The sequence below is a fragment of the Plectropomus leopardus genome, chromosome 1, assembly GCF_008729295.1.
Source record: "Plectropomus leopardus isolate mb chromosome 1, YSFRI_Pleo_2.0, whole genome shotgun sequence".
NCBI lineage: Eukaryota > Metazoa > Chordata > Actinopteri > Perciformes > Serranidae > Plectropomus > Plectropomus leopardus.
The window spans coordinates 28,691,346-28,835,524 of NC_056463.1; the positions used below are offsets into that span (position 1 = coordinate 28,691,346).

Consider the following 144,179-nt stretch of genomic DNA (forward strand, 5'->3'; position numbering starts at 1 on the left):
TGTAGTAGTTTGTTTCTGCCCAGACATGGCTGACCATCATAAGTCATTCTCATTGACACACACAGTTGTTTATTTGCCCTTTCTTCCTTTCCTAAATTTCCCATCATGCTCTTGATGTGCCCTCTGCTGAACAGTGTTTGATAAATGGTTGTTTTATTTGTACTTGTGGGCTTTCATTTTTCAAAGAAGGCAATATGCTTAGACAGCCAGTAACATAAAAAGAGGAAGTTGCACAGATAAGGTGATGGCTTTATTAACATCCACTGAGATGTTGCTGTGCTTGTCAGAGCATTGTTACATTTAGCTGACCCCCCTCCCTGCACCCCCAGCCTTATTACAGAGGGCTGCATTTGCTTTGTCTTGTCTCCCATCAGGGTATTTTAGGGGAGGACATATTGTGGTGCCCCCCTCTGCCACCTACCGATCTCCATCTACAGTAATTGCCCTGCTTAGTTTTATTACCGCATCTGTGAATGTGACAGCTCAATCAGTGGATTGCCCTTTCATGAGCACAGCACCCAAACAGCGCTTTGTGTCCGTCTGTCCCCATTACCGTTTTATATGCATGCACACCTGCGGGCAATTTCCACCTCCAACTGCCTCCAAGGGTGTTTTAAAAATAAAGCATTTCCACTGTGCTGAAGGAAACAGTGTTGTAGCTTCAACAAAACAATAGTGAATAAAACTGTCACAGCCTTTCTAGGAAATTAAAAAGGAGTCTGCTTTACCAAGATAAAATAGTAGAATTTCAAACCAAGGAGGAGTGATGGAGAACGGCTTTGCATTGATTTCCATTTAGTTGTTTTTCTGCTCTTCTGTAGCTAGTGAGCAGTGAAGCACACATACGTTGTTGTATTTGTGTCTGGTTACTGTTTTTATGCATAGACTGCCATCACAAGCCTCCTAACTGCAGCTTTCAGGATATTCATAACGATTTACTATGAAATGATGTGAAGTTGTCATGGAGACTACCCGGGGGTGTGCAAAGTACTGTCACACACATGGTACAGAAAGGCTGTTATTGCACACCATATTTAGGCCCCTTTTGTTGTCAACTGTGAGCAATATTGACTACATGTAATCTCTTAGGGCTTTGCCTGATATTAAACCCTCTAGATCCACTCGAATGTCAAACTGAGATTGCAATATATAAGCTGGAAAGAATTGTTTGCACCTGTCGAGTCGTTTATGACTTCTTCAGTGTAAGAGGTGACCATCCAAAGACCATCTAAAACTCTACAACAAATAAGACAATTAAAATATTACTTTATTTCAAGTACCGTTATCTAAAAAGGCCTCAATACAAAATGTAGTAAAACCACAAACTGATTCAAATGCAGTCCAACATAGGCTAAACTAAATAAAAGTAGGGGGAGTGAGCTGAGGCCACTTGTGGAGAGGCAGACTACAGTGAAAAGTGTCCAGGGATGCTGCCATCTACTCACCTCAGCTGCAACTCAGCAATCCTCACAGCAAACATGGTGCAATACACTTGTGTCCTGGTGCTCTTATTCTCATGCATTAAGTGAAGGGATCTCACCATGAGTACCTAGCCTCCAAACAAGATGGCACACTGCTTTACTGAAAGAAAAAATAATACCAAAATAATTAATCACTGGGGTCGGCAGAACAACAGGGTTTCCAAATGCATCATGCTCAGGAAACCAGTGGTGTAATATAACAAAGTAATGTTACTTTGTTACAGAACTTTTTGGGAGTATCTATATTTGAGTTTACATTTCTGTAAACTTTCACTTCACTACATTTCCCACTCCAATAAATTTCTCCTGAGCATCTTAAGTTACTTACAACAAAATAGGAAAGGAGGAGAGGAAGGAAAGTAGATAAGAAGCAACAGACAGATGAAGGGGAAGAAAAACTGTGTTTTGCTCTTTAAATCCTTTAAATGGTGAAAAAGAACTTTTTCTTTAAGTAGGACATATAATCCATTTTTAATGTGTTGTATGTTCAGAAATAAACTTCACAACTCACAGATTTGTAACTGCGTGCTTTATTACCAGCATTTATTTTTACTTTCAATGCTTAATTTAATACCATAAAATTACTTTTGATACACAAGTACAGTAAATATCAGATACCTTAAGGCTTTTTTAAGGTAATATTCTAGCAGGTGACTTTATCTTCTAGCAAAATCACTTTCTGGTAAGATCTCTGCACTTTCACTCAAGTATGGTTTTCACTTTACTTCATCCACCACTGCATTAAACTGACCAGATCATGGTGGTTTTAAACAAAAGCAGCATGAAGTATCGGAAAAGATAGTTTATTGTGCATGCTAAGTTTTACTTCATACCTGCCTCACCAAACCATCAGCCACAGCAGGGACGGATACAGGAGTCACAGGAACAAGCTCCGCAACAAGGGCTTTATATAATCAGGCCCTGATTAGGGGAGTGGTTGGGGGAGGAGTCTGGCTTGAGGCTGCGTTCAACAACACTACATGATTACACTGACAAACCCCATCGCATTTGGATTATCCAACATACTGTATGAGAGAAAGAGAGGGGAATCTTTTCTCTGTATTATAATGGTGCTGTATTGCAGCTGCTGATGGCACTCTCAATCACAAGTCAACCCCCAAGTTTTTAGATCTCACAGGGAGCAGAAATAATGAAAAACATGCTGCTATTTCTCTTTCTCTGTCTGTTCCGAACTCCCACTCGATTTATTTTTCAGATCAATACAGCTCTTCTTCATTGGGCTTTGCCACCGTTATCACAGGGTGCCTTCACTGCACTTCAACCCGTGGTCAAAGAGGTTTTGAATAGCTGTTCAAATTTGAGATATTTTCTGTTTTCAGGTGTTATTCCAGTGATACTTAAATTGGATGCATATCTGTGGAAAAAACAACTTCTGAGCAGGAACAGGAAATGGCTTAAACAACTGGAAAGATGCCTTCCTAATAAATCAAGCCTGGAGCTTTGAAGCTGGCACAAATCTGCCCAATTACTCCCACGGTGACCTGGGTTTCAGGTAATGAGCAAGGTTCTGCACCATGCCATTATAGGCGATATGTTAAGCCAATAGAAATCATCAATGCCAGACCTTTAGAAATGGTGTAAAAAAGCTCCTCTAATCAAGCCTTCACAGACAAGCAACCAGCACCGTTCTCTCCCAGTGAAATCCTCCAACATGCCAGAGGAAGAGGAAAGGATAGAGTTGGAATAATGCCCTCCATCCGCTTTTGTCTTTCTGAAAGGAGGCAACTCATGTGTTATTAACATAAGGTCTGTTACCTGAGATTGCTTTCTGCCTGCCGTGACTGAGCGGAATATGAAATGAGCTTCTGATGGACACAAGGCCATTTTATCCCCTTGTGGGCCATTCATTGCTTTCAAGCCATGCTTTTATTCTTCGCCTTTTTTTCAGCACTCTTTTTGTCCACAAAAGCGTCTTTCATGCATTTCATCCCAGGTGCTTTAACCCTCGATGGAGCATCTCTGGAGGAGCTGCAGCAGCGGGAGAGGCAAAGATCACGCACAAACCAGAGGGAGAAACTTAAAAATAATAGCTTCACTCTTTGTTTTGTCTGAAGATGTAGATTTGATTGAGTCGGGTGAGATGTGGCAAATCAACCACTGAAGTCCTTCAGTGCATAATCATCTGTTATTGAACAGTGTTGGACTGATTCTCTTTTACATTTTTTTTTAACAGAGAAGTGTCATAATTTATAAAATAGAATTATATATCTTCTTTACCAAAGTAAAATGGCCACAAACAAAGTGCAATAATATGCATAATTTCACTTATGGTCATATCATAAAAATGTTCACTATTGCACACAGACAAATGTAAACAGCCGCTAACAATTTCCCTGTCAGAGCCAAATCAAAGTCCGCACTGTCTGGCTCTCAGTTACTGTAGAGGCCAAACTTTGTGTGTTTGCAGATTCCGCCTTCTATCAAACGACTGGAGAGGCTGTGAATGTTCAGTGCTTCCTTTCATTAACCCCCCGCCGGTGCTCTTCCTGAATGTCTGCCAGATGTTTTGTGGCCAAAATGTGCTGTGTGGAAACTGCTTCTGCTGTCACAATGCAACACTTCTAAAAAGGGATTTTAGGGTAAGGGATTAGGGATTTCACTGTTAAATTGCTGTCAACAGAACGCTGGACTTTGAGCAGTTTCATTTACATGTAGCAGTAACACCCCCAGAGGGAGTGATAGCTTGTAAGTATTGTAGGGATGTGTCTGGTTGAAAAGCATCCACAATAACAGAGAAGAATGCAGTTGAAAAGTAAAGCTGATGCATATGTTCTGCTGGAGAAGCGTTTTTATACTGTACAAAATACTATAAAAGCATAAAAATACAAAAACTACAAGACAGTTCACTGTAAAATGTTTGACTACACATACACAGTAAATTACTGGCCATTAGCTCCATTTCTTTCACAGTACGTTAATGTTTTCGGGTTGTCTGTGTGTCCGTCCATCCCTTTTTAATGAACGTGATATCTTAAAAATGCACTGAGGGAGTTTCTTTGTAATTTGGTACAAACGTTCACATAGACTCATTGATAAACTGATCAGATTTTGGTGGTCAAAAGTCAAGGTCAATATTATCTCACTTTTGGGACTGCAATATCTTAATAACAGCCAGAGAGAATTTTTTCAAATTTGGTACAATTTGGCACTTGGACTCAACAATAAGCTGATGAGATTTCAGTGGTCAAAGGTCAAGATCACTGTGACTGTGCATCCATCTCACTCCTGTGAAAGCAATATCTCAAGAAGGTCATGAGGAAGTCTCCTCAATTTGGCACAAACATTCACTTAGACTTAAGAATTACTGGATTAGAATTTGGTGGTCAAAGGTCAAGGTCACTATGACCTCAGAAAACCTGTTTGGCCACAACTCAAGAATCCATGCACTAATTCTGACAAAATTGTACACAAATGTTAGAATGATGAAGTGATGACATTTTACATTTAAAAGGTCAAAGGTTAACTTCACTGTGACATCAAAATGTTCTGCAAAAACACTTTTTCTTGTTTTAGCATTTTCATCAGTTGCCAGCAGGTTATTTGAACATGTAAAAATGTAAAAATTCAAAAATATGGACAATTAATTTTTCAACAATAGATGACTATCAAATGAATAGTTAATTCAGTTTAAATTTGACCTTTTTAAGGAAGAATTCACACTTTTCCCCATAACTGGTATCTTAGCACATGTTTCTTTCAGCATACTTCTTAGCAAATTAGTGTGAAATGATTTTACACACCCATCATGAAGCATTGCCACTGGAAATCTACACTAGTTTGCTGTATCCTCTTCTGGTACTTAAGGCAAAGTCTTTCTCTAAATGCCAAGAATGATATATAATTTACACTTCATTAAATTTACAATGCAGACAAAAATAGCCTGCATTCATAAAATACTGCTATAAATTTCTTTATTGAAAAAATAGGCTAGGGGTGCAAATTCTTGAAGCAGCAAACCAGTTGTACTGTAGGAAATATGGACTAGCAAGCTTGGAACTGATACACATCAAGCAAATGCTTCTGGGATGAACAACGGAGTGAAAAAAATATTACAGGACTGTGCAACAAAGTGGATCAATAGAGGACTACAAGTGCTGGAGTACTGGCTTGATAATAGCTCCAGCTCTCTGTCCTTGACTCAAACAATGGTCGCTCTCCACTATTTGTCAAAGGGCTTCACCATGGTAACGGGTGATGGTAAAGACACAGGAAGGGGCTTTTCTGCTGCCAAATAATTATGCGTTTGGATAAAAAAAGATCACTGAAACATTATATCACACATTAACTCATAAACCCAATTTTATTTACTTTGAACCTTGATGCCTCTATGTCCCCATACAATACATTCAGTATATACATTTGGCCATGAGGGACTGTACAGAGATATGTTATAGTAGTGCATACACACGTGGCACGAAAATGTACACAAAGGAAACTCACACGTGCCACTTTACCACAGTAAAGTCATACACACAGGGCAAGTCAATGGCTGATGGTTGCTTACACCAGTACACACACACACACACACACACACACACACACACACACACACACACACACAAAAACACTGTTTCATGCATGCGCAATTGTTGTATGCATTGCACACTCTCACACGCACACACACACACACACACACACACGCACGCACGCACACTTTAAGACACTTCCGAGGGAGGAGAAGGGCTCTTTCAGGTTCTCAGAATAGAAATTAACGAATGTGAGTGTGTCTGCCGATTGCAACAAATCCCTCCCCCTGTCAGAACAGCCCTCAGTCTCCCCCTCATTTTCCTTTTCTCCAAAGCTAAGGCCTCTCTGTAGGCAGTTTGGCCATCATACGCAGGCTCTTTCCTATAGTAGAACACTCATCAGCAGCAGTAACTAAATAAAGAACCTTTACTGTCAACATTTCATCTCTGAAACAGGGAACATTCGGAACATAAAGGACACATCACAAATAGAGTTTATTTCATTTGCATTTCTTCTTAGAATATCTTCTCTCAAGGAAATACATAGGTCCACTTCGACAACATACTATTCCTCAATAAAGCTGCAGAGGTTGCCGTATCACATGAACAAACACCCTCGTATGACATACTTATCTAATGACAGCAACATCTGTCTGCTCACTTACTGCTCCAACAAAATAAATGTCTGTATACATCCCACTTTCTGCAAACTATTCCCTTTAGCTATCAATCGGGTCATTCTGCTGATTACATCTCCTCCTGGTGGACTTTTGTACCATCACATTTGTCATAAACATCTGGTGGAGGCACACACTCCAATCATTTTCCCTTCAATGACTGCAGTTTAGAGTTGCATAGCACACAACGGAGATATAGTCAAGCCAAAAACTGTATTTGACTTTGTATATACAGTGGTCATGCTCGCTTAGGTCAGTTTTAATTCTTAGCGTCAGTCATTTTCAGCCTGGACAAAAAACCCCCCAAAATTTCCATTTTTACTGGGATTTGCTCATTAAACCACAGAATATTGCAACTCTTAAGACAAACAGAGGTTTCCTCTGAAGAGGCAACAACAGGCGTTAGGCACTCTCATTAGACTCTGCTTCTTCTTGTTTTAATTGGTCAGCACTATTACATGCTGTGGGCTGAAATAATATTGGTTCTGTTACAATAAACTGCAGAGAGTGGGCTGCCAGACGGATGTCATTCCTAGGAGTTGCTAAAATAAAATGTGGTTAATGAGAAAATACAAGAAGTTAAAATTAATGAGTAAGTGGGGCTGAACTTTAGTCTCTGGAGTAAATGAAAAAGAGAAAAAAAAAGGTGCTGACAACCAAAGAGGTTCAAGCAAGGGCTGTCACCATCAAGAGTTTAAGAACACACTAGAACTCAGAGAGTCTGTGCACAAAATCTCATATGCATACGTTTACTGTCCACATGAACGCATTGGACACATGCACTCACATTCACACATGTATGCACATCTGGTAGTAAAGGGTAGATGATAGAGATTTTAATGCAAAGTGGAAGCATGGCAGAATGAAGGTAGGTGTTTTTTCCGGTGTTAACAGGCCGCGCTGTGATTGGTCCAGGTCGGAGTATATGCGATCGTCTCTCACGCGAGGCTTGACAATCCCGTTGGTCAGGAGACGTCATGTTCCAGAATCAGGCCACCGAGGCAAACGTGCATTTAGCAGAACTTGAAACAACAAAAAAACGCAAAAGCACCACAGTAAAAGAGGCTGGAGTAGTCCCAAAAAACACGATCACATCGGCACGGAACAATGAGGGCGGGGGCATCACAGAGGAGTAACACATCAGTAATAATTACCCCAGAATAAATTACAGTCACAGAACAATCGTTAAAAGCAGAACTTGAAATCAGCTGATCTAGCGGACTGATTTGACCCATGCATTATAAGGCATTAACCAAACATTTGTTACTGACATCACACAGTATCATATTAGTGACTATACATACAATTGCTGATCTGAAAAATCTTGTATTTTCATAAAAAAAAAAAAAAAACATTGGGTTAACCGTATTCAAAAAACATATTCCTAAAACCGATGATGTAATTTTATGGGACTTGGGAATGTCGAAGGGAGCGCAGATCGATGCTGCAACCCCATTGTACCTATTGATCTGCAGATGGGTGAATGAAATTGATTTTCTGAGGTAGACAATGCAGGCATATTTCATTCTCCCGATGCAAAGACATTCTAAGGAGGGGTAGCGGGGCTAATTTGGTCCATTTGGACAGGCTCTGGTCTCCAGCCTCAGCCAATTGTACTGTGTCAGATGGGTTGACCCATCCATCATGATCTCCTGCCTGTCTCACCACTGTGGTACTTACACTGTCATTGGTGTGATACACCCACTCAGTGATGGATAGCAGACAGCATGCACTATGACAAGATAGAGAGATCAGTCTGCACTGCTCACAGGCCTGTTATTTCCATGTAGCTGGGGACACACCATTCATACAAGCCCAGGTTATTCAATATCCTGACCACTGGATGGGGCCCATGTGGACAATATCCCTCAACGTGCCTCATAAATGTCACTTCCCTTGCATGGCCCGTACAATCTTTGAGTCCCCTTACAAACAATTACAGTATCAACAGAGCCTAACCAAATGCGCACAGTCAAACAAACTTGCTCATACACAATTTTCATGAAAAAGGTACATTTTATGATAAAAGGTACAACCCTGTGACAAATGTTACAATGCTGTACCTTTCTTTTTCATTGAGAGTTAAGTGCGAAGGGAAATCAGCTCAAGAATCAATGAAATGATGTTCATCAGCTAGTCAGTCTGCACTGTAATGAAGTGGGTGTCTGTCATAAATAAAATAAAATAAAATAAAATAACAAAAGATTTCTGCAACATTGACTCTGTGTGTGTGTGCGTGTGTGTGATAGTATGCAGTAGGCCTTCAAAACAGGCCTGGAATTCGTCGGCCAGTGAGGTGAGTCAGGATCAGCAGTTTTGTGTTCGTTTTCCCATGAGCCTACTGGGCTCTGTCCAGACGGACAGGACTCGTGGAGCCACAGGGTGACCCAGTGAGAACTGAGCAGGGGCCGACACCCGCAGGTGACCCAGAGCACTATAGTGTCCTGATGGCTACAGGGTAGAGCAGGGACATGTGTTCGGCACCCTTGATGGGCAGCTTGCGGCTGGAGTAGAAATGGATGATCTCAGGCACGCTGTCAAACGGGCAGCTGTTCTGACCCAGGATGTACTTGTTCTCCTTTGTCCGCGACAGCTTCATGTGCATAAAGCCCTGGCTGCTCCTGGAGACAGAAGAGGGAAAGAGAAACAGCATGTTGTTAGTTCCATAAAAACAAATCCAAGTGTCTGCATTATATATCATATTTTCTGAAATGACAATTTCCATTCTTTCTGGCACGAAAATGAATTGGTTGTTCAAAACAAGATGAAACAAGTCAAGACGCTACAGCCAAACAAGAGCTAAATGCTAATGTCAGAATCATGGCAACATTAGCCAGCTCTCACTGAATAAGACTATATAGGTTGACTGTGCAAACAGCTTAATACAACCAATAGTTATGTTACATTTTAAGCCCTATAGTGACTGTAGTAGTTATTACAGGAGGGGAGGAGTTAAAGTGATGACTTACCAGAAAAAGTGTCAAAGTTTGTGTAAAGTTGGTGATGGATGGGTCAAACTAGTACATGACTTTTATTGAGGAGACCAGTGTTTGTGCCCCAAAGTCAACATTGACATCTTTTAATAATAGTGTAGCATAGTAAGCAAGTATGTGTAGCAAACTATGCAAGTGATGTGTGTAACATGACATATGACAAAAAGTAGAGCCAAGGCTGATGGGAATGCTATTCATTTTGCAGGTTTTCATAAACCAGAGTAGTGGAAAATTTAAATTTGACCTGATGGTGGAGCGGATGTTTACGGATGTCTCAGAAAACGCAGGTGCTCATCCATCATGTAGATGTGGAGACATTTCACTATTTAAGTGAAAACTTTGAGATACTGTTAGTACAACTTGACAAGTGAGGGAATCACAAGGGTCATGGTTATCTGTGCCAAATTTCAAAGCAATTCATCTAATAGCTGCTGAGATATTTCAGCTAGACCAAAGTGGTGGACCAACCGACTGTCACTTTCGTCCCTGAAGCCATGTCGCTAGCGAGGCTAAAAACCAATTTAAAGAGAAAAGTATGTCAGAAGGCTGAATATATGGGGAACTCAACAGATCGCCCCTCCTTGACAGCTCCTTTCTCATTTACTGCCGCAGTAGTTGCTCCCTACAGTACGTGACAATGTTCTGAAAGCTGGATTACCTCTGATAACTTTGGAGCTGTCTGGGGAGGAGACTAAAAGGCAGGTTGCTTAAGGTGCTGGGTTTCACATGCAGAGCATAAGGATGAGGCTAATGAACCGCCAGGATAAATCACTTAAGCTGCTACAATAAATGCACTGCAAATTAAAAGCCCCCTGTGCGTTTCTAGAGGCCTTTGATCAATACATTTTACAGCTTGCCAGTAATCTTCTGCTTTAAAATAGAAAATTACTTTTTTGGGAGTTAAGTGATTCAACAGTAAGCTTTAGCAAGGAACTAGTAGAATTTTAATAGTCCCTATATCCTGCTGTAAATATACCGTTTTCATATTTTTTCTTTACAGAAATACATTAGCATAATAGCTTTTTTCAGTCAGCGGATAATGCTTTTAACATGCTATGACTGCAGTGGGCTCAAATGCTATTTATGCACTTGCTGCAAGTGGGCATTATGGCCTGCCATCAACACAATGCAAACCAGTTCTTTCCAGCTCACTAAACTCCCACATATTCTACTTCATATCTGTTATTTCTCTAATCTGAAATGTATCCCCTGTTGCTGAAATAAAAAAACCCAAAACAAGCCAAAAAGGGGGGTAATAACAGAAGTTTTCCATTAGACTGGAAGAAAAAGGAGAAAAAAACCCCTAAAGGATTACAAATTCTCACCAACCCTTGCTGTGACAAGCAGGAAAACACATCAGGTAAGCATGAGAGCTGCGCACTCAGTAAGGCATGGGGCCAGTTTGTGCTATCTGCACTGTGCATTCTGTTTGTGCCAAAGTTCGTGTGGAACAGGACTCTGGTGAGCACATGCAATATAAGTGTGTGTACCGTGTTAACTACAAGAGATATCATTTATTCTATCAACAAAACTAAGATGTGAGAATGTCATTCTGATTCCATTTGTTTAATGAGCTATAATGAGAACGTGATTAAGAGTGTTGATGAGGTTTACAACCTTTATGGAATGCCGTGCTCTTATATGGGTTCATTAACCAATTCAGAACGTTTGTTATGTTCCAAACACACGCACACAATAAAATATAGTGATGGTGGATTTCGACTCATAATGCACTCATAAATCACAAGATAACTTTTGTTTGTTTGGTTTTTGATCAGGATATTTAACTGAAAACATAATCACAAGTAACATGAACCGAACTCTGCACTTAAGAACACTGCACCAAATGCGCTTTGGACTCCTGACTGTGAAATACCCTTAAATCTGTGCGGCAAACTTACGTGCATTATTTATTTATTTTGGGTACATATCTTTTCATGTCTATGCATATGTACGTACTGAGCATATATGTTTTAACTGATGTGTGTTTTTTTTAAAATTGTTTTTGCTCTTTCTTGCTCTTCCTCCTTGCCTTGCAGTTGACAGCTTTAAGCTTTTATGTGTCTTTAAAAAGCGGTTGCTATGAAGTGGCTAAATGAACCCGACTTTACAGCTTCATTTTGGTGGTGATGCGATCGTAGTATAGTTCTTTTATAGCCTAACATTAGCTTTTTACTTCTGGCGACTGCATTCAGGCTTTAAAAATCCTTTAAGTGTCCTTTAAGTGGTGTTTATTTGTGAAGATTATCTTGTTTAAAAAAACATGGAAGTATTTAAAGATTTGTTTATCACAGAGCTTATGTTCTGCAGTGGTCCAAAATCCAATGTTAAAATCCCGTAGGGTTTTTCACAAGGGAACCAGGGCAACGTTAGCTTCCAGAAATCACACTCTATTGGTTGAAAAAGTGAGAGGCTCTACTGCTGTCCACCTCAGATGATGTGGAACGCTATGATTGGCTTGTAAACATCCTGTTAAACAGGTCTGTGCTTTTGGGTGGAGTCAGATGGCAGTAATCACAGATCTACACATTCTAGAAAATTTCATGTGCTTTGGAATGAATGGGGGATCTGAATGGCTTAACAGTCAAGAGAAGCAACTGAAATGAACAAAAGCCATATTTTTGAGGTCATTAATGCATTCACACTGTAAATTTACGCCCACGTTTGCGGATGAGCCCATTATCTGTGATGAACAGTAGAAAGAACTGGGCTTCAGGCACCTTAAAAGTGAGGCGAGTCCATTCTTTACTTATCTGGTAATTGCATGTGTAAAGCCTGCGGTTCGCTCCCTGATGCGCATAAGAGAGAAACCAGCACAGAGATAACAATGAAGTGGAAAAAAGAAGGCTGAGAATGTACAGGGTTCAATATGGGGACATCCATCAGGAGTAAGAATAAACGTAAACTGATAAATGGAGATTCCTTCCAGTGAAGTTATTGTTTATCTTAAAAAGATGAGCCCAATCCTTTTTTAATATTAGTGTGATTATTATTATCACAGAAAATCAGATAAAGCAATCTCAGATGTTTTGGAATCCATACACACCGTATATGGCAGATGATGGAGAATATTTCAAACAGAAACGCTAACATAATTTTTTATACGCAAGCTGAGGCACAAAGCTGTAGGCTCCCTGCGCTATAAAACTGAAGTAAACACAACTATCAGACTTCTCCATTACCTCCACCGCCTCAGGCCTCGAAATCTGAGCGTGTCATTAACAAGTTCATCATGATTTGAGGAGAGCAGGACAAATTTCCCCTCGCCACGGGTCTCTACAGTTCTCCCATTCTGCAAGTGCCAGGAGAGCTCATTTAAAAAAAAAAAAAAAACCCTCTCCTTGCAAAGTGCATTTGACTTCATGTGGAGCTCTGAGAGGCAGGTGTTAGGTTACACAGAGCCACACTTAAAAAGCCAAACACATCAATAGCGTCATTTTTAGATTCCCAACTGATTTTCCGGCTGTTGCTCAGGGCTGCTTATCACTTTACAGCCCTGCAGAGACAGAAACCAGGATAACGGGGCAATGCTGCGGGGCTGCTGCTAAAATGAATGTGGGGCTATTTTTGAGAAGACAGGCCTTTGTGGTGTTATCATATCTTTGTGTGTTTTTGGGCTTCTATTGTCTAATCAGGATTAATCTCGCTGGGGAGGTCCGCTGTGCTGTATATTGAGGTTTATGACTTTGATTTGAACCCTGTAGTCCTCAGAACAGGAACAGCCTGACAGTAATCACAGCTTATCTCAACCTTCAACATATTGGATTGCTGCATGAATGATGCTCTCAGTGTTATGAATCTGTGGCACCAGAAAAGGCAAAGTCATCTGCCAAAAGATAATGATCCTTGGCAGGAGCAATGGCCTTTTTGAAACATTACTGGGAATCAGATATCTCGTACACCGTTTTGTATGGGCTTAAACTGAATGAAATCAAACCATTCTGTAAAACACAATTACTGAAAAACAGATTTAGTTTAAGAAAGAAGTCTAAGTTTAGGAAACAAAATCTTTTGTCTTTGCAAAATTTGGTTAATGGAACATAGATGCTGAAGAATGTGGCTTTGTTTGGCTAAATCAACAGCAAAAAGTCAGATTCAATATTACTTCTGTGTTCTAGACATTCATTTGTCTCGTCCGCACCAAATATGATCTTTTCAAAATCAAAAAAGGCACCATGAAAGCATGACACATCTTTGGAAAAGGAGCTTGACTGCAGATGCAAAGACTTTTTGGTTGTTCTTTCAATTGGCTATTTAGTTCCCCTGTCTGTGCTGTGGCATCAAACAGATTCTGCTGGATAGAATTTCTTCTTTTCACTAGCAATTCCTCCTCTCAGCCAGTGGAAACACGCTGTGCAGCGCTCTTGCACGAGGTGAGAGACAGGATGAGACTGTGCTCTGAGAGACCTGTGAGGGGTTTAATATGTTTCAGACACCTAAAAGGGTTTCTCTCCACAGAGAGGGAAGAAAGAGCGAAACAGAGGGGTGGAGGGGAGAGGGGCAGGTGAACAGAAAAAAGGGGTTAGGAGGGTGAAACAGACAAAAAACACTTTCCGTCAGGCCAGAGGACTCTTGAGGCTGGAGGTCTCAGCGACGTCTGTCTTTATCAATAATGCAATACACATACGTGCCACCTCATGGCCTTATACATTTTTCAGCAACCTCAGACATGGAGGATCCTCACCTCGGGTTTCCACTCATTTTCAGCGGCAGCAGGGGAGACAGGCGTGTGTAAGCGGGCTGAACTCAGAGTAACCTCAGCCTGCAGTGCAGTGGCACCTGTCATTCCTGCACGTCGCCCTGCTGACTGTTTTCTAGGCTTGATCTGATTGATGCCAAAGGCACAAGATATTCTGACGTCCTGTGACAGCCAGGAGCCGACTTTCACAAATATACACGTGGACGACTACACACATAGCAGCACAAAGCTGCAAGAAACATTCTTCATGTTCATGCTTTTGCCAACTTCCTCCTTCAGCAGGTGCTTTCCCTGCCAGCAATTTAGCTCGTGAATGCAGTAAATTGTGCACAGTTTGCTATGGTATTACAACATAATGCATCTTACCACTCCAAGACAAAGAGAGAAAAAAATAAAACATTTTTCTCTTATGAGACAGACTAAGAACTGTCCAATGCGACTGTCAGCTCTGTGACGTTCTTTGTATCTCTTACTTACACTTGACCTGACAGCAGTCTAAGGCCCAGCATCACTCTTGTGATAAAATCATCTTGCTAAAGATTCAAGTGTACAGCACAAAGTGTTCAAAACCTAGTCATTAATATCTGTTAAATCAAAAGGTTCATGACCCAGAAATAAATTCTCTTTTCTCCATTTTGCCCCTGGCGTGAGAGATTTGGACACTCCTGCATTAGTGGCTCCTTTCTCTATCAGTATGACTTTTGCAACCCTTTCTACTGCGACGGTTGCCCAAAGCATTAAGTGTCTGCTAAGGGTCACCAGGGCACCGCTGAATCTAATTCTGATTAGGGCCCAAAAAAGCTTAAGTGTGTCCCTGAGGTCATCCACTTGTGAGTCCAGGCCACACTTTGCTTTCAGAGATTAAACCACTTTGCTGCACTGACAGTAACAAAATCTTGTCCGAATTAATTCTCTTCTTCTACAACTATTAGTGGTGCCATCCAACCACTTGCTTTTGGAAAACAGAACCCTTTAGGTCAGAGGGTGAGTCAATGGTTTGAATGAATGTTCATGAATAATATGGTTGATAAATTAACAAGTAAATCCTCAATCTACCTCACCAACTTACTAGCCCATTGTCGAAACACCTCACTAACTGCACTTTCCTATCATCTGCTCTAACAGAGCAGCTCATTACTGAGGGTCAGCTGTGGGATGTGAATTCATGTAACTACATGAATGCAAGCGAGTCCATTACTGAACCAGGAGGTCAAAACATTTTTTCTCTCCACAAACTAAATCAAACAAAACTTTTATTGAAGACAAAATACTTTGCTCTTATTATTGCCTGGCTGACTTTAATATATGAAAAAAAAAACAATCCAGCCATGTAAGTCATTAGCATTTTTCCAGTGCCTTCTGGTCTTCCCACCCAAAAATTTTCATTCACTGAATCTAGCAATCAGCAATTTCATTTGGGATGGTAAAGCCCCCAGCATTAAGTTATCTCCATTTCACCATAATAAAGCAATGGGCGGATTATTTCTCTCTAGCTTTTCAAAAATTTCATCATATGTTGATGCTAATTAAACCAGTGCTCTTTATAAGTGCATTCATCAAATCCACACCCTGTATCATCTCTCTCGATGTCAATACCCTGCTATAGCAAACACTTGTTGTTCTATCTACTTTGAATATCTAGGCTCAGTCCACTTAGTTCTTCTGAGGCTGCTTTATAGTTATCATCTAACTCCACTGAATACAGGGCTATTTGTGTGTGTGTGTGTGTGTGTGTGTGTGTGTGTGTGTGTGTGTGTGTGTGTGTGTGTGTTTGTGTGTGTCTGTGGCTGTGAACCATATACAGCTGTTGACCATGTATCCTCTATTGGCTGTCCCAAATGTCCCTTTTGCCATACCTTTTTTGAGTACTAAATAATGTATTCTGACTCAGTGCAATATGACATTTACACCCCTTTTATCTCAAAGGAAGATACATTTAGCCTGAAAGTCTTTTTAGATAATTAAAAGACAGCATCTTGAGCTACTTTAAAAAACAGATTACATATACAGTGTTTAGTACTCAAGCAGTCATACCGGCGTTAAGGCTTTGGTATGGAGTCAGTCAGATTGTCAGAGGTGGGGGAGCTCAGCAGCTAGTAACTTAGTAACTTAACTTTTTTTTCAATGAGTAAGGCAGAAAACATTCAAACAAACATAAGCAAATAATCAGTGACTGAGACGGGAAGTTAAACAGCAAGTCAGCTACAGTAGCATGAAGTGAATTGGAGCAGTGGAAAGCATTATGTTTCCCTGCCAAGTCATATAAGCCTCCAGCAAGATGAGCTCTGCCGTTATAACGAAGGCTAATCTACGTCTCTTAGCATATTATAGTTTCATCTCATCTGAAGGTCATCGTGGAGCTGCTGAGATTTGTCTAAATGTCGTACGGAGGGGCCTGCCTTGAAATGTAAAATGGACTCAATACAAAGGAAATTGGAAAAGACCATTTGTCAGCACAGATACTAAGATTTTAAAGCTGATGGCTCAAGCAAATTTATCAAAGATGACTTTGGCAAGTTTTCAGAGGGCTACAAATTTCTGGTTATGACTCTGACACCTGGAACTCGCACCTGGTGGTGGAAATCATTAAAGCGAATCCACCAAAAGCGCACGCTTCCGTCAAAAGAAGAATGAGATGTGACTTTGCTGCAGCCCTTCAAGCTAAAGTAACCTCTACCAAATGTCAGACTAGACTAAACCAATCAGAGTGGCTCCTTTGAACCCTGTCTTGGATGCGGCAGGGATCAGGGGTCGATGATGAAGGGCACCATTAACTGTGTTATGGGCACATCAGCAAATCAAGGAAGCGATGGTGTCAGAGGGGTTACCGGAGGGAGGTGGAGGACAAGGGACGGGCAGGATGTAGGTGGGAGATAGAGGTCTGAAAGGTGAAAATTATTACCATATTGAAAGGCTGAGTCAGCAGACTATTGTAGCACAGGTATACAAGGACCTTTGTGAGCAAGGTTCATCCACAATGTATACGCCACTGTTGAGCATGTGTAGCTGCACTTCTTTAGCTCTCTGCTGTGTGTGTATGTACACAGACAGTGTTGCAAATTATCCTTGACACTTGTCCTGTGTCCAAATCGCAATAAAATATACTGACTTTATATACTGACTATACTGATACTTGACTTTCACAAACACTTGATTTTCTTAACTCTCTAACACTTCAGCAGGCTAAATCGCACCAAGCATTTGCGATTACTTTTTCCACGCAGCTGTCATGTGCTCTTGTGTAACTGATAATCCTGTTTGTGGCTCGTTATTTAGGAAAAAGAGAGTGTCGTCCTTACTTAAGGGAGAGAGAGTAGTCGTTCTTGCTGGTCTCGCTGTTTCTCACCAGGTAGCTGGCCTCCTTACAGAGCCTGAGCAGAGACTCTGCATCTGTTCGGCTGATCGCTCCATGGTACCAGCTACATGGAACAATAGGAGATGGGGACGAGAAAGAAGAGGAACAAAAGAATGGTAAGAATGAGCAGAAAATGGAACAAAGGGAATAAAAAAACAAGGGTCAAAGCTGCTCATGAAGGGCAAAAGTGGTGCATATAAAATAAAATGCAGTCATGACAAAGTGACACCATGACCAAACTCACAACTGGCTTTCCAAGGGCATGCTGGGGTCAATACGCTCCCCGAGAGAGGAGCTGCAGTGGTCCAGTGAAGTCATTTTAGTGTTGACCAGACAGCCACTGGAGTGTCGCTGCAGCGGGCGGGTTTTCCCCTCCTTGGTAGGCGACATTCGAGATTTTTCCACGCCATCAAACTGGACTGTAATACAGGAAAATGCAACTATTAAATACAATTTATGTTTGGAAGAACACACTGTGTATTTTTAAAAAAGTGAAACCCTTTACAGCTCTATTAACAATGCAACACACTAGTTCTGTGTGTATGCTTCAGTTAGACTTCAGTTTGCGGTCACTTGGAAAAGCTTGTGTGCTTAACAGGAAGTGGACATTTGAAAAAATTACAGTGTAAATTGCTGCTTTACTTAACTGGAACAGAGCAATGAGGTGCATGTGGGAACAGAAACACATGTTCCCATACAGAGACACTTTGTGCAACACATCCAACTGAAGGACATGTACACACAGTGGAGGGGGCATAAATCAATCCTTCCACACTGTGTACACACCCCCGTGAGACAAAATACACACACACACACACACACACACACACACACACACACACACACACACACACACACACACACACACACACACACACACACACACAATACACACACACACACACACACACACACACACACACACACACACACACACACTCACGAGTGCAAACTTCCTCCAAACAACCCAAACAAATGCATGCATCTGTAAATACACCCACCTATACACTACAGCATGTGTGAGCATGTACACACTTTAACTACACATAAACAAATGTGCACAGTCATGCAAACAAGCTAACTTGGAAAATTCATATGCACAAATTCGCACACAAATCCCACTGCAAGTCAAACATTAACCTGGCTTTTCAAAACTCTCACGGTCAACTGTGGACATGATAAGCTACCTTGGCAACTTCACAGGAAAGTGTTTGATGGTATGTGTGGGGACTGTAGGTGACCTGCGCTCATGACATGAGTGGTGGAGGTCACTGAGCAGCTTCACAGCCAATCAGGACGCGGAACAACATTTACTGCAACTTACCAAAGCTAACATGAGGACAAAAGAGAGGATAATTTCCACAAGGAGAAATTAAAGTGAACTCTCTCCTCTGTCAGATATTGGACGGCGAAGGCCATTTTCCCCCAGTCATCCACAGCTAGAATTGATGTCACAGCACCCTTGGCTCTGAGAAGAGCCCACTGAGTCACTAACACGCTTCTCAAGCAACAACAGCAACAGCTATATGACAAGCTTCAGCTAGAGATTGTTGGCTGCTTAAAGGTTTAGATCAGCACAGTGAAGCTGAGCCTTTGACGGAGAGAGTTAATGTAGCATGCTGACAGCCATTGCCTCTGTCTCTGCGCCTCTCGCTAACAGCATCTAGTGTTTAATTACCTGGGCTGAACATGGCAGGTAGTGTACAGACAGACAGGCACTGTGATCTCCACAACATGTCGATGGAGATGGGCCTACATCTGTCTAGACTGTGTATTCCAGTCAGAGGATCCATTACACTTTACAGATTGTGAGCTCGCCAAGGGTTCCTGTACCAGACTGAGTGGGAGGGCTGACAGTTTCAATCAATCAATTAAGGCTACATCAGACAACACCATGTCAACAAATTTCACTGAGCTCGTGAAAGTGGGGCTGAACAGGAACACGTAGGACCCTCTGTATATACTGTAAAATTAATAATACATACAGTACATGTTCTATTATCGCTGAGGTGTTGTCTCCACTCTCTAGTGCTAATAGCCATTGAGAGACATTAAAAGAATTAAAAGCCCAGACTTCCACTTGTAAACTTGCACTTGTGCTGCATCAAGAGATCTTGTTAGCAGTGGTGTAAATTTATTCACGTTTAACTCCATTCAATTTCCGTGATAAATATCAAACTTTGTACTCCTTAAAACTATCAGCTATGGTTACCAGTTCTCCACATAAAAACATATAATGCACTCACGAAAAAAGCACATCACATGTAAAATGATGCATTATTTCACAAGAAAATAAAAAAAAAAGAATTCAAATTTGTGTAGCCAAACTTTCATCCCACATGGAAAAATGCACGTTCTAAATTTTGAGAAGAACATGTTCCCTGCGTGTCTCCTGCCTGAGGAGATGAGGCTTGCAGAATCAGTAACTTCTTTTAAATCACCCCTTAAAACCCATTTTTATACACTTGCTTTTATGTGATTTCTTCTTTTTATTTCTTTTTATGCATTTTACCTTTTTAATTTAAGTTTAATCCATTTTTTCAGTTTTTTCCATATATTAGTAATGTCATATACGATATATTAGCCGCAGGGTCTTTTATTTATTTTGCGAATCAAGTATTTTTACTTATGATACTTGAAGTGCATTTAGCTGATTTTGTAGCTTAACTAAAGCAAAGGATCTTCCTCCACCATTGCCTGTGATGGAACATGATCCAGTGGCAGGTAAGGCTGCTGTAGAGTGCTGCTGTTTCAGCTCCGACCACCAGGGGCTCCCCTTCATCTCCACTCAACTCAACTCAACTTTAGCTCACTGATGCATTTCCCTAAACATAAACTCATGGAAATGATTATTCCAAATGACTCTGCCTCCCCTTGTTATCTTGCCCTCTGCACTCCTGTTTGTTATGGGGCTTCGACCGAGTCTTAAAACGACAGCCAAATTGTACTGTTGCATGACAGCTGGGTAAACTGTGGCTCTAACCTCAGACCCGTGGAAGACTATGAGCTGTAGCTGCAGTCAGTCAAATGATGCTCCTGTGTTGCATGCAAGTCCACATGGACGACATCATTAGTTCTCTACTTTTTCATACAGTCCATTTGAACCACATGCCGACTGCTGGGAATACACTGCGAGCAGCATGAACATTCTGTATATGTGTAAGGGTGAGAAATAGTGTTACCATGGAAACTGACCAAGGGGACAAGGGAGATGCATGTTTGCTCCGCTCATCCCTGTCAGCGCTGACAGATCACAACATGAAGACGCGGCCAATACCTCTCTCTCCCTCCCTCGCTTTCAATTTCTCTCTTCCTGTTTGCATATGTCCAGCCCCTCCTCTTTTTCTCCCCCTCACCTTTTTTTTTGATCTTTCTATTTCACACACTCCAGTCCTTTCCTTGTGTGTCTCAGTCTGCTTGTGTTGTTGTTTGTCAAGGACAGAAAAAGATAGTGGGAAATGGACTGTGGAGGAATGTCTGCTCGTCTTATAGAAAAAAGAGGAGAGACAGAGCAGTAACAGCTTTGATCTGTTATCTCCTGTTTCTGATGGTCCTAATGCAGGCCTATCAGTCGCTGATTATGTCCGCAACAAAACTGTTTCACTTTACTTTATATGTCCATATTCAAATTGGATAAAGTACGTACTTTGGATTTTTTTTTTTTATGTCCACCTGTGATTTTAATGTACGGGGTTAGAAAAAGTTTCTGGTAGCGTGGCATAAGGATGAATGTTGCTATCTTAGTTTTCCCACACAGTCCATCTCTCAGTGTATCTACAGCCCACTGAGCCATCCGCCTGACCTCAGCTCTTCACATTTTCTCCATTCTCCCAGCACCCCCACTAATTCCTCGTCTTCCCCAGATTCAACACAATCAGTGCTTCATTTGACCTTGATTAAACCCCTTTTCCCTCCACCTCTTAGAAAGGGTTGAGTGGCTATTCTCAGAGGAGCTCACCCCATCAACCTTCCCTGTCAGAGCAGAGTCTTTTCCACGGGCAGAGTGCATCTTTCTACCAGGAGAGTATTACCTTGAAGGGAGAGCCTCCAAACAAAAGCAATTGTTTTCATTTGCTCAACAGTGAACAAACCCATGTCTGCTTTGATTGCCGGCCATCTCGCTAACGCTATAGTTTCAGAATTATGTTTTAAGGTTAAATATCAGTGGGAGAGAGCCAAACTCATTGCCCCTTTTCATTCTCGGAGTAGTCTGAAACATGGTGGACAGGAGATTGACGAGAGGAATGGCCCAGAGGAGAACAAAACCCCTGAGAGGCAGCTTAAGAGAGACGAGAGGGTGAAAACACACACACACACACACACACACACACACACACACACACACGTGCCTTCACATACACGGACGGGTACGTAAATGCGCATGGGCATCTGTGTGTGTTATCAGTATTGTTGCTTGTAAAGCACGGCAAATGGAATCTGTGTATCAGATTGAACTGTCAGTCAGATGGTGACTGATGGTGGAAAGACCTGCCCCCTTCAAACATAGCTTCCTTTAGAGAGCTCTATAAAACACAGGGGGGGCTGAGGAGGGAGAGTGTGTGAGAGAGGGAGCTGACTGGCTAGGACGCAGATAAACAGAGGTCAAAATGACATTTCCATGATTACACTGTGACCAATCCACAACATAAAGTGCTGTAATGTAATTCAGCGCAGCGCAATACAAAATAATGCCGTAAAAACATGGAGAGAGAGAGAGATTTATAGTGGCTATACAACACCAGAAAAAGTATCTTAAATAACAAAACACTAAAAAAATGGAATGGTAAACTTTAAAAGGGTGTTAAGTCCACAATATTAAAAACATAAATTAAGAAAAACACCAAAAAATGCAGTTGAAATAAAGAGCACAAGGTGAACAGTCTGACTACTCTCTTCCCTCTGCACACATTCCTGAGCAAATTCCTCTAATTAAGATGGCTAATTAATTCTCATTTACTGATGGTATTCCTATCAAAAAGCATGACTAGTCTGAGGGGTGAAGTGCGCTATCGACTGCCGTATTGAGAGGTGAAAATTAAGTTTCCAGCCTGGATGTGTGAAATGATTAACAGTTCTGCATCTCATTAGAATGCACTGCACTCTAAAAAATAGTGCTCAGTATGATACAATACCCAAGGAACTGGCAGTTTTAAAAAAATCCCTAATTTTTATGTTGATATTAATTATGTGCATCAGGAACTCAAATAATGATGTGTTGGACAGCTTTTAATAATATACTGTATTTTTAGAGCCTCACTCCTGCTGCTGAGCTCAGAAGTTAATCCCTGATGATTCCATCATCTAGGAATTCTTCTTTTACATAAATCCCAAAATAAAACTCTAATTAGGTTTTCCAAGACAATGGAATGACCCTCCAAAGTGTCAGCTAGTGGATTTGTTTAAAATTAAATCTGGATAATGTTTAATTACATTGTTTTTTTTTCCAGTCTTCTCAGATTAGAGGAAGGAGAGGGTAAGAGGAATGCTTCAAAGTGTGGATAATTAATTCATGTCAAAAAAGAAGAGCGAAAAGCTCTTCATTATACTCAGAGAAAAGCTCCCTCCATTTATATGTAGATGTAATATCTGCCCTGTCAAACCGCATTTAAATTTTGATAATGAGGCTGGCAGATTTCTCTGAACTGTAATGGATATTGTTTTTCTTGCTCTATATTTTGGACACAATAGCCTTTACATACACATATAGACTCTTAGCTTTTATCCTGGCTGAGCCAATCTGGAGTACGTAAGCAGGCTGTATATAATAGATGGCTAATGTCTTGGTTTGTGACTAGGGGTCTGCTTGTAGGTCAACAGAGTGCATTGTAACTGTATTCACAGGGGTTGCAGAGGTCATTGCCCCCCCGCCTCTGTCTGCTACTGTGGCCTTTGACCCCAAAGATGTAGAGTGGGGCCACACTGGCTCAGACAGAGAGAGGATCACTTTACAGCTGGACGCCAATCTTAAACCCGCTGACATCACAGAGGGAACCAGAACCTTTCCCATGGATTTATGGATATAAATCAACTCCTTGCCCTGTCCTCGCCTATAGCACACAGCGGTGTCCCCTTACATGGTCTCACTCTTAGTCTTCCCACTCTGCCAGGGGGAAATCCCATTCCTGGCATTAGTTCTGCTACAGGTCCTTCTTTTCCCCTGGTAGTTACAGCAGTCAAGAGTGTGAGTCTGTGGAAGGGCTCTGAAAATCAACTAATGGCTCTATCGGTCGAAAATACATGATTACTTGTCCATTGTGTTTGATGAGATGGTAAATATGGCAAAACTTGAGGTGAAGAGGCCCCGATTCAAGAAGGGAAATTGCCTCAAATGAGTTTGATTTTTCAATTCATGTCGAGCTGTAGAGAACAGCAGGCCAGAGGGACATCTGGGACGGTTATGAGTATGTTGACAAGAGGAAATGGGGGTCACAGCGAATGGCAATTACGCATGCAGAAGGCAGTTTAGCACAATTAAAACTAATGAGCCTTCAGCCCTAAAACCTGCACAAGAATTAGTGATTTTCTGCCACATGTGATCCAGATGGAAACGTGCAGTCATTTCTGAGCTGTACTGCTACCCAAAGTCATATTGTGTGTTTCCAAAAAGATGTGAGCTCTCTTAGTAAGTCATAACTGACCGGTAGAGTGAAGCACACACTTTCACATAATCAAAGATTGCCCTGAGATCTTTGCAAGACAAATAAAATGTGTTTTCACACTGGTTATGTGCAGTTGTGTGTTTAGTTATTTCCTAAAATTACTAATTAAAATCTCAGGACAAAAATGGGAATGTAAACCTACAGATATACAACATACATACATGAATGTATACACACGCTGCCCCACTTGAACTGTTCCTTCATAAAATCAGACAGACAGACCACACTGAAGGGGGTGGATGGATGAATGGAGTGATGGATGGAAAGGGGTGGGGCAGTAAATGAAGGGAAAGACGCCAGACAATGTGAACACCAACACCCACCATGGTGGTGCTGGTCACAGCTCGTCTGTCCTGGTGAGGGTTGAGCTGTCTGGGTGGGAGACTCCAGCTCCTCCACCAGCGGAGGGCTGGTGTTGAGCTGCCCGACTGGAGGGGGCCACGGTAGGTCCTTGATCACTTTAATCTCTACTGCAAGTGTTGCCCGAGTCACCAGAGAGGAGATGGAGTGAAAGAGAGGACAGCAACAAGAGGCATAAATAAACCAGGGAAGTGAGGAAAGGGAAGTAATGACAGGATACAGAGAGGGAAAGAGAAAAGAAAGGAGGGGTAAGCGAAAAATAGATAAATGCAGAAGATGCCAGCATTGTGGTGGAGAGCTGGTTTCTATTGTGATCCCAGGATCAGCAGTAGGTGTGGGCTAGGAAAGGAAAGGAAAGGAAAGGAAAACAACAGGACTAAAAAGAAGTGAAGTTAGTTCATAAGTAAGTAGGGTTGGGTTCTGATAGCAGGTGCAGTGTTGGATTTGGTTCCTGATTGATTAAAATACCTGGATTTCTAAAGAACTACAGGCTAATGGTCAAAGATTATGTATAAATGTCTAAAGCTCAACTCTGATAAGTGATTTGGAAAGACTCAATAACAGAATTACATAGCAGATATAGATTCTATAAAAAGAAATGCTATTAAACCCCAACCCTACCAGAAAAGTTGAGCTTTTTGGTCTCTCCTCCCCTGTCCATTAACCCTTTGAAACCTGGATTGACATAAGTTTTCTCGTGCTGCATTCAGATGCCTATCACAAGCTATTTAACCCTGTTAAACTTCAGCAAATTGGTTTGATTTCTTTGAAAAACACTGGGGAAAAGGCAATGACTAACTTGGCAAGAAATATCAATCAAATTGCCAGAAAATTTGTTAAAAAAGAAGTAAAAATTAGTTGTAATAAAACCAACTATTTATTTATTATATAATTATTAAAGTTATATATATTTAAATTTAAGTCACAGAAATCAATTATACATATATATATATATATATATATAGTAATTTAGCATATTTTTTTGTCATTTTCTTGTTTGTCTGTTTGTTGTTTTTTTTTTTTTTTTTTAACTTTTCTTCTACTTTTCGTCTTTTTTTGTGGTTATTTTCTGGTAATTTTTGTGTAATTTTTAACTAATTTCCTTCTAATTTTTGGGCCATGACTTGCTGAGTTGCTCATCGCCTTCTCCCCATGTTTTTGAAAGAAATCAAATTTGCTTTTAAAGGTTTCAAAGGGTTAGCTCAATCAAAAATTCTCACAATCCAGACTTGAACCCAGACTGACTAATTTAAGTTCACAATCTTTACTGTTACAAGACAGAATGCATGATGTGGTATTACAGACTACTAAAAAAGAAGGGCCATAAAATACAATATTGCAACTTTAAAGAGGAGACTATAAAACTGCCTTCAGCTCAGCTAAAGGCACTGAAACAAACCATCAGCATACACTCTGCTCTTTCTCTTAGCGCTGAGTTTGAAGAAAGAAAAAGACCTTAAGATAAACAACAACATGCAGACAACACTGGAATGTACCTCAGACAAATCCATCCCGACAGTGGCCATTCTGCGCTTTGCCCCTTAAATAATGTATGCGTCATGACCAGCGGAGTATTATCAGTGTACTTTAAGCGCCCTTGCAAAAGCATATCTGTCACTGAGCAAGGGCCACTTTTTAAATAGCTGAGGTTACTTAAGAAATGGGATGGAGAGGGGAGATTTTTTTTGTAATCCAAGGTGGAGTAAGACACCAAGGCTAATAATTTATTAGCCTTGGTCAGAGAAAAGAAGTCCAGGAGCAGTAGCTTTGGAAAGCCACTGTGTGTTGTTAAGAGTGTTATGAATGATTCTATTACTCTTTCTTACATGAATTTTCAAACACAGATCTTTCATTGATGCAACTTGCAGTGCTATTAAGAACATTTTGATGTCACTGTCCATGGTCCTGGCGATATTACTGCAGTAAATGGATGTAAGTATAAGGTACTACAATTAGTGTGATGTCAGCAATCTGACTGCTGCTTATGGTAGAAAATAACCTTAGACATAAATTAAGAAGCTTCAGAATATTGACAGTTCTTATAAGCTTCCTAAAGGGGCAGAGAAAACAAATAATTCTTTACTCAGTGACATTTCCTGTTGAGGAATACGATGGAAATGGAATAACGCTGGCAGAAAAGCCTTCAATACACTTTTATTTATCACAGCACTCTGAAATGGTCAGTGTGACAGCTATACTGCTGATCATCAGTCACATCAGTCATGTACGGGCCATGATGGCCTTGTTTGACTTAGGAAGACGTGGGCGAATAGGAAGGGAATAGCAACAGATAGAGTGCACAGAAAATCAGCCAGTAGATACTTAATACAGAAACACTTTAACAATAAGTTGATGTTTTTGTATCGACAACCTGGGACTTTTTGTTTCGTTTTGTAGTTTTGGTTATCATTGCATTGGTTATAATAACATTTACTGCACAGCAGAAAATGTTCACTTTTAATTAAAGTCTCAAGACTGCTAATAATCTGTATTGACCATTGTACCTTAATCACTTGAATGACAGCAATTAGTTAATGCATATTTTCAGAGTAACACCCCTCATCTAAAGAGAGCTGACTTAGTGCTACGTCAGCTAAGAGGAAAAGAATGCAGTTGTATTCAGAGCCATTAATGTTCACTGTGTTGCATTGGCTGGTGTGCAGGCTGGTTTTCAGCAGGAAGAAGAGAGTAATGTTATGGACCTGTCTGTCTTCCAACCTGCAAGGAATTGCAGTGGCGGTGGTACAGGACATGCTAATGAGAAGCAATATCTGCGGGCTAGATGAAGGGGGAAACTGGAGAATATTCAGTCCGACAAGCAATTAAATAGCCGAGCCCGCGGTGTCAGGGGGCTAATCTAGAGAAAGGTGGCTGGAAAGAGGAGTCGCTCACTGTCTAACCTGATGGGAGGGAAGTTGGGGTGGTGGACCAGTGGGGCTGGAGGGTGGGGAATGAAGACAGAAGGTCAGAAACTCTGGGAGATAATATAACTTCCACTACTTTGGGGTGAAGTAGGGGACTCTCTTCCTATGAGATTAAAAGCCTAATACTCATTTCACATTGCAGATTAGCGTGTAATTGTTTGGGGAGCAGAAGGCTGCCTCTACTCTGTAGCCTCACTGCGAGGACAAGGAGACGATTTGTGCAAGTGTGGCTGGGATTCGCTTGGTTGCACGGCTGAATAATGGCATTTAGCACTGTGAAAATTAAGGCAGGCTGATTCAATAGCCAGGTGTTTTCTTTTGTTTTTTTGTAAACTCTGAGTGACTGGAATCTCCCGTAGCTTGCAACGCATTTAAAACAACTGCCAACCCCGAGGACTTGAATAATCACTGACTCTAGGTGCCAGGTTGCTGCATGGATGAGTGCGTCTTTACACCTTGTAGCATTCTTCAGTTGACAAATTCAAATTCAGGACTGATTTACACATCAACCCTGAAGGCTCACAACAGAAACCTGTTTACAGCTGTACTGGCTGATGCAGATTTCCATTGATTACCAGCTCTGTGGATTGTACATGTGTGAACAACAGGTTTAGTGTTTTAGAGACTGGATGAGGAGAATATCCCGTAGGAAGTCATGTGACTTCCTTTTTGTTTATTGGTTATTATTTAAAAGAAATCTTCATCAACAAAACCACATTTTGTTTATTTTGTCAATTACTCACCAAAAGTTACGCTGAATTAATAAAACAAGCATTGTCTTTCTGCCATGCCTCCACATTGAATGGAGAATCCAAAAAGCAAACATCCTTCATGAATCAAAGTCATTGGGGACCATGTTCAACAAACGCAAAACTATACCAAAACAGGTTCACAAACTCACGCAACTCATGCAGCATAATTCCAGTCTCATATCCAGTCATACTTCTAGAGCACGCAAAATTTCACCACAATGTTACATTATAAAACTTGCCTACGAGTGCATATGAGCTACATATGAGCAGAGTTCAAATGCACGCATGCCTAGGCATACTACTTGGCTGTGCATAAGACTCTTTGTATTGACATGTTTGAAATTATAATTTGTTTGCAAAATGCATGTATTTAGGAGATACTGAGTAAACAACTGCATAAATGAGACTTCAGTTATACTGCAAAAATTCTGTGAAAGTTTGTCAAAAGCTGTTTGACATAAGCCTCATTCCCACTGCACAAAAAAACCCACTAATACCCACTAACATCTGGCTTTTAAATGCAATGAGAATGCGTACGATTGGCATTCACACCCGGGTCAAATGACTCTACGCATCCAGTTCCATTTGGCATTCATGGAAATACAACACCTCTGTGAACACGCTCATTTCAGCTCCTTAACCAGCAAGATGTAATGATGTGCCGTGATTAATTAACCTCCGTCTCTTCCTAAACAATGCTAAAACATTTTTTCAAGTCAGTCTACACCCAGTCAGAAAGAAAGACTGAATAAGTAAGAGATATATAAAGAGAAGTAACCATGGCAAAGTTTTCAAAGACCTCTGTCCCTGCTGCTGTCGACTGTTTACCTGTACACACACACATACACACACAAAAGCTGACAGAAAGGCATACTCTGCTGCAGCGCTGTGTTCACTTGCAGTGGGAATGTAGTCTATCGCCTATATTTAGTGGGTTTACCCGTGTTTGAAAAACCTGTGTGTCCAAGCTTAGTTTGGTGGGAAAGGGGTAATAATTTTCATTTTGTTAAATGCAGTCCCCATTAAGCTTACTTTAATTTATGAAGAATATCTGCCTTTTTTGGACTCTATAACTGTGGAGGCATTCAGGAAAATAAAGTTGTCTTCATTAATTCAAGATAACATTTGGTGAGTTACTGATATATAAATGTTCATTTTGCTGGTAAAGAATTAATTTAAATTGGTATGTCTGCTCTTCATAAAGCACAAAGCCTGTGTGGCACAAAACAGAAGGTCACTGTTCAAATGGTGATTACCAAATACAATTATGTTAGGATTATTGTAATTATTTGGTAGCAGTTTTTGCATTTCATTTTCTAGAGTGACAAGCCAGACATCACATAGAGCTAAATGAATGAGGACTGTTTCTGAGGGAATAGGTAATGACATCCAAAAACAGATTACTACATCTCTGTCATCTAATCTGACTGCATTTAGATCAATATGCCACCTCACATCTGCATAATCCACAATCAATATTGGTACACAAGGCCTGCTGTTGACATAGGAATACAAGCTAATAGCAATTCTAAATCGACAAAAGGACGTGTCATTCAAGTTAACTCAACAAAAGTGGCTGTGCTAGGGCTTTAACATTTCAAAAAGCTTGTGCTGTCAATCACATGTCCTGCTTGCTTTGGAAGCATGTGGTTTTGGCAGTATGTCTTATGGATTGGACATTGCCAGGTTGAGCACTGGTCCAGAGTTTGGCATTCAGTAAGCTTCAATGCTGCAAACACTGCAGCTGATTACCTATTTGTTTCACAGCCTGGATGTTGACTACAGTTTATCAAAAGAACCAGTGAATACTTAAACAATGGACAAGGCTCCCTTTTTATATATGTGTTTACCTTCCCTTTGTTCTTCCAGGAGCAGATCTATTTTTAAAGCCAGGTATTTGTTTACCCAGTCTTTTCATTAGCCCATGGCACTTCATCACTGTAAATGGTGCAGCACCATAAATCACCAGTTATGCTTGTTTCCACCAACGCCATTTAATTTAGTTCTGCTTAATTTGGTTGGCTAATTGCATGCATATTCAAAACAAGCTGGAAGATTGCAATGTTTATGCTGCACATTATGAGCAGAAGAGCTTGGAAAACAAAAATCAGCCTCTTCTGAAGACGTGTTTGTTCTATTGGCACCCAAATCATTACAGATAACAACTGTGTAAAGCCTCGCAGGAACTGAAATGCCACCTCATAATTCCTCGCATACTGTATCCGTCACATTATACGGTCGGGCTGTCTTTCAAAGCTGTTTTGAAAGACGGTGTGTTTGCATTAAAAATGAAAGCGGCCAGGCCTTTTCCCGTGCTCTTCAGGAGACAGAGGGAAAAGATGCGTTAGCGATGGCTGGCCAGCAGCTTCCAGGGAGGCTTTCTGGAAGGAGCGCTGCTTCCATACTTTTGAGGGAGGTTTACAGTTCTGTTGTGTGTGGCCAATGTGTGTGAGTGAAGATAAGACCTGTGGCAGCACTCAGTGAAAAGAGGGCAGGACACATTTGAGGCTCATGAAAGAGGGCTGTCAGGAAGGTTATCAGCAGGGTGTTACTGCAGAGGCCAGGAGGACAGACGGAGCTGAGGACTGACAGACAGAGCCGGGGAAACCAGATCAGCCGAGCAGAGAGAAACAGAACCATGGCACCCACAAAACAGCTGGCTTTTACTCAGGTGCAAATAACCAGCACAGGACTGTAACTGAATCAATTATTTATTTTAGGACATTAGACTTGAGCCTTGGGTTTCTGGGTCGTTAAGCCCATGAAGATTCATTAAAAAACCATAAAGATCCCTAAGACCTGGGGGAACAAGCGACAGCGCCTTCTCTTATCTCCTGTGTTTAATGCATGGTACCCCGCTGGCCGGGAGCCAAGTGAAAGGAGTTAGTAGCAGGTAACAGAGAGCAAGGAGATTAAGTGACAATAGCTCGGGATCCCAATCCTGCTGTGACGAGGCTCAGATTTCCGATGGCGGCGTGTCCATGTCTGGGTGTGTGAGCGAGGGTGCCATATGCAGAGTCAAAGCTTAACACTGACGGACATGCGAGCACGCGTTCTCTTGCTCTCGCATGCAGGCTTCGTCATATGGTCAAATTCTAATGTGTCTCCCTCACTCTTCACCTCCACGCTCATCCATCAACGACTCAGGCTGTGGCGAGTGTGGGTTCAGACTAGAGAGCGCGTGGGGGGGAACAGTGAGGATGAGTGATTAACCAAACCGCAAGTACACAGCCCCCCAACATCCTAACAAGGCAGGGAATTTACATTCCATTGCATACCTGTCAGGAGATAGCCCAACAGTGAATAATAACGGTGGACCAAGTGTTGTGAAGAGGCAAGTGAGCATGCAGGCAACAATAGGGACAGCTGAGGAAAAAGGGGCTGCAGCAGGGAGCATTAGCCTGCACTCTTTCCCCTATTATTAATGAAGACAAATAGTCTTTTATGCAGATAGCATTATGGTGGGAGGGTATAGGCAGCACTTATTTAATCCCCGTTCCTCTTTCATTTTTACACCCACTCCACATTTTAGTAAGGCTGTGCATCTTTTTTCATTACCTGCTAATACTTTGTTTGCAGACACTTTCATTTCCCACATAATTGTTAGAATATAAACTGTGAAGGTTTTGATGAGCGCAGAAAAGTGCCTTGGAAATCCAAATGGTGAGCAGTATCATTAGTCATTGATATTACATGGCCATAAAATGCTCCAGCAACTATAGAAACATAACTGTGGAAAATTGCTCTCTAGAGCAGCACATGGAGCTATAGTTAAGCTGGCTTTAAAAGAAGCGCTTGAGTCAGGGCTGAAGTAGTAACTTGGAAACATACATACTAAACCTCACTGCATCTAGGGACATGGCACTAAAGCACATAACAGCAGTCAGATAATCACACAGGTTGTTAATAAATCTCAAATAAAGAGTATATAAAATGTTGTAAAACAAAAATAATAATGTGTTATCATCCACCATAACTGGGAGTTGTGTTTAATATGTTTACCTCCTTTGAACATCTCTGTATAAAAATTTGGCCGCGGTCAAAGATATATTGGAAGTTTCACCTAAATACAATTAGCTGTTAATATATTCATTTGTACATTGTTTTGATTTGTTTTTAATTTTGTACCCTTGGTGTATGGCCTCAAAACTACTCAAACATCAAGCTTTACTCCACACACTTTAAAGGGACTACTTTTCCCACAGAAGGCTAAAATAAAGTTCAGGAAATGTACCTCTGATAGCACTGTTACCTCCAAACTCGACTAAAGAAAGTAAAACTCTAAATCAACCTAGAAATTTAATCCCAACCTGGATTCCAAACTACTTGAGCAAACATGTTCAAACGTCTCAGGCTCCTATAGCAAGCCCATGACCTCATGACTCCAGTCTACAGTTTCTTGAACACCAAGTAACCCTGCTCTGAGTGTGGATCCAAGACCATTTAATATTACCACTACGAGAAATGTGATACTCAAGTTTTTATGACATTAGAAATCTGACAGGGTCAAAATGAATCAACAGGGTTGTAAAACAGCTGTTCAGCTCAACAGTTTGTAACCAGCAGTTCATAGATCAGGGGTGTCAAACTCATTTTAGTTCACAAACCACATAAAGCTACAGTATGATCTCCAGTGGGACCAGTAAAACCATAACACAATAAAAACACCTCCAAAATGTTCATCCACTTATAAAACAGTTGATGAACAGCTTGAGATGTCTTAAGAAAAAATAAAAGCAATTCCACTAATATGTCCTATTTTTTTCCACATTCAGTCAGTCTACTACTCACTTTTATTACATGTGCATTATTCCATACATTTCCACTCCTGCGTAGTAATGCTTTCATATCCACATCAAACTAAAGTGGAAGCTATTGATGAAACAGGTTAAGGTATTCCCCTGCCTTACAAACCATTTACAAATCTAAAGTTCTGGCATTGCCTGGGTTCCACCTATTTCGTTTTAAGATAGAAGTCTACAGATTATTTTGTACTAAAGCTGCTAACTGACAACATTTTACAAAATGTTCAGTATCTTTAAAGGCATATTATACAGAATTTTCCTAAAAAACAAAGTACTGACTCATATAAAAGAACTCCTTTTCAGTCATTACTTATGACCCACTGGCAGTGTGTTGTGTTGTCTGTATCTGCAGAGAACCTGCCCTCTGCTGAATTTTCTTCTCATTTTGGTTTGTTCAGGAGGTTTCTGGGTGTTAGCTTTTAAGTAGTGATGTGTAGCCCCTAGCCAATAGCAGCATGAGGTCGGAGCTTTGTGAAAACATAGCGACCAGCTTACACCACTGTCTCTCTCCTCTGCTCTGTAGACAGGATGACGCATGCACTTCAGCTGAATTCACACAAAATCCGGCAATGCTGCACCTTCCTGCAGGGTTTTTGCTGAAATATGGATGTATCTTTTGTGCCTTAGAACTTAACTGCCATGAAACAATTGAAAAAATATTGTTTTATTTCTCCGATTCACTGTTTTGTTCTCATTAAGGCTGCTCCCTCTCTTCATACACCCTCTAGCTTGCTTGAGCACCACTGCTCTCTCTTAGTCTTGTTCAAGCAAGGAGAAGGAGCCAAGTTTGAATGTTGTGCTTACAAACAGAAAGCAACAAATCCTGCATAGTAGGCCTTCAAATTTGACACCAATAAGTACCCACAGTTTTTCTGAGGACTGTATTGTGGTTGCGGTAAAAAGCCACTGAAGTAGTTTGCTCACTGCTGAACCTGCTCCTGAAGCCTGGCACTTGTTAGTAAGAATGCCCCTTGAAAGTCAGAAATTCCAGTCATCAAAAGGAGAACCCTCAGTCGACTGAGAATGCTTCAAGTCAAGCAGTCTGCTTTTTGCAAGTCAGTATGCTGTGCAGTGTACTTCTAGAGACGTTTTGGTCAGCAGATTTTGCTGTGCAGTGAATGCTCTTGACTTTTAAGCTACTCTTTGTTACAAGCAGTTGCAGAGGTGCTGGCAGTAGCACGGAGAAAGAGAGAGGCTGCACTGTAAAGTGAAGAAGTGGTGAATTTACAGCTCATAACAAGTTATTATGACACAGTCTTGGACTTTTTTATCATACTGAATGTCCTGCTAAGCCGCGTTCAAACTTTAAAACTTTGGACTGCCAAATCTGATTCAACTGGCATAATTCTTAGTCGGGTACGGCCCTACTTTTTGGCCTTCACAAGTGTAATATTATTACATGTGCAAAGTCATCCAGTGAGCTGGACTGGACCTTTTGGGCTGATTCTGGTCTGTGGGTCGTATGTTTGACACCCTGGATATAAATGTTTTAGTTGGGAAACTGGGTATCCTGGCAAAATTTCACTGCAGCCTCTAAGCTGACTGTAAATTAGTGCCAGGAGGGATGAGACAGGGATGACTGTTAAAGTGGGATTGTCGGCAGTCCCAAAGAACTGGCTCACAAGTGGACTTAAACACTAAAGCGGTGTATAATTTCTTGACATTGGAGGTAAGCTGGTTGCAAAGATCAGAGCCTTTAGTGCAGGCACATATGCTCAAGCCTTGAAAGGTGGGAAACTTTCTCTAAGCCCCTTGATGTCTGGATCCAAGGCCGGTCTACACTGACACCTGCAAAAAAAAACAAGCCTGTGTTGACAAGGCTTGTCCCAGAGACGTTTTTCTCATCATTCTTCCTCTTTCTGTCTTCCAAATAGTAGGAAATTATTTCTGCCTGAATAAAACATAACACAGAATGTAGATGTGCAATAAATCAAAGGACTTTCTGGACTGCAGCTTTGGTCTTTGAAAGACAACTTAAAGCCTTATCTTTCCAATTCCCAGCCAACACTTTGACATCCAATGGAAATTAAATTAATCATCATCAAAAGAGGGACGCTGTCTGTAAAAGGGGGAGCTGAAAGAGGGATGTGTTAGTAAATAGCGCCCTACACAAACTCTTCTGAGTGCTGCTTGACAGAAAAATAATGAGCGAGAGGAGGAAAGTGATTAGGAATGCAGCACTCCTTATTTAACTAATCACTGGCAGAGGCAGAACAGTGTGACTTCTATGAAGACCTCAGTGCCTAGTATACACAGAAGTAAACAGAAAGCGGAAATTAAGTGCCAGAAAAATTTGGAAAACAAAGAAAGACACATATGATCGCTAAGTGTACACGTTCTGAACATGTAATTTATCATATTACTAAAATTTAAAGCCAAAATATGTTGCAAGTAGTGAAAGTATCTTCAGGCAAGCGGGTACCGTAGATTGGTACAGACTGGTACGCTCATCACTTGCAGGTATGCACTAAATACTCCCTCAAGCCTCTTGTTCTTACAAAAATAAGATTGATGACCTTGCTGTCATGTATTACCACATTAGAGAATTTACACATAAACATGTTTCATCCTACAGTGAAGTACAGTTCAGCATCTTTTCTCTCTCTACTCTATTACTGTTGCTGCCATTATGGCTTACCTGTGAGCTACACAGAAAAATGACGCACATAACCCGAACCCCTAACCCCAACCCTGTACTGAAGAAAAGTCCTTATATACAAATAAACTTACTGTGGGTGCTGTTCAAGAGTCCTTGGATTTGTTTTATTATTCATTAAAAGTGGCTTGAGAATCTTGTTAAAGAGGTGTTTGGATGTAGGACGCTAAAGTATTTCACTGCTGGAATGATGGTCTTCTCAGAAAACTGGACTGTCTATGTAGTATATAATACTTATGTAATTGGTGCTACTTGACCAGAGAAAACAGAAAAAATAGACTGTGGCATTTGCTTTTGCTGAAGAGGTCAAAAACCTCCAAAAACCCAGAATGCGCTGCACCGCAGCGGACCAATTAACGCTCCTGCTGGTTGGTGCTGATAGCGAAACTTGGCTGCTTTGACATGGGAAACAACATGGCAGTGTGCTTATGACAAAAATGCTTGTATTACAGTTAAACGGTAAGCTAAAATAAGTTTCTGAATACACTTGAGGTGGGAAATTGGCAACGCAGCCTTCATTTTCACAGTACAATAAATATTATGACACAAACTTCCTTTTCCACAATTTTCGCATTACAGCCACAGTGCACTAAATTATGTTTCATAAGACATTTTTGTGTCTATGGTGGCAGACATCAGAAAATTCAAAAGGACAATCCATAGTTCAAGAAAGAGCCCTAGAGACAGTGAAAATTTGAGCTGGAAGATGAGCGTGGGGATGTGGGCACTGGTAAGATGGAGGGAAGTTTACCACAGTTCTTTTACACACACTACCTGCACTGTTATGATACAAAGATGGTTAAAAAGCTGCTAAGTATCCCTTTAAAAGCTCATTTGTAATGAGCAACAGATATGAAATTAAAAAAGCAGCTTTAAAATAATTTAATTTTGCCAAACTAACTTGATATAGCTGTCCCTTATGTAAACGTTTGACTAAAACTATATATAAATTGCTATTTTAAGTTTCCTTTATTGTGCTAAATCTTGTGCTCTGTCTCTAGATCACCTACTGAGACCCGAGTGAATGCATCTTTAACTACCAATCAACAGAAAAGCACCATCTAGGATTAATCTTGCTCTCAACCGCTCTACTCGTAATCAGTTTTGCATTATTGAAATCCCCTAAATTCAATGCAATGTTTTCAAAGCAAACAGAGAGGAAATTAAAATATAAATACAATAAGGAACATGTGGAAACAAAAATAAAGTAGGAAATAGAAAACAGAATATGATCATATTATCATGAAGAAAATTTCCATTATTTTCATATTGTGTCTTTCTCTGTGAGATTACATGTACACTTCAGTAAAGCTCAATTACTCTTCCAAGTGTAAAAAAACTAATCACAAACTTGGCAACTTGCTTTCCCAACGGTATCCCACAATGAGCCTTCGGGCCATCCATATTTTTAATGAAATCTTTCATTCAGCTGTAATTAAAAACGAAAGGATGAAATCATTGATGATTTACTCACCATGTAGAATACCTATAGCTGACCAATGCACGAGTCAGATCTCTGTGCAAACCATCTTCAGTGATGTAAAAGTGTTTTTTCTAACTGCAGTGTTAAGTACTCTCTTTACACAGAACCCTAAGGCTATGCTCATAGTGTAAGCCTTAGTTTTCAATTCAGATTAACTACTCAGGTAAGCTTTTTTTTGGTTGTTTCACCCTATTTTTTAAAATGTGACCAATATCAGATTCAAGTGTGAACTGGTCATTGTTCTGAACTGACCCATGAAACGTCACACGCAGCACGTTGTTGTATGGGCCAACCACTGGCAACTGGTGGAGCGTTTACTTATAATGTTACTAAATGCATGATATGATGACGTGAATGGATCAACATATATGATAATGATATGATAATTGTGACCATTCCATCTGCTGTTATTGTCTCTTTTGGGTGAAACACACTTTTAGTCATGAGTGGATCTTTAAGTGCTCAAATATGTATTTTAATTGCAATCGGATCATGTAAACAGCATATTGTGATCCTTTTTTGGAAAAAAAAAACATAGGTCGAAGAATATTTCTACAGTGGCTATGCCTTTTTTTAGTCCATATCATTCAGTAGGAAATCACACTGGTAACATCCTGATAATGTCATTCTAATCAAGAACATTTTCAAAGTAAGCTGATTTGCATTTGAAGTGGGTGACCTTTTGTCAGCATGCAGTACTGGTAGATTTGATTTTGAGAGTTAAAGGCACACATGATCATTTTTGGAGTGTTAACCAAATCTTACACTTACTAATAACCTGCAAAACATGCTTATAACATCAGTTCTAAAGGATATTTTTAACCTGTGTGTAGAGGATTTAAGTAAGAAATAAATCCCAAACCTGCAAGATTCAGTGCAACCCAAGAGGTTTAGACATCAAAGTCTAAGATGAGCATACAGACAGACAAGAGACACTCCCCAGCCCCGTCTTCAATGGTACCTGTGAGGGATTTAGAGGTGCAGTCCTTTCCTCCGTGGGGACCTGATCCAGTGCCACTTACAGAACCCTCGTAGCTAATGCAGTCATAACAAAGCAGAGCTGTTCAAGGATAAAAAAGAAAAAATATAAAGAGAAAGGGGCGATGAAAAATAGAGTCATGGGATGCTGATTTTCTTTTATCATATCAGTTAAAAGGCTTTGCATTTTTGTTTAAAATTTGGGGTGCATTATTTATATTCCAAAGCCATATTGTTTCCAGGAACAGCCCTGTTTGATGTTATGGCTGTGTTAGCCGTGCTGAAGCTCTCTAACCACAGCGACTACCTGCACCTACATGCACCTGCAAAACCAATCATGCCCCACTGAACAGCATAGGTATCATCTTAGCTTTAACAGACAGCAGTTGGATCAAAACAGCAAACAGTAGACTGGACACCTGCAAGTGAACTTAGCCGGTGGTTTTACAGAGGAGGGAAAAAAAGAAGCATTAACAGAGAGTTTAAAGCAGCAGCAGAACTTCCCAACTTGACAGAAGCCAAAATCAGATTTGTTAGAGCTGGAAACATAGACAGTTGGGTTAGTAAAGCAGAAGATAAACAGTTTCAGATTGTGTTAAAAGCTTGAAATTTAAATAAGGCAGCCCTTACAAAAATGCAGTCATCTGTAAACTGGAACAGTTTACATGGTCTGATTCACTGTCTGAGCTTTTCAGATCAGGATTAGCAGGATGTAACAAGAAGAGTTGAAATACTTGCAAGTTAACAATGTCTCTGCATTAGGACAAGGAGAGCTGGTTTTCTATCTGTTACAAGAACGTGCGTGCTTTTTTCAACAAGGTCATTTTATTCCATGTAGTACTGATATACTTTAGCCACTTCTCCTTGTGTCATATATCACATTGGGACTAATTCTCATACCTGCAAAGGCTTTGGAAATCCTCTCTTTTTTCCACTCCCATGGCTGGTCATACTCCTCAGGGGGTCGCTCATCATCTTGCGGCAGCCGACTTTCTCTGGGGCAGCGCAAGCACTCAGGGTCCGAGTCTCCGCCGTTCTCGGCTGGCTCATACGGTGTGTCGTACAGGGGCAGCTGCCTCGCTGGTCCTTCCTTAGGCCCTCTCCCAACAGATCGTATTTCTACAAATGAGGAGAAAGACTGGTCGTTAATGCAGGGTTTCTGTAATAAAACTTTATAGGTGAAAACGGCTCCGTGGAGCAGAACACTGTCAGCATATGAGAAATGAGGATTTATGACAGTACATGCACTTACAAAACACTAAAGCCACACATTTTGTAAAGCCTGACTTGCACATTTTCTTGTATAGCAATATGATGAATGTTTGGTGATATTTCAACTGATTTGACCGGGAGACAAAACAGCCTCATATTTATAGCACTTGCATCCTTGTTGTTATATTTCCGAATTCACAGCCAATGACAGTTTGCAGGCTAAAGGGCACTAATAGCATTGCCTATCAGGCTAAAAAGTTTATTTACTTTGCTGGATCTTAAAATGAGAAAGCAGCTGTAAGCTCAACGACCCTGTAAATTGTTATTTCTGGTAATGAAGAATTTAAGGGCACTGTGGAATAAATGGATGATGGGGAAAAAGGTGACAAGAGGTTAAAAAACATACTAAATTGCTAAAGTTCTTGTGCTGACATCCAAAAAAGTTGTCCAAAAGTTGCCCAGTATTGCTCTGCCTCACCAAAAAAAAAGTTAACGTGACCTGGAAACTCAAGTTTCTGTCTTGTAAAAGAGCTGGATGTGCTGCAATCAGAGTGCAGCCTAAATGCATACTAACAACAGTTATCGCCAGACGTAATAATGACACAAGTCTGACAAGACTGCTACAGACGCTACAGGTACTGAATTCACAGGTCAACGGGCCTCTCAGTAAAATAAATGTTTGTCGGGCATCTCTCACCCTCATTTTATATCTCGTGTAAATCCCCCTCAAGCGATGGTCAGGAAGAGAAAAATCTGCATGTTGATTGGACGTGTGAGTGGCATAGTATGGGCCTTATACGTGTAGTGACAGTTTGCTGTTGCTGAACTGATGACAGGAGTGGGAAGCAGAGGAGAGTGTTGAAATAGAGAAGAGGGGAGAAGAGGGGGCCTGGGGGCTGAGCACCTGCAAAAGCACACCGTGTAAACTCCCTGAGTACAGCAAAATCACACAACAGTTCTGAGCAGCCTTGCCCCGGGCTGCACATGCCTGCTCTGTCAGAACAGAGGTGAGGAGAAAGCATCAATTTCCCTTCTCACCTTGCTCCCTGTATGCCCCCCTCCCACTGAAAAAATATGAACACTGTACTCCACATTTAACATCACTTTAAATAACCTGTGACTGTACATTTACACCTGCCATGTTAGTAGTATTGAAATAATCTTAAAATCATGATTTATTCAAGATATGTTTTGTTATAAAAGTGTCAAATAATCCCTACAGATTCTCCTTAACTCAGTGTTTATATTCTGGCTTGTGATCTATGAAACATCAAAAGTGAACAGTGATGGGCAAAATTACATTTGCATGGTTTTAACCACCACTAAATCTGAACGAATATGACTAAAGAAACCAAGTAATTCTCAAAGCACCCGCAAAAAGTGAAATAGCATCTCAGTGCTCCTGTGCTATGTGCATGTATTTAAATTAGGTAATATGCATACATTTGGTGCAAAATTGGCCCCTTTCTATGTAAATGAGCCTTACTGCCAAAAAAGTTCAATTCATAAAGATCTGCTTTAATAGCCACATACAGTTACAGTGAAATTATTACTGTCTGCAGAGAGTTGGTAGATACTGAAGTGCTTTCATAAGTAGTGTCATGCCCAGCCGTAACCGAAAAAAGGTTTCTCTCTCATCTTAACTCTATGAAACCCGAGCAGACTTATTTCATAAACATGGGAAGAAATTACCCAAAATTAGCAAGACATTTGTAAAAAAACAAAACAAAACAAAAAACACCAACAAGTAAAAACACCAACAACAAAATGACCTGTAAAAAAGTGCTTCAAAAACTCTAACAATTTCCTAAAATAAATATGAATATATAACTATGATAATAATTGATGTAACTTCTTAAAAATTGCAGGACATTTTTTGCCAAATTGTTCATTGCCTCTTTCCCCATTTCTTTTGAGAGAAATCAAACCAATTAGCTCAGGTTTCAAAGGTTTAAATACTTGTGACAGGCATCTGAATTTAGCACAAGAAAAATGATGTCAATCCAGGTTTCAAAGGGCTTGATTTCTTGCCTGAAGTTTTGAGGAAATCCTCTACACCTCCTTGGTTAGGACCTGCAGCTACGGTCTAAACATTTCTTTTTTTTTTCTCCCTGCCATTGTTCTGCCTACTGTGTTCTTGGCACAAAGGCTACATTTATACTTCGCCACACGGATAATTGAAAAAAGAGCAACTTGCAATCAGCTGTAAGACTTTATGGGCTTGTTGTGCTGTAATATGAGTAGCACAATATCTTTTGTAAATTGGACCTTGAGATGGGGGAAGATAGAAACTGGCTGCAATCCATTCTTTATGAATTCACCCCTGAGTATCACTTCATTTAATGATATTTATTAGAATAAATGTTTTTTTTCTCCCAAGCAATGCTTGCAAAGTAACTAAACTCAATGTTTAAAAGCCCAGTAGTCCCTAAAGGCTACAATGTTCATTACAAGCAATCATAATGTTACAGTGTTATGAAAAACAAACATTATACTGGTTATTTTGCTATTCTTAGCGTCTTAGCAGTGGTTGGGCTACAAAAGTTTGCCCTGAGGATGCTGCTAGAAACAAGGCCTTCCTCCTGGCAGTCTGTGCTATTGTTGTTGACATGTCATGCTCTGGACTAAAGTGTTGTTTGGACTGACAGATCAACAACCTAGCTGACTGACCGCCAACCAGCATACTTAAGTCCTGTCAAATCCCTCAAGGTGGGCAATTTTCACAGAACGTTAAAAATGTGAAGTGGAGGCAGGAGAGTTCCTCTATTGTTAAAAAAATAAATAAAAAATTCCACTCAACAGCTTGAAGTACAACTTCTCAGCTACTTTGCACTCAAGCAAAGGTGAATTGTGAGAGAGGGTGCCAGTTGCTAAGCACTTAAAGTCAGTATAAACAAATAACATATTTTAAAATTAATATTTTGATTTACTTATTTAATTATTTCTGTATGGGCTGACGGTTGTTGTGCTCTTTTTTGTGTTGACCTACAGTTAGACTTACTGCAATTACTGGCACATTACATGTTGTCTCTGTAGATGACAGTATAGAGAAAGTTGTGAGAGATGAACTATGTTTGGGTCTAATATGGTTTGAGGGGTGCATTGGTAAGGAGTTGGTTTCACTTATATGACGATAAATCGCAAGAAATGTGCGGAATTTGTTTTTCTGTCTTTTGTATTTTTGTCTTTCTGTGTGAGTCAATAAAACAAATGTAACAGTGGACTCCAGGAAAGAAGTCAAAAACAAATGAAGACATAATGGAAATTCACCATTCACACAAGGCAAAAAGGGAGCCATATGTTTTGAACATTGGTATTGCCCCTTAGAATATGCACCAGTAAATATTTCCTGGAACATTTCCACATCTTGTCTGTTTTGGGGTTTTTGAAGTGTCCATACTTTCTACTGGATACACATAAACGTATGAATAAGGCAGACACTGCCTTGAAGGATGCCTGGTCGCAGTATGAGATATTTAATCTCATATAGCGGCCAGGCTTATCTCAAACATTTCAAAGTGGCTGTGAAAATCACATTTTTGAGAAATATAAAGTAAAGCAGCAAAGCTTTTTAAAAACCATTTTAACACTTCAAACTGTTGCCTGATATGACTCCCTCCATACAAATTTTGAACATATGCTCATGAATCATGAATCTGGTGCATATATTCATGCTTTTGTTTTTGCCTGACTGACCTAAACTAGGATGCATGCATGCAAACCCTTTTATTCTCTATGTAAGAAGGTGAGACAGACCTGACTCTTAATGAAGCACTGCGCCCTTGAGAACTCTCCTCTTCTCCCTTTTCCTCCTCTTCCTCCTCCTCCTCCACCCCCGCCTCCCTCTCCAATCTCCCTCTGCTCATATGAAGTTGTTAGCAGCCTGCACCCTTCCTCCTGGGCCACATGAAGCTGTTAGTGGCCAACACCACCATAGAGTAATGCGATGTGAAGAGAATGAAATATTATGCCATACTACTGCATAATTGCCTCTTAGCCCAGGGGAGCTCTTGCGGAAAAATGAGCAATGCGTTGAGCCTAATGGAGCTACCCGCCGGTGGTGGTGGAAGCGGAGGGGTGGAGTGAGGTGAGGCTGCCAGGTCCCGTATCTCAGCGTAATCCCGCATTAGGCAAACTTGCACTCTTTGATCTAGCAGTTAAAAGAGTTGGTATTACGAGATCCTGGCATGATTAGGTCCTACCTCCCCTGCAGAAGTACAAATAGCTCTGGAAGAGGGTGAAAAAGGCAAGAAGAGGTTTCCAGAGGAGGTAAAAATGAGCGGGATGGGAGGAAGGTATTACTGGTGGAGTGGTGAATAAATCTGATGGGAAGAGCCCTTTAATTGGAGGCATGCTGCCTTCGATAAACTGCCGCGGTGGATTGAGACTCCCATCTTGCTCCCAGGAATTAGGCCTTGTGTGTGCAGATAGGAACCCCGTTGACCTTCTTCCCCGGTGTCTTTTTAAATATCTTCCAACTTCTCTTCCTTCCTTGTTTCCTTTCATCCTTCACTCTTTTCTTTCTCTCCGTCAGTTCCTGTTAAGGCATGCTTGGTAAGCTGGGTGGGGATACATTTGTCTAGGAAAATTACAGTGATTGGAATGGCAGTGGGGTTGCATGTTGCAACACGGCTGCAGTCTATCTTCTGTCCTTGACCTCTATCCTCTGTTTAGGGTCAGAGGTCAGCCACCACACCCTCCCTTCATGTACCTCCCCCTCCCCGGATGGTGGAGTTCCTGTCCAAATGCTGCACTTCCTGTCTTTTGCTTTTTGGCCCTTGCCTACTTGCCCTTTAGAATCCCTACATTCATGCCAAAGTGTGAAGCATTTGATACATTTTCTCAGTATAAGTTGAAGAAAAAGAGAAATTTCAAGAGCATTCATACACCTGGAGAGTATGGATTGCTGCTCACAAAGTTCTGAGTGCTACGAGTATTTTAAGAAACAATTAAACATCTCGAAAGTGTGCCGCACTCAACAGGGTTTCAACAGTCATGTAGCGGCAGCAGCAGCACTGACCACAACCATCTGTTTAGTGCCACTAAAAACGCAGAGCGGAGCACACTGCTGAGAACCAAACAGCTGCATCCAAGCTACAAACCATTTTTCCCTAATGAGAAAAGACACGAGCACTGACTTAACTGTAAAGCACCACTCAGCTGAATGTAGGTTTGCAAAGGTGAGCTAAAAATCAGAAGCAGCAAAGTGAAGCACTAGACTTTGAAACAAGTGACAGATCCAGTCTTTGTTACCGTCTCCCTCTCTGGTTCATGAGCTAGAGATTAATCCCATAGGAGAGACAGGAACATGTTCCTTGCAATGAATCCAGGGAGGCTCCTGTTCCACATACTCCAAGAGGAGCCCTCTGGGCATATTATCATGGCAGTGCATGGGCAGACAAAGAGCTCTGGATTAAATCAAAAAACATTAACCGCAACCAACCTGGCAGCCGCATCCTGCTGCAGATAAAGGGCTGACCGAGACGTCTAGCTCTCATCGTCCAGACCACTCTCGTCTTACTCGTCCTCCTCCATTATCGCCAACCAGTTAAAGTGATTGCATTTGCAAGAAAGTAGCAAGCAACTGCATAACTGCGCTTTTATTGTGAGGCTAAAGCTTCAAATATGTAAAGCAAAAACACATTTGTCTGCCTCTCTGGTTGACTGCCACCCACCCACTCCTACTGAGCCAGAGAGAATTTGCTGCTGAGAAGCGCTTGCGGAGGCACAGTGAATATCTGGATTTGATTGAGGGGATCTCTTGTGCACTAGTGAAGGATTAAATGTGATTGACTCTACACCCCGGGAAAACAATGGCCAGAAAATACCCGGGCTTCAAGGATTTGCTATGCCTGCTCCTCGAGCTAAGTCTCTCCAAAAGAAATCTTTAACCTGTGTAGCTATTGTCATTTCCACACAGATCTGTTATCAACAAGGTGGATCTCTGCAGAGTGCCTCCACCTGAAGAGCATGGCAAAATATGAATTAGAAAAATTATGAAAAATATTCTGGACAGTGGTGTTGTAATCCAGAGCACCTAAAACGAGACCAAGTCATGATTGAAACGAAGAATGAAAGAAGACTTTCAGAGGTTGAGGCCAAGTCAAGACCAGAGCAGTGGGAGCAGTGGTGGAATGTAACCAAGCATTATTCATGTACTGTATTTAGGTGCATATTTGAGGTACTTGTACTTTACTTGAGTCGGTTCTTTTCATGCCACTTTATAATTCTACTCCACTACATTCAAGAGGGAAATATTTTTACTTTACTACATTTATCTGAAAGCTTTATTTACTAGTTACTTTACAATTAAGATTTCTTTTTGGTAAAAATCATAGTAACGTTTGTAAAATATGTTTGTTCCAAACTACCAGTTCATATAGAAACAACTGACAAAAAATAGTTGATTAATCATCAATTAACGTTTAAGTTGTTTTCAAATTTAGTTTGGATTTTTTTTTTTCTTTGACTTTTCTGGATTTGGTACTTATACTTTAAATACTTTAAGTACATTTTCCTGATTATACTTCGTTACTTTTACTTAAGTAACATTTTTATAACAGGAGTTTCACTTGCAACAGAGTATTTTTTACAGTTTTTTTTTAAGTACTTGAGTAAAACATCTAAATACTTCCTCTGCCTTTGAGAGAGTGAGGGGTGAAGAAATTTCTTAAAAGATTTGCTACAGAGGCAGATTGCTAATGTTAGCTAACTTTGCTCTTATACTAGCATACCTTTATTTATGCTTCCTTTCTCAGTCCCAATAAGTTAAATTTAGTTTGACGTGGTCCCAGTCTCAGTCAGCACTGCCGTGCAGAATTGACATGCTGCTGTGAGTTTTCTTTTGGATGCCCCTCCGCAGATGAACTCTTTGTGGTTTAGGTAGCCACATTTAATTACAGCAGATTTGGCTGACATTTCCCAGCCAGCCACAGCTTCTCCTCCTATTTCCTGCATTCACTGTCTTGGAGTGCATGTGAAGGGGTACAGGGAGGACGGTAACAAAAATTTCAAATTGGAAATGATTTTAGTTCTTGGATGCTTTTGAAGCTGGATGTTTTACATTAAATCACAGAAATGATGAATAAATAAGTCAGACAATGCACAGGCAATTTAGTGATCTTCCTTAAAAATAAAATTCCAAGACCTTTTGTCTCAAGCTGAGAAAATATAATGAAATATAACTCAATTTGAGATGAGACCACCAAAAAATGGTCTTGCGACAACACTGCTGCAAAGTGCAATGTTTTAAAACAGATAAACGAGGAAGCAAGATGCTTTCTGAGTCACACATAATAATTACAAAACTCACGACTTGGTGCTGAGCTGCTCATGAATGCTAATGCTGAAACGTATTTTAGTCAACATAGCCGTTTGTGACACTGGCCCAGCTGAGCTTGTTCCATGACAAAGACACGCTTAAGATGGTCACAGGGCTGATTAACAAAGCCGCTGCAGCCGGGCTCATATGTAGTGGTGAGACTTTTCTGTGGCTTTGATTTCATTCCATTTGATTGTCCAGGTCTGCAACAGCGAGCAGCAGTCACGGCAGCAGTCAGAGATTTAAGCTATATCGGGGGCCACCCACAGGTATTGTGTGTCAGTCAGAGAGCTAGCTGACAAGTGAAGGTGTTTGCTCCTTGACCCGTGGCGGCCTGCTGTTGAGTGTCATTCCACTCAGTGAGTGGAGCTGAGAGGAGGCTCCCGCCGCTGCCTGTTCCCCACAGATCTCTGGGAGAATAGTTACGATAAGCAAAGACAAAACAACCCTGTCAGCTTTGTGCTCCCGCCTCGCCCCAATTTTGATTTAATTTTCATGTCTCACAGTGTTTAGAAGGAACAAAAGCAGCAAAGACAAAAGGAATAAATTAGCATATGTGCTCCTGTCCTACATCTTTTTTTTTCACAGCCTGCATGATTTCACCATTCCTTGCCTGATATGATATTTAGAGATAATTTGTAGTGTCTGCAATCAATAAGCTTTGATTTGTTACAGTCATGCTCCTGTCTGTCTGTGAATATGACAGGTTTGTCCATCTGCAAGGGCGTGTGTGCATCTGTGCCTGTGTGTCTGCTGGCTGCTGCGTCTCCATCAGCCTCCTGCAGACAGAACAAAAGCAGCAAAGCCGTTTGTTCTCTCCGTTTCCTTCTTCCTCCTGGCTCACACTGTGCCAAGCTTGTGGTGGGTACACTCCGAGGCCTCTGCCTGCCTGTCACACATATACTTTTGGGAAGCCTGGAAGCCAAAGCTCAGACAGTCTATTCATGCTTGGCCCAGAGAGGAGAGTATTTTGGGTTTTGCCGCACTATTTTTGGTTTGTCCCTCTTATGAATGCCTTTCTGTTTCAGCTGGAAGCCATAGTTTTTGACAGGAAAATGACACATAGTGAAAGGCACTTGTCGGCAAACCCACAGAGCTTGATCGCCTTTGTGAACTTATGTTAGGGAATCTATCTAAACAGTATTTCAAACAAGGCACAAAAGTGTATATATTTGTTCATGGACAAGAGATAAAAACAAAAAATCCAAAATATTAAGAAAGAGTGAGTGCAGCCAGTTACATGTAATATCCCAGTGAAGACATGCATGTGTCGGTGTGTGCACTCATGTGTGAGTAAATTTGCTGTTCCCTCAAGGCCTGAGGGAATAGAAGCTGAAGAGTGTCTTCCACAACACGCTGACATGTATATGGATTCATTCCCTTACTGGAGCAAGAGAGTAAGCCTAAAGAGACGACATAAACAAAGCAGAAAACAGGAGGGAGGCGGGTGATGACGGAAGTAAGCCAGACAAAGCAACAGAGAGAGGGAGAGGGAGAGAGAGAGAGGAAGACAAGGGCACGTCAGAGGGAGACTGTGGGGATGTATGAAAAAAGAAAGAGACAAAGAGAGACAGTGGGTGAATAGAAAAAGGGAGGGGAAAAATTGAAAATTAGAGACAGGCAGGTGATGCAAGTTTGTCACAGAGGGAGAAATAAACATAGAGACTGCGACAGGAAGCTGAGGAGAGTGATGGGAACAGAGAGTAGGAGACACAGACACAAGGAGAGAGTGGCAAGAATAATAAATATGCACAGCAGTGGAGGGCTCTCCATATCCAGCAGATAATGAACACACATCACTTGAAAGCTCACTACTGATGAAAATAACTGCTAGGTGACTTATGAGGTTCAGTACTAACAGGCCAGTGCTTCTATGCGCAGCAAACTTTATTACATCAGAAGGAGCTTTCCAAATCATTTTCATGTGACAACACTTTTACGTATAGTTTTCATGGTTCTCTGTGTAATCACAGTTGTTCATGTTTCTGGCTGTCACTTGGAGGAAAAGCCATACTTAACTTATATACACATCAATCCACCTTAAGGATAGCGGTGCTTTGAGCTAAATCATGTTAGTATGCTGACATTTAATACATTACAAATGAGAACGCCATTATTTGTGCAGACATACGGGTAGAAACTAATGACTTTATAAAGATGGACAGTATGACATCGTAATAGATGTATGATATTAATTAGATATCGGACCTCAAAATGGTGCCTATTCAGTCTAATGGAGTTGCTCACCTGGCGCATACGCCAAAAAACGTTTCTAGCTACGGGGTTTACTTACACTTGTCCCGCCCATGAGTCCTTGCTCGGCTCATAGAATTTACATTGTGATAATTTCACGACTTTAAACCCGTTTTTCTCGGCTTGTGTAAAGTATTACAGATATAAAACATCCATGGATCAAAAAAACATCATAATTGAAAGAGCAATAACTGACCTTGCTTGCTGTTCAAGGCATCCTGTCAACAGTTTTACAGATGACTCCTTAATAATGGTGGTCTATGCGGCGGCAAGGGATATTTTTTACTGCAATACCGTAAGTTGTTACTGGGTAAAACTGTAAGTAAGGCTAATCTGTGTGACCGGGGCCCTCAACAGCTCAGAAATGAAGCCAAAACATGGCTGCAGGATAGATCATAAACCCTGCCACCTCCATGTTAGTGGATGGGACATGGGCTGAACAAAAATTAAGTGTTAATTTTCCTGAAAAGTTTGGTGTTAATTAGTTATTTAATGCTATAAGAAGGGGGAGTGACACCATGATTGATAGCTGTGTGTGCCAGTCGGTATGCTCTTGGTCAATGCGCTGCTATGATAGATGGGACAGGCGCATTGGGGGGACTCTGATACTGCAGCTCTACTTCCTGATCACGACTGCGCATACTCTGGCTCATAATGACATCACCAACGTAAAGTGGCAGTGTCTGCATCTGGGATATTTTGACTTCATTTTTGTACAGTGGTCATTAGTGGAGGCACATTACAGCCTGTGGTATTAACCTAAGTATTGGATACACAGAAAATGGCACAAGATGAAAGGACAGAAGACAGAAGTTTTTTTTTTTTTAATTCAGGCTCTTGGGACTCCTGAATGTCACATAATTGTCAAGACATTTCACACATATCAACCCGGAGACAGACCAAAACTGCCATCCCTAGAGCCATGCTAACAACAAACAGAACTCAACTTTTCAGAAACAGCGTGAGGTCAAGTCCTAAAGACACGAGCTTGAGGTCGAATGAGTTTCCTGTTATCATTGAGAGGATGCTAATTAACAAAGTCAGGCATCCAGTAATGAGTAATTAACTGGATTTGCTGTTTAACATGGGATGTAACACTGTTGAGGGACTCCCTGTGACTTGATGCTGCCTCACTGTGTATCACTGGCGATGGCTCACCTATGTAAATGCCTTTCTACTGCAGAGCCACTGCATGGACGGCAGCATTGATCCTATGCGGGACACAATCGCAATTACAGCTCGTTAGGACTGAGGTGAAAGCTCATTAATAGGAGATGAATGGGGACAGCGTCTTGGAAAGGTGCCCGTCTACCTACATGAATCACAGAATAGCCCTCAAAGCTAACTGACGCAGCTTCGCAGTGAGAAAACAAGAAGACGAGCAGTAGATCAGCATAATGACAAGGCGACACAAGTACAGAGGCGATTAGTCATTCGCTGCTGCCGTCGATTGCACTGCAGTAACAGAAATTCCATTTGGACGATGGTCAAACACACAGAAGCTGGAATCTTTTCTTGACACGCCGCGAGGACGACTTAATGCGAGGCAGTGACAGGCTGCTTGGCTGATGCTGTTGGATGCAGAGGGTCCCAGAGCCTTGTGGGAGTGGAGCTATTTTTCTGCAGGCTGCTGTTCTAGCTGTGCTTGCTCTGTGGCTATTGTTCCTGAGCTGAGATAAGACTGGTGGTGGATTAGAGGAGAGTGCACCCAGAGTTCAGGTTGTGTATGGCTGCTGGAGGAGGAAGACAGCATGGGAATGGGATTGGTTCTGGGAAGGGAACTGGGAAGAGGAGAGGAGATAAACAGAGGAGAGGAGAAAAGGAAAGGATAGAGCCGTGCCAGTGAGCACCTCTTGTCATGATGCCTAATCTGCCTGTGTGGTCTCAGAGGAGGGGGACAGGGGAGTCTGATGACACGTGGACGTGGCTGTGATGAATAGTCACTTCATGCCCCCACCCCGATGGGGGCAATAGCCCATTAACAGTGATAGGCCTCTGGCAAAGACCCACTCGCATCCCCACCACTTTGCTGCTTCAACCTTCAACTGGCTCACATTCCCCCAGGGGGATGTCAAGACAGCTCATCTACTTTTCTCTGTGGGAAACAGAATAGAATTGAGAAAGAGATGACACTGTGCCTATTTGTGGCACAAGGGTAGCACTGTAGCAAAAAGCTTTGGTATTGTACAGACATGGGTCAGACAGAGGTCATGCATGTATGAAGTCACAACAACCACAAACTTTTGCTTGTTAGCTGTGAGAATGTCTGAAGAAGCAGTGTCTTGGTTAATAAGTCAAATTTGACATTGGCAGCAGCTCCTGATGGGAACAAAATTTGGGATCTTTCAGTACAAGCACAATATCATCCTGGTGCTTGGATCTGCAACGATTTTCCTCAGCAGTCATCTGAGAAGCTCAGGCTCACACAAAGCCACCACACAGCTGTACACTTAAATAGGCGCCTCGCTGCAAGCTGGAAGAATCTCATACTTTTAAGTCTTTCCCCTTTTTTTTCTGTCGTTCTTCCTTATTGTGTGATAATCCGATAATCTCTCCCTGCAGCACAACAATGCAGACAGAAGCCGCAGTCGCGAAATCTGTGGGAAATTAAATTCCATCACCTCCACGCTGAGCGGAGCTGACAGTCACTGCACTCTCCTTGGGCTGTCTCTCATTAGCGGAGATGGATGCATGCTGAAACGCTGACATATTTTACTCACAAACTGGGTTACAAACAGAGGACAGCAGCAATTCTTTTTTTTTGTGGCAACATTACACAACCTGAACTGCACATGACCTCAGTTTTACTATTTGTAGTACGCCAGCAAGTCTAAACTCTAGAGGCCCTTACAAATACACCCCATGAGCACTTAAAAAATGAAGCATGATGCCACTCGTACTGTTCCTGAACTTCAAAGTCAAGGCTCATTATCGAGCATAAAATGAGGATGAAACTGCAGCAAATTAGAAAAAAGTGTAGTATAACTAGTTCAACATGGAGGCATAAATATTCATTATGTCAAAAAAAAAGAAAAGAAAAGAAAAAGAAGTTGCATCTTCGGGCTAAAAGGGAAGCAGATAGGGAGATGCTGGAACGCTTGGTATTGATTTGTTCCCTTTATCTGAGAAGGCTACTTCTGCTGGAGCAGCATTGTGACCTGTTTACCAATCCTTCCAGTCCACGGGACGTGCATGTCCTCGGGGAAACGTGCATTAGCAGGATTCTGGCAATGCAAATAGTTACACAGCAGTGACCTCGCTCGGGTTTGACGTGTGTGATGTTTTGACCTTCAGAAGAGTGCAGCCTCTTGGTAGACGCTCCCAGCATGATGATATGTGGAGAGGGTAAATACAGTAAGGGTGGATTACCACAGTAAACTGCTAAGAGTGTTTACACCACTGTGAGCGACCTGATCCTCGTCACCCTGAGTCTGAGCGAATGAAACACAACATGACTGCAAACAGACTGAACAATGGTAAAAACACTGACGGCCATTTGTATCAGGGGAGAGAACTGGATGTTCCACAGAAGTGTGTTCAGTCGGTGAACGCTGACTGCTTTCTATAAGTGGCCTACATCAGAGTTATGCAAAATCAGACGTTTGATAAAAGTAATGTCTACTTTTGCAAAATATGTTAAGATGGTAGACATCAATGTGTGTCCTTGGTTACAAAAGGATTTAACTTCTATAGACTGGACCTTCTTTAAGGAAATATAAATGTAATTAATAAATGAAGGGCACCAGCCTTTTGAAAATCTGGCATTTCATTGCCTCTGAATGATACTGTTTTTTGTCAGTCACAATGACACAGCAAGGACCATAATTCAGCATTAAACTATATCATCACTATTATCACTATATTTTTGCTGCATTCAGATGCCTTTCACAAACGAATCTAGAGAACTACATATTTAAAATTATTATAATTATCATAATTAGAAATATTTTTTATGGACTCTTATAGAATCATTATCATTTTATAGCTGTTTTTATAGTTCAGGTCATTTCGTTGTTTGTTTTTTACTTTTTTGTTTGTTCATATTTTGTTCTTACTTTTAGGGTCTTTCAGGGTTAAATCAGCTTAGAAATATATATATATCCATATTGTGAGACAGGATAATGTTCATTTGTTTTTCATGTTTTCCTATGATGCACACATGCATGCAAGACAGTCCCACAGGCCAGTGATCAGATACGAAGACTGCAATTAGCCACAGTGTAATTAAAACCCACTGTACAAGTGTCTGGCTACAGCTCGAGGCTGCATTGTTTTTTTTCTCCTGCTTCGTGTGCATTTGGCAAAAACAAAACACAAAGCCTTGTTTATGCATAATGATGAATATGATACACTTCACCCCCCCTCTGCTCTTTTGAAACAATGTCTGCCCACTCTGGTCCCTGTCTCTCTGTATCTGTACTTTACACAGTGAGCTGCACAGAACTAAAAGTCTGAAGTGCTGCTGTGTGTTAGTGTGCCTGCTGTCTGTCCTCTTCAGCCTCCATTAGATCAGACATCCGACAGCCCGGAGAGAAGCTTCAGGAGTCCAGTCAGACCTCTCAGCTCTGTCCAACCTGATTCACTCTGACAAGGCAGATAAAGCGATGCGGGGAAAGCACATGAAATATGATCTAGCTGTAACTTTACAAAATTAAGGTAAGCAGTCAAAAAATGAGGGCCATTGCATACTCTGATCAGGGCAAGCAAAAATTCAAATATGCATCATATTTGCAACTACATTGAGATGGAGGACAGAGATGTTATTTTACGGTGAGTGAAGCAGAGAGAATAAAAAAGTCCTCATACATCCTCCCTTCGTTTTCATGTTTCACCCACATGCCAACCAGTTGGCACAAATATGCTAACCAAGCTCCATGCAGGTGCAGCTGAGTGCATAGCTGTCTGTATACACTACAGACTGGAGGAACGAACACGAAGAAGCAGATGGTCATTTGCATTATTTTCTTCTGCACTATCGTGGCTCTGAAGACATGGGAGATATGCAGAGCATTAAGGTTTGACTCAACTTAACTGACTTACAAGGTGCATGGCGAGGGGAAATAGTCTCATCCTGATGACCCAAAAGGGCACAAGACAAAACATATTGGTCTCACAAAAAAGCCTTTACACTAAAAGTGTTTTAAGACATGGCAGCACTGGAAACCATTATGGATGAGCATGATTTAAACATTAGCAGCTTGTTTTATATTGTTTCCTGAGAAAAAAAAGTCAATGTGTAACAAAGAATATTACAAATAGGTAGCAATAAAATAAGTTTTAGCATATTGTTTTGCTAGGAAATCCTTCTCATGTTAATTATTATCTCGCATTTATTCACTAGCTATAAACCTGTCATAAATATTGCAGCAGGCATGAGACAAGCATGTATTGGATTTAGTTTTTATTAAACCCATCCTGTTGCCATTCATATAATTTTATTACATTGTCTTACCCCTGGCATTTCATGGCTCTCATAAGCTATTTGATTAATTTGTCATACGGTATCAAAATCTAAATTCTAGATCCCTTGCTGGCATTTAAGTCAATATTTGACAACACTGCATGGGATGATGCTTTTTTTTGTTTCTGAAATTTCATTAGCATTTCACATGACTCACTGTTAATCAAAGGGCTTTAAAATTCATGGGGAGAGCTATGCATCAATACTGTATCCCTGAGGAGTAAACGAGACACAACAGCAAGCAAAAAGAAAGGATGTCAATTTGATAGAAACGTCAGGAATACGTTTATACACTGTTGCGAATTTATGTTGTTTGGCCAACTGAGGGTGATTTACTAGTAAACTACACGCAATAGTGATGTGCACTTACAGCGACATAAAACAAAAGCCAACAAAAATGAAACACAAATCCTGCTAACAATGTGCATGTGGCAGCATGTAACAAAACTCAAATATCAGTTCAGTCTCACTCTACACTGAACTTCCTAATTCAAATCTTCTTCAAATTTGCTTTATTCACACTGCACAAAGAGCTGTCCCATAAAGGCAAGCTCATTTTCCTTAATGAGTCAACCACACAACAAAAACTCCAGAAGACTGAACAATGAATGCAAATCGACCCCAAGGGTGCACTGTGGAAAATGAGCTCTTGTAAACAAAACTGATTACCCAGGAAAAAACAAGCTGCAATGTAAACCTTGACTAAGCTAGTTCTATTACTGGCTAATGAGCAAATCCTTTAACACCTCCTGCTGTACTGCCATTCTTACAAGCGATATTACATACAGTGGTTTATACACTGCAGGAGTGGGACTGCTTTAGAGGCTGCTGATTGATGGTGTGGGGGAATTAGTGTTAAAGATTTTTGGCTTATTCCACAGCGACCTCAGGTTAAAGCACCGCTATGCCAATATGGGCTTGTATAATGGAAAAGTCATTGGCATTTGCATATTTAATTTTGAATGCCGGATCTCAGTGATTGCCTCTGGAAATATGATATATCTGAGGCAGATGTCGGATATCTGTCTCTTTCCTTCGAAACTGTTCATTTACACTATTGTTCCCTTTAGATAACATTACATTGTAATGTATTATAGATTTACTGTCACCCGTGTTTGTCACATATGTGAAAATATTAACGCCTGCAATACTCATCAATGTCTCACATAAATAACTTAATGTTCAAATTATGCATTGGGAAGAGGCCTTGCACTAATGATAAAAATAAAAATAATAATGGAAATAATAATAATAATAATAATATCCTGAAAGAAAGGTTAAAAAAAAAAGTTGTGAAAATGAAAAGTGAAAAAAAGGAAAGACTAACACAGCCTTCATTCGTGTTCATGCTGAACAAGGCAAGGATTACACAGTAATAATACTATGTCAGTGTCTGCCGTGCGAGGCCGCATACCTGACTTTTATGACGCCTCTCTGTTGGCTGGGCCCCAGCCATGTGGCTGCAGCGTGCCACGTGGGCTTTCTCCGCTAACCTCGCCAGAAGCAACAGCAGCACCACTAGTCGCTTGAAAACCTCTGCCAAGCATCCGTCAGCATGCCACTGACTTTTATAGCCCAAGTCCCAAAAAAACCCCACCACTAATGAAACTACGGTCTTTTGAGAGGGATCTCTGCCAGCAGCACAGTGTTTTAGGAAAGGCAGTGTCACTGTTGCAGAATAGTCATTAACATCTGACTGGAATTGGGCTTGGGAGTTGCATGGCAGTGTCCCATAGAGTATCTTTGTACCCTGCATTTAGGAGTCAATGGCAATCCCGTAAAAACACTCAGGCCAATAAAAATGAATGATGCTGAGTGAGTAATCTTTGCCTCATACCCTTCCGGGACCCAGTAACGTGCTACTGCCATTGTGGAAAAAAAAAATCACAGCAGAAGGTTGATAAGAGTGCCAAGCTATGGACCACACCACTGACGTAGCAGCAGAGGCTCATGTGACAATACGAGTCAAGAGAACTGCTGCCTTAACTCCATGCAGATTCAAAGTAGAGAAAATGTAACACAGGCAGTTTTAGCAGACACACAATTAACAATTTTTATTATGGTTGAAAGTCGGCGAGGGAGCTCACTGAGGCGGTGAACATGCAGTACTGATGTACCCAACTAGGTTTCATTCTCCCACTGCATCCGTAGTTTCCCTCAGGAGTACAATCATCCTCCATGCGGTCTGGCTGCCTCCTTCAACCCCAGCAGGAATGCCTTCCTCATTGCCAAAATCTCTTTCACAAAATGTGGATGCAAGCAAAACACAAAGAGCCTGACCGTTGAGCAGGATGAGGCTCATTCTGTCACTAGGGCAGGGAGCGTGTTATCACAGGGTTATGAGCAGCTGCCGAGCATGTTTCGTAAAAGGAATGCCAGTGTTGATTCAAGCCTTCTCCCTCCATACGTCATGCCATTCGGAAGAAATACCACACCGCCCGTTTTCTACCATAATTATTCACACACTCATGCGCACACAAAAAGACACACACGTACTAAAAAACTCCACCTTAGAGCAAAACCATCCATTACTTAGGTCTAAAATACCACACAGGGCCTCACAAGGCTGCATATCTGCTGTTAGCTTGGTATTCAGCCGGTGAGAGAACCAGCAAATGGAAGGTTTCTGGATTCCTCCTCCAGCTGTGTGGGTGACTACACTCATACAAACGTATGTTAAAGAAAGGTCAGCTGGCTCACACACAAATAGGAGGCCTGTAGTTACATGTACACATTATGAGGGCACACATGACTGGCACAAATTCCCACACAATGCAAAAGGTGCATACCAGGGACAGACAACCGTGCACACACACCCATAGATGCACGTCACACCACCGAAATAATACACCCCCCCCTCTCTAAAGTGTGCCAAGAGTGGGCTGACAAGACCCATCCCGCTCAGAGCTGCTAACACATTCTTGCACCTGCTGCCTCCCTCCCGACTGCTGCTCATCCGCTCTCTTCAGGGAGCACACACACTGGATTCCACACTGGTGAGGTGGCTGAATGTCGAACAGTCATAATCTCTCTGCTACGCGCAGTTGTGCTGTTAACCTCTGACAAGTGTAATTCTAACTCAGGATCTCGGTTTTCTCCAATGAATAAAACATATTTTTGCTGAGACGGAGTCTCTAAGGGACTGACAGGAAATTAGGCAGATGAAGAAATGTTAGCAGGGAGGGGGCAACACCCGCAGAGTGTTAGAGACTTTAGATTTATGCTGAGTGGGAGTCTGTACTGTGTGTCTGTTTGGCTATATGTGTCTGTTTGTTTTAACTGTGAGACAGACAGAGAGACAAACATAAATACCGAATATTCCAGCAGTGTACGTGTCGGCCTACTAAACATATAGAGGAGACAGAGTCCTGTGGGCGTGGGGATGAAAGACTGAAAGACTTGCACTTCCTGCTGAGACATAGGAAGCTACCAGAATCCTGTCAGGAACAGGAGGGGCAAATTTCTTCTGGCTCAGATTTTCCCCACAACTTGTGAGTCTTTTCTTCACTCACTAGAGCCAAAGGAAAAAAAAAAATGTTTTGTGCGCCTGTTTGTGTGTGTCTACAGTGTGATCATTCCAGAAGAAAACAGCATGATTCATCACTTCCTACGCTTGTTTGCTGCTAATTCCTCCAAATCACAGCAAGAATAATGTCCTGAGCATCTTATCACCATGCTCTCTATGTACTGACATTTTCTACTGCCGTTGTGTAAATTCTTGTGGACATGCTGTGGAGGATGTGGCACCGGCAAACTCATTCTCCGCTGGCTAAATGATAGCTGACCTTTCCGCTGGCAATGTGCGAAACAGGGAGCTCGGCTCACGAGCGAGTCCTGATAGGACACAAGGAGTGGAGTGGCAGATGCGGCTGAAGAATATTGACGACTCCAAGAACTCATGAATAAAAACATGGATGGATGAAATAGATGATGCGGTTGTTGTGGATGAGGGGGATTATTCTATCATAGCGGTTTTGTTCCCTTGAAATGGTTACATTTGAATGGCTGTCTGCTTGCATTAGCAGGCTTCATTAATAACATTCATTAGCCATTCAGGGTCTATTTGAACAGAGCACAGAGAATCTTCAGCCTCCCCTGGCTCCAGTCCTGATACACTTACATGGACCGTGTAATGCCTGCAGGACAATTCAATTAGGAAAGAGGCATTTGATCACTATTAAGACTTAAGACTCACGTCCTAAAAGCATAATTTATCACCATCAAGGTCTATTGTATGACAATGGTAGATTTGGTGTCCGGAACATTTTCTGGCAGGTGACACATGGCTTCCCAGAACGGTTAGGGGTAAACGAGATTAGCCTTGTATGTGTCTCTCCTAAAAATGGAACCCCAGCAGAATTAATGGCGCAGGCTTGCTTGTTTTTATTGTTTTTCCTACAATAGATTCTGGTTGAACACAGGCCATTTGTTGGACCCTCTCATCATAATTGCGCTGCTTCCTGTAGCGAGCAACAGAGGGAGATGAAATCACTCAAAATAAACCCATCTGCAGACTTCACTTTAAATCATCCTCAAATCAACTCCGTGAACAATCTCCACCTAAATAAAAAAAAAGAAAAAAGAATGTGTTGAAATAAAGCCACTCCAAGATCTGTTTGTGATACTTTTCCAAGTGGGAGAGTAATGAGTCAGAGTTGACAGTGAGAAATGGGAAAGAAAGGAAGCGCAGGGAAGATGAAGATGCCAGGAAGTGAGACGGGGCAGTGTGCAAGCGGCCCCCGGCGCCAGCTGACCCACTGTTGGCAGGTTTGGCTGCTGGGCCCACTGCTGCTCTCAACAGTGCCCAAGCACAGAGGGGAATCCTAGGTAATTTGTCCGCTTGTTTGGATAATCCACCATCTGCCACACTGCGAAAGGCCTCGGGCCCATCCACAAGCCTTCATGTTGGACCCAAATGCTTAACATATGGGGGCAGGCAAAAATGGAGTCCAAGTTCTTCTGGGGGCACAAAAATTGCAAAACAAGACACGATCAGGAATCTAAGGTTGGAAGGGATATGGACCTCCAAAAATAACTTTGCTGTTCAAACAGAGGACGCCTCAGGGTGTGCATTTTTGGTTACTCCCGTAACATTTTAGGTGTGATAGATGGTGAGATTAGGATTAGAATAATCGTGCACAATATAACAGCCATTTTAGCAGCAGGATATGTTTTGTAATGATTGAAAGCAGCAGATTTCCTTCTTTTTATATTTACAAAAAACTGTTTTCACTTGAGGCTACAGCGTGAGAGTCAGCATTTCACAGGGCTGCTTTCAAGGATCTGCCTGCTGTCCAAGAGTGGTGTTTGGAAATATTATGCCTAGACAAATGTTTATTGGCATGCAATAAGCCAAGCTCTAAGCAGAGTTTATTAGACATCTCCATCTGCAGCAAATATCACAGTTAAAGTGTAGCAGGCAAACTTCACTAGTGGAAAACAGGCAGATAAATGTGAAAAAATCAAGCTTTCTGAAAAACATAGCAATACTGTGCATCCTATTATAAAAAAAAAACTTTTTCAACAAAAGTGACAGTTTCCCCACCAGTGGACACATCTTCACTGCACTCTATTGGATCAAACACCACGCTGATCCTCTGATGTTGTAAAACAGCCTCATGGTTTACTTTCTTTGATGAGAAATAAAGTGCACTTGAGAATGAATGAATGAAATTCAAATACAGATTGTAAAACAAGTCTGCACCCCCTGTGCGTGCACAACAGAAATGATATTTGCAGAAGTGGAAGAAGCAGAGAAGGATGGCGAAGGATTCTCAAATGTCATGGAAAACCCATCTCAGACAGGTTTGCCTACCTGTCGAGAATTATTACTTTCAATTTCCTGCTTGTTTATAGAGACAGGAAACAGAGACACATGTGAAGCTTTTTCTTTTACATGACTGGGCTCTCGAATGACCTTAAAGAAAAAGGGAAATTACTTTGCACATCCTTTCAGGGTGAGAGCAGGATCGGGGCAAATAATGCACGGTTGGGATGGTGATAATCCAAGCAATTGCTGGATGCCAGAACTGACAATAAATATATGAAAGGGGTTAAAAAAAACCCTCAAAAACATGCTAGTCTCTCTGTTGTGGTTGAGTCTACACTGTATGTGCTATCAAAACTGTGGTAGAACCTCAGTGTGAAAAAGAAAAGACATTGGACATCACCTGCTGAAAATTTGTGGGGATTTCATGCTTTTCCCATCTTCATCCTAACACAGCTCAGTTATTGTACCTCTGAAAAGCAAAGGAAAATGAACAGGTGGAATGATAGGAGATGGATGGAGCAATGAGTGAGACTTGGCAGAGAGAAATTCAGAGAATGACTCACTTTGTTGTGCACTGAAGATTGCACCTCAAACTATTCTTCTATTGTATTCCCTTTGACAGCAGCGTATTGCTGCACCGGCACACAATGCTTTGAAGTGAAATGACACACGCAGGACTTTCATAAGAGGATGTATTGAGTCACTGGCCAGTGGTGTGACAGGGCTTGGAGATGATTACTGAGACTGTGAGGTGAAAGGGGTTCTGCTTCCTGGTCCTTGGCCTGGCAGCGTGGCAGAGCGCTACAAAGGTGTGCGGCTATTTTAATCTAACAGACTGTGATTAATGGTCACTTGAAACAAATGACGATCATTGTAATCAAAGCTGGTGTTTTCCTTTGAGCCATTAACACCTGCTGCTTTACACTGACATTCCCTGGAGGACAGACCACTGAATATCTGTTTAATCACTTGGTAATTTACGATGGCTCTCTACCACCTGTTAGACGATTAAACAAATACTGCATAGTGCACTCTGGTGTGCTGTGTGCCCTGAAGATTTCCTGCTCGACAATATTTGGGAAAAGGTCAATTAAACCACCATGGTAAAAAAGAGGAGATTCAGTGATTAAGTGGCAAATCAACAAGACACAAAATGTACACAAGGTACACACTGCATCGCAACAAGAGAGAGGCATTTTCTTTATCTCTATTATTTCTAAATGCTCTAAATGTACTATTTAGAGTACTTGAGCATATTTATTTAAGTCCATGTCCCTGCCTAATTCTTGCAGTTTTTGGAATGCAATTATTGTAAGTTGCTATGGATAAAAATGGCAGCTAAATCAATATAGTGTAATAAAAAAGAGTCCAATGTCTTAACCAAATAACTAAAGTTTAGTTGGGGCCTGTGGTGATTTTACAGCACATTAATGATAAAGCTCAAATTTATTTGATGAACACACACCACAATTCACACGGTGCAGAAAGGGCCTTGGTAAACCTGATTTGAACATTTAGCATTTTTATCTGCAATATTCCTTAAATGTTAGAGCAAAGATTAGGGGTTGGCATGTTGTTGTGATAGGTAAGAGAATAGAGAATCTCGTCTGAAAGCAGACCTTTAGAAAACTATGCACTTCAAAGGAAGGATGGTACCGTGAGCACTGCGACGTGAAAATATCAGATTAAAAATGCTGGAAACAGTTTTAGTTCTGAGGACACATTGCGCAAATGACTGCCACACTGCAACAAACAACCGATAAGTAACAGGACCGGGAGAAAACTCATCTGCAGCTATTTTTCATCTCGTTGTACCTCTCTTGTGACACCCCAAGCACCCTCAGGGCTTTTGTCTCAGTGGGGCCATAAGCATCTAACAGAGAGGACACATGTTTATCTGAGAATGTGTCACAGAGGATGATCCGCACCGGCTGCCTAAATATGTGATTTAACAAACTCATTAGGCAAAGTTTTCAGTGTCATTTGAATGACTTGTTTTCTGAAGGGTGGGACTGGTTCATTTTCTCGACGCTTACCGGTGCAACTTGAGCATCTGCACGCTCTCCCAGAATGCTGAATGAGTGCAAATTGCAGTAATGAAGCTATTTCATTATGGGGATGAGCAGTGCTGAATAAACAGGAACAACAAGGCAGAGTGCTTCATTGAGCCATCTGTGGAAGTACTTTGGCAAGGAGTGCTGCTGTGTTTACAACACTGATGGCTGGCAGGAGGACAGAGATGACTTCTAGCTAAGTGGAACAACAGTCATATCCAACTTCCAGTGATCTACAAACAAAACTAATGAACAGCAGGGGAGGCTGATGAAAGTTGAGGAGAGGGACTCCATACCGTAGGTCATTAAGTTTCAGCTAAGTGCCATCTTTACTGCAAGTTCATGACTGATTTTGGAAAGCGTCAACATTAATATGCACTTACTCTATCAAGTAATATGAGGAAATTAACTTAAAGTAACTAAATTAGCCTCTCTCCATTCTCCATCACATTTCCTTATGACTAAAATTATTCAATCACAAAGTATTACAAACATAAAGAGAGAAACCACAGACATTTCATAGATATGGATAAGACTGACAAAGAACGGAGGAAGAAGCTACTTTCCAGCTGATGTCCTTTGATAATACAGAAAATAAATGAAGAAAAAAATGTTTTCTTCACTGTCCTCATGCTGAAAAGTTTGAGATGACAATATACGAGGTAAAGCTAAAGAACACAGTGGAAAAAAAGCCCACTTGTGCTGATTTCAGGGAGTATACAGGAAGCCGAAAATAGGCCTGGGGCAATTTCAGCATGTTTTACAGACAGCCAGAAGAAAAGGACTGAATAAGAGAATGAAAGAAAGTTCTAATCCATCGGCTGTGAATGCAATTATGCTCACTGATGTCACAAGTCTGCATTGCAGGGCATTTGTATTAACTCTGTCAAAGACTCTTCTTTAGATTCAAAAGGCTTAATGTGCTCTTGGACAAGAAAAATGCTTAGCTATTTTCATTCTCAGACTGAGTGCTTGAAGGACACCAAAGAAACTATAGATAAATACAAAAACATGTCTTATGAATGCCAGCTCTCCCCTTTTTATATAAGACTTCAGACTGGAAATTCACAGTGTAGGTATCATGAACTACTCTCCTATGAAATAAAGAAGGATCTCCAAAAGAAGAATCAATAGTCTTTTTAAAACGAAAACTGCGGCAGCTGCAGTTTGACAACACAGAATCCACCTCATGATGAGGACACATAATGCTACACATTTAACACTAAAGGTCATTTAAATGTTCTAATATGATGCAAATAACAATGTAAAAGCATCTTGTAAATATAAGAAGAACCTTTACTGTTCTATTATCATATTCAATCATACAGCAAAAAGAGTCCACGTCTGCAGCGGTCACCTGTGACTTTCTGCTTTAAAGGTGACATCTCTAATAACCGCCCTAATCTGTCGTTACAAAGACTGTATAAATCAGCTCATTTCCATTCACAAGTCATGCTCCACAGATGGGTACATGCTTAAGACGAATATATCCCCATCACATAAATCGCTATTCCCACTAATGCGTCAGTCTCTGGATCGGCTCATTTTCATGCCAGAGTCACATTCTCCAGACATGTCATAATTACTTGTCTCCTGACATTCATTAAGCAACATGCTGATTTCCCTCCTTCCTTCAATTGGAATTAATCGACCGCTTTTAAAAGCCAAGCCAGTTCTCCCATTACAAAAAAGGGCCAGACAGCTAAATGTGTCAGAGAATAAAAAATAAAAAAAGTGTGTATGTATGTGTGTGTGTGTGTGAGAGAGAGAGAGAGAGAGAGAGAGAGAGAGAGAGAGAGAGCACACACGTTCCCAGCACTGTTGGTTGCTGTAATGGGCTGGTGGGCAGCTGGTCTCAGTTTTGCTGTCAACCTTGTCACCGTTGATGGGGGCTTGATATTCAGCCAAACAGCAGCGTGCTGCTTGCCACTCAGCCCTCTGCGTCTTATCCTCCTGTTGCAGCTCTAATGAACATTATCGCTAAATGAGCCGCACGTCATGGGGTGGGTTCACCGATAATCCAGAATTACCCAGTAGGAAATAAAATTAAAATATTTAAAATCTACGGTAAAGCTGCACACTTACTCCAGCAATTAGCATACGTGCATCTCATTTCAAACCCCATGATATGTGAATGGCTCTGACATAAGCATAGTCACTTCATTAGCGTTATGCTTTTCAAACAAATGTACAGAATGCATCGGAGCTAATGGTTGCAAATATCCAGTGGGCTCAGAGGAATGCAGACAACCTGCACCGTATGCTGTTTCTACGAGAGTTTGTTTCTTTGCACCTGCGACGTGCTGTTTCTCATGCTATGACGAGCCAAATAATGCAAACTCTAAATATGCCTCCTTATAGCCCTCTTAATGGAGGGATCTAGATGGGTTTAATCCACAACACATCCTTCTCAGGTCCGAACAGTTATCAGATTAACACAATCAGCAGTAACCGAGCTTGCCCGATCTCTCATTTTCCTGCCGTTTAAACACAGCTTACCATCAGATTGCTGACTGTGTGCCATGTCTCAATTACACCTGCTCTCACCCAGATGATGTTAATACCCTTAATTCCTCATAATACCATTAGATGTCACAGGCAATCATCTCATCACACATGAATTCAAGTTCAAGAAAGCAGAACAATCTCATTACGGCTTCCTCCATTTGTTTAGCTTTCTATTAGTCGTCGTATTGCCACCACATTAAAATATCTTTATACAGTTGTAAAATTGAGCATATTTAAATTGAATGTCTCTTGACTGAATAGGTGTGTGCTGTTCGAATCTAAGTTACAGCAGGGGCTTCAGGGTCTGTCAGTTGGTATAATTGCTGTATAACTGTACCAGAGATGGTGCTGGCAGGAGGTGGACAAATAAGGAGGTGGAGAGAATGACCAGTAATTGAAAGGTGGCTAGTTGGATTCTTAGCAGCAACAGGAGGGTGTGTTCCTGCTGCGAAATGGTAAGTGGAGGGTGCCACTAAACCTTAAACTGCATTTGGGATGCTGCAACGTAGGAAACTCTGAGGAAATGCATGTAAGAACAGTAATGTGTGCAATAAATAGAGAAATTGTATGTGGCATCTTCAGGCTTTTAGTTTCTCCACATGTTGAAACAGTGTGCATGAGCTAGCTTACCACCAACTGTAGTGATGCTATAGTTATGTTATTTACAAGGTCAAGGAGCGAATCATTGGTTCCAGTCATATGCTCAATACTTCCCAAACAGTCAGCCATTTATAACAGAGAACTGAAAACTAAAGGGAAACTAATCTATTGTCTCTTCAAAGCAACTGACAAAAAAAATGAATTACCTCACTGAACAAAATGGGTCTAAATGGGTATTTTGATATACTTTTGCTTTCGTTAAACATGGATGTTTATGGATTCTTCATTCACTGTGGCAGCATGCCGGAAAAATGAAGTTTTCTTCACAAATTCAGCTTAACGCAGGATAAGTAACTGATATACAAATGGTCATTTGCAGGGTTAAAGTATTCCTGAAAATAGTCACTTTGTGGTATTCACCTACTGCTTGAGACTGCATACACAATGTTTGCTGCTATGTACTGCTCCTTATTGTATTTGGGGAAGCTGATACAAAAGGACATGAAACTAAGCGAAAAGTAAATTAAAATGCTTTTTTGTGGATTGGCATAAAAGTTATCCACACGTGCACAAATACTGATCTATACAGATTTGAATGTGTCAGCTCTGACTGAAAGTGTGTCATGTTTAATCCGGGGTAAACGTATTAAAAAAGTCAGTTAGTCTACAGGCTGATCTCCACTACACTCGACTACAGGGCTGTTTCCTTATCATATTACCAAGCCAGGCAGAACCGATAATGTCCTGTGGTCTATCTGTTTATTTTACAAGCACTTAAGCAATGCAGAGAAACTCTGCAAGATAGGGCGAAACCAGTTCCCTGAAATACCATGTTAGGAAGGGAGGCGCTCTCCTTCCTGTATTTCCACGGAAGACTGATGAAGATTTCTCTTGTAGTGTCAGTTCAGACAGAGTCTCAACCTCTAAATCTCTGACAGAGTGCAGTCAGATGTCAAATCCAAAATGCTTTCACATAGCTATTAAGCGTGAAGTCTGATTTATGGGTTACCAAGGTCTTTTACTCAGGAAATGTCAGATTTCATTTCATTATTGGTGATTTGAGAGCGGCTATGCACCAGCAGGGTTCTAACCCTAACGTGGGAGGTAAGTCTTCATCCTTACAACTGATGTGTTTTCATTAAAATATCTAGTCTGTGTCCTTCAGCAAAATACTGAACTGTAGCTGATAACAGTGTTAAGAGCAGAAGTATAAAAGCTGCAAACGTTTTTTTTTTTTTTTTTTTAATTATCCTGACCAGTTTACTTTCAACTGGGAGAAAACTCAAATGAGGCTGGGGGTCAATGCTTGCAGGTTGCTTTGTTCCTATGAAATTATTTTACTTGAGTAATAGAAAGAAATTAATTCTGTCAGTGTTATGCTGCATATAAACACAGTGCAGTGCAGAGTTAGGGGGAATAATTAGCATAAGAAAACACACACCACCGCTGTGCCTTATTTAGAACATCTGCAGTACTTATTCTTTATTAATATGATTGCTCAATGTCCATGTAGGAGCACGGTCCTAACTGTGTTTATAAAGCACAGAGATCAGCAGGCTGCTTCCTCACAACAGGGACACAGCCGATGCGTCAAACATGAAAATGTAAGGTCAGGTCAGGGCCGTGCAGGACAAACTCTATGAATATAAACTAGCTAAGAAGGAGAGCTGCCAATCCAGAAGCAGAGATTTGGCTGCTACACACTAAGCCAGATGGGTGAGGGATACACCAACTCTATGTGTCAGAAGCGTCTAATAATAGCACGACAGCACTTCTCCCTGAACTATACTGACCTCTGGTTTAAGGTCCTTACACAAGAACAGAAATTGACAAAGAAGGATCATATTTAACCTTATTAAAATGCTTCCCCATTTTCTACATAAGATGAGGCCGCATTTTACTAGAATATCTGAGGGACTGGATCCTCAATGTATTGTATTCTGACCAATAATATCAATATCATTTACCCATCCATGATGTTGACAATATTGCTCATTAAAGTTGCCCTTCATCCATCAAATGTTACCAAAATAGATAACAAGAGCAAAACACAAGGGTGACAATTACTTTTTTTTCCTTTTTTTTTTTTTTTAGCAATGTAAGGCAATAAATTACATGATTTTAGTGTTTTTGGTGGGTGAGTGCTACATCCACCATCATAACTCACCAATACATCCATTACCTCAGGTGCATATGAAGCCTACACGGCAAGCTTTTTCTCTGTGTCTGCTCATAAAAATACATCTTCACATGTCCGTGATGTTTGCCATGATGTGACATAATGACTATGATGCTTCAAGAGGATACTGAGTCATCTGTTATAAAAAGCAGACACGTACAAATGGTGCAAACAGAGACAATGTTAAATTAGCATCTTTACATCGTAAAACATGCATGTGTTTGTGAATTAACTTCCAACTATGCATATTTTATAGACCTTGGGGAATTTACATATTTATTTCTCCATGTTGCCTGATGTGTTGCAGCAAATCAACTCATATACACAGAAAATTCACTTTGTCTGGATATAAATACAATAGTAATATAGTATTTTTCCCCTATTTATTCAGGTTATTTTGGCTAAAATATAGAGTTTTTAAATGACCTCAATCTGAATACACAGGGAAAGAAAAGCAATGTTAAAATGGCAACGCAGCAGAAGATGTTCTACAGGGTGATTGATTTCTTGCTATAACTCACTCTTTGTGTGTTGTGCCAAACTGAAAAACAGATTGAGTGGCCTTAACACAACTGCTGCTGCAACAACGTCATTGTGGCGGCGTCTGTGAAAAAACAAACAATCCAACTGTTGACTATCTACGATATTATAATATAAAGCTTGTGTACCTGCATCACAGCAAATATTGGCTTTATTTAGAAAACCTTGAGCTGTTGTCTTTGCCTTCTCATGTCAGGTGTGTTGTTTTGACAGTAAATGATTTTTAATTACCATTCAGTTAGAGATACAGTTTGCAAATCTGGCAAAATAGGAACAGTAACAATAGCTCTCTTTCAACAACAGTCGATTCATTGACAATATTACACAGCTTTTTATATGTACACATCTGACAGGTCTATGTATGATGCTGACTAAGGCGCAGGCGAATCCACTCAAGTTAATGAGCTTCTACACAGCAACAATCACCACTAAGTAACTGTTTTCCACAGCAAAAAAATCCACACCACCCGCAAGAAAACCACGTAAAAATGCTCAATGTGCAGCCTAGACAGAGATCGGATTTATAACAAATTATCCTTGAATAACCTTAGTCTCTACTACTATAACAGTCTTTAGTTTACACACGTTGGGCAAAAATGTATTTATACAATTCAAGCAGTGCCATCCTGGCTTGAAATACAGACCTGTCTGCCTATAATATGCCATTACTTTCTTCATTCTATCCATAGAAATCTATGTTTTTAATCTACAATGTGAGATTTAGAAACTTTCTATTTTCTCACAGAGAGCTTTTTTTTCACACCATTACCTCTCTGAATGCTCGATTGTAATCCATATCTCTATGAGCACATTTTCAGTGGCCTATTGCAGCAAAGGTGGGAGGCATATTTGCACAGTTGTTTAGAGAGTGACTTTGCCAAATGGACTCTCTGCCCCATATCCTCAGGGCCAGTCTGAAGCCCAGTACATGCCTGAAGCCTGTTTCGAGAGAGGGATAAATCAATCTGAAGGCTCATTATAGATTCACACATTGAATGCACACAGTAACACCAGTAGCAGTAGAGTCAGAGTTATGTTATATGTAAGTGTGTGTCTTTTAGACAGCAGGACATCTGTCCAATAGGGAGCACTGTTCTTTAAGACAGAGATCACGTTAAAAATAACGAATAAAAGCCTTCGGATACCTGCCAGTTTCTCATCTCAACTCTCCTAGTGCACCGGCAGCATTTCAGCAAGGCAAGCATTCAGACGCTGCTCTTTGCAACCCCATCTCTCTGATTCAACACTTTCCAAGGCCCGCCTTAGCTCACTTAGGCTATTTTAATTATGCATCAAGTACTGATCAAAGGCAATTAATAGGCAGAGAAGCCTTTTGACTCTGTGGCTCTTAACCTTGTAAGGCCTTCAGTTCTGTTGAATAAATTATCAGCCGAAGAGATCTTGTGTTTGCATAGTGTCGTTTGCAGATTGAAAGGTCTGCCATGTGGATAGCAGCACACACTTATTGTTTTAGACTTACTCAGGTCTCTTGGGTAAATCTGCAAGATTTAGTACATCTGCAGCCTTGGCAATGCCTCAGTGCTGATAACCATCAGCTGATCCAGTCCCACCTCCATCACTGGACAACCAATCCCATTAGTAAACATCATCAGTATGCTGACGCAGGTGTTGGGGCTCAACAATGGCGAGCGTGATTTGGACACGAGAAGCAGGTTAGTATTCTCAGAGGAGAGACAGCTGGAAAAACACATGCTCTGTTTATTTGTGCAAGAAAGCACACATGCCCTTTGTCAGTGTGACCTTGCTCCACATTCACATACACACCTGACCTGCCTGCTACAGCCAGTATTTAACTGCAGGATAAAGAGCAGCTCCACTGAGGCAAGTGGAAGTTCAACGTGTCAGACTGCAGGCCACTCAACAACAGTTGCTAACAAGAAGACAACCTTTAGTGTAGTTTTAAACATCATACAACAGCTACATCATCTGTAACTCTACTTTGTCTTTGTACCTATCACTTTAAGATTTGCTTAAAGTGTACATAAACTTGATGCAAAAACACATAATTCAGAGCCTACATCCCATAAGGTTTCACGCAATATCATTTTATTACAAAAAAATAATGGTTTCGGTACTGCTGTTATATTATTCTGTACACAAGAGACTAACTGTGTTGTTACTCTTTATTGCAGAAACCGCCTACATTTTCTCTGGACAGAAAAGTATGCTGCACGTGACCAGTTTGTTAGACTCAACTAGGAGGGAAAAAAGAAACCAGGATCATTATAGGTAGTGCAGAGACAGGCAGGATGTCAAACTCCCTCTCTTTCATTTTGTTTTAAGAACATGACCTATTTCTTTCACCGACGCCCCTGTACATTTCGTCTTCTTTCCCCTGGTACATTTCCGCGCTTTCACAGAACAGAGGCCTGAAAAGAAATGGGAGTTTTCATTCCGGATCTCCTTTTCAATTAAAATGCCTCACTTGCCAGGAGGAAAAGCAGTCCAGCTCTTATGCAATCTTCCTCCAAACACTGAGGCTAAGTGGCAGAGGGAAGCGAGAGACAGAGAGTGAAAGGAGGGAAGAGAGACAGGGAGGAATGAAAGGAGCGCAGGAGGGGCGATCCTCACAAGTGTCTGGCACCGTCTGACCCAGTGAGTGGCTTTCCTTTGTCAGGATATGGAGAGTGTGGGTGGGAGGGAAGCAGGGTGCTTCCGTCTCCATTCACACACTTACTTCACAGACATGGCCACTCTGTCGCCACACGCCTCCACACGGCTCATGTAAACGTGCCAGGCAGCAGGTAAACACACAGTCAGCCCACCTGACGTCACCGGCCCCTGCCTCTCACCAAGGCCCGAACATATCCATTACACAAGTTGCCGTTTCCACTGAGAGGGGTGTGGAGCTGGTGGAGATGGGAAAAAAGGGGGCCTGGCTGGAACAGCAGAGAAACTTTGATAAATATAGGGCGTGATAACAAAACTCCTCAGGGAGCAAGAGAGAGGTTAGAATGAGAAATGGGAAACAAAGGCAAGCCACAAGGTTTCTGAAAAGTAAAAGTGCTGTGGTGGCTGTGCATGAACCCCCTCCTCTTCTTCCAAACCCCCCAACAGCCCCTGCCTGTAGCTTCACAGTGCACAGCCTCTGCTGGAAATACTAGGTCAGACTTGTCTGAGAAAGGCTGTGGACTGCTCCTGCTGGGATTTTCTGCAGGGCGATTCACAGCTCCAAGAAAGCTTGTCCAATTACTCAAGATGAAACTGCAATTATGCTTTAGTATGCTGATCAGCATTATAGGAGCGCTGTCCACACTGAAGTGACATCACAGATTAGATTTATGTGTAAAAAGTTCAAGCATGTCTGTGATACTTTATCTCAGAACAAGCATACATTATGGGACATAAGGAGACATGACTAAACTTTTATGAAGCAATCTTTTACAGACATAAACACGCCAATGTCACAAGCTATTCTGGCAGTCTATTCGCTGTGTTCACACACCTAAAGAAGTGCACACAAAGATTTGCAATACTGTTTGCCTGCAGCAGCCTGCATAATCACTACCTGCATGCATAAATGTAACATTCACAGCAAACAATCCCCATGGACCTCCAGTTAAAGATGAGGAAAGGCTCAGAGGAGAAGAGGCCTCTGAAAATTCAATGCATCTTTCAAGTAATGAGGAAAAAGCATGCTATATTTTGCCTGGGGATGTATGCGAATGGGGCGGAGCAGCTCTGCTACAAGGAAATGAGGGACCAAAGGCATAACATATGCCTTCCACTTTCTAGCATACGTAACTGTAGCATTAGAAACTTTGGAGAACTGGAGTAACTTAAATAAAAAAAGACATTAACTTCAAAATGTTATGTATAGAGCAATCTAAGCAGAGGAACCCCAGATGCTCCTCACTCTGGCTATTTACTCCAGCTCCAACCTGGGAGAACGTAAGGTATTAAATGGCCCAAAATGGAATATATAATCCCTCCACTGTATTCTGGGTCTGCCCTAGGGCCTCCTCCCAGATGTACACTCCTTGAAACGGAGGCATCCTTCCTATTCAAATACTCAAACCACCTCTACTGTATACTTTTTTCCTGGTTCTCTTCAGAGGTCAGAGTTCTTTATTTTATCCCCAGTGAACACGTTTTCAGAGATGCCGGCTGCAAATGCTAGGCTGAAAATTGCTCTACAGCATGCCAGAGGCCAAAGGTCAATGGAGCCATTTTTTAAAACACTAAAATGAGAAAATCATATCTTTGTGTTTTAAAAAAAGTTACATTTCTGGCTTCTCCACTTGACCTCCACATTATCTTCTCACCATTTTCTTAAAAGCAGTCAGAATCTCTGAAATCTAATCTTTCTCAGTGTTAACTCCCCTCAATAACGCTGACCGGCACCGTCATGTTTATTTGATGCCCTTCAAGATGGCTTTGGTATTGTAATCACTTGCAGTTTGCTCTGGGTGAAAGACTAATACAGGATGAGAAGAGCCCATTGTTATTCTGAAGACTCCACACTCTGCCTTTCTCTGGTCAGGAAATGACCCACCTGGTGCAATCCCAGCACAGAGGCTTTACTGCTCAAGTGTTATGTTGTGCTGAATACTGCCTTTTAACACAGGGGGGAGCATTAGCTACTAAGCAGAGGCTGAAGAGGGTAAGGGTCTCTTCAGGTAGCCCCTGAGGAGTCTTGGTACATTTCCTTTCTTAGAAATTCATCACAGCATTATACATCAGTGCACCGGCACAGCTGTGGGAGCATATGAGGGTACTGTGAAAAGCCATCTAAGGGTGAAAAAAAAAAGAAAATGAAAGCAGAAAATAGTAGTGAATACACCACATGCGTTCTATGCATGCATATCCTAACGATTGCATGAGCACACCAGCAACCTGAGGGAAAGCAGTATTGGCTAGAATTCAGACTGCTTTGGCCAAATGCTTTAATTGTGTTTCCAAGAACCACATGAGAAGGAGTTTGCTGTCAGTCTCTCTTCTTGTTTGATCAGTGTAATCACATTAGCCTGTTTCATTCCTTCACACATTGTGAAGAGAATCTGAGCTAACACACTGCCTGACTAATTAACAACAACACATACAAGAAGCATTGTCCGCAACTTCACCCTCTAATTCAGCGATTTCAGAAGCTCTGATGAAAGCAGAGACCATGCCCATAGGCAAAAATCACACACATAAAATGTTGCATTTGCGCTTGAATGACAATTACTATGGACCATATAGTTTTTAGTTGATGAGTGTGGAGAATCGCTTTGACTGATGTTATTCACTCCAGTGTGCTTTATCCATCCCATTTATTCTGTTTACCAAATCCAAACCGAGAAGGCAGCCAGGGGACACGAAGGCAACAAAAAAGATGGGAGAGAGAAGAGGAAGACACCGAGCCAAGTCTCCTCTGTGTGTTTGTGGGTGCTGATGAGCTAGGCTGAGAGGATATAGAGAGGGTTTCCTGCGGGGTAGCAGTCTGCTCTGAATGGGCCAGCTGCTCTCTGCTCATTCTGGTGTCCCAGTGCCTGCTGAGCAGCCGGGCTCTGCCAAAAAGAAGGACAGACTCACTACACTGCACACAGTGACAATGCCGGCTTTTACGAGGGGTTCCATTCAGAGGTGACCAACAGGCTCCAGGATAACTGGGGAGAGCATATGCTCTAATCAGGGCAGAGCTTCTGCCACTTCGTCAGTCTTTTTCCTCAGGACATAATCCACCTCCATTCAACCCCACAACTGGCCCTGCCTGACCCGGCACGGCTATGCCTGTGGCTGACCTCGGGGCCCCCAGGGAGGTGTTGATGGGCTTGGTGTCCCAGCCTGGTTGCCCTGCGAGTGGCCTGCTGACAGTGACATGTGGGCCTGCTGACGGAGCACTGAAGGGGAGCACGGTGTGTGAAGCAATGTAGCCAGACATCTGTGGACTTGAGCGGGGCAGCAGAGGGTCAACCCCAAGGCGGTGGGGTGGAGAGTAATGGATGCCTCTACTTTGTTTGTCAGCGAGTGAAAAAACAGGTGCATACAGACAGAGCATAAAGATATAATGGAGCAATTGAGTGCAGTCAGTTAATCATTCACTTCAAGAGACTGTCTCAGTTCCTGAGAGTGGCAGACCTTGAATGTTTTCAATCTGCTGGGAATACATCAACTGGCTGAAAACAAAAAGTCAGGTGGTTCAAGAGCAGCATCACCTTTTCGAAGCTCTGAAGGAAAGTGTGACGGTTTTCAAATTAACCTTGGTTGCTTATCTCACTGAAATGATGAGTGTGATAAAAATCATATATGCTTTGATCACGAAGATACTCTGGTATCATCATGAATAATAATGCGGTCCCAATCACCCAACACAATCAGTGCAAGAAGCAAAATAGGCACGAGAATTGTCCTGAGTAAACAAAGTGATTGATTATATTCGCAAGGCAATAATCATTGGACGTCACAATGTAATTACTCTTTAATCTAACTTCCAATGAACTCCATGGCACAATCCATTTTTCATTAGAAAGAAATTACATACTCCTCATGCAGTTTTATAAGATGTACTTGAGAGGCTTAAATAACATTTTTATATGCACAGAAATATACTAACATTTTCCAGACTACATATAAGACAGTGTACTACATACATTAACATTGTCTTGTCATTTTGGCATTGATACCAGATTTGCTAAAGTACTTTTAGAGCTAATTTATGCTCAACATAATATATGTTAAAAGACAAAGATGGAGCCTTTTGACCTTGCTCTGTGTTTACTTTGTCTCTATTTGTGCATGTTTTTCTGAAAGCTTATAGAATCGGATAAGACGGAGCATTGCCACCGGAGATCATAAGGGCAGTGTAGCAGTAGTTCAAGCAAGGTACGACCCTTGGAGACAACAAAGACATTTGAAATGGCGTAAAAGCGAATCAATAATATAGCAAAAAGAAATTCTCTGTCAACATGTTGTGATGTATTTAATGGCCTCAGAGACCGCCACAACACTGCTTCCATTAAAAGGTACATGAATATGACCTCTTCCGCTGTCAAATTGTTGTCAGAAACTTTTGATTCTGCCCTCTAATTCCATCCATTGTCTGTATTTATGCCAACACAAAGGATGGTATAGAAGTATGAGGGCAGTGACATTTAAAATGTTTGAAAGGGACGCATCTATTTTTGTACGTCAACGGCATTTAAATGAGCACTTATGCTGGCCTTTTTTCGGGATTTGATTTTCTCCACATTTGTCCTTAAAAGAACAGAGTATAGAAAAACGCATACAATATCTGCACTAGACCAATAAATATTTTGTTCTTTGTCTGTTAACGCAGCTCCTGCTCTGACACAGCTTCCCTTGTTGAATCTGTGCCAGAAGTCCCATCTTGCAAATCTAAAATGGGAGATTTAAATTTCTGAGTTCAATATTTAAAACAGGTGTGTTAAATGTCTCAAGTGTTGAATTTTCACGAGGTGTGTTCGGACATAAATGACACAGCATTATACAAAGCTGTTAAAATGGACATTCAAACCTGAGTTTGAGGCCTGTTTTCCACTTTTCATATCATAGTTGTAACCTTAGAGAGTACGCTACCATCATCATCCACAATTATGCACAAAATTTGCTACATACAAACCAGTGCTATCATAACCACCACTCAAACGTAAAGCCCTCGCCTCTGTAATTCACCTGCTGCCTTGTGTAAGCAACACATCCCTTTGTCTGCCACATCTGCTCGGGCTTAATGAGTTCTGAGGCCTGATAATGATATTACTGCCTGCAGAGAAGAGCTTTCCTTCCTCTGTGCGCATAGGGGACAAACCAAAAACAGACGTTCATACGCTGTCAGTAGTCATTACCAAGACCGCAGCGCTGATGTGCTCGCATACGTAGGAAAAAAAGACGATATGTATATGGACATGCAGACATGTTGTCAGCCATCTTGTCTGCAGTCATTATCCAAAATACACTGACGTGTGTAAAATGCAAATTGTTGCACACGCACTGGATGTCATTTTCACCGCACCCATTGCTGCACTTGATGTGTGTGTTTGGTTCTAGCTGACCGGTGGGGTGACTGGCCTCCCGTAAAGCCGCTCTTAACAGGATGGAAGATCTCCTGTGGCTGTCAGTGAGAAGCCTGAGAAGCGGAAATGTTACCAGTTGAGATTTTATGATATTTATTGCCAATCTCCTCACTTGTACTCCTCCACCCCTGCAGCTCCAGACACTTGTCAAGGTAACCGGCATCTGAGTCTTACAGGCTGACAGTGCTCAATACAAATGTGCTTAGGCGTTAATGCAGGACACGATGTATTCTTTGTTTGATATTTTGTGTAGGCCTGTGGTAAATGTTGCAGAGAGGCCTGATACATCGAACTTTTTTTTCTCCTTTTGGCAAACTAGACTTCTTCATTCTGAATTTAAACATTTTAGACAAAGAGTATTCAGTGGCGCATAACTAGGGCAACATTAGCATGTGTCTGTATGCTTGCTACATCAATCTAGTATCGAATTTCCCCTCTTTGTCCATATAAGCCCATTTTAGGTAACAGCAGATTGGAAGACATTCAAATGCTAACTTTAGTTTTAGAAACTTTTGAGCTATTTCCTGGGCTTACTGGTGTTGGGTTGACATTGCAAAGCAGGAAGCCAACAATAACATGGTCGACAGCGGGTTAATGTTCAAAGAGCTGTCATGGTCTTGCACATCATTATGATGTTCTCAGAAAGTAAGATGCTATAAGGCTTAAACACTGAACACTATCAGATAGACCTAAGAGATCCCAAATTTTGAGTCAATGAGTCAAATTTCCCTCACTTACAGCAAACACTCTCATCTCCTGGAAGCAGTCCAGTGTGACAGATTAGGGAAGGTATTAGTGTTTCAGAAAATGTAAACAAATGGAATTATTTCTGTGACTCAGATCTTCTGTGAGCTGTGTGTGTGTGTGTGTGTGTGTGTGTGTGTGTGTGTGTGTGTAATTACTCAGCAGCCAGTGTCAGTAATTCACAGCAAGTGAGGCCAAGAAGGTTAAAAGAAATGTTGGGTGTTGAGTGTGTGTGAGTGTGTTCAGCCTCGCTTGCTCAGCGGCTAGCCTACAGTAAAGTGACAGGGTGTTCATTCAGAGGATGAGTCACACCACAGATGATATGTCTTGCTGGTTAAACAAGGACACATGCTTGTCAGATGTCAGACTGATGTCATTTACATCCAAACTGCAGAATTGTGCACACTTATGGAGAAAGGCAATTTGGCTGTTAAATCTTATGTTTGTTTAGGACACAATTGTAATCTGGGTAGGAAAAATAAATGAGTGATGACTCCAACTTAAGAGCTTCAGCTGAAGTATTCAGGGTTTTCTAATTGTTAACTCCCCAGACCAGGTTGGTATACTTGTGGACTGGTGTAACTGTATAAATGTTAAGGTTTCTTGTCTGTACAAGCTCCACCAGTAGTAAGCATAACATGCCGCTCAGACTGACATAATAATTAATTAATAAATTAAATTGTTTCTCTGCCATTTGGAGACACAACAGCTGCCAAGTGTAATCTCAGTTCTTGTTCGAAGGCCTATTTTCTTTTGGGAAAGTTTGTGGAACTACTATTTATAAGGTCAGGTTAGCTAAAAATGTTTGATGATGCTTAACTTGTAAGCCAACACTGGTGAGAAGTCCAAAAAAGTGCTATGGATGAAATGATAACAGCCGCTGAGCTCCCAGGTCAACAAATCTCCATCTGAGTCCATTTGCTGTTAAAGCTGGCGGGCTCTTGAAAAACAAAAACTATTCAGTGGACCTTGACATGGAATTGTTTTGTCAAACTGGTTCAAGGTCAAGAATGACCTTTTGATGCTTCACTACTATAAACAAACTATAAACTTTTTTTTCAGCCAAAGTTACCATACTTACAAAAAAGTAAAGTGGTACAGTGTTATTATCATAATTGGTTAACTTAAAAACTGTGAATATATGTGAATATAAACAGTCACACATAGACAGCATTACTCAACGGTGGGAAATAGGGGCTGCAAAACAAATCTCTTTGGTTCTTTTCAACAAAATGATCAAGATGACTATCCAACCCCTATTGTGACATATCATGACAAAAAGGAAGCCCACCACACACCAACAAATCTGTCCTTCTCGGTTGTCTATCCCTGTAAAAATCAATATAGGTTCTGTATTCAGACGGCATGAACTGCATGAAGTGCTATCAAAAAGCCTAACTGTCCTCCACAGAGGCTCCGGGCTCTGGTCAGGCAGCCTGAGCTTCATCCCCTGTGGTGATCCCTTCAAGTCCCATATGAACAGAGGTCACCTTACAGCTGGATTTCTCCTAGGTACATTCACACTCCAATAAAAATAACAAGTCTCTTCTTTTCTTCAATTGTACTCACTGACTCTCATCTCCTATTCTAGTTTTCTGTCTCTTCTCTTTTCAGTCTTCTGTCGCCACCCCTGATACACTGTGTTTGACAATAGGAATATGGATGTAGAAAGAAAGAGGAAGAGACAGATATAAATACCAAAAAGAGAGGCCATATATCTACTCAAAATATGCAACAATTTACACAAACAAGTGCTATCTGAATAAAACATCAAGAAGGTATGACCAGATTGGATTAACACTGTTTCACACCTAAGCATATATTTATGTTCCCACAACATCATTGTTGTTTCAGAAAAAAAGCTGTTTCCATTGGCCTTTATAACATCTTCTCTTTATTATTAAACCAACACGTGGAAGTGAGCCAAGTATGAAACTTCCACATCCAAATGGTGCATCAAACATGATGGCAGAACACGTACTTAGACAGAAAGTTAAATAGAAAGTAACAGTTTGCAATTCATTGCTTGCTGTACATCCACTGGGAGACGAATGTGTTCGAATAAAATCATCCCTCCACAGCTGAATGGACACACACAATACAAGGGAATAAAAGTATGAAATGGCCAATGAAGAGGGGGTAAGAGGGAAATCAATCAAGCGGCGAAAAAAGTTTGTGAGCAGCAAAAGATCAAGCTACCCAAACTCAAGAGATGTGTCTTTTTTTCCCCTAAATCAGCCAATTATTTTTGAAGGCTGGATTCCCTGTAAAAGACAGAGTGAGAGACAGAAAGCAAAAGACACGAAAGAAAACAACAGAAAAGCATAAAAAAAAACAGTCCAGGTGGCTGTTCAGTAGCTCTCAGTATTGCACTGTTTCACATCAATACAGCAATCAGTATTTCCAGATCACTAAGCTGAGGGGTTAACCGCTGCTCTCTGCTCTGGACAAAGGTCACCCAGGATAGGCTTGCTGTGAGGTCCAGTGACCCACCCCATGGAGCCAGACTCTGGGCTCCAGTCTGGCCTGGGTTCCCTTAATCACCATGACCAGAAAGTCAATAGTGTGCACGAGTCAATTACCCAGAGAGGAGAACTTATGGCGCCGTGTGATCCAGGAGTTTCCCTTATCCAGGCTACCAATCTTTCTGACAGCCAAATCATAGGCAACTTATTGGATTCGCTGGAGAAGGAGATCTTTACATTAATAATTCACTCTGTCCATGGCTGCATCTCATCTCCCTCTGAGAGCGAGACCACACCGATTCACACAGCAGGCAAGAAAATGCAAAGCTGGGATGGAAATGAACCTCTCCCGCTGAACTATCTCATTCTCTGCTTCTTTGCACCCTCAGTCCCCTTATTTGTTTCTCTTTTTTTTTCCCTCTCTCCACCTCTGTCTTCTTACCCATTCTGGTCGACCGCTGATAGCATTCCTGTGCTGTTTCTTTCGCTGTCTCAAATTCTTAATCTCCCACATTCACACTTTCTGTCCACGGCAGTCGAAAACAAACAGCGGATAAATGATGGCCTTGACTATTCTTTGTGACATTAATATCAGAAAAGATTTATACCAGTCTGAAATGGTAGGTAAACTATTTTAAACTAGATATACTGTCGCATGGTTGTATGCCTCTGCAAACTGCACGCGAACTGCAAGTTATGACCAGAAACATATTTTATAAGTTTACCGTGACCTTGACCATTGACCTTCAACCACCAGATTCTAATGAGTTCATTCTTGAGTCCAAGTGGACATTTGTGCCAAATTTGAGGAAATTCTATCAAGGCCATTTCCAGATATTGCATTAAGGAAAGCGAGACGGATGCAAGGTCACAGTGACTTTGATCTTTGAGCACTAAAATTTAATCCAATGTAATGTAGTTCATCCTTGAGTCCAGTTGGACGTTTGTGCCAAATTTGAAGAAGTCCCCTCAAGGTGTTCTTGAGATATCGCATTCACAAGAATCAGACTGTCAAGGTCACAGTAACCTTGAGCTTTGACCTTTGACCACAGAAATCTAATCAGTTCATCCTTGAGTCCAAGTCCACAAGAATGTTTGTGTCAAATTGTAAGAAAGTCCCCTGAGGCGTTCTTGAGATCCTGCATTCACAAGAATGTGCAGCACAAATGGACAGACGGATACACGGACAGATGGGCGGATGGACAACCCGAGAACACTATGCCTCCGGCTTCAGATATCGCCGGTACAGATGCATAAGAAAAACTTAAAAGGTGTCTCTGTGAAATAAAGGTTATATGCCTAACGTTGGTCTACTGTAGATAGTTTCCTAATGCCCACTTCCCGCCTGTCCTCATTCCCTTCTCCACTGACCCATGCCCCTCTGATGCTGACAGAGCTTTAGCCATTTCTCCTTTACTTTCATCCTCTCTCCAAATTATGTGTCTCCCTCCTCCATCTCCTCCCTCTCCCCTTGCCCCCATCCCATTTCGCTCTTGCCAGTGGTATCCTGGTGGTGATGGAAAGCCTATATCCCTCTGTGAGCTGCTGTCCCTAATGAGGCTCCTCAGCCACACACCGTATCAAATTAACAGGCTGCACCAACCCATTACAACCCAAACCCACCAGCCGGGCCCCCGGCAGGCCCATCGCCTCACCTCATCGCACCGGCGATCGCACTTTGTGATTGATAAGATGTGGTGCAAACAAAGACAGAAGGGGCTGGAGACAGAGGGAGAGATGGAGCGATAGAGACAGAGGTAGCCAAATTAAAGATATACACATCTGTATTTTTTCTGCAAAGAAAAATATCAGCCTTTCCAATGAGTAATTATCCTCTTGATGGAATAAGTAATGAGGGGAAAAGGTCACAGATTGCCTGAGTGAAGAATATCCGTTTTATATTCGACGAAGTAACAGTGATTACTGCCAAAGACTCTCAAGGCCTCTCTAAAGTGCTAAAGTGTTTGACTAATAATACGCACAGGTCATTTGCAAACTTGTTTGCATTCTCTTTAAATGCCTGCTGCAAAGTTATTCATTATAATGTTTTTTTGCATCCTGACAGCAAAAACATTCAAAAATGTCTTGATTGGTTCACCATCAGGCTTAAAATACGCTACTTGGAAGGGAAAGTATGCACAGGAGAGTGTGTTATGCTGTAACCATCCATCTGGCTAATTGGATCTTGAATCTTGGAACACACACTTGACATGCTCTGATAAGGTTATAATCTCCCTCGTGCCTTTATGGTGCTAGTTCACTATTTTAATTAATTAGTCACCTAAAGTTTAAGCATGGGATCCCTTTAAAGCTGTGAAGAGGGAGGGACCTCAGACAGCGTGTGCACGCGGATGCACTGGAGTGAAAATTACAGTTAGGTGATATAGCATTAATTGATATAGTACATGTGTGATTATTGTAGCACAGAGATGTATACAGCTGTTTAAAAAAAGGGAAGAGTAAATGTTTAAATCAGGCTACAATAATGGTTGGATTACCCTGCGAGCGGAGATAACGCTCTGTGTTTCTGGAAGACAAACCCAGAGAAGGTCATTCCTGAATAAATGTCACCAATAAATTGGCTCCCAGAGAGAAAAAAAGACCCCAGGGTTATTTTACAAGACAACAAGGCTCCTATAAAAGAGCTTGGACCATAGTCTATCACAGTGAAAACAGGAATGTCCCAGACTATTGCCTCCTGGCTAGGCTGATAGAGAGGACCAGAAACCCAGTGAGAGAAAGACAGATGCAGACCGAGAGAGAAAAGGAGATTCAGTATATGAAATAGATAAAGACAAGAGAAAGTAGGCAGATAAGAGGGAGACAAAAAAAAAGCAAAATGGAGATATTATAAAGACAAAGAAAAGAAATGGAGAGAGAGAACAAAACATACAGCAATAGACAAGAGAAAATGTTAGCAGGCTCCATACAAGAGCAGAGAGGAGAATACAGACAAGCTCTGTGGAGAGATGCAGTGCTGGTTCGAGATGACGGCTTCATCACTGTGTGCTGGCTCTTCAAACCCTCCTCATCCAACCCTGTTGTCAACAGGCTTCCCCACGTACATTACTCATAGTGCAACAGTAGTTACAGGCTGCTCTCCTCAGACTGCTCACAGACACAGACATTACCTGTTTCCATTCCTCCTCCAGCTGAAGCTACAGCTACACATTGATTGTGAATCATGACAAACTTTGACTTGCATTCAGTGCATTATTACTTAACATCTTCTACAAATCAGTCTGTAATATTGAGGATCATTTGTTGAAACTTGCTGCATCATTTCACAATTTCTATTCTGAGGTGTTTTACAAACATGCATGCCAACAGGTGTCATATACACCACAATGTAGACCATCTTTGGAGTGCTTGCATGCACACACTCATATAAATCACTATTCTTCCTCTGTCTGCCCCTCTGTCCGTATCACAGTCAGTGTTTTTTTATGCACTTAAGTAATCAGATTACAGCTGACATTCTCCAGTAAAGCAATTTCTTGAATATCATGTAAAAAAGAAACCTGGGGGCACCTGGTGGCTCAGTGGGTAGAGCGGCGCCCCATGTGCAGAGGCTGTGTCCTTGTCACGGCAGCCGCGGGTTCCAACCTGAGCCCTTTGCTGCATGTCTCCCCCTGTCTCTCTCCCCCTTTTCACGCTCACACTGTCCTGTCAATTAAAGGCTATGAAAGCCCCACCCAAAAAAAAAATGTTTTTTAAAAAAAGAAACCTAGTTTCAGTCATCAGGGTAGGGGATTTAAGAAACCAGATTTCCTCAGCTACTTTTTTCCTGGATAACTCATTTCTTGGTCACGTATGCGGGTAACTAGGTAGCAGAGCGGCAGGATTAAAGACGAGATCATAACATGGCAATACGTTCTTGTACTCTAAATAATTCCGCCTTATATCCGACTGAAACTGAAACGAACTAAATAGCCTCTACAAGTCAAAATATGATCAAGTCCACCACTGACCAAGACAGGAAGTAGCATCTTTTATCACTGCTAGTTAAAATGAGTAGGCCATGCCTCCAAAATAAGCTCCAGGGTGGGGGTGAATCAGGACTACTGACCAACTACTGCATGTTAGCGCGTTCTCCATTTGCCCGGTTTCACTGAGAGAGCTGGATTCTTGTGTGTATTGTAAACAAACTGCTTGTCTTCCCCTGTCTTTCTTTCCTTCAATCTCTCTTTCATGCTACAAACAATGAGTCCAATAACGATTGAAAAGCCTCGTCAAACAGCGCAAGGACAAGGTGAATCCAGTGGTATTGATCCTCATGCACATAGACTACAGATGAGCATGTCCCAAAATGTGAAGTTGCAGAGGAGGTCTACTCCAACACGGGCTCTGAGCCTGGACTTCAACCCAATTTGACTGTTTGTGCAGCATTTACTCAGGAAGGTACAATGGATATATTTATTTATTTTTCCTTTTATTTAATTTATAATTTTGAGAAAAATACAGTTTACTGGTGTGCAGCCTCAAAAATGGAACTGCAAAGAACACTGCCTTGGCAATTTAGATACATTTAATAAAGCCTTTTTGTGACACACTCTAACACAGCCCAGCACAAGCTGATGTGCTTTGTACTGGTTTTAGTGGATTGTATGGTGTCCCTGTGAGTGTTTATCTAGTGTTCCTGTGTCTGTCTTCTTTTTTTTTGTGCCCATCTGTTCCTGTCGTGTCCTTCAACAGCTGCAGAGTGCTAGCCGCCCACTCACACACACTCACACCTAAAAGCTCTCTGTCGCACCAGAGTATCAACAGGCCAGATTTCCTCTCCAGCTTGACTGTAACCAGCACAAAAAACAAAACAAAAAAAAAACACAGGCCTGCAATCATATTGGTGCCAGCCATGTCCCTGTCTATTACTAATTCACCAAGTCTGTCATCTTTTTTGCTCAGCCGCTCTCTCTCTCTCTCTCTCTCCCTCTCTCTCTCTCTCTCACCAGCCAGTAAAATCGGACCAATAACCTCCATCAAGTAACTGCCGGCAACAAAGATACAAGCTACAGCCTTAAGTTCTATCACCACTTTAGGCCAAATGGATAGTTGACATATCGAATGACCCCAAAGTGTGTCTGTGTGTACAACAGCTATGTATGTCTCTGCGTATTACAGATCTCACGCGTGTGCCGCAGGGCCGGGGCAGCCAGCAGTGGGTATGAATTCTGCCCTGTCCTCTTCTGCAGTGGCCAAGACATGGATTAATGGTGTCATTAATCTTACCTTTAAAATGAATGACTTCAGCACCTTCAACCTGCGCCAGAGTGGCTGCCCAGTCCCTCCGCCCTGCGCTCCAACTCCTCCCTACTCATTCAGCTGTAACGGATGGATAGTGGGTCTGCCATCCTATCCATCCTTGGCTTGGCACAGGCTGGCACAGCGGGATATCAGAGGCCGGCAGGAACGCTCTTGCCAGTAGACACCACTTCCTCAGCCAGTCTAGCTTCTCGTTCGGTGTCTTGTGTGTGTCTGTGTGCACTCAGCTAGTTTGATGGGAAAATGCGAAAGCATCTGCAAAATAGTGGGTTTACTGAAAAGTTTCATGGAAAGGTTGGCTAACTGCTGACAAATGTGTTATAACCGAATGCAACTATGCTCACTGCAGCTCCTGGTCTCTCTGTTTAATGATTTTCACCACAAATGTGGGATTTAGCTAGAAGGAAAGCACAAGAAATAAGTAATTCAGTGCAGATCAAATGCAGGTAAAATAGGGAAGAAAACAACTTGTATAAGTTGTAACCTGCACAAACCAAATGCAGTGAATTTGGGTCAACTGCCAGCCTTAGAGAAAGCATATAGTAGTTCCAAAAACGCTCGCCACTCTGAAGCACACTGTGAAAACTTTTGGACTATGATCAAAAGACAAATAACAATTTGTTTGACTAACTTTAAGCCAATAGATGCCAAATGTGTGAACTCTGCCGCAATGCTGCCATTGTCATGATGTCATCTCCATCATCTTCATCATTCATCAATCATCTTTTGCAAACCTAACTGGAGATAGCCTTAAACAAAAATCACTGAACAAATCACAAGTAATGTAGCAGGTATATAGTGTTGCAATGGGATTTTTTACAGTACTATGAATGTCTCAGAATATATTGTGGTTTCACCTTATCACAGTATTACAGAATTATTTTTACTATCAATCAGTATGACCCTTAAAGAAATAAAAACAGAGGGGTTAGTTTCAGTTGAACAAATGTCTTATCACAATATTTAAGACTTTATGCCATCTTTTAATGGAAGTATGTGTAAAAACGTGAAAATAACTAAAATAAAGGTGAGATTCTCCGTCCAGTAGCATCTTTTTTTTCTTTTAATATTATAGATAAGCAAATGTACACGGTATGATAATCTTCAACTTTCATATCACAGTATACCTTAAAACTGGTATATCACGGCAACCCTACAGGTATACAAAAACTTTGCATGATTGTGTTGTATACCTTTAAAAGTCCTAGAATCCTTGAACATTTTACTAAACATAAACAGCTCATTTACGGCTGTGCCCAAACCAGAACTGTATGTGTCAATATGTAATGGAAATGTCTGATATATCGACAGCTGTCCAGCACTGAAGCTACACACAAGGCCGTGTGTGAGTGGTCTGAGCTACAGTGCTGGCTGGCATTCATCACTAAGTGAGGGGGAGGGAGGTTATCAGGCTAGAGCTGGAGATTTCTCATTTCATCAATAAGTCGTCAGTCTCCTGCACTTCCCCTCTCCTCCCACCTCCTATACCTTCTGCTCTGCTGCCTCGCCAAATAACCCTCCATGCCACAGAGAGTGCTGGCCATTATCCAGTCACACAAACACACATAGCCATAACCCTTTGGATTGTATGTCAGTGATAAACTATTTTTAAACTGTCAGTTTAGCCAGGAAATGTGTTTCAGCGTGACACAGTTACACAGCTCAATACGTCCTCATTCTTCTTGTTCTGGCCACTGAGCGTCACATAAAAATTACAGCTCTTTACTTTGAAGTGGATGTTGGTGCTACATAGTACAACAATTACACACAGTCTCCACATGGTTCTTTACTGGTTTCCAGTTCCTCCCACAAAAACAGTTAACGAGGTGAGATGTACTGCTGAGCCACTGGTTTCAACCAAGACAACAGGAAAACCAGGCTCATTTACAAAGTGAGTGTTATTAAGCTGAGACACTGCTTCGCTGTTTTCATGTTATATGTCTTCTGTGTAGGGTTTGCTGGAGCTTTCGTGTCATTTTTCCTCATGTTTGTTCCAGGTTCAGCAAATCACACTGGGTTGGTGAAGAGACCAACTCAGTTTTCTGCCAAACAAGCTTAATGAAACTGCAGTATCACTCTATAAGCTGTGGTCCACTCCAGGGCAATCTCATCACATTTTGTTGACAAGACCATCTTTAAACATTAGAATAATATTACACTCCAACAATAGGTTCGAGCCAAAAAAAGATCACCTGACACCAGCTCTGGCACAGTGGAGCACTGGTTTTGCATTACGGAGTACCACCCTGTCAGATCACTGTGTAATAACTGTCAGTCTTTCCTCATGGGATCACGTAGATGTGACAAGTGGGTAGCTTGCGTCTGACAAAATCTGGCAACCACTGAATGGGGCGTAGACGTAATGACTAGTCAGGGAGCTGGGTTGGAACAGTGTACTGTTTTCTGTTAAATAAGTGAATAAAAAATCTTTTAAAAATGGTTATTGTTGCTATGCTGGGAAACTGAGGCCATATTTTTGCACTTAAAAGGAGGGCAAAGTATATATCAGACAACAAACTTTCTTACCATTTCAGTTTTCAGATTCAAGTTTCAAGTTTTGGATGCCTGGTTGAGTTTGTTAGTTTGGAGGATGCTATGAACCATTCAGATGCTCCATGTGTCAGTGTTCTTGATGACCTTAAAACACACTTAACGCTAAACACAGTCATGTCTGCCACATCATGTCTAATGGCACAAGAAAACTTAACGTGTTCTATTTATTTATTGCATTCTATTGATTTTGTTTTGTTCATCACTATTCTGGGGTTTGAAAAGGGAAACCTTATTGACATTTTTTTCATTACAATGTCATATTTATTATGTGATTTCCTAAATAATGAGCGTTGAGAGTGCCACTGCATGTCTTTAACATTTACATCATGAGAGAAACTACATAAATGTCATGAAGTCTCCAACCTTGTCTGTACATGGTTAATGACAAAAAAACAATATAATCATTTGAGCTGGAAAGCAGCAGTGAGTTGATTGCAGGCCCAGATACCCTTAAACAGTAGTTGTGAGGTGTGGAGAGGAAGGAGGAGGGTGTTAATTATTCACTTCCCCGTCCATTTTTCAGCTACTGGCCATGTAGTCCAGGCTTATTTATAGCTGCCTATAATCAACTGGGGTAATGCAAAAATGTGTTGCTGAGGTAATTCTTAAGCAATCCTTTAAATGCAGAGAGGCAGATGTGATGGAAAAGAAAACAAATCCAGAGATGAGAGGACAACTGCAGAATAACTGTAAACTGTACTCAAAACACCAAAATTCAACCAATTCAACCAAAAATCCACATGCTAATGGCACAGACTTCCACAGGACAGAAAGAAATCCAGCTTTAAGAAATGCCATTGTGGGTGCATGCTCCGGATATGCCTCAAGTCACAGCTCTGGGCAATAAAAGCAGGGTTACAGGCCAAGAAATGTGCCGCCACATGTACCTGACATGGCCTGGGGTGAGTTTTCACTCGTGTGAGTGAGGAGAAGATGGAAACCATTCAGCACACCATGCCTCCATTCTTTTCTCTGAAATTGTCCCCATAAACTAACCCACGGGTGCTGTAACATGAATTTGTTCCCACTGTCTCTACCTCGAGGTCTCTGCCTCCGCCAGTCTTCCTCATGGTTCTATTTTCCACTCTCTTTTAGTTTAATGGAACTACTTTCCCTTTCTCTTTCCCGTTTCAGTGTCCCCGCCTCTAAACGTGTTCTCTCACCCACTCAGGCCGTTGCCAAACTGGTAATGTTTCTGGCATTTTTACTTTGGAGCCAACAGGGGGCTTAGCACCACACTATCATGAGTAATTGAAATAATCAACTCCACTGCTAATGACTCATCTCCTTGGCACTGAAATGCTAGTCTCCACATCATTGGGAGTGCGGTGCAGGAGGTGCCAGTGCCTGGAGACATTTCCCAGCACATTTCTCAGAAAGAGAGAGGGAGAAAGAAATAGCGAACACCCATCTACCGTGAGTCAACCATTATGGAAAACATCAAGGTTTTTCCCCCCTGGGCTTTCTGGCCCCGTTACACAACCCTCCTGCCGCTAAATGACTAAGCATGACCTGAAAGATAGGCTGAGGACAAATTGAGGTTACAACTTTGACACTGTGTGTAATAAATTCACCACTGGTGTAAAGTATTTCACACTGGTGGGCTTTTTTCTGTCCGATACCCAACGCACATTCACACACCTCACATTGGGTGCAGCGGCATGGCTACGGCTTGAAGACAACCAAGTGGACTGGACTGGAGGGTGCTTGTTCGGGGGAGCTCAGCCATGTGACCTTTTTGCACAACAGGCCTCCTCTGTGCTGTGGGAAAACTCTCACATGGTCGTCTGCCTTCTTGCCTGAGGAGTATGACGACAAGAGCGTGTTCATTGAGAAATACCTTGACGCAGACTGCCCTGCAGTGCAAGCTCAGCGCCTTATTCTCGTCAGTGTAACAAGTCTCAACAGCTACAACAATGTATGAAGGAACAGAGTCAAGTGGAGCAGATAAAGTAACATCGCAAAAGTTGATTCTAGCTTTTCTTCTGACAGCTCCTCTTGTGATTAGGTGCTTCTGCTTGTGTTGAGGTATGCATGGAATGGCCATGGTGACAGCTGAAGAGGTGTAGGTGTGTGTGTGTGTGTGTGTGTGTGTGTGTGTGTGTGTAGGGGTCGCTAAACATATCTGTGTGTATTTTACATTTGTGGAAGAGATGACGAGGTAAAGAAAGAAGATCATGTTCGAGTGTGAAATCATCTGTGACCTTGCACACACTCGAAATATGTACACCTGCACACATGATATACACCTTCAATACAATAGCCCAACATGCAAGAACACCAGCTGATAATGAGGGGTGAAAAATGTCCTCCCTCATGCTCACACTCACACACGTTTAACAGACTTACACGGGTACAAAGATAGCACAAGCAGTAGCTGACGCGTGTAGACATGACAAACATTCTAGGCACTCATGAAACACACACGCAGGGAACGTTGTAAAGATAGAGTGGCTGTGCACATGTCTTCACATAACTGCAGGTGGAGCTCCTGCCGGCAGCCAGTGTGGAGCAGTTTACACGGGGTGGGGCTGGCTTTTCAGGTTAAGGAAGTCGTGACATGCCCCTCCAGCGGGCCCATAAATCAGTCGGCTCAGCCTCACTAAGGATGACTCTTGGGAGAGAGAAAGACATGGAGTGCGCGCACACACACACACACACACACACACACACACACACACACACAACACAGGCTCATGCACCAGCCAGTTCAGTTCACACACATAAAGTCACATATACACACACACAATGGTATGAGTGCCAACAAACACACACAGAGACAGCAGGAGCGCAAACTCTGTTATGTAAACGGCTGTGGCACTTTTCGCCTCAGGCCCTACATGCCACACCTCCCACTATGTGGTCGAGTGTGTGTGTGTTTGTGTGTTTAAGGTGTGAATGTTGTGTAATTAAGGAATTATAATTGTGTATTCAAAATAGCTACATCCGGTTTCCACAGAATTTAACTCTGCATGTCTTTAAAAACGTGATGTTTTGTAATGTGATAATAAAGCAATGCAGTTAATGCAATCACTTTGTTCCAATCCTTTTAAGGTGAAGCTTCAGGCTTGTTGCATCATTGCAGCCATCTCATCATTTCGTCTGTAGACTTTCATATTGAAGTTCTGGCAATGAAAAAAATAAGGAGGACACGCGACTTAGAGCACAAAGCAGGTTTACATCAACAATGTTGTGTGCCTTGAAATTAATTTACTTTTGTAGACAATGAAGTCGTAGATGATGAGTATCCTTGGAAGACTGTAAGGAGCTTCTTACATATTTCACAGGTCATTCAATGGAATCACACCAGCAGGAAAAATAGGACAAGCAGACATCTGATTGGCTGTTTTTGGCCAGTGTTTTCTTACATCTCTTAGAAAATGAATGTTCTTCCTGTAGCTGGTAGACCACATTTCTTGCAGTGAAAACATGGTAAAGCATATAATCAACCGGGTTGTTGAAGTCACTGCTGTGGCTGCAATGGCTCATAAAATGCAGTGTGAAGAGTCTTTTCTAATCAGCATCTGAGTACATACTGACCTCATACCTGCTATTTACAGAAAACACCTGCACCAACTGCTTCATCATCATACAAATTGAGCTAATTAACCTTTACGTTTGAAAGAACATATTAACATTCAAAAGATTTGTGGCAACCAACAGCTGCAATACCATCTAAATATTAAGGCTCTCAACCATAATGCATCACTACAACTTTCCAAATTAAACTCTGTTTTTTAGAAGCAAAATTCCCACAATTTTCTCTGGCAAATTACCATACGTACTCCACGTAAATGACAGTGTTATGGAGCCTTTTTAGCCCGTGGCATCATTTATGGAAAAGCTTAGTCACACTATTGCTTTACCAACTGCCTGATCATCCCCTAATCACTGCTAAGTGCAATGCAAAACCACAATGACTCAACATTAAAGACACTAATCTGAGGTGTCCAGTTCCCAGAGGTTATGATGTGCTGATGTGTTAGAAAAAATGGATATGAAAATGGGATTTCCCAATATGATTTGCAAGACCGATATTAAGGCCTCTTATGTAAGAAATTAAGAACATCTGTAGTAGTAGGAGTATTAAATTATTAAGATTGATCTAGCAATTAAAATAAACTTAATTTGCACAGCAGTGTGGAGTGTGTGTGTGTGTGTGTGTGTGTGTGTTCGTGTGTGTGTGTGTTAAGTGATATTCAAGCAGACAGCAGCTCAATGTAAATCTTTTTGAAACTTGAAACGGAAGGATTGTCCGTAAAATGTCAGGCAGTCTGATTTATTTTAAGTCTACGTCATAGAATTAATTGGAAACACTTTTTATGAGAAACTATCGGTTACACACCTTTGAATTTTACAAGTTGAGGCAGCTACAGCCCATTTTATGAGGAGGTAGACTAACCGTTTTATAGATGATATGAATTTGGCTGGTGGTAAATTAAAAACTTGCTCTGACAACCATAAATAGAAAAGTTTCCGTTGTTTTGGCATGTTTGGGGTTTTCTGTCCATCTGCACCCATCTGTGAAAGCAAAAGCTGAGAAGAGAATGAAGAGGGAGGCTGTTGGAGCTCCAGCTATCTGCAGCCAACAGTCTGAGAGCTGAAGGAAACTCACGTATTGCTAACAGTGCAGGTTGTCACAGCGTACAAAAAAAACTGTCTTGCCTTGAGAGTGAAAGAGTAAAGAGATGAGAGAGAGTGATAGTGACAGAAGGAGACAGAGAGATGCAAGCCTCTTTGCTTCACATGAGCAGTTTGGTCCTTTCTTTGCTTCGGTGCAGCAGCCCATGCTATAGCCCCTCTCTCTCCTTTTTAGCCAGCTACATTCTGAGTGTGCAGTTCTGCCTGACCAATATGCTGTCAGAATGAGAGATGCAGCAATTACTCTATATCCACGGTCAGTATACTGATGTATTGGTGCATGCACTCGGCCCTGCACAGTGAGAGAATGTGAAGGAGCAGCGCCTGATCCTTATTATATCATTGAGGTACCCTTGGGCAAGGCACTTATTAACCCCCAAACTGCACCAGTGGGGCTGAACTGGGCAGCATCCAAAGCGTGAATGTGTGCAACTGTGTAAATTTGGATGACAGTGTTGCTAAAAAATGAGCAATTATGCTCTGTGTTTCTGGCCTGGATACATAAACGTTAAAAGAAAGTCAGTCACACTACATGTGCTACCAATAATGAACCAGTAAAACATAATATTTGGGTTTTTGGTGCAGTTACACATGACTAGACTTTCAGTTATTATGTATTATGGGTGTTTTAAGCATGATTAATATTACATTCTAACCCACAGTCATCAATATGGCCCGTCTGAGTTAAGGCCGAGACTCACCAAACCGACATCAAATAACTAGCGGTGAAGAAAGCAGACTGATGCGTTCCATCACGTCGCCTGTGTCGCAGCCAAAAAATTGCACATGAACACTCCACAAAGACTCACCACCTCCAAATAGCACAAACGCTCTGCGCCTGCATGAGCGCAAATAACTCTCCCTACAAACAGCCAGGGGCCGTCTGTAATAGTCATTGACATAGGGAAATAGGAAAACCGTCATGATGCTAGTTAGCTGGTTAGCACATTAACAACACTATCCAATAGCGACAGAACAAATTATATTTACTGTGCAACAGTGAGCAATAACATAAACCATTAGGAAATGTTTCTGGATAAAAAGAAAAAATCTTACCTCATATGACAAATTTGTTTTGATCTCAACCCCTTCCGACTATAGCCCTTTGCTTACAGTCTTTAATTCCGTTTCCATGAGAGTGATTTTATTTACCAACAGCTTTCTCTTTTTTTTAAGCCAATTCAACATGCTGAATCAGCTGAAAAAAAAAAACAAAAAACAGACGAGCTGAGAGGGGATGACAAGGGCCCTCAAGGGCCAACAGTGTGGGACACACTGCAATGACTAGGGCAAGACGCTGAACGACAGCCCATTATTAAAACGCAGTCAACAGTTGGCTTGTTGTGTCAGGGCCTTTAGGGGGAGAATTTATTTATTTATATAGTTTTTTTAGGGACAATGCGAATTAACACAGTAAAACCTCCATCTGTTACAAACAGGCTGTAGTAGCTGATGTTTTACATATAAAGATTAAAGCTATTGCTAGTTTCCAACTCCTGAATGTTAGTTGGTGGTCACATTCATTAGATCTCGCTAATTAGAGGGCGTTATTAAAAATGTTGCGATTGAAATTTCCTGGATATGGGTCAGAGGTCACCTAATGAGTCATTTCAGGAGTAAGAACTTGACAATGATGTGAAAGGACTTTTAGTGTTTTTCATTTCAAAATTTGAGTATCCAGCTCTTCTGTACTTCTCTTGCAGACTTTTACACAATGGGTTTATAATAAAACAATTATCATTATTAAAAATAACAAAAGTAGAGGTATAGTTTAGATATATATAGTTTTTTTCTTAGCTAGGCTACGAAATGTGGTTGTCAGCATTGTCGCTAGCAAAAAAATACATTTTGGCATGCCTGTCACATTCTTTTGGGGGTTGAATGTCACATGTCTTGTTCTTTATATTGTTCGATTGGGATTGAAAACGTGCTTATAGGAAAGATTTTTCCTGTCTACATTCTCTGGGGCAGGAGATGTGTTAGGTCATTGAATTTCAATGAAAATGTTCAACAAAATTGAACTTTTTAAATGTATTTATTTATTTTCCCCTATTAAAATAACATTTTGACTACCATTTGGGGATGCTAATCACATGTACCCAAGACATTTTTGAGAGTCCATATCTAAGACTTAAGTCACTCCATCTCTACTATTTCTACACTTTAGGCTTCCATTACACATTTAAAGGGAATCGGATTCAAATGAAAGTAAAAAGAGTTACAATGGACCCCATTCTCCCCTACTTCTTTCAGACATTTGATGGAATTATTCTGTGGACATTACACATAATCCCCCTGTTTGCAGATGGATATATCAAACATTGTTGAATTTCCCCTCCTCAAATAATGCCATTTTTATCCATGTGCCTGCATGTTTGAATTAAATGCATTATTTAGCACTTGTGAAACCAGCCATCCATGGAATAAATCCATGAATCATTATGAATATTAAAAGGATGACAGCAATGCCAAAGAAATCCACTAACAGCTCTATTCCAACCAACGCCCTGCCAACTCAGTCAAAACAGCAGACCAAAAAAACAAAAAGCGGCAATCAATAGATATGATGGATAAAAAGCTGAGGAGCCTGAAAACAACACCACTTCAGGTTTCAAAGACAGAAGCAACCAGAAACAACAGCTGAAGACTTCATCAGATCAAACAGACAATTGCTGCCAGCAGAGTTTAGTTTGTCAATACAGCCAAATGCAGAACTGTGTCGAGTTGAATTTAAAAAGGCACAGAAAAACCTGGAATCAGTTCAAGATTCAAGTGATGCCGCAGAAGCCTCACTCAGATTCTTTTTCTTTACAGCTTCCTCCACCTGAGAGAGGCGATAAATCTTGAGTTTTTGTACTCAGCTGAGGCAATGACTGGGCCAGAGGTCAAACCAGTAAGACAGATGAAAACAAGAGATTGTCTGGAGGCCCATTAAAAGAAAATTGCTGAGGAGGGACAGAGACATTCATGTCTTGCCTTTGCGGGAGCAATGGGAGCAAGTGTGTGTGTATGTGTGTTTATAAAAGTACAATATGTGGGGGAGAGTGAGAGGAACCCCGAATATTGTACATGATATGTCTGTTTCAGTGCATCAAGGCACAGGTGCTGATATCTGGTAGTTCCAGAAACATCCATTTGAGGTCATACAATTTTTTTTGTGACATTCCTTTCTTAGGCACTCAGGTCTGTTTCAGAGAGGAAAACAGCTGCCACATGTTTTGTTTTCTCCACATTTTTCATCATTTCTCCTCTCTCTGCACACATTCTTTGTTCTTTGTCATTGCTGCGCTCACTTAGCCACAGAATGAATGTGCGCTGTGACAAAGCCGTGTGGAGAATGTGGTTCGGCTGAATTCTTATGTTAGCACATAGCTATTGTTGTCCCTTCCTGGAAATCCTAGCAAGTGGCTGTCTCCACGTGAACACAGTTCAGCAGGGAAAACACAACATTAAAAAAACTGCACTTCTAAGGTGTGCTTTTAAAATCACTTATGGGCTTGTATGATTTCTGGGGGCAAAGTCGCTGCTTTAAAATGTTTTGGCATCTTTCAAGGCGCACAGGTCATTTTTGCTCTGCTGCACCTGTCATGTAAAGTGGCTTTGGGCCATCAGAGCCTCTTCATTAATTCCCAGTTTGGAAGCATATGGCTAAAATCATACTGCATACTAATTAATGCTCCACTGGACATACAATATGGAATCATAGCACAGATAGACAGATAGAGACACAAATCAATTACTTGTTACTAAACCTGAAGGTGTGAAGGTGGACAGAGGTGGCTGGGAAAGAAAAAAATGATTTACCTGCCATCATCTTCTGGGCCTCATATGGCTCCATGTAGCCGTCATTTTCGGTCGTCACTTTTTCCGTGCTGGTTTGAGTGCCACCAGCCTGCTCAGCATCGAAAGGGTCTGCGTAGTCTTCAAGGATAATGAGCTGCACGAGAAAAGATAAACATGAAAATGTGTGATGGAGGGAGAAGGAAAAAAGGTGAAATAGCAAAAAGGGAATTTATTTGCTGCTCTGTTGAACAATGCAATGTTGGTAGGTGTTAGGAGACTTGCATGACAGATACTGCTGCGGCCCAGGACAGGACCAAGTGATATCCACTGAAGCAGGCCAGGAGATAAAGGGAGAAACACATAAATAACACCCCACCTCTGTATGCCTCAGCACACCACCACAATGCCCCAGCTTTTAGCCTTACAGCACGCTCTGTGCTGCTGCTGGTGTGCCTAATTATATGATAGCCCAGTGACAGGCCTACATTTCAAAAGTAGAGGAAAGAAGACCACAACTGCTCAACTTTCTTAAGAGAAACAATTTGGCAGATTTATGCCGAGCTGGCAGTGAGCCACGACTAATTGCAGTCTTGCTCTTTTGCTGAGCATTTTGTGCAGTAGATGGCAATTAGGTGGACGTCCCGAGACCCAGAAATACAGCACAAACCTTTAGGGAGCAGAGCAACAGTCCGCATCTATACTGCCATGGGGGGATATTTGTTTCTTTGATATGTTTGCTTCATCTACCAGGACACTGCTTCAAAAGTAAAGTTCTACCCTTTGTAAAGTAAATAGACTCCCATCTGAGTCATCTGTCCTCTTGGACATTGGATCTAATGAGGGGGTATGACTGCAGGGGTTTGGGCTTGCTGTTAGAAAATTGACTTTTTCTCTGTTGAGGCTCCTGACAGGCTACTCCTGCCAATCAGTGGGCAGAGGAGAAGGGCACTTCATGCTCTGTAACTTGAAAACATTTTAGTCAAGGGTTTCCAAACAAATAAGGAAACGCTTATGCATACACCTCAGTGAGCATGTAAACACGTACATGACTGGCACTACACCCTATGAGTCATGTGTAAGAGGAAGGGATTTGGTGTAATTATAAACAAGCTCATCATTCAGCTGGTGGACGGGGCCAGGCGGGACAGACCAGAGGTGGACTGAGCCTTGTGCCCGTTGTGCTGTGCCTCTGCCTAACCAGCTTTCCTGAGAACAACCACTGTCCATCTTTTTGCCACAGAGGGAGCGCATTTCCCAGAAGCAAACCACGTGTGCAGGCCACCCGTGAGATTGCTACAGATACACACACTTTCACACTTTCACACACACACTTTCTCACACACACACACACACACACACACACACACACACACACACACACACACACACACAAACACACACACACACCTGCCAAGCCTCAGGGAAGCAAGTAAAATGTATAGATTCACCCTTAAAACTCTGGGATTTCTCTTTGGCTGGGAAAGCACCAACATTTTTACAGTTCTGCTCAAGGTCAAGTGTTATTTAGCGACGTCTTGAAAAGTTTCCAAGTGTTAGAAAGTTCACTTAAGATCATTTGTAAGCCGCTTAGTGACACAGAAATGCTGGTAGGTATATTTCTGCACAGATCATCTCCACTATACATGGATTAGGTAATAAAGGCGAAGGAGGTGCGTATCATTGATGTGTTTTATAGCAGCTACTGTGTGTTAAATCCACCTTCTTCAATATTCCCTCTCCATCTGTTTTGGGTAAAATAACTAGGACTTTTTTTCTGCCACAGCATAATTACGGGTTCCTTGAATGTTTTGCTTCTGTGAATTTAAGCAGGGGAGAAAAATCCAATACAAACTTTGTCCTGGTTTGTTTTTGTGCCACAGAAGTATACATAATTCCCTCACAAGTTTAATTAAAATTCATCTATTCAGATAAGAAACATCTTTGTGGCCCTAGAGAACCCGAAACTCTCTGCATTATTATGCTTTACAGCCGCAATGTCGTTACCATCTCGCACCTTGTTGCACAGAAACTCAGCCATCAGTAATCATAGTGTGTGCCAAACCCACCTCAGATACAGTCACTGCAAACAGAGCCCAAACCTAAGAAAAAGTAACCCTCACTAAAAAAATACATGAATCACCTAAACGGGAGGGATGAAGGCTAATTTGACTGTGGTCTACATGCTGTAGAGGAGGTTTGAGACCGTAGCCCACAAATGTGATAAAACCCTCCGAATGCTGCATATTACTTTCTCTTCAGCAGCTGCAGATGACAGAGGAAGTTTAGATATTTGCCAAGAGTGAGGTTTTAACAGAGCTCACACCTCTCTTCCACCCACCTTACCACTTAATTCATGTGCCAAAGGATGTTTGGGCATGTTTCAGGAAATAAAGGCAATCAGTTATTGAGTTATGTGTGGAGCCACTCCAAACAGATGACATCATCTTTTGCCTTTCCTGTTGACATAATGCAGGACAAATAAAGGGTGGGGTACGTGATGAGAATTTCTGATAGCATCAGACAGAGTGACGTCTTAGGATTAAATTATATTATATTTCTAAAGTGACATGGTATGAGAGGGTAGATAAGTTAAACACTTCACTTTAACTGTAATGTATGTGCCTTTTTTCCTTCTCAAACAATCAAACTCTGGCTAAATCAAACTCTAATAGGCCTGCTGGTACTCTGGAAGCTAAACAGGAATCAGCAATCAGTCACAAGTGGCTCTTGGTTGTTCTGCTCTTTCAAAATTACCTCTACAGAGGCAGAGCCGGTATTTGGAATAACCTTTTTTTTTTATCATTTTAACTTCAAAATATTCTGTTTTGAAACTCTCAAGACAATATGCAATTAGAACACATTGTAAAGTGTTTACAATCAAGATTTATCACTTCAATTTCTGTTGGTCTGATTTAAAGATTTACAGAAATGTCGACATCTTAATTATGGCCCCTGTGTCCAAATGCATTTAAATGAGGTTGCAAAGGCTTGTCATCAAACAGCTAACACTACAAAAAAAGGGTTTACATTTTACAGGCATGTATATATTTAGCTCTAAGTTGGGCTGTAAAAGCTCTTTTCAGCACCTGGCTCATGTTCTTATGCCAGTCAGCAGGGATGGTCAAGTTTTCTTTTCCCATAAAATGCAAGTTTAAGCTGATGACAAACCAGTTAGCAGCCTGCCCACTGATAAATGAAAATGAATCAAAAACAAGTTGGTCTTTCTATTTCACTTTCATTTAAAAATATTGGGATTTTTAAAGCTCAACATAATGGCAGTAATGTTGATGACTAACAGTTGCTGTTTGTCTGAGAGGTATCTTTTTTTATGAAGGGGGAATTACCAGCTACATGGTCATTACCAGCTCCACCCTGTGTGTCACAATCATACCTTTACAAACCAGTAATGTGTACATCCGCAGTATTCTTTTGTCACCCATTAACAGGCAGCAATGTAATTAATTTTAGTTGACACACATCCTTCCTGGGCATCTTGGGATTTGAACCATCAACAGACTGCGTCTATAAGGCGCCATCAGCCAGCCCCAACAGCCTAGTTCATGTTTGGGTGGAGGAGGTGGTTAATATTTCCAAATTGTTCCAATGTGTCCTTCCAGTCCCACTGCACTAATGACTACTCGACAGCAGGAGGAGCATGGGGTTGTGAGGAGAGGGGTGCTAGAGAACGGCAGCGTCGCCTGGGGACACACCATCTGCCTTGTGGCATGCCAGGGTGTGTCAGGACTGCAGCCAAGCCGCACTTGTCATGAAAGCAAAATTCCCCCTCAGCACAAGACTGCAGTGCCTCAATATATCAGGTCGTTACTAAGCCGCTCTGTAAGCCTATATGAATCTCACAAAGCCACCTCACAGGCTTAGGCCATGTCCCCGTGGTGGCTGGGTCCTTTACTGGTCTGCAGCATAGAGAGAGAGAACTCACTCAATTACTTTCTCTCCACAGCTCAGATCCCAGGTTGGCCGTGTCTTACACCTGCCAGAGCTCTGGCAACTCGCAGAGGAGAGAGAGCAACAGACTTCTTGAAATGCACCGCGGCTCTCGTGCGATGAAGCTGACTTCAAATCACTGAGAACAGAGGGGGAACATTAGCAAAGCAGGGAGGCTATAACAGGCACCTGCCACTTTGGCTCAATGCTAGATCTTGATGACGCTGGGGCTTGTAGGATTGCAATTCGATTGGGCCCCAGTCTTCTATTAGAAGTGAGAAAATACAGGCTACAACTCTCCTCCTGCTTTCTTAATGGAGAGAGAATGTGTTAAGGCTCAGGGAGTAATGAGGAGAAAAGAATAAAAAATTCAAAAGCATTAAATTTGAGCACAGCTGGAAATTTGGTGGTAATAATTTGAAAATGGGCTGCTACATTTCTCTTTGTCTGTATTTTGAGCAAGCTCCATGTGCTGGCATTTTGGAATTGTATTCAACCAAAACCAACTACAACATAACAATCTGATGATTTCACCAGGTGGTAACCAGATAATCACCTTTAGACAGAAAAATAATAAGTAATCTTATTTTCGTGATAAAATAAGAGTAATCTTATTTTCACTGAATGAATGCAGACAGCAATATGATATTAATGTCATGGCTGGTCCAGGAAGGATTGAATGCGTCACAAGCTAGTCAAGGTTGAAGCCCCCCTGAGACTGCCAGAAAAGTCAGCAGGCTGTAGAATGAGGGAGGAGGAGGAGAAAAAAAAAAGAAAGACTGACGTGTGTGATTTATGTCTCACGCCACAAGGGATTTCAGCCACTGATAACCTAATACAACTCAGTGCTTAGCAGCTCAATTGCATTAAGGCATTTCAAAAGGCTTTTTTTTGCTGCTATTGCTCTTTTGTTCTTCAGTGCAACAAAAAGGAAAGCATACCAGTGTTGTGAGGACAGAAAGCCACTTTAAAGAAGAGGGGAAGGGAGGGGAGAGAAGACAAAAGATGAGGGGAAACAGTTTTTTTTTCATCTTTCGACAGAACAGAACTGCCATGCATAAAGTATGTTTACTACTTTTGGATGGAAAACCGTTCAAAATGTTCATGTAAACCCCAAACTCAGCAGCTGAGTCTCACTGCAGTGCGCAGTGCTGACAGCTCCTCCACCTTATCTTTGTCTGTAAACACAGGACGAAAGCTGTGCATGCAGTGCGCAGTCATCCTAAGATAACTTGGCTACACTTTTCTAAAGAACGTACTGGAAAGAAACATTCCTTCCAGGCAATTTATTTGAGCAGGCATGATCACTGCTTCGTCTGTTGACATAATGCAGTTGCTATCAATAAGATGCTTTCATGTTTCTAAGAAGCGAGCGCAAATGCTGTTACAATTCAGTGAAGGCCCCTTGTGAAGACTGAGCCCTGCTTGGTTCTATATCTACCAAACAGATTAGGAAGACGGAGAACTGGCTTTGCCTCTAAAGCAGAGACAGTGCGTTTCCCACCATACAGACCCAACATTAATGAAACTTTATTGAAATGCTTCCAGAGACACACAGTTGCTGCTTGAGCTCCTGCCTCTCTGTAAGCTTGGAAGAGCGATGTGCCTCCTCTAAAGGCCTACTCAGGAGTCTGCAGAGGCGGCTAATGGAATTACTATATTTGCTATAAAGACCCCTTTTCACAATCAGTCATGAGCTACTGCAGTCCGCACACCACCGAAGAGCACTTCGCTCGAGCTAAACAAACAAAATGTTTATTTCCAGGTATATTCATTAGTTTTGCTTTTAACCTAATCGGAGTATCATTCAAGAGCCTAGATTCAGTGCTAGTAAGCATGCTCATCCTTGTGAATCAACACTTCACAGACAACAAGATAAAAATCATGCCAACACCTAAAGCCTTGTGAAAAAACATTTATCTGTATTTCTTTCCTTCCACTCAGCCGCAAAAGTGCACTTTCTTGACCATAGTAGCTATCATTACCAAAGGATTTAGAGCCTATATTCAACATATGCTTTCCTGTATGTTTTGAGGATTAGATTTAGCATTCCCCTTTGCACATCAATGTGCACAGCCATCAGTTTCACATGTGTCTCCCTAAGCGACATCTGTGCTGTTCAAAGCACAGCTCACTTCTGGCTGCAAACTTATTTATTACACACCATCCCCTTTAAGATTCAGACCACATTGAATGCTGGCTCTTTAGATCTCTGCACTCTTACCCATGTGGGGCAGCTTTCGCACAGCAGTCACCCAAACCAAAGCTGGCTCTTTTGGCACAACTGATTTAGCCTGTTGTTGATCATGGTTTGCATGGGAATGCTTCCAGATGCAGCAGCAGCAACACTGATAACATGCACCACACTTGCGGGAAAAAACATCAGCAATGCATAACGTAGTGGAGCCAGAACAGCTTTGTATAGAAATGGGTTTAAAACACATTCTGTACACCTGGATAGTTCCCACATCACCACTGTAAGTATGGGTTACTGTGCATTATGAGGCTTTTATGGCACCTATAGTCCAGTATACTGCAGGTCATAACACTGCACATATGCACTCACAAATCAGGTGTGTGTGTGTGTGTGTGTGTGTGTGTGTGTGTGTGTGTGCGTTTGTATGACTTACACATATACACCCACATGGGAAAAAGAGTGGACTCTCAATCAGTTCTGCTGCAGGATGTCTAGTGTTCATTATCATTCAAATCAGACTTTCCGAAAGACATTCAGTCTGTACAAATTATTACTCAAGAGCTTCCAAGCAATCAAGATGAACTCCTTGAAATTTCACTGAACAGTTTAAAAGTCCTTAGACCTGCAAGAAGTTACAAATATGAACATTTTGTGTCATTTTAACTTTCTCTCATGACAGTTGCCCTTCTTACTGGAAAACTTCTAGTAACGTGTAACATCACATCTCCTGTTACCAGAGGAGATGTATGGCACTGAATGTAGCAATTTCATATTTCTTTTGCTACCAATGCTAACGGATTTTGTTGATTATTTTGGGGAACTGCCTGTGTCCACCACTGCATCATCATCCCTGAGCAACATGGATTAACCAACATTAGAGCTTCTGCCTCTCTCATCCCTTCCCTGTTCTTTAGAAAATATACAGTTTAACAGGAATCCCATCAAACATTATCTATAGTTATCTGTATTCCTCATGCAGAGGCCTTATGTGGATGTTATTATCTGCCCCAAAGACTCTTTAAAAGCCATTAAAAGTATACTGTAGCATCTCAGAATGCCCAAATACCAAATTTCAAGTCTCAAGACACAGAATGCAGAAACACTGTAATGCTCTCTAATAATCATATTTAGCATTTATAGGCATTTAGGTATCTGTTCTTTACGATTTTGTGACCACAAATCTACCTTGTTGCATTTGTTGTTGCAAAAGCAGCTTAATTTCCATTCACTGAAATTAATTTTGGCTACCAGAATAAACAATTGTGCACAGTAGAGATGTGTACAATTAGTCTAATCGACAGTTAAAAAATGACACCCGTACTTTTCCTAAAGATTTATTTTAAAATAGTTTTCAATAAATGCTATTTGTTAAATTTTATTCAATTAATTGTTGTCATATCTTGCAAGATTACTTGCCATTTCAGCTGCATTAACAACAGGATTTGGTAATCAAAAAAAATTAACAATTTCAAATCTTATTACATTACGCATTTTGTTCAGACAATGTTTAACCTTACAGATTAAACTGTGCTCAGTTTCAGCTGTTATACTTTTAGACTAGTTGACTGGTCTAAGTCTAAACGTCTGTTTAAACATCAGGGAAATTAGTCATTAGAAACATATAGTGCAGAGCACCTTTCTGTCAGGATTTGTTTTGCTGAAATCTGACCTGAAAGACTTTAAAGACAAGTGTTCTTCAAAAGGTCAAATGTCACAACTATGGTTTTGAATTACTGTTTAAAACACCAACATGAGCTGGTAAATGATCTTACATGCCACCTCTGTGCAATCAATATGCTGTCAGGCTATAAAGTAAGTAGTACTACGTAAACAATATAGGCTAAACTACACTTAGAAAAAAACTCTGCATCCCCCATCCATTCCTTTCTACACTTGAAAAAAATAAGCTATTTGTTTTCAGTTTTAAATAACTAAATAATATGATTTTTCAATGACTTTCTACTCTAGCTGCCCTCCTCTCCTGATGATGTACTGTATCTTCCTTTAGCACCTGAGGCAGCGAAGCACAAAAAGCACCCCGGCTTGTTCTAAAGGACCTCCTTCATTGGAACACACTCCACACAGCCACTTAAGACCTCCAGTGAAGAAGGGGAGGAGGACGTGGGTTGCACCCTATGAAGGTGCTCTTAATATGCGAAAGATATTCAAGATTAAGTACTTGACGACACGCTTGGCAAAATCCAATTTCCTTCCTCTGCCCCCGTCCCTCTGTGATAGATTTATTGGCAGTGTTTCTGGTACATACAGTTAGTGGTGCAGCACAAGACTCTATAATAATAATTCAGGTGCTACAATGGAATGTGGTATTTTATAAAATATGTTAATCCTGTGCCCCTGTGAGTGAGCGATTTGTTCTCAACACAGGCTACACCATTTTTTCTAATCACAATAATAATGAAAACACCAGTTTGTTTTTTTAATTTGAGAGTGAGGTCGTACGCTGAAGAGAGGAGTAAGTTGTTTCCCTTCAAACGCATAAGTATGCTGACACATACTGTGGACATGGAGTTCACTCCCATGTGACGCCGCAACCGCAACGCACAAGCAAAAAAAGACTATTGTTTATCACGGCTTCTATAAGATAGAAACTGACACAATTAGGAAAGTAGGGCTTCATGAAACAACATGAAGGAATCCTCTGGGACTAAGGCTTTGATTTTGGGAGAGTGATTTATGGAGCAGGGAGAAAAACAAGCCGCAGTCAGGCCGTAAACAAAGCTACAGAATTTGATGTCAGGACATCTTGACTGAGGCTGGAAGCTCTGTGGCCTTAGATAGCCTGTGTGGTGAGGATGCACTGAGGTCCCTGCATGTCGCCTACACTGACAATAGAGCGAGTGCGCAGGGTGGAGTCCCATACCGCTGCCATTGCTACGTGGCTTCCCACCTCTCAGAGAGGGATAGCAAGAGGCTGTATTAGGAGAGGTGAGGGACAATCACCAGTCTGTTGCCACAAAGAGCTCTCAGTGGAGCATGCAACAGCTATGAACAGTCACCATTTGTCACTATTTCCGACATCTAGATTGCTCATGTCGAAACAGCCGAGAACATTAACCCTGGTTATATTTTAGCAAGCAAGCAGCAGCCAGAATACCCAGCCCACACACAGGGGCGAGCACAGACTTGTCAAGTTAAAAAGGGAATGTCACCAAGTTGTAAACACTTCCTGACAGGAAGGGAGCACTTCCTTAATCCTGGAGCAACCAAGCCATTCCTTATTTTCCACCAAACAACTGCAGATAGTGGCTGTCTCTCTCGTCCCGTTTCCCTATCACAATAATGTCTAATTTTAACTGTGAAATAAAAACAGTAAAACGTGACCTCTCGTGAGTAAATCCAAGCTCTGAGCAGCATTACAACAGAGTCGAAATTGTTTGGTGGACTTGTTTCTTATTCACAGACTGAAATTAAAGTCTGGAGTCCCACTAAGAAGAAATGGAAGTGTTCAGCTTCCTTGTGGGCACTCAGATCACAGGGCAGCTCTGTTCGCAAGACGGAAGTCTGGCCGCCTCCTGCAGTGTGACACAAAAACAACAGCCTGCACTCACATGCAGGAGATAAAAAGGCAAATCGGATCTCTGTGACCTCGAAATACTTTATTTTGATGCAAAAATAACTATTTGGTTCCAGATGAAATTTGCATAGTTTGGAGGGCAGAGCTATTGATTTTGTAAAAACAGTGCAAAAAAAAAAAAAAAAGTCAATGCTTCATGCAGATTCTCCCTTTGTGCCTAAGATGGCATCGAAGCTTCGGGCTCAATTTGTTTCCTTTTAATCGGTGTGTGACGATCTGCTCGCCCACCAGGACTCTCTCCTTCTAGACTCCTTCTAGAGCTACACACACACCAGCACACACTGTCATTAAACAAAACAGAGCCATGTGTCTGCAAATCCCCAACGGCCAGAGCTGCAGAGCTAGTCTGCAGGCTAATTGTGACCTGGTGGAATCATGTGACTGATGTTCCGGTGCGAAGCTGGAAAAAGCAAATCGAGCAACAAACACAACAGACTCCATTGGGACTCTTTAAAGTGGAAAGAAGGCTCCCAGATGGAGGGAAGAAGAAAATAAGCAAACAACGGCTAAAGGCCATGATTTCCAAGACCTATAACTTCCAAGCACATGTGGTGGGATGGTTGTATATAAAACCTAACCATGACTAGCTATTACACTCAGTAATGCTGGATTACAACACCATCATGTAAATGTAACAGGATTTGTGGATTCACCAAAATGATATCTTGATGAAAAGCCAAGCCTTTGGGTGCTCAGTTGAATAAGCATTACATGGCTTCCAGCGTATCTTCCACTACAGGATGACTTCATTCTGCCACAGAGAGGCGGAGCTTAAACGTGTATGCTGTCAGCCTCTGTGCTCCTTCCTTCCTCTCAAAGTGCCCTTCCAGGATTCTTTCTCGGGTCAAAGGAATCCATTGTGGTGCTCTTTTGTCGTGGAAAGCATAAAAAAACGGTGAATTTAAAAAAAAATGTTTGTCATGAAAAGAACAATGTGTTGTATTCTGAGCAGTGGGTAATTACAATGCAATAACTTGTAGCCCTGAACTATCGGGGGTGACTTTGAGAAAATGCCTTGGATGTTTAAAATAGTTCAGGAAATGCATAGCATTCTTTGACAGCTCACTGAATGGTGGCTCACGCTGGAGATAGAAATCTACCTGCCACTTGATGCCAACAATATCACAGTCTAGACTTTACTGTTAGAGTGTGAGTCAGAGTAGCCATAGCAACACACACTTAGTGTCTTAGTTTGTAATGCAATTAATCATAATTATCACAATAATCATCTACTTATTTAAAGACGTGAGTCACAATCTGCCCACCACTGACAGTAACACATTTGTCACCACTGAGCAGAATTAAGAAAACAACAGCTGCATACCCAAGACATGGACTACACTGCGTTCCCACCAATCTGTTGATTATTTCGACCTGGGTATCACATTGTCACAGCAGTGGAAAATTACCTAAGATCATCACTATGTATATTTCCATTATGTATTCATTCTGCTTGGAGGTCCAGAGGTGTAAAATGGTCTTTGTTTCATATCATCTGAGTACGAAAATATCCCAACACTATGACTTTTACTCACCCAAAGAGCACAAATACAGGTTTGTGTAATTGCAGAGCAACAAGGGCACATCCTGCACTGCTCTGACATCCAGTCGGGGCCTGCTATCAACCTATTCAGCCTCAGTCTGATACAGAAAGCTAGAGAACTGCACTTAAAAGGGGTGCTATAACAAAACATGATGGGCTCTGATGTTTTCATCCATTTTCTGGCTCCCTGAAGAAGACCACTCTCACAGACCCAGGTGATATTGACGTTTGTGCTTGACATTTTTGCTATCACTGGCGGAGATGAGAGCATAAAAGACCAGTGGGATGCATTTATAAAACTCCACTGATGTCTGGAGTGCCCGGGTGAAAGGCCAAGCGAGGATATTCAGGTTGTGGGGAAATAAAGCTGAGCTGAGTTCAGCCACGCTCTACAAGCACTGTAATCTGCAGGCCGCTCAAACAAGCCCACGCTAGAGGACTGTAGCTTGAAAGGTGTACTTTGCAAAGACTTAATGTAGCTCTTTTGCATGCTGCAGTGCACCATCTCAGATTCAATCTGATCATTACATAACCAAATGGACTCAAACATATGCAAATGAGCAATGGAGGGAAGCCAACAACTTTTCTGCGACTGATTAAACCAGGCCCCAACAGTGGAGGATCACTGCGCTTGTATTTAACATAGTATTTATCTGTTTGATCTTTACTCAAAGACAGGCAAATACACATTACTTTGTGACTAATATTTTGAGGTTGTTAAAGTTGCAATCTGTCATGTTTTTAAATAATATTTAGATGGTTATTATTCTAGTCCACATGTTGAGGGCTGCATATGTCAAAGCTGTTGGGTGTATGGTTAAAGCTTACATCCACTAACTTCAATGCCTTTATTTTGGCTGGGTGCAGTGATTTCCTCCAGGAAAATGCAGCACATAAACCTCTATAAAACCATAAATTGTGTCATTTATACACTTTGGTTTTTGTACAGTTTAAGTGTGTACACTTTTGTGGGAGCAAAAGGTGAAGTTTAACTATGCCAAACAGCTGCTAATATTCACAGATATGTGAGTGATCTTCTCAACTAACTTTCAGCAAGAAAGCAAATAAGTATATTCTTCAAATGTAACACTATTCTATTACATCAAAAAATGTAATTTGGGTCAAAAAGTTCAATCATCTGGTGCCTACTTAAAGCATTCAAAGGTGCCAAGAAACATAAGAAAGACATGTTAACATTCAGACATTATTTTTTTTAATGGATTTTGCTTCAGGGCCACTGTAAGGCCTAACTTTCCACCAAATTTCACTGAAATCTGTTGACTTATTTTTAAAATGCCTTGACAGCAAACAAACACACATCCCACACAGGATAAAAAACATAACCCTCTTGGCATTGGTTTCATTGGTTTTCCACCTCCAGCATTAATCCTCTGAAATGCTGAGCCAGGTCTTGTAAAAAGGTGCATGGAAAGGATGTAGGAAAAAAAGCACATAGGAAATCTGTCAACCCAGATGCCTCTGTTGGCTGCACAGAGGCAACTGTCTGGGTTTCTGATCCAAAAATTCTATAGATAGATATGCAAGCTGGCTCATAGGATCGCTGAGTTTAAGGAACCCCGAGCCATGAAGGGAGCCAAAGTTATATTGGAACAGCAGCTTCCCAGGTGCACAGACAGATACTGATGATGACGGGCTGCGCTTTACAAGGATGCCGCAACCTGTCAGCTCCGCACTATTGCTTTTGTTTACACGTTTTCTGAGAGGAGCCCGTCATCACTTTCGCATGTCCTTGAGAGAAGTTAGGTTAGTGCTGAGTAGAGCGATGAGCTGGGAGATGAGGCCTTTAATTAGCTCCAAGGCAGGATGATAATTGATCATCTCCCTCAACTCATTCCACCATGAAGGGCTTGCCACCATTAAAAACAAAACACATCACAATGCCTTGAAAATTCAAAAACCACGAGTAACAGTCTGCATTAAAATATCTCTGCATGAACTCCAAATGGAGACAAAAATCCACGGAATAAACTGCCACCTCTAAAACGATGATTGGCACAAAAAAAAAACCAACACAATACTTAAAACAATGTGAGATGAAATAGAACACCTGTGAAAATTCAGCAGATGCATCATAATTTTCATTGTATCATTGCATAATAAAACTTATTTGGCTTTCTTTTTCCCCATGGAAGCCCGGTGAATAGAAATGGACCAGAGAAAATTCACTTGATGATGCTATTGGCATTTCAGGCATTAGGTAAGCAGTGATATAATTAGCATTCATGAGTCAAGTAATTAAAACATCAATGTAACCGAGCAGTGCTGTTAAGACACTTATGTCCTCTTTGTGCAGTCTCCAACAGTCAGCATTTAGTCTGAGCCGTTAGAAAGACAACAGAGCTTCTGACTCCATTTACGAACACACTGATGTGCATGTATGTGTGTGCTACAAGGCAGATGTACACTCTACTTTTTAATTACTGTCTCTCTTAGTTAGAAAAACTAACTCAAACAAGAACACATGCTGTGAATTCAATACACTTTCAGCCTTTCAGCCTAAGTCTGAAGGGAGAGTGTTTGAAACTGCCTGCAAACAGCGCATCCCCCCACGGACACAAGTGTCTATATAATGGGACTTTTGAAAATCGTCACCTGGAGAGTCCCTCAAACAAGGATTTCCAAATGATTATCATGGCCAGCCACACATAGCTTCCAGACACACTGTAATCCTCACAACAGTTAGAACACAAAGCCTCACAACACTCTTTGAAGCAAGTTGGTAGTGAATAGCATGGTGACTTATTTGGAGGTCTATTCTGCAAATTATTCATCCCCTGTTCAAAATATTATGCACATAGCAAGCTGAGCTTGTGTACTTTCTCATTTTTTGGGAAATTTCAGAAATACTTAACATTGGAACAAAATAAATGTCACAAAGACTGCAAGGCAACATGTTTTTGGAAGGTATTTCTACTGCAAACTTTCCTCCTGAGGGTATCAGGTGATTGACAGTAGTAAGCCATGCAGTGAAAGTGCTCAACTCAGCACAATGCATTAAGTCTAAAACTTTCACAAAACCAAATTAGGGATTACTGATTATTATGATGGATTATACAGCATACAATTTCCAAGTCTGAGGCAACTTTTTCATACTATAAAATAGGCATGTCCAAAGTCTGGCCCGGGGGCAATTGTGGCCCTTGGACAGATTTTAAACGGCCCATGATTTGTCTTTCAGAATATACATGTAGCCTGCCACACAGCCTTGGTTAATCCAGCAAGACTTTGCATTTTCTCACTTTTTTTATGCTCATGGCAGGACTATCATATAGTTTGCAGACATGCATTCGTAGGAACCAAGCAGGCAGTATGTATGTATGTGTTTTTTGTACTTACTTGTATGTGTTTTTTTAGTAACCTATATAATGCGAGAAGCACATTTTCCACATGATCTAATCTGGCCCTCATTCAAAAAAGTTTGGACAACCCTGTTCAACAAGATAGATGAAAACATACTATAAAAGTGGTAGTGGTTCTCCCAATATCTCCAGTTTGCCAACAGTGTTAAGACGGTGTGAAGAGGAGGGGCAACCTGGACAACAGGTAAAAAAACTTTTACTTTTACTGTGTAAAACCTCAGGGAGCTATTTTAATTTATTCATTTTTTATTTAAATTTTCACTTGACTTTATAAAAACGTTGCTAGGAATTTGCTGTATATGATGTTGAACTTTCCAGTTTTGATTAAACATTTGCTAAAGGCATTTAAACAAAGTTTTGTATTTGAGTTTGTTATATTCCAAATTCTAAATATTGACAGAAAGATTTTCATTATTACTGTAAATGCATATCAGTTCCAAATATCAGTAATCACTCTCATTAACTACTGATAATGTGTATCGGCCCTGAAAAACCAATATTGGTCGACCCCTAAAAAACCCCCACACCAATAGTATCAGTTTTCCATTACAGCTCCCTTTCCGCTACTAACCCACTTCATTTAACCTTCAACACCTGGCCATGAAACCCTAAAACCCTTCTCTCGACATATTGCAAGCCCAACAGCTGTCGGTACTAATTTACTTCATCCATAACGTCATTCGTACTGGTAGGTGTAGGTATTTAAACCACACTATACAATCATCTGCCTGTCTGTTAAGCCATATGTGCAGATGAGCAGAGAAAGGAGGGGCAGAGGCAACTGTATTCCTGACTGGGGGGGAAATCCAAATAAGCTTCAATTAACATGAGACAACCATAATCTGTTTAATCAGCTTGAACAGCTGCAGTGGCTGGGTGAAAATTGTAAATTCTGATTTCCTGCTTGTTTTACTGATAACACATAGCTGTATGGTTATTAAACCTGCATACTAAGCGCACGACGGCTGCTGAAAACAGCGGCTGACGATCTGGGAAAACAAACATTGGCACAAAAGATAGTTTGATGAGCTTCACATGGTCTGCAGTAAAGGCATATGGGAAACATAGGTGACAGGTTGTGTTTTGTGTAATCAAAACTGGGGCAAACAAAAGTGCATTCTTCCTTCATGCCAACACTCTTGTGACAGGTCGGAGACACTGTGGAATATAAATAAAAGTGAAAAACCAACTGTGAACTCGCCACATGTCACAAGACAGGTGCGAAGGCAAACACAAGAGCAGGAGGAAGTAACAGGATGGCCACAGAAATTTTAGTGACTGAGACATGATCAGAGGAGGAAACAGTGGTGCAGTGTGTATTTTCGCAGGGCCGTGTTTTCCCCTCTGTACATGAGCTATGCAGACACTGAAACATTCCTCAGCGAGATCACACTCATCGTACGGTATGTCCTTAACCTCTCTGACACTGAACATCTCAGGTTTCTACAAATGAGCCCGGTGTGTATGAATTCCTAAGAGGCCTGACATGACAGTGTGCACCATGGCACGGCCCGCATGCATTTCGCCTGCCTGCCTCCACATTCATTTTGCGCTGATGAGTGTGTAACCAGCTCCCTGCATTACCCACAACCTCAGAAGGTAAAAAAAAAAAAAAAAAAAAAAAAAACAAAGGCTCAAAGCTTATGATGTTCAGAGAACTGTGCCACCAAGAGAGACTCATATTAAGGCCATATATCCATAAGCCCATCACTAGCACCCCCCCCCCCCCCCCCCCAAGGCAGCAGGCATCACTGAAAAAAGAACATTCACGAAAATGATCTGTCTATTTAAATAAGATGAGATTCAAGTTTAATTAGAGGCAGTGTGAATAAGTCGAGATCGCATTGTTGCTTGGGGGTAAAAAAAAAAAAGGTGCACACAGATTGGCACAGCTCACATATTTCACCCAGCAGTCAGAGCAGAGTTTGCCCTCACTTTACAGCAAGTTCAGTGTCACAAAGTATGCAAAAGATCACAGTTTTTTAAAACATTAAGGCTTGTCTGCTGTGATATTGAGCTGTGTGTCAACACAGGACATAGACTGATCCCTGCACAGCACTCCCTGTAGTGCAGGTTAGTTATTAGATGTGCGATGTCGCAACTCGTGTGGACAAACGTGGTGCGGTTGTGATAACAAGTTCAGCCGGTTGTAACGATTCATTCCCAACAGGAGTAGGTCAAGTGCTTTATTAACAGACCATGTTTAAGTTTAAAAAATATAGATGGGACAAAATTGTAATTTTGTGGTTTTGTGTTTGAAAGAAAAAACAAAAAACTAGGCTCCAGGATAGATGTTAGCAAGATTAACTGCTTTTTGTTTCTCCGGGATTGTAATTAGACTAATGTTTTGGACTAAACTTCACCCACCTTCTCCTTGTTGTCGTGGTCCGACGGAGGTGAAGTGGGAGATTTAACACTCCCTACAGCAACAGCTTGGGTGACTGTGACACCGCCGCCCGGAGCCGGGCTGCTCTTTTCGATTGTTTCCACCTTGATAAGTCGGTGTTTTGGTGACACATACTTGATGTCCGGTGACCCCACAGTGTTCAAGCTCGAGCCAAATGAAATATTTCCACCTGGAGTGTACGGGTCCTCGAAGTCCAGCTCCTTTTGTAGTTTGTAAGCAGCGAGGATGTCCGGTTGAGCCGGGCTCGGGAAGGCAGCCCCGGAGCTTGTTTGTTGGAAGCCAGGCGCACCGGGCACACCGGTGTGACAGTGTCTGTAGTCCGGCTTCGGAGGCGCCGGAGGAGGTGCTTTGGTAGTTTTGAATCCTAGGTGCTCCTTGAACCACTTGGCCATGCTGCCAGTGCATCGCTCTCAAGTCAATGTATGTAGTTTAGTTCCACCTTTCCTGCCAGCGGAGCCCGAGTCTGTTCGTCAAAGTGGGATCCTCGGGTCACCCGCGGCCAGCAGACCGGCTTCGGAGCGTGTCGCCAGTCTCGTGCGACTCCGTCGGTCAGGAGTGGAGTGCGCGAGCGGGGAGAGCGCGGCCACAGGCACTTTTCTGAGCTGCCCTGCCGCAACTCTGTCACTCAGCGCTCGGCTGCTCCCCACGTCAGGTTTCCAGACTACGCAACATGGGAGCGCTTGTGCAAGAGGAACACACGCCCCCCGCAACCTGCCCTCCCCACCTGAGAACATCCACTGCCACCTACCGGACTCCTGAAACCCCGCTGACTGTCGACTACTGAAACTATCAGTCACCGCTGCATGAATGTGTCTCCGGGTTTGAAAACCCCACAAGCACTGAGCCCACGTCTGACGAGCGTCTTGTCCCAGGAATCCCCGGATGAGGACTTTTAGTGTTAAATTGCAGAATGATGCAGGATAATAAATGAGCTGATACAGGTGTGGTGTAGTAGATAAAGAAAAATGATTACAAACAGGGGCGTTTCAAGGATCTCAGGACATTGGGGGCCTAGCCCCGACCTCTGTCGGACTTTTTCTTCATAAACAAGCTCATGTAGCTGCTTTTTGTGCATCTTATTTACATATAAAACTGTTTTTTTACTTTCCTTTTTTTACTTTGTGGGTTAGTTGTTAGTAATTAGAACTGAGTAGAAACAAAAGGCTACTTTGCAACTGCTCTCATTAAAGTTAAGATAATTTTGAGGCCTACTTGTTCAGTGTTTCTATTTTCTGCTACTTAATGCTAATACTCCTCTACTCAGAGGGAAATATGTATGTACTTTTTAATCCACTACAATTATTTGTCTGCTGTTGTTACTTTGCAGACTGATTATTAACACAAAATATAATCGACTAATGATTAATGATGTGTTATGCGAATATATTTATATATATATTTCCCATTCCTCTCCACAGTTAACTCTACAATAATTTTCCAGACGTGTGTACTCTGAAAAAGTATTAAAACGGTTTGCTTAAAAGCCATCCAGGTCAACATTTTTTCCACCAATAGGACTCAAGGGTAAAGTGTCCTATGCATTCTAAGTGCTCTCATGTCCAGATGGCCATCGCAGACTGTTGTAATTGCAAATTGCATCGCAAATGACCAGTGGAGAGGGATGCTTGAGCCTATATTAACTCTGGGCACTGTTCTAGCTAAGTTCATTACATCAATCCATGAGTAGAGGAGGTGAATTGTTCAAAGCAACAATACGAGTAAACAGTTCTCTCTAAGGTGTCTTTCAATCTCTTTGACGCAGGGGTCATAGGTTCACATGGTTAACACTAATTGCCTTTGCAATCAAAGGACAGATGAAAAAATTCCCAATTTCCCCTCCCAGAGACATACTCCAGCAACAGTCTGCATTAACAGGAGTCATGGCTGCAGTGCAGTGGGTTTTTATGAAGCAATATTTCTTTTTAATAACACCACACACACACACACACACACACACACATACACACACACACACACACACACAGCCTTGAGCGAGTCACAGTGTACAGATCAGAGTTTAACCCTGGCAAGCCCCTGGGAGAGACAACTCCATGCTCTAGAGATCAAAACAAAATCTATTATTTCTGTCCTGAAATTCTGCCACCGCTGCACTTTAGGCGTGCAGAGCGAAATTTGACCAGTGCAATTTCTGTGCACTTTATAGGAATAATTTCACCCCACAGCCAGGACATTAATCTGTTTAACTAGTGCATTATACATAAAAGCTTTAAGAGAAAAAACAAGCAAAATTGGTTCAGATGGCCTTTAGTTTATTGCAGAACTGGTGTGTTTTGTTGCCAGCTCTGGGAAAACAATCTCTCAGAGCAAAAAGAGAAGGGCTTGTTCCAGCTCACACATTACATGGTATATTTAGGCATGTAGTGCACATGCTGTAGGTGTAACCTCAGTGCTGCATTTACACATGTGTATGTGATATAAATATTGCCTTTGCTGCAGAGTAATAGTGTGTCTCATATTGTGGGTATTAGAGAATCTGTGGTGGGCAGGAGCAGGTTTGTCATTTAGGTTGCTGAGCTTGACTCACATCACAGATCATTTATTGCATTGCTACGATTGCATTCACCAATTTCCCTTCAGCTGCCATTGCTGACACCCTTTAAAATGCAAATCCTGTAATCCAGTACCCCATAGGATACAAATTGTCCCTTAAGTAGCCTACGCAGGCAGATTGCTTGCCAGGAGGAATTTATGTAGAAATGTATAGGATGCTGCTTAAGTTATCATACTTAAAGTGATGTGAGAGGTGTTGGTGGTCTGTTTGCTCACACTGTCAATACCTCTGTGAACATAACAGAGAAATATTTAGCAAGAGGTGATGAAGCATTGTCAGGTGCATCAGCAGTGTTTCATATACACTCAAAGTTGTAGATGTTTTTTCTGTTTTTTAACTCTTTGATTTCTTTCAAAAGAAGGCAATGAGCAAGAAAAGAGGAAATGACCCAAGCATTAGCAAGAAATTAGTATAAAAAAACCCCTGAAAATTGGTTTAAAAAATGAAAAAGAAGAAAGGGAAAGAAAAAATCATTAAAAAAAAGTTACATAATTCTAGATATGTAATTTTGATAATTAGTAATATAGTTCTTTCCTACCCCCCCATATTTCCTTAACTTAAAAAAAATAATTGCCTAAATCTACTATTTTCTTGCAGTTCATGGAATACTTCTTACCAAGTTGCTTATTTCCTTTTTTCCCATGGTTTTGAAAGAAACCACAGCAATTGGCACAGAGGTGTCAGACAGCAGCACAAAAAAAGCGATGTTCCTCCCTTTCAAAGGGTTAATGTAAAAACTCATCTGTGATAGCAACAGTCCTTTGAAACTGTGAACTTCACTGCCTAGTCTCTAAGTATTTGTCACATGCATCCTGCTACCTGGTTTCCTAATCTATCAAGAACTAGTGGTACGCAGATTCTGGACAAACTTTCTTTCCATATGTTTGTCAGCGATAGGGATGTTGGCATATATGTAGTCGGGATTTCATTTTAAAAAGCGTGACATCTTCAGACAAGATGACAGCTTAGGTTGGCTATAGGCAAATGTAAATGTCTTCAACAGTTACAGCACCACTCCAGCATTTGGCACGCTGTGCAGGACATGTAGCAAGTTTATTTTTCTCTACAAGTCTGTTGGCTCCAGGGTTTCTCAAGCATTGCTGGAAATGATTCCACAGCAGAACCAGGTAGCACTGTGAGGGCTAAGAGATGAGAAACAATTTATCAGAATATCAACCCTATGTTTTGGGGCAACTTTAGTGATATAAATGTCTCCCAACCAGAATATGACCTAAATTCTTCTCTTCAGTCCTTTTCTTCAGTTTTGCAACACCACAATGGGGAAAGTTATTACATGCTCTAAGCTCACAGAGTTTTTATCATTATAATGCCTTGCTCTCTTGCATTATTAGTCTACCGATTGTGCACGATGCTTCTGAATGGCAAAATTCTTCAGTAAAACAGTATTTATGTGCTGTAATACTGCATACTGTGCTATGCTGGATGGAAGCACCAGCTGAAAATTTAACGCTAGGATTAACTGCCAAGAACACAGTTTAAAATGAGATTCATTTGATTGCAAACTGTCTCAAATAGCAATAAAAAAATGTAAACACAATCATTCCAGAGCATCCCTTTTCAATGAATCTCTCAAATTGTATGCCATTTTTGTCATGCTACATTTTGTTCAAAGGGAGATTGATGCCGGTTGGACCTAACCTAAAAATAAAATAAGCAAAGGTAAATAGCCATAAATGGATACCCAGTTCGCATCAGATGTCAATATAAATTAAGAAAAACACTGGATTTCATCAGATGGACTTTCAATTTTGTTTCAAATGAAAACTGAGGGTTTTTTTTTTTTTTACATATGTTGGGTTTTGTTGTCCATACCTTTACGACAAAATGTTGGTATTCTACATCAAGATGTTGGCAAGAGAGAAATGGAAGACGTAAGATTTTGGTTTCTTAACAACACAACTTAAAACCAACAAAATACCAACATCATATGTCTTCTACATCAAACTTGACTCGTTGACACTAGACTAGTGCTGTGCACATGTTGACACTGTGCCAAAACCTAAATCCAAAAAATATCTATGTCTAACTCTGGTGGCCTGCTGAGAAGGTTTCATCCTGTTGAGCCATACTATTTAACAGTCTGTGTTAGCAGTGAGTAATCTCTATATCTGAATTGTTCTCTTTTCATTTTTATATTCATCATTTCCTTTCATGCCCACACACACACACACACACACACACACACACACACACACACTTTAAACACAGACATACCTTGTCATCTCCCTGGGTTGTTTTAAGGTGTCAGTTTTAGTGTGAATCCAAAGTCTCATAAGTCATCCAAATAATGGTGCTATTTCTTACACATGAATGATTTATTCAAACATTTATATGTTGTCTGGTACATATATTCTATATCCACACTCCAGTGGTCTCCGTAGAAACATGCTTAAGTGATTTAAGTAGCTGCTGGACATTGAAAGCCATAAAAGATGCGTGCTTTGCATCAGATGCTTTTCTCACCTTCATGCATGCAGGTTTTTTTTTTAATTTTGTAATTATAATTTGGCTCTCCAGACTGAAACATCTGTGAAGGTGTAACCGTCTCCTGTCTGTCAACAACTGTATCACGAAGGTTCTTAAGCAAGGAACTCAATATCTAATTGCTCAAGTCGACAGCAGAAGAGCCTGGATGCACTGTGAAGCTCCCACTGTGACTGAGCAGTGGGGAATAGTATGAACACAAGGTGAGAGCAGTGCTGATAAACAGGAAGCACGCTTAACAAAACTTACTGAATTAATGAGAGCTGAATAAAAAATAATTCCCCATCAATTTGTGACATGTAGAAAAGACAGAACTTATGTTTTCCATCAGTTTAGCTCTGGTTCTTTAACCGGTTCTGTTCAGGACTCTTGGAACCTCGGTGCTATATAGCAAACCAGCCCACTTCTACACCAGTTTTGAATAAAACCATTGTAATCAAGGATGTATAATCACTAGAGGGTAGTAGCAAGCTGTAGATAGCATTGATTATCTGTGATGTTTGTTCTGTTATCACAGATATTTGTTGTCATTCAAAAACCAACAAATAATGAGACCACTGCAAGCTCCTTTTTTTAATGACTCCTCACTTAACACCTCTATTGTTGCCTTCTCATCCTTTCTCTCCAGTCTGTAAAATATGACACGCCCACTGATGTCATCACGGTTCACACCTCAGGTCAAAGCAAACCTGCAACAGACTCTGAAACAATTTATTTCTGATCAAAATCCTTAGAACGGTTCAAATTTAGGTGCAAGGACCAGAACTGAACTCGTTCCATGTTGGTGTAAAAAGGGCTATCGGCAGTCATATATCATATCTTTCATGGTGCGTACTATTCGTCATTACAAAGATGTCTGTTAGTAACAAGTTACAGGTAAGCCTAAGAGAAACACTAAGGGCCACTAACCTGATGTCAGCTTTTATCATTAAGCATGTGCACATCCAGTCTAATGTCTGATGACTTAAAAACCCCTCATTAACCTGTCTTCTACATGTAATCTCCACCTCCACCTCCATCCTCTGACTTAAGTGGGTATTTAAAAGATTAATGGATTTTTAAGCATTTACTTTGATCAGTCAGTCACTGTATTGTATTAAAAGTGTACGCATGATAAATCAGACACAAAGTGTACACATGCATCACCCAAGCAAACAAAGAAAATTGATATTGATACACATGGTATCAACACACACATACAGGTTAGAGCACTATGTAATATTTTGCCTGCTGTTCCCAGACAAAGTCATGTTACCCTGTAGGACTTTATCCCATGTGTTTGAGCCTGTGTGTGGATCAATCCTCCCCATTTTTTCAGTCTGACTGCACAACGTTGTTTGCTTTCCCATACCTGTCAATCAAAGTGAAGGGCTGGGATCTTAAAAGCTGGCTCCTTTAGCTTCTAGTCCAGGATATGTGTGGCTGTCACCTTTGGTTGTTCCAGAAAGCCTCGCCACTGCAGAGATGAAATGAAGTATTAATGGGCGCCTCTGCTGTGAAGGAGGACAAGGACAGATTACTAATCTGATTTATGTGTGTGGTCTCCCCATCTGCCTGGATGCAGGTGCGCATAGATATGAGCTAAACGTACATTCGCTGTTTTATTACAGACTTTGATGGCGACAGTGGAAACAGGTGCAGTATATTGCAGTGTAGCGAAGCCTGACCTCTGTCTAGCGGAGCTCTATATGTGTCTTCTCCCTGAGGTGGTAGTTCCATTTGGTCAAGGAATTCATTAAAACAACACTTGCACCACTTGTATGTTGCTGAAAGTCAGGGGCAGAAGAAATATTCATATACATGATTTGATTAAGAGTAACCTTTTATGTTTATGTAAAAAGATGTGACAAGTTTTGCTGGAAATTCTGAATTTGTCGTCTTCTGCTGTGGTGATTTCATGGGGCTAAAGGCATGCTTTTGCTATTAGGACGCTCATGATTTGTTCAAAACTTAAGTTTTGCTCTATCAATCGATCAAAAAAACCATCAAATAAAAAAGAACACTGCTTCATTACCAGACCTCTAGAGTTACTCAGGAGGCTAAAATTAGCAACCCTTGCTCCTAGAAGCAGTAACAAGTGCAGCAACTTCACTGCTGGACGGCAGTTATATTTTGGACACCATATGCCAAATTATATGCCAGTCAGCCTGCTAACCAATACACCACTGAGCCGCCCTACAATGGTTAATGTAATTTTAAAATATATGTTAACAAATGAAATACATTTGTGGGTGTCTTTTATTAATACAGCCATTTTGCAAATGACTTCTTATAAAACTCTGTTTAAAGTGCCTCTAAAAACCTCTTTACGCGGTACCCCTGTATCTAAACACAGCCCGATTTCATTCCCAGCTCATCAAAAACCGCCTCTTAGTTAGTGACATCAGCATCAGACACCAATGCAAAATGCTCCTTTAATGGTGGTATGATAAGCTGCCAGACAGCATACGTTTTCAAATGCTGCCAGTGACAACATAATATAAGGAGCTGGAAAGTGTCTATAGGGCAGGTAGGATGGAAGGTGGATGGGTACAACAAATCCTGGACTTTCACTTGGGAACCCAGTGTTTTCTTCTTGTATGAATGTTGAGCCAAATCATGATGTTTTTTTCTTTAAACCTAACCTTGTTATGCAAGGAAATAAATGCAAATATTACACGTTTTACTAATGATGTAAGTTTGAAAAAGAATGTATGGATTTAACAAGCAGAAACTGTACATTTCCTGTCAAAACCTATTTTGAAAAATAAAAAAAGTACACCTAGTGTATGTAACTGTGAAAGTCAAAGAAAGTGGTGATGCTGGACAAGTTGGAATGAGAATGTGCTGCAGCCATCCCAACAAGAATCAGGACATGTGACCACTAGATGTGAACACACAAAAAGGCGAGGTAAGGGCTAAATGGTAGAGCAGAGGGTGTATTGAGATTGGGTTTTTGTATTAATAGTAGTAATATATTAGTATCCCTAAGATCATTTTTGCTCAGAGAGTCCAGATATACTCTGCCCTTGTCTTATCAAGCATTACTGTATAGCTTGTTCTGATAAGTTTAGGCTATGTTGAAGCTCTGCTGAGGTTGTGGTGCCTGATAATATTCCAGTACTTCTCTGCTCTGTCATTTGTAGACTCTGATAATGTCCTGTATATATGAATTCAGCAACTGTGTGTGATTTTTTTCCTGCTGGTTTGCATACTAGGAATGACTACAGACGCCACAACCCCAAATCACTTGGATAGTTACTTTTTGATTTATATGTCAGACCTATAGCATTTATCTGGGCTGAGATGGCCTACTTTTTTAAGGAATTATTCAAGACATTTCGCTGGTACTCCTAAAAAATCATTCTTCGCACTCTTGCACAAACCATAAAATGCTGTTATTGCAGGGTAAACAGAGTATCTGCAGCCCGACTCATGGGAATAGATGTAATCTCCGATGTTTGATGTTGGCCGAGTGTGACCCTTCCTTAGTGGCAGCTTCTCCCTTTTGGGAGTCCAAGCTCTGGGCTGTCCTCTGATTCAATCATGTCTCACTGGACTCTTCCTCTTGTATTCCTTTTGCAGATCTAACAGCATGTTACAGTGAAACCTGCAGCCTTGTCAATTATTTAGGGGATGCAACTTTGAATCCTCCTAAATATTTTCCGCTGATCTTAGTTTAATGATTCTTCTCTAACTACCCAGTGGGGAGTCTTAAATTTTGTTGGCAAGAAAAGCACTCCAGTCGACATGTTACCTTTTGAACCCGGCTAAGTATGTCACCCAGTTTGATAGAATCCACACTGTCAAAGTGTGCAAAATAAGGATTTACTGCCTATTAAGTGGGATCTGAGTGTGTAGCTGAAATGCTTAAGATGCTGCAAACCCTTGCTGAAATTGAAGCAGACTACTTGACATATATCCTGAGTGATTTATGGCCTTGATGAAGAACATGAAAGGATAGGACACAAATAAAATTCTGATGAGCAATTTGTAGGGATGATCAACATAAATCAGTAATAATTTGCCCAAAATAGATTGCCAAATTGTCAAAACAATTCTACAGATAAACTTTAACATTTGCTTTCTGTGCTAATTGAAGTTTTATTCTTGAAGATGACTCTTGCTGGGTGCCAGAACGGCAGTTGTTTGGTACCATCGTTAGGGATGTGAGTGTATTCTGTGTGACTGCAATGGATCAGAGCAGTGTGGTACACAAGCCTGCCTCTTCACTCAGTGTGACACAGTCAATGGCCTCTGACGAATGAAAATTTACTGATAGCACTTGTCTCTGCTCTCTGTCCATTTATAATGCACTGCTGGTATGCAACACCATGTTTAAACATCCTGTTGGGGGGTTAGAAAATCCTGAAGCCTGCTTATTGTAAGCTGTCATTGGATTTGGATAATGCTATTGTGAAGGGAAGCCTTGCAAGTCCAATTTTGCTAATATTTTCAATGTGAATTGTGATCGTCCTTATAAGGACATTAAAGGTCCAGCATGTATCATTTAGCAGCATCTGGCGGTGAGGTTGCAGAACTGAAACTGAGCCTATTGGGAACATGGTGGACTCTATGGACAAGGATTAGCTCCCTATTTAGATATAAACAGCTCACTTTAAAGTAAGAAAACACAACATTTCTTTTTTTTTTCAGGTTGTTATAAACTGATCAAAACATACTTATTAACAGAATATACAATTTTGCCAATATATGCCCTTGAATTCTGCACACTGGACTTTTAAAGAAGTATTTCACTGCTGGAAACATGGTCTTTTCATGAAACTAGACAGTCTCGGCAGTAGAAATAAGCAAACATTTTATAAATTGGTGCTATGACCAGAGTAAACAGAGAAAAGGACTGCGGAATTTGCTTTTGCTTAAGACGTAAAAACCCCACAACTACCAGAATGCACTGTGCCGTACCAGACCAATAAACTCTTCTGCTGGTAGGTGACATAAGGTGAACTCGTCCATTGGACATCATAGCTGTAACAAATGATCCTGTATTATAGTTAAACATTAAGCTATCTTGGTTTTGGCTGCCTGGTTTAACAGTTTGATCTCATTTTTTTCATCTTCCATTTTCACTGCGCAGGAAACAGTATGGCGCAAACACCTCCATCTTACAAACTTTGGCTATTAGAGCTAAACAAGGCGCTAAAATGTGTACACATACTACCCACACAGTTATGAAACAAAGCTGTATGATAATAGGCAAAGTGTTTAAGTTATTTCAAAATGCATCATATAGTTTCAGAACTCTGTGCCTTACACTGGCTTTGTTTTTTCTTTTAAATTTTAAAAAGTGTAAGATTTCTAAGACATCAATTTTTCCCCCAGCAGTGATAACTTTCTACATATCTTGTTTTTTTTCCTCCCCAATCTCCCTTCGGTTCTCGCATCAACAAAATGATTATTATGTCGGTCATGCTTCACCTTGAATACGATTTCATTATTCCAAAGCACAATCACCAAAGTGAGATTTGCCAACACTTAAACTCATATTGATTGCCTCGCTGGAGGGTACAGTGATTGGATACCCCTCCATCCCCCCACCAGCCCATCGCACCCATCCTCATTTTCTTTTTCATTTTAATTTTAATTTGTAATGTATCTCTCAGATGAGGAAAAGTCTCCAACTGTGCAGGTAAACTGTGGCTGGTGTACGATAAGGTGAATTTGGCGGTCTTAAAAGCAGGTCTCATAGCAACCTATTAGTGCCAGTCTTGCGGCTGATGGTGAAACAGGCTCCAAGGCTCTGAGCGTATATATTGTAGAGGGGGAAATTAGCTTAATGTCAGAGCTGCAGAGAACTCTAAAGAGCTGTAGACAGTCTCTGGGGCATTCCTCGCTGAAATACTCTGTGCTGCAATTTTGGGGGGCTGTAAAAGATGAGAAATGTTACCCAGCGGCTTCTTGCATTACTGCTATTGTCATGCTAATGCATCAGCAATGACTGTCTGTGAATGTGTCATAACCAACCAACAGGCTGATTGGGGTTTCCATGCCATGTCAGAGCCAAAATAGATGATGAGTGTGCCCTCAATTCTGTCTTGACTGACATCTTTTCACTCTGATGGCTGCCTATTTCATTTTTTCCCTATGTGGTAAGTGCACAGCTCTAAACAGAGTATTCAGCAGTGAAGCAGTATATGCCCCTCCCTTGTTCTCCCCACACATGGATGTAGGCTGCTAGGAAGCAAGCGAAGACAAAGAACATTGATGGGCCACTTGGTAATTAATCGTCACACTGATACGCAGCTTGTTGTGCTGTATTTTAGGATGTAGGAAATACACAAAGAGATATTTTTAAGCAAACACATCAAAGTTACAGTTAAATAGTCCTCTACAGATATTGCACTTGTGTTTTGTGTATAGCTTTCACCATTACATTGTCCTGCTTTTGAAATAGTATGCAAAAGATGACATTTAACGCACAATATTACTAACATACTAACATATTACCTGCTGCTTTGACATAAGTTAACTTCCATTATGATTGTTTGAGAGTTAAAAAACTTGTGTGGCGTCTGTGATTGTATTAATTATATATTGATCTCTGGCTTGTGTTTTAATGTTGTGGTTGGCTTGCCCCCCTGAATCTTTAGTATATCAATAACTTGTTTTTCTTGTAATTGTGTATCGATTCAGCAAATTCAATGTGGCTGTTAGTGTAACTTTTCTAGGTGGGTAAATTCCCTTTAAGACAGAACAAATCCCTGTGGCTTGATACTATCTTCATTTTCTCTTCAGAGCTGTACGAAAACATTTATTCGCCATCCAGGTGCATAATAACTGTCATTACCATACCTCTGGAATTTGTCGAGCACCGGGAGACACGGACAGTTTACCGTTTACACACGAAAACAATGCCTGAGTTGTGGAGAGATGCAGCTGCTGAAAGAGTCTGCTGTGAGATTTCACATGCCACTAAACATGAACATCCAGCATTCTTGAGTACCTCTCTAACACCTTCCCAGACAAATTAGACACAGCTCAGTAGCACTCAATGGGTTTCACCCCTGGGAAATTATCACAAGACAATGGGCTTCTCATCTTCGTTTTATGTTCTGAGGGGGGAAATGGGTAGAGTGAGAGGAAAAAGGGAGTTTTGAGACATCCCCTTAAAAAAATGGGACAGACTGGCAGTATTCGACAATCACAGAGCTGTGAATGATAAGTAATTTCCTCGCGGGTTTGTCAGTGTACAGGAGCAGATCTCTGAGACTCCATAGATGTGGTGTTTTCAAAGGGATGATTGCATCTTGAAGATGATGGATGTGTTCTGGGTAATGTGGGAGACAGGAGGATGTCCAGGCTGCTCAATGGCTGATGACTTGCCACTGGCAGCCATAACCACAGCCTCATTACACACAATGCATGAGCTAAACTCTTTATCCTGTGGTATGAACAGTAGACAGGTGATCTCAATAGTCTTGCTCAATTAAACAACAGGATTCACACCCCTGTCCTTTTAGGTGGGAGTCTGTTAAAGAGTTCTAAACTATAAATGAGGATATCATAAAAAGGAGCTGCACAGAATCCATTGCGAAAACTGCAGCTAACCCTGCGCTCTGAGGTGCACAGGCAAAGAAGATGAATTTATCCCTTGGGAAATGTCAAAATGATGTAATGATATTCAACACGTCCAGAAGTGAGACTCATCTTACTTTGGAGGATATTTTCCTCAGCTCATCCTTGGTGTGAGCTTACAAAGGTCTTATTTGCATATGATTTTTGGAGGGGAGCAGGCAGGCGGTGTCGAACCCTGTTATCCAGATGCACTGACCTGTTTCAAGCTGTTGACCCAAACAATCCAGAGCACATTTCCTCAGCTACAACGGTTCAGTGAGAGGATGAAGGAGACAGTTTGAGTACTGAGTCAGAGACAGCCTGTGAAAACACAAATGTGAAATGTTACTGTTGAACAGAGAGGAAAGGAATATACATGTATTGGATGAAATGTGGTTGTTGTGTTGCATTTTGTTATTAAATTAGCCAGTCAGATCATTTATTCTAATTATGGCAACACCAGCAATAGATACCCATATGATAATTTTCTGCTTTTCCCTGTTTTTATGTTATTGTAAATTATCTGTGTGGGTATAAATAGAACAAACAATTTGATAATAACACGGGCTTTTGGAAACTGATGTGCATTACTAAGTATAATCCTCATACCTGTAGTGCTAGCTATTAGTCGAGGTTATTTTGGTGTGAGCTGCTGGGATACTAGCGGTAGATATGTCTGACTTCTCTCCGATATGATGGAACTAGATGGCACTCAGCGTGTGGTCCTCAAAGCACCAAAAAATGACATTTGAAATACTCAACAGCAATGTCTCGTTCCAGAATTCATGCACTGGTTACTCAAAATACCTTGTTTTGGGCAACCCACCAACCGTATCACTGCACAGAGGGAAGTGTGCATCTACTCATGGACTGAGGCTCTTGCCTATGACAGCGCAAGCTGTAAACCGTAATAGTTTCCTCCTGCTGAGCTGTAATGTTAGTTAGCTCAAGTGACCAAGCAGTATCAAATTAGTATAGAAAGTAAATGCATGCTTTCTTCTGCATGGCGATACAGTTCATATATGTAGTTTATAAAATTGTTCCTACACAGAACTGCTTACAACAATGTTTATAGGGATCATGTCACACGGGGATCTGCTAACAACAAGGGTGTGGTAGAAAACAAGACTTTTACTGAACAGCTGTGCAAAGAAGACTCTGGGAACAGGAAAGGACAAATAAGACTGATAAAAGACAGGTGTGAAAGAAAACAGGAGGCAGGAAAAACTTACAACGTAGGGAAACCACACAGGAAAGTAAGAACAGGTGAGTGTACTGAAGGGCTAATGAGAGACAGGTGAAACTAAAAAGGGAAACACTAAGACAGGAAAACACACAAAGACAGGAAGTAAAACCAGACATGGAACATGAGGAGTAAATCTACAAAATAAAATAGGAAACAGATAAAACACGATTGAATAACTTGAAGCAAGAAAACCCTAAATAACTAAGTCCCAGTTATAACAGAATATAAACAAAAAACAAGACATAGCTGAATCTGGAATGTCATTGTTTCTGTCAATACTTGATCATAAACCAAAGTATTGGACACAATAAAATTTTGACCCGCTGGTGACAATTCATCAATTTCATGGCAATCCATCCTGTAGTAGTTGAGATGTCAGTCTGGACCGAAATGTTGGACAAACTGACCAACGTAATCCACCGAGTCAGGCCACTTGAATGGATAAAAACTCAAACACAAAATCTGTACAATACAGGGCATCCAGATCTCTGAATGTATTTGTAGTGAATTCATCCTTTCTGGCAGTATTCTTGGTTTGTTTCTCTCTTGTGGGTCTCATTTTAAAATATACTCTGAGATACTGTTATCTGTTTGGAAAATTGTATATGTATGACATCCAGTATGTACATTCACCTCCCCAGTGACCACCTCTCCACTGATTAAATCAGTGAGTCTGTTAACCTGAAGGCAAAGCACACAGCAGACAAACATAGATTTCCCATTGAAAGACCCAGATGTGTTTTCTCTTGGAAACAGCCACCTTGGCAATAACCAGCGGTAGTTTATTAGATGTATCTTTATGTGCTGTGAAAGCTGGGAGAGCTCCCGGTAGTTGGCATACCCTTCCCTTTCTCTCTCACTATTGTCTCCGAGCAGCTGTAATTCCATGCCTGTTAGGCTGCCTGTTAGCAGCCGTCTGAAAAGCTCACATTTCCACATAACTCTGAGCAAAGTGGAGGGAGAGCACAGTTTTAGCATTGTTTTTAAAAGGTATAGGGATCAACAGCAGAACAGTGATGATGCTCTTGTGCATTACATTACATCCTTGCAATAGAACATTATGTATTTTTTCAACCTGTTGACCTATGATGTTGCCCATAAAGTCTCTTTATTGTTTGTTTGTCACACTTTTGCAACGTTATTACAGACAAACATTCATGGTTTCACTGAATATACAGCATGTATTCTGTGAGGACTTCGAAATCAAGGTGCCATTTTGAGGTCCATAACACTGAACTATTTCAGGCACAGTTCTGTAGAATTCAGCATGACTATGACGTATGTGTCTTTTGAAACTTTTGGACTTTGACTAGAATTTAAAAAGAGTTTCTGCAGACTTAAAGCTTAACTCTGCAGTATGGCTTTGAGTGATGGAATGGAAATGTTAAGCAATACAGTTAAAACAATCATAAGGATACTGATGCAACTCTTGTGCTCTCACAAGAATTTGATAATTGACATGTGTGAAATAAATACTGAAACCCAAAATCCCATCTTCAATAACTGAACAATAGATGTACAGAACAGAGTTTATGATTTGCACCACTCTTCTCCTCACAAAAATACAGTCTATGTGCAGATAAAAACATTAGAAATGTCTTCTGTGCAGGAATACTGTAAATCCCTATTGCACAAGTGGGCCCATCTTTTTACTTCTAGCATGTGTGCATGGCTACACACCACTCTGATATTAGGGCTTTAATCAGATTCAGTTGGTCGGTAATACGCTGATGGCAAGACAATTGAGTTTGTGACCAGAAGTTCCAAACCAAGCCTGACTGGTAAAGTGAATGAGTAATGCTTTACTGAAAAATGTCAAGGTCAAAACAGCAGTCTCCAGGTTGTTTTAGTGTGATGACCTCTTTTTGGGGAAAAACACATCTAGGTGCCTTAAATATATTAAAGGTTGAGTGTGTATGATCTAGGGCCATCTAGTGGTGAGGCTGCAGAACTGAAGCTTCCTCTGTGTGTTAAGTGTGTTGAACAGGGGTTCCCCAAACTTTTTTTAATGGAGGTGAGATTAACTAATTTTTAAAATACCTGGGGGGCAATGGCTTCTTACATCAAATTGGATATTAAAAAACAACAAAATGTAAATGACACAAATGTTACTGTTTTATTGTTCAGTGAAAAACGTTTTCCTTGATGTTAAGTTCACACTTCTGTGCTGTGGATATATCTGCTACCTTGCAGGAAAATGTCTTCTGTTAAGTAACCCTTCTGTTTTATTTATTTATTTATGAAAACACATCAGCTCTGCCTACACAGTTCCTATTTGGTGCATGTCTACAAACATGCCATTATATCTTTCTATTGTGTGGTGAAAGGAAAATTGCAAAGTGATCTTGCTTGATTAACCAATATTGCATGGCGGGCCACATATTATATTTTGAAAGTCAAGCTGATGGCCATTTAAAATTGGTTTGAGGGCCACAATTGGTCCCCACGCTGGACCTTGGACATGCTTGGTGTAGGAGAACTACGACGACCGACACAAAAAGAAAAACAGCAACAATAACAAAAACCTGCAAATGGCCCTCTCTAAATCCAGTGTTTGGTTTGTCCTTTCTGGGCCACTGTAGAACAACATGGCTGACTCTGTGGGAGAGGACCTGCTCTGTAAGTAGATTTAAACAGCTCATTCTAAGGTAATTAAAACACAATTCTTATTTTCAGATTATTATCAATTAATGAAAACATAGTTATGGAATTTATGTAACTGCTAATAGATGTCCCCAAATCTTACACACTGGACCTTTAAAGCTTTTAGATTCAAATGAAAAGCATCCCAGACATTTATGACCTTTGACAGTTGCTGTAATATAACTTGTTATGACAATACCAACTCTAAAGAACCCTCTAGGATGAACAGGAAATCCATTAACTCAGCAGGGCTTAGTGCAGAAAAATATTATTTATTTTACATACATGTGTGCTGGACTAGCTTTAGCATGACAGATATTGAGTTCTAAATGGAGCGGTGCACACCTTTTCTGTTTCCCCCAGGATAAAATCCCTATGACAGCTCCTCCCCTGAGAGAACAGTCTGTATCTTCACAGTGAGAAAGTTCGGGGAACAACAAAGAGACAGACAAGGAGGAAGAGACACAGACCGAGACGGAGAGAGTGAGAGCTAGGTTTTCTGTACTAAGAATAGCCATATGCACGAAGGTAATCTATGTTGCTATGAGGTCATGACCTTTGGGCTTTATTTAAAATCTTGAATTAAAAATGTAGCAGGAATTTTCAGTCATGTCAAGAAACCACAACTGAATGTACAGCTTTATATAGCCTGTTAAAACGGACATACTTTAAAGTATACAAATTGTAGAGGCAAATGTGTCATGAGAACAGCTCATTTCTTCTTTTATTCTTTCAAAGTGCAGCTGTAAATCAATGACACATTTTTCCAAAAGAGATGAAGTGCCTTCAAAGCTGCAGACAAACATGTGACCACTGACCAGACAATAACCTATAGTAAAGGAGCAGTCCAATGCCCAGTGTTCAGATTAGGCATAACATCAAACTGCCTATTCTTCCTATGCAGAGCTCCATTTTTATCATCCCCTTGGATGGATGCAGGCCATGTCCCATCTGAGTGAGCATAATTAACACCCTGTGATAAAACCGAGCCCCGGGGGAGCTGTCCACTCACAATATATTTAATTGAAGTAAATGATATAGAAGGATAAATTGTGAGTTATATTGCGTTGCCTTGACCAAAGGGTTCAACTATAAAATATTATACAAGGCACAGTCATTTTCTTTTGGAGTGTTCATTAAATAAAATGGTTCCGGGCACTGAAAAAAATCAAACAAAAAAAAAGAAAAACAGATGAGGATTAGGACACCAGTGCTCACTCATCCTATCCTAACAATCACATGTGTGTATGTTAGTGTGGATATGCACAGATATGTCAGAGTGTCTCTTTTGTGTGTTTGTGCACAGTATCTGCCTGCAGGTCATTGTGTGTATTTCATCATGCTAATAAGCCACTTCTGACAGTCTTTGCTCACCTTTCTGCCCTTGTCTGATAAGACCTCTGACAAAGTATCACAGAGGTCAGGGCTTCTCCAGACAGGCTGCTGGGTTTCTGATCCGCTGACTTCATCAGCATGCACATATGCACGCAAATGCATGCAAATTCAAGTTAACAGTTTCCACGCACACATATACACATAAACACAGAGCCACACATAAAAGAAGAAACTGAAGTTGATTGACATATACAAACCCACATTCACCAGCAAAGGCACACACACACACACACACACACACACACACACGCACACACACTTTTTGTGTATCTTGATTTGTCTCTCAACACTTAGACCACATTTCGACTAAAAAGATCCAATCACAATGGAAAGAAGGGGATTTGCTGGTGACATTCACGTCCTCCTACCTCTAACAAACATTTTCCCTTTCCTGGCAATATATTCGGACACAGACTGCATATTAAGAGTTATCTGTCAGCAATCACAGCAACAAAACAAAGCAGTGTGAGAACACATGTCCCAATTGTTTTCCCTGGCTTCAGATCACTGTGAGTGCTTCTGTTAAGCAACTTGTTTCAACTCCAGAACACAACGTGTTCAGCACCAGTTAATTAGGAGAGAACGACAAGACTGGGACACTGGGAAATTTTTAGTATGAATTGGTACAAAGAAACTTTTGGACAGTTGGGTTACTCTGCAGTAAATGATTTCATCTTCAAAAAATGTGGGACGATGAAGACTTAGTCCAGGACATGGTCCTCCCTAAAGTCACCAGTAAACGGTGGATATGGTGGATGGCTTGACTTCCTCAATAAAATTTTGTCAGGATAATTATAATAAGACAGTAAGAAAGAGAATTAAACATTTCAAGATTATTTAAAATTAGCAGTCACCATCTGACCCGTTCATAGACCAGAACTAGGACAGAAAATGTATGGGTTGATATCGTACCAAATGAAATTCATGAATGAGAAGACTGGAGGATGACTGGGACACTGGCGCATTTATGAAGACTGACAGCATATAGATATTCATTAGTAGCAAAGCAAATGAGGAAATGTGGGAAAAAAATCATTCACAAAAGCATTATTGAAAGAATTTTATCTGACTCATTTAAATTCACAGGGGGTTTTCATTATAATGTGGAATTCAGCTGGCACCGTTATCAAGAATGAGATACAAAGAGTGAGCAGGTAAAGGGCCAATGGCGTGTTAAAGGCCACTGTGACACGTGACTCCAATCTTTCACCAGTGACCTTTCGCTGACAGTAAAGCCTGTCTTTGTTTTGAGCTTCCCCCCTGCCTAGAGAGGAGTGACTGTATCATCTTCAACATTACATACTGCTGCATTTCAAAGGGTTTCAGCCATATTACTTGGTCTGCATCTAATAATAAGAAGATAGATAACTAATGTTACTATTAGCGGTAATATTGAGCTGACAGTTTTTGTTTTGTGAAAAATAGCCTTATATCTTCTAGATGGACCTTTTGCACAGACACTGACTTGTGATCCTCTGACTTTTCCTCTACTGATATCAGTTTGTGCATTGCTTTGGTTAACCTGAAGAACCAAAGACATTCCCATCAGCCCCAGCTGCACTGTGTGCTTATTCTACTAATTAGCAAATGTTTATATGCTAATATTACAAACTATTAAAATTGTACCCACATGAGCAGGTTTTCATTGTCATTGTGGGCATATCAACATACTGATGTTCAGTCCGAAGCACAAGTGCCTACAGTCTTGCACAGCATCTTAACTTCTGACACAATAAAGGAAATAAACTATTAACCAACCCATTCTCATCTTAATTTTTCAACTGCCACCATGTCAGTGGAACTATATTTCAAACTATGATGTGCTGCATGCATTGTGTCTTTTCAAAATACAGTTTCTGTTCATTAAGTGTATATAGTCTTTTCCAAAATAAACTTACAATGTGGGTAAAACACGTCATTTCTAAGTTTATTCCTTTCGTTTAGGATACAGAAGAGCATGGCTAGGTTTAGAAAAATGCCATCATCATGTCACATGACATATGTCACAAGCGTGACATGCTACACATCCTAGCACACTATACTGTTAAGAAAGTGATTCCATTGACTTTTGGTTTCATATATGAAATGAGCTGTGGGTCAGGTGTTTGCTTGACCCATCCATCTCTCCTCACTTCCCACCCTTTCACATGGACTTCCTTGCTCTTTTCACAGTAGTTACAGGTGGTGTCCCAGAATGCAGTCGCTCAGTGCATATCATACTGCTGTGCACTGTGCCACTGTGCAGTGTCTCCCATCTCTGCAAACACCTGACAAAACGTCAGTGTTTGCAGAGTTGAGAGTGAGAAAGGGATCAATCGACTATAACAATTAGTATCAGTTAATTTTCTGTCAACTGACTAATTGATTCATTTCCTAATCGTTACATCCATAAATCCTCTAGGCTAAAGTTACAGACGTCATCTTTAGTCAAGTTACAAATTCCTCCCCCGCTAATAACTCCTAAAGTGACACATGATCGGAAGAGTTGACTCTCTCTATATATATATGTGTGTGTGTGTGTATTATCTGCATCAGTGTGCATGCATACATGTGTCTGTGCATGAGATCATGTGTTTGCATGATGAAAAGTGCACACTCAGGAAAAGCCATTATGTTTACTGATGGTAAAATGATGTCAGAGAGGCTTTTTGAGCCACTTAGCTCTGCAACCAGATCAATAGTGTAGCTTTGGGATTATTTACACTGTCCACATCTCAATTTAGGCTTACGTCTTGTTCATCACTCACAGATAAATGTATGTTTCTGTAGCAGGCAGCTGAATAGAGCACTTGTTTGGGTCAAACAGCCATTTTGATTAACCTGATTAGGTAAAGTGGGTGTCTATTAGGGTATTGATTTTTGAGTCACTCTGGTTGAGATCATCAGCAAAGTGGGGTGACACATAGAAACTGAGCATAGACCCAAATCTGCAGGAAATTTATGGACCATTGAAGTGAATGAGAAGTGCATGCTCACATTTAAAGAACAGTTCTGTTTAGCTGAGGTCAACGTGGATTATTTATACTGACCACATTCTCTTGAAAGAATCCAAAGGAAAGAGCAAACTCACACATGCATGCTCACAGTGTTAAAGATGCCAAAATTTAGGTTGATGGGAGTAAAATCTGGAAAGCAATGAATGCAGGTCATACGAGTGCATGATGGTTCAGTAATGTGCTGCTTTATTGTGAGTTATTGATTTCTCTCTGTTTACAGCTTCAGCAAGTGCGGCTACAAATAAGACAGCAGATAGATGTGATTAACATCGTGCCAAAATAACAGAGATATAAGAATCTGATGCTTGGTGGATATTTGGTTCACCAGCAATCTAAAAATACCAGCTTTGCAAAGCATTTGGAGAAGGATCAAGCTCTCCAGTGTGTGTTTACGGCTTCCTTCTTTTCAATACTCTTTCTGCTTGAATCTGACATCTCATTGTTTATTTCAGTATCTCTATCCCTGCCCGTAGAGGCCAAGCAGCGAGGAGTGATGGTAAGATCTTGTAACATTGCATCTTTGATTCCTGAACCTCTGCCACAGTCCTGCCAAAAGCCCCCGCTGTGCTTTGCTCCTGTGTCTCCCCACCTTCCCAACCCCGTCACAGATGAGAGAGGAATACAAATGCCTGCAGTCCCTGAAGCACAGCCTCCCTCACTACCACCTCCTGCCCCCTCCTTCCACTGCTGTATCCCTTCTCCCACATCTCCACCAATCTCTGCCAGCCTCCCTCCATCCCTGACTGCTCTCCTCCAAGGACAGCCAAAGACATCCTCCTGAGTAAGATAAGAGTGATTTCAGCCGACAGAACATGGCAGCGCTTGCGTGGCTGTCTTTGGCGGCTGCCCATGGGGTGTTGCTGGTGGAGCCACAATGAGATTGAGACTTTGAATGCATATGTTTGACTTGCTGTCGCACCACCAATGATGTGCGACACAGGAAAACCATCTATATTTGTCTTTATTCATATGTGACAGCAACATATGAGGAGCACTCTGATTCAAAGCATGAGGGGGTTGTCATCTTACAGAAGCACTTACATGTGCTGCAGGTTAAAAAGCCAAGGCCTGCAGCATGAATGATGAATGAATGGGACCTATTCTAAATTATCTGCAAAGGTATGCATATTGTGTTTGTGTCTACTTTTTAAACAATTTTTATTGAATAATATATCAATGTTTATTCTTTTACATGGATGATCACTTGATGCTTACTATGCACAGGTCTCTATTCTATGTTTTCATTTTTGTTCACATAATCCAAAAAATTTAGTCTTTTGATGCACATGCTGTTGAAAGTATGAGTAAATAGTTTGTTCCTGCACAACAGTAAAAATACATCACAGCATCTCGCCATTCAATTTGCTACTTCTTCTTCTAACTAATCAGTATATTAGTATTTTGTGTGAGAAAGAAAGTCTTAAAAGCTGTGCCTCTGAGAGGTGGAACATGGTTATAGATGCAGCAGGTGACACGTGAACTCCAAGACCATGAATTTGTATTTGGGCCTGCCTGCAGTTCTTGACAGGGAATGTATGAATTTTATGACCATCATCTATGAAGTTATTTGGCGCCAGAAGGACAAAGCAGAAAGAGGTGATTAAAAAGCAGAATGGAATGTCACACCTAATAGATATAGAGTCGCTCACAGGAAATAGAAAAGGAGAGCAGCAAGGGACAGCAAAGGGGAGACGAGGCAAAATGCAAAGAAAAAAGGTCTATTTAAGAGTCTCTGTGTGTGTGTGTGTGTGTGTGCTGCGCATGTGTCCACATAAAGGGCCTGTAGAGAAATTGGAGTGTGTGACTGGAGGTGTTCCTTGCTCCCCCAATTTCAGGTGTAATTACCCAGACAGAAAATGAGACTTAAGTGGACTAGACAGAGCTTCCCTGAGTCTCCTTTTCTCGGATCCAGCCTCCTCTTACCTCCCCTGTACAAAACAAGGAAGACAACATATACAGCCATAAAATCATAGTAGCTTATGTTACCTTGGCATGTAGATTTACATCACCAATAGGGTAGGGTATTATTTAAAAAAATATGACACCAGTACTAATGCCAGTACCCTTAAATTGATAAAAATGCCAATAGAGTATTTCATTTCATAACCATAATGTGAGTGGAACGGTGTGTAGTGGACATGGCCATACTTTAGAATGTTTTGGTGGCATTTGGGCACATTGAACTGCCAACTGTCAATACACCTGACTTCATCACACCACAGACTCTGTGTGTTGTAGCTGTTGCCGCAGGAGTGTGTGCTCTGCTCTGGAGACAGTTATGGGAGTCCACCCAGCTGCATACACAGTGACAGGTCTAACTGTTAGTATCATATAGCTAACATTACCCTACAGGTATTAATAGGTTTAGTGACAGTTGAGCGATTTCGGTGTCAGCGTGAGTTTGTTGGGACTGTTTACCGTAACAGCTTGGTGTTGGATGTTATCTGCTGCTGATGTGTTAGCTCATGTTAACTGGGCATACACTGAACTAACCTTTGGCTGGGAGGATAGTGTCTCCAAAGGCAGCAGAAATAGAAAGTTTGCTGACCTGGCACTAGTTGGGATAGTGTAGAATCAGTCCCCCAATGTAAAAAGGTATTGAATACAGGTACTATTTGACTGGAATCCTTCCGATACTACTAGGTAATGAGTTAATTCAATCGATACTTAAAATATATTGAGTACTAGTACCCAGTTCTAATCACCAGCATGTCTATAAAAACATACAAGGTTGCAGCCCGTTCTCTTGCCACATCCACCTGGAACGCAGCTGGACAATGTCAGCAGCTGATAACGTGACTAAACAGAACCGGTGTCATTGTTATCATACGCCAGCAGCCAATACCAGGTGTGTCTACTTGCAACACTCACGGGCAGCATCACTTGAAAACGTGGCTGGACGGAACCGGGGGCGTGCACATGATTATTACATGTCAGGTAATAACGCTGTCGATGATGACATTATATAAGGAATGCAGGAGTCCAGTGTTGGATTTCAGTGTGGATGTGAGATCTTTTTCTACACCTTACCATGTGCCTCTTTTGCCTAAGCATCCGTGACTTTGTTGCCTCATCCTAACCATAATGAGGGTTTGCTTTGGTTGCCATGTGCTCATGTTGGATGTTCTGTGTCATCCCACCATGTGCATTTGTTGACATCATGGTAACATTCAGGGGCGTAAACAGCTGATGCAGAAGAATACCTAATACGTCATAAGAAGATGCGGAAGGTCACTGACAGAGTGGCGCCATGTGAAGAGCTGGGTTGAGAATGTGATAAAAGTTGAAAATGTTGTAATCCTGTTCCTCTGTGTGCATGGTTTTAGAGGCATTAAATACTAAATTAAATAGGCTATCATAGAATTACTACTGGTAGGCTATTAAAATAGTATTAGACTAATTCACCTGCAACAAAAACACATTTGAGGTTCAAAAACAACAATGTCTGACATCAGTAAACAACAACAAAGTCTGATATCAGTAAAGTCCCTAACTGTTTAGAGTAATGCTAAACTTGCGCAGTATCTCCAGTGTTCTTTTCTTCCAGTTTTAACACTGTGGTTTAATTACTTTTGCCTTTGTTAAAGTTGACTGCTTTCCCGTTGCCTTCTGACCCAGTAAAAATCGTTTTTACAATGCCTGTTCTGTCTGCTTTTGGGCACCAGATCTGTGATCCATTGATACAAATATTTTCTGGGTGACAGGTTGCCAAGGAAGCTGCCCAGTCCTCCCACTCTCTCCTGCATTTGGCTGCTGAGCTTTTCCCTGAAGCAGTTCCAGGTGAAGGACATGCATGATCCAGGAACCCCAAGGCTGGATTTACAGTGTGTATGCTACGCATTCTTTCAAGGGCACATTTTTTGGCACTTGTTGATGTTTCTTGGTGCAATGGGAGGTCCAGTGATGGCGGAAAACTGGCTGAATTCCTATTCCCTGCATTAAACCTCTCCAAAATGTATCCTACAAGATCTACAGCCATCACTTGTCCTTGGTAAGAAAAGAAAGTACAATTGGCATGTCTCTTCAGTTGCAAATGTACAGGCACAGCACTGGCACCGTCTGTGATTTTGTTGAAGTATGAGTTAATGCCACATTCGCAGTACACAGTTTTATCAAGAAAACTGCCAGGCATTTGGTGAGGCAGATGGACAGCTCTTTAAAAAGCTTTGCCATATAAAAATGTTTTCCTGTGTATTGTAGAAGTTTTTGCAGGATGTAGAACTCACCCTTCAGGTATTCAAGCCAGGATCAAATGTGACTGCTCTGTGGAGGGATCTGTTGTTTATCTAGGCCCTATAGTGGACAGTATGATGCCTTCTGGCCAAATATGTAGACTAGACATCAGTTTAGACTTTCTGCACTTTCATCTATTTTTAATCATTTACCATACGATATCTTGATATCATGCAATTAATACAATAATGAAAAGTTTACTTTTACATGACATTTAGCTTTTTTTTCTTTTTTTCCATGCATGTGTGCAGAATGTGTTAAACGTTCTGTATGTTGCAGTCGGTACATGAATACAGCACTAAACCACCATTTGCTGTGTAAACGTAATGGCGTAATGGTGTCCTGAGCAGAGATTGAAAACATGCTCTCTCTGTGAATGTTGTAATCCAAGCTTTTGTGCTCAATGTTGTGATAGACAGTCCAACCTCATAGGCTATGTGTCCATGTGAGTGTATCCCACTTGTTAGCTAAGCAGTCCTGCACTACAGTCTTACAGCAGTTACCACTGATATTGGGACCACGCCATTGCATACGCGTAGTGCCCACTCTTCAGTTTCCTCTCAGATTAAGGGTGATGCACATGGAAAACTAGTTGGCCAGCTAATGTTACTTAGCTTCCTAATAAACAAGCTACCAGGAAATATCTGTTAAATTTTCCAGTTTATTTCATTTGATCCCTGTCTGCCAACTCACTGCCAGGTAAATAACACCTCTCACATGGGGAAGATTGTATTTTTGAGTCCAATATCATACAATATTGGCTGGTTAAACATGGCAACAATCATTGTCTCCTCCGTACACATCTAATTCCTGCAGTATGAATCATCTGAGGACACATGCCAAGCTTCTTTGTCCCTTTTCAACTCTTTGAACCTCTGTTGTTAGCACCTGCATATTATGTATTAAAGCTTTAACTGAAAATAACTGATATCCTGCCCCTTCCTTTGTTTCTCTGCATGAGCACATGGTGCTTCCAACTAATGCATTTTGTGGGCTGAGTGCTCAAATACTGGACTCTCTGAAAAGGCTGAACTCTGTTAAGATACTACTTTTATGCCTATTTACTTAAGACATCATTACTGAGAGGTGAGAACTGGCTCTTTCTCTCTTTGTAAAGCTCAAACCACCCTGTGTAGAAGGATGTCTTCCTGTCAAGTTGTTAAATTGTTAAGCTATGATATTCAGGTCTGTGGCATTTGTGCGAAACGAGGCCTAAATTCAAGGAGACATCTATTTTCGTGTGACCTTCTCAATAAACACCCCTCCTCTCTTCTCCTGTCTCTCCCTACTAATGCAGTCCCACTCTGTCCTTGTTTGTAACATTTCCCCACCTGGCTCTGTAGGGATCTTTGTTTATATAGGATTTATTTGAGCACCCCTGCTTTCACCAACTGAAGAAGACAATGTCTACTGAGGATGCAGAAACACAAAGCAGACGAGACAGACAGATAATGGATCTCATTTATAAAAAGACAGTTTTTGGAAGAAACAATTTAAAGTTTGCAGAAAGAAAATAACAAATACAGACTCTCTCTGCTACCCCTCAATGTGAGTATTAACCACATGCCAATTGTGAATGTTATTTTCTTTCTTTATCATTTGAATGTTTAAACTACAGAACAATGGAAGCTAGAAGTCAAACAAAATCATTATCAGGAGAGTCACAGACTTAGATTCACCCCTGGGCAAGGTGATGGAGCTGGCAGGTGGTGGAAAAAGGGAAAGCTGGAAAAATCAGAAACAGTATAATTGACTCTGAAATGCACACTGGGGACAGAGATATTGACATGTTTTAGAGGGACAGTACTCACCACTCTACTCAGTGGGAGTAAAGATTACAAATATCCAGTTAAACACACAATGTGCTTACCTGTTGTGTGCATGTGTGTGAGGCTGGGATAGGAGTCAGCATTATTCTGGCCTGCTGATGATCATGCACTGTACTGTAGGAATTTAACTAATGTGCAAGTGTTTTGCATGTGTGCAAACTTGCAACTGATTTCAGACTGACTCACCCCCTTCCTTCTGTTCCTTCTGTTCCTTCTTTTCTCTGTCTCACTTGTACACACTAGAAATATAAAAGCCTATATCAAATAATGTTGCAAATACGGATATATTATTCAGACATAGCAGCATGCATTTAGAACAGATATAAATATCAGCTAAAGTGAGCAGTACTGTTGTTGTTTTTTGTATTTGCTTGCTGTTGTGATGTTTTCACATATTCAATAGATACAAGAAGAAAATCCATATATATTGAAGTTGCAATAAAGCCATTTTATGCATAAGCTCATCACAGTGCCTGCAGACTGCAAGCAGAGTTTTTGCAGCTTCCATCTGAATACAGATAGAAATACCCCAAAGTAACTTTTTACACCCCCACAATCAACAGTGATCTTGCTCTAAACTTCCAATATCAGCATCAATATAAACAATCAAAAATTTCCATATTTTCCATTTCTGGTGTGATAAGGTCTAAGAACTGAATACAAAACATCTTCTCCTCCTGCATAAAGTGACTGCTGGATTAGTAAAGCCGAACCTCAAACTGAGGAAGGGATCAATGGTGCGTGTTCGTCTTGTTGCTGTGACTGCAAGCGATTTACTGATGCATGTTAACAAGGAATTTCCTCCAAGCTTCAAGCTGATGTAATGTCTTGCAAAGGTCATGCCAACACTGTACATGTTTGGGAGTTGGATACTCAAATGAGTTTAAAATTTAGGTTCTTATTTAACTTATTTTAGGGCCAAGAGCATATTTTCTGGAGTTATGTAACCTTGAGGAGAAATAATGATTATGAGTTAGTACATTTTTTGTATAATATTTTACTACTTTTGCTAATTGTGCTTCTTGGTTTAGCTGGAGGTCTCCAGGCATCACATGAGTCCCTCTTCTGTTTCCTAGCTTTTCTCTGTGATGTGGATAAGATAAATGATGTAATTTTGTTGGTAATACCTTTCATTGACCATCTGATTATTGGAAAAGGGAGTCCACATTTACACAGTGCAGAAGGAAGTGTGCATCTACTGCGAGCCCACCTGGCACCACTGAGCTACCTAATGCCATTGCTCAGCCAAGGAGGACATCATTAATGTTTACATCTCGTGCAGTCACAGGCACAATCTCTGTTTCACAAGTACATGCACACTTTCTTCTGTGTGGTGATACAGTTGATGGGTTTAATTTGCTTGAAAGAAAGTAATTCCTATGTGAAACTGCTGACAACAAGGTCTGTGGATTATCTTGAGTAAACCGGGTCACAATTTCTGTAAAGAGACATTGCTGTTGAGTTTTTCAAATGTATTTTTTTTTTAGCACCACAAGTCAAGTGCAATCTTGTTCCATTATATTCGAGAGATGCATATTTTCAACACTCAGAAACTCACACCAAAGCAATCCAGATTGATAAATAGCACCACAGGCAAGAGGAAAAAATTGTATTTTAGATTTGGGAGTGAACTGCACCTTTAATGTGATGCGCCTTGCTCCCTCTCCCACACACACACACACACACACACACACACACACGCAAATATTCAAACTCACAGATGTGTCAGTGTCAGCAGAATGCAGTTTTATAATCAATTTGGACTTGGGGGTGGAGTGGGCTGATGTTCCTTACTGCAAAGTAAATCCCAAAGTGACTGTTGCTCATATAGTGCAGGCAGGGCAATCAATTTCACTCATCTGACCACTGGAGAGCTGGGTGCTGTGAAAGATATGAGCTGAGCCAGAGTTCAGGCAGAGAGTGACAGTTTCCCTCCGAATGGGGTACACTTAGTTCTCTCTGCTCCCATACAGATCTCTATTTTGACTTTTTCTCTCTCAATGAGGACACATTGTTTAGATAGTTATCAAAACACATGATAGTCTGCAATTGCATTTACTTCAGTACAACGCTTGCCTGAAAATGAATTTCCATGGGTGGTAAATATGAATAGTAGTCCAATGTGTTGGATTTGAAAGTAGAAAAAAATAAAGAATCACAGCCCTTTCTTTGATTTAACTTAGAATAAATGAGTATTTAATGCCCATTCAAACCTTTTGAATAGAGAGACAGGCAAATTAGTCATGTTGTTTTAGAGATGAGGATGACAGAGTTAGTAAATTACAAATACATCCAGGAAAGAAAAGTGCTAAATGGAAGAAACAAGAAAACATAATTTATCCCCTATGCAGTGCTGCATTTCAAAGCAATATCCATCCTTTCCAATGAAGTAATGTGCTTTAACGGGATGTGCCAATTTGATGTAGATTCATCAAAGTCATTTGTATTCCTTTGAGGTCCTCTGCTTTTATTGGCAATCTCATAAATGTGATTCTCTGAAATTGTAGGCTGATTTAACAGTGGGGGCATCAGGTTTTTAATCTGGCTTAAAAGCCCATTAAAAGCCATGAATCAGTTGGCACGATAAGGAACTGTGGAGGACATTGTCGCCTTTCCCCCTTTAAGAACTGTGTAATTACTTCTCTCATGTTTTATATAGATTAATGAGAACACAATTTTCTGGGAATCATTGGTGAGCTACATATATCTCATCCAAAGAGGTGAGGACCGCTAATGCCTTTGTCGGTGAAATCTGTGTCTCTAAGATCTTGTGACTAGGGAAAGAGACTATTTTTAGATTGTCTCCTGTGTATTGGTTAACTTATTGCTGCAGAGGTTTTGCAGGTTTCAAGGACGTCACTGAACCTGTTGTGAGCCCCACATGGGCTATAAGTCCCAACAAAGAAACCAAAAGGAGTCCAGAAAACTGTCCATCAGCCCAGCGGTCTAATGACTGTCTGCGATTGTTGATCATCAAAGGTGCCAAGGTGGGTTCAATCATGTACTCAAGAAGGTGGACACAAAAAAACACGTTGCCAGTGGGTTATAGCTCATGGGCCCCACTTATAGACCTCCTTGGTCCAATCATTGCCTTTATTCTCACAGCAAGAGACCCACTGAGGATGATTCCTCATATCAGCCCACCACTGCAATCCACATGGTTAGACACACACGGCGCCTATATGGCGTGGATGAACACATGTTTTTGGTTCTGTGAATTGAACTTAAATGCCATCCAATCACTGACCCATGTGAGAACCACATGAACATGTTTGCTGAATAGTACAAGACACTGGAAACATGTGCAGCACATAATTCTTCCCAGAAAGCATGTACCAGACTTTGGGTGTTAAATCAAACTTAAATGTGCTCTGTGGATTTTTCTTGTAAACAAACAAGTCAGGGTTTCCCACCACTTCAATGCCTTTGTTGGGACAATGCTATGTTTGTTGCCATGCTTTCAATAACTGTTAAAAAGAATAGAGTAGAACTGGTGTTTGTGTCCTCATGTGTAACCCATTCTCATTTGTAACTTGCTTGTAAATTGTTAAATACCACTGCTTGGTCAGTAATTTTGGAGTCGAAACACCTTTGTTGGCCATATGATACGCCGCCGAGTGGTGACAGATTATAGCGCTGCACAGTGTCAGTTTCAAACACTGCCAGTAACAACTTCATGTGAGGAGCTGGAAAGTTCCCACAGGGCTGACAGGAGGGGGGATAGATGGGTTCAACAAACCCCTGACTTTCAACTGGTAGCCTTCAAGGTGCTTTTGTTGCACAAGGAAACAAACGTAAATACGAGGTGTTTTACCAACGCTGTAATTTTTTTTTGAAAGAGACTGTATGCATCTAATGAGCAGAAATTGTACATTTCCTGTGAAAACGGAAAGACACAATGCATTTAACAGGCATAAATTGACAGGCCATTCCAGAACATCAACAACAGATGCAGGAGGTTACCCAACACATCATGTCTAGACTTAAATGTTCACTGACCAACCAGCATTATTTAATGAGTTGGGATGGGAATTTGTTGTTGTGCAAGTGGACAATACAAAGAAAACAGGGAGTCACTGCTAGTGGTGAAAAACTCCACGGGTTATTGGGTTTATTTGCTGATGTGATACATTTTTGAGGCATAGACAATAACAAAAAAAATATGAAAAAAAACAAACATTCAAGCATATGAAAGTGGATCTTTCTGATTTAACCTGTCATCTTTTCTCCATTGTTTTCTCCTTTATTAGTCTCCTTTATTTAAATAATTACTGTTCATAACATTTACCTAAATCTAATCTATTACTTACAGAGTGCATTGGAATATTTATATACATCAAAGCAGCCTGTCTGTTATTACCTAGGCCACTGTTTTTCAACCTTTCCAGGGCCATTATAAAACATGTAAATCAATGTCAGTAAGCCAAAGAACACCTGTTGAAATCCAC

The 144,179-nt window shown here is 41.1% G+C and overlaps 1 protein-coding gene across 4 annotated transcripts; it reads right to left on the reverse strand.

Moving 5' to 3' along the window:
• Positions 1-5,783: 5,783 nt before the first annotated feature.
• Positions 5,784-113,961, reverse strand: zgc:158464 (uncharacterized protein LOC791139 homolog). 4 transcript variants are annotated; one of them, XM_042514418.1, is made up of 7 exons: positions 112,719-113,961; positions 95,713-95,845; positions 39,210-39,428; positions 24,675-24,821; positions 17,937-18,111; positions 17,637-17,756; positions 5,784-9,266 (listed from the first exon to the last, which is right to left on the reverse strand). In XM_042514418.1, exons 1-7 carry the CDS (start codon positions 113,148-113,150, stop codon positions 9,080-9,082), a joined length of 1,413 nt encoding a protein of 470 aa, XP_042370352.1. In that variant the 5' UTR covers positions 113,151-113,961; the 3' UTR covers positions 5,784-9,079. The 4 variants fall into 4 exon arrangements, with proteins under 4 accessions (XP_042370352.1, XP_042370421.1, XP_042370550.1 ...); XM_042514487.1 differs by lacking the exon at positions 24,675-24,821 and adding an exon at positions 38,293-38,391; XM_042514547.1 differs by lacking the exon at positions 5,784-9,266 and adding an exon at positions 17,086-17,218.
• Positions 113,962-144,179: the final 30,218 nt, after the last annotated feature.

Excerpts from the sequence above, each read along its gene's own strand:
- zgc:158464 (XM_042514418.1), bottom strand. The coding sequence starts at position 113,150 with ATGGCCAAGTGGTTCAAGGAGCACCTAGGATTCAAAACTACCAAAGCA. Across the intron at positions 95,846-112,718 it reads ACCACGACAACAAGGAGAAG|CTCATTATCCTTGAAGACTA; the intron begins GTGGGTGAAGTT and ends TTTCTCGTGCAG. Across the intron at positions 18,112-24,674 it reads CTGTGACCAGCACCACCATG|TCCAGTTTGATGGCGTGGAA; the intron begins GTGGGTGTTGGT and ends CCTGTATTACAG.